The following is a 122,640-nucleotide window of genomic DNA, read 5'->3' on the forward strand; positions in this document are numbered from 1 at the left end:
CGTTTTCGGGGCGACCCTGTTCTGTCAGTGTTGTTTGGATATAGGTGCGATGGTGTGGGATGATTGACGTACAGGGATTGTGCGAGCTCCTTCTCGTGCCACCCTTTCTTTGAGGGTTTCTTGAGCAGCAGAGCCGGTATGTGCACCTATTGGTTCCGGTGGGTGGGCGACCACTCGATCCGCGGTAGTATTCGCTGCGATGAGCTCGCCCTCGCGACGATTCCATTCGGCTAGGATCTTTGCAGTTGGTGCAGTGCCCAGGATACCAGGATGGATGAGACCTGGAAATCGCACATGGGGAATATGACGAGAAGAGCAGAATATTCCTTCAAAATCCCAAATTGCTTTTGCTCTGCGTTATTTCACTTGTCAGTGTACATTGATGCAGCTTATTCGCGCAAACATACGGCTTAGGGTATATTTCATCAAGGAATCCTCCCCCGTTGTACCGGTCAAAAACGCCCCCAAACCCCCATGGTGCGTCTCGCAGCGCCTGTACGTCCTGGATCTCGACTAGCAGCACATCACCAGGCTCTGCGGTCTCGATATCAAATGGTCCGGAAAGGTAGTGGATTTGAGTTAGATCCACGTTCTTGAGATCATCGGCAGAGTCATCGTTCTTGATCTGGCCTCCGGTCCAGTCCATGCATTCGATTAAGACGACTTCGTTGTTCGCGATGGTGGCAACGGAGGGGACTATACGAGTGTCAATCACCCAGGTTCAATTCAAGGGAATGGTGATGTAGCAGCATACCGTCAGGGTGCCATCTATTCTATAGTTCAGTTAGCATGTGTCTCCCATAGTCTCGTCTATTGACGTACGTGAAGACCCGGTTGCTCCCACGCCGGTTTCTCATGGTCAATTCTGAGAGTGCGAATCCTTCTGGTACCCATTGTGAATCCAGCGTGCAGGGTGTTTCATCAAGTCGAATTGATCCGGGGGTAATGCTTTACGTCTATATAGCAACGTCTTATGACTCTTATCTCGGCTTTCCATTGCTATCATAATGGGCAAACCCCGCTGCGGAGAAACGATCCGATGTCTTATCAGACCATGATCCCAGGGGTGAAGGGCGTCTTGATGTTTGTGTTATGTACTTCGCATTGGAGATAATGCATTATCTTCAAATCCCGGATTCCGAGGGCTTCAGTTTTCATGTACAGCTGACGATAATCCCTTCCCCAAGAGCTAATGAAGAACCTAGCACTGCAATAAAATGTTTGATATGCTCAGTAGACTGACTTCACGAATAAAAAAAAAAAGAATGCACAGCAAAAATTTTTTTAAAAAAAGTAAAAAGGAATTTGACAAGGGTGGGATTCGAACCCACGCCCCTTGCGAGACACGGAAGCTTACCCGAAGGAGAGCTTAAGAGATCCAGTAACCTGAACCGTGCGCCTTAGACCACTCGGCCACCTTGCCATTGTTAGATTATATTCCAAGTTATGCATTATATAAGCAGTTACATAGCTTATTAGTCTGTCACGTGAATATCACTGCAAATCGACCGCCGTCATCATCTTCAATCAACCCCGCGCACTGTGAAGGAAAACACTTCAACATGGGTTCCGTGATTCTGCCTCACCTTCACTCGGCATGGCACGTCGACCAGTCCATTCTCAGCGAAGATGACCGTCTAGTCATCATCCGTTTTGGCAAGGACGGCCACCCGGACTGTTTGCGCCAGGACGATGTGCTCGCCAAAATCGCGGAGAAAGTGAAGAACTTTGCCGTGGTTTACCTGTGTGATATTGACGAGGTGCCGGATTTTAATTCTATGTACGAGCTTTACGATCCGATGACAATAATGGTATGTGCTGCTACCTTTGTTCCCTGGGTTTTGCGCGAAGGGTATGGTTGGTTGCTAACGGGTGCTTTTTGCAGTTCTTCTTTAGAAATAAGCATATGATGTGTATGTCTCAGTGCTTGGTTATCGTCAATTTGCAGCTAACGTCTTCAAGGTGATTTCGGAACTGGTAATAATAACAAGCTGAACTGGTTACTGTGAGTGCTGCCCTTCGCTGTCTGGTTTGGCTATGACTCATGCTAATATCTTTCAGAGAGGATAAACAGGAGTTGATCGATATCGTCGAAACGATCTACCGCGGTGCAAAGAAGGGTCGGGGTCTGGTCGTCAGCCCCAAGGATTACTCCACGAGATACCGTTACTAGATGGGGATCGGGTTGGGCCTTGCGTCCTGTAACGTTTACGATATTATGTCAAGCAAAAACTTTGCCTCACGAATGATCCGTGATACGGAGTTTCTTCGCCCGTCGACCCTTCCGGAAGATAACACGATACTGGTGGTCTTGGACGGAAGGCCATAACAGTGGAGTGAAGGTAACCCAATCCTTCAACATGGGCCATGCATTCCTATATATATGAGGAGACTAGACAGCATAGCACTTCAACAATGATATAACATCACAGTCGACTTTTGGCGCTTTCAACGATTTTTGTCCACCCATTTTCACCCACCTCTTGAAAATCCATAACCTTAAAAGGCCCCCCATACCGATTCTGAGTAGACCTCCAGTCCCGATGAACAGCTATCACCGGCCGCCACCGCACAACACGCTTTAATTCCTCCTGCAGACTCCCCTCCAAAGCATCTGCAATAAACCCCCCAATCGTAGGCATCTGCATCGCCCCATTCCCCGACCCCCCAACAGCCAACAACAGCGATGAATGCTCCGGATGCCGATCAATCAAAAACGCCCGATCCACCGTATCAGCATCCCAGCAAATCCTCGCAAAGGCCAACGGCCTCCCCACCAAATGCGGCATCGTATCACTTAGGAAATCTCTAGCCCGCGCCTCCGCCTCGAGCGGGATCTGGTGCTTCGCAAACGGGATACTACGTATCTCTCCAGAGTGCTGTGGATCAGGCACGAAATTGCAGTATCCGGGATGTTCGTCGCAGATCTTAAGCTCGTGCTTGTCCTCGTCGGGCTCCATGAAGAAACCTTTGGCGATGTTGAAGAGCACGGGAAGGTTGCGGTATTGTTGCGCTTCTTCGGGGGTCATGCGGATGTGGCATAATGTCCATGCTGTTGGGCGGAGTTGGTTTTTGAAGTCTATGAGACGGTCACTGCCTGCGCCGGCGGCGAGGATGGTATGCTGTGCATGGTGGATGATTCCGTCTTCGGTTCTGGCTCCGATAACGTCTCCGTTTTCGTAGACTAGCGAGATTATATTTCCCTGTGGTGAACCTGTCACGAAAGTGACACCCAATCTCTTCGCTTCGGTATAAGCAGAGACCATAGCCTTCCGGGCATGGATCCATCCTGCACCGGTCTTATTGAACCAGCCTTTCCACCCCGGGAAATCACCTGTTAATATACCCGGGGGCATGGTCTTGCAGAAGTCCTCTGCCGTCTTCAGCTTCACCAGATGCTCGGACTTTGTTGGATCGATTTCATCTTCTTGGATGTGTTTGATCAACTCTGGTGTATGACCAGACACAATCGCCCCCGTTTCATGGAAGTAGGGCTGAAAGACCGGGTCTGTCTTCCACCCGTTCAATGCCGCTCTGGTGCATGTTTCGAAGGCGACGCTTATGGGGTCGGAGTTGGGGTCTATCTTTGTTAGCTAGAACTTATGGACAGCCTGTCTGGGGGTGTAAACCTTTCAATTCCCGATGTTCCATGATCTTGTTAATATCATTCCCAGCCGCAATGGGCGACGGCACCGGATGGGGATCCAGCACGGTAACATTTTTATATCCCCGACGGGCGAGATGCAGAGCCGTCGAGCAGCCCCATGTTCCTGCGCCGATGATGAGAATAGATGAGGAGGGATTGAGTGGTGGTGTCATATTGTCGTCGTATAGCTTTAGAGCTAGAAAGTTGTAGTTGTCTTGGTACGATAGAGAAAAGGGAATTCAGTGATGAGGGGCCATCGAGCTTTATCAGATGACGCCAGACACAACAGCTATAAATACAGCAAAAACAAGGAATAATTCCGGTGCATATCTATTGTCTGATTGAGCTTGCTTTTATCCGATAGGGCCAGTCGCAGATTGCATCGGCTGGACCTTCCTGTGCATTTCTCCACATTTTGTAGACTCAGATTTACCGTTTTGGGAAATGTCAGGACAACTATTCTCCGCGGCGTCCAGGGTTGCGGTTGCAATTATCAGAGTCTATTCGAGTTTCCTGCTCGTATCTTGTCCAATCAATTATGGCATACGGTAGAGGATTCACTTGTTCGTTTGGTTTCCGCACTTATCACGCGCGCAGTGGTATACTATATCTCCACCGTTCTTCTCCAACACTAATTATCTTCTATCTCGTGTTGATATCTATGGCGATGTAAAGAGTCAGAGACGAGAAAGTGGCCTCCAGCCCCTCATGGTGTCTTTATCATCCAAGGGTGCTATCTTGTTCGGGGTATGCCGATGTTGGTGTACGAATATATATAGTCCGCTCTGGTTCTCAGGATGGGGTTTCTCTCCACATTTATACCCTCTAGGGATGTGAACGCTCACTATGGCTCCCTCGGACGATATTATGACAGATGTACCAGGCACCGTGTACCTGGTAGATAGTATGCCATACACCCCCTCCCCTTTCCCGGGATGTATAACCCTAAACAGACAAAGCCCCCAGAAACCTCAGCGATGCAGCCCGTTCTGGACACGATATCCTCCTAGTTCCTCAGCCTACGCCCTCGCAAGCTGATCCACTGGTGCGCAGCACACCACAACCCCAATACCATACATATCCAGTCCACTAACACGAAACCACAGAACTGGCCCAAACACAAAAAATACTGGTCCCTTTTCCTAATTTCCGCATACGCCTGCATAATGTCTTTTGGCGAGAACAACTGGGGCGCAGCCTGGACAACCATCTCCGAAGAAACCGGCGTCACACTGAATAACATGAACGGCGGCTCGGCACTGAACTACCTCCTCCTGGGCTTCGTGAACATCATCTGGATCCCGTCGGCCATGAAGTTCGGACGGAAGATTGTTTATATCTTGAGTTTGGTGTTCATTCTGGCTGGGGGAGTTTGGGGTGGGTTTTTTGAGGGCACGGCGCAGTATTATCTTATGATGGTTGTTACGGGGATTGGGACGGCGGCATATCAGGCGCTGATTCAGTTGACGGTTAGTTCTTCCTTTTTTTAATTCCTGGGACGTGGGTTGTGCTGATTGGTAGATATTTGATATGTTCTTCTCGCATGAGCGTGGTCGGATGTTGGCAGTCTATATCTTCTTTCAGCAGTTAGGGTCTATTCTGGGGTTGATTCTGGGGGGATATATTGCGGATGGGATTGGGTGGAGATGGAGTCAGCCGATTGTTGCGATTGCTGCTGTACGTCCCTATCACATTTTCTAGGGAATGTGCTAACTGTCTAGGCCATCTTGATCCTCCTATTCACCTTCGCCTTCGATGACACCATATTCCCACGCTATCGATTCAGGAACCAAACATCCACAGAACCACCCAAACTCGACGAAACAGCCCAGCCTTCACCAACCAATGATGAAAAAGACCACAAGTCAGACCCTAACCTGGCTATAACTATCAGCCATAGCGCCGGCGAAATCTCCATGCCACCCCGAACATACACCCAGAAACTCGCACCCGTGCACTACTACAAAGACGACAAGACAACCTGGTTCCAGTACTTCCGGCGCCCATTCTACCTCTTCCTATTCCCGAATATCGTCCTCGCGGGTATCCAGTTCGCATTCGGCTGCACGGCTGGCATTGTCTCCTTCAACACCATCTCGGAAATTATGACAGAACCACCCTATAACTGGAGCGCCGGCTCAGCAGGACTATTATTCCTCGCTGCCCTTGTTGGGAATTTCATCGGGTACCTCCCTTCCCCTCCCCATACACCCATTATATCTAACATAATGTACCGCGCCGCAGAATGGCCATAGGCACCCTCTCCGATACCCTAGTCCTAACTCTAACCCGCCGCAACAACGGCTACAAAGAGCCCGAAATGCGCCTCTACACATACATATTCTCTCTTCTCCTCGCGGCCGTCGGATACTTTACGTACGGCTGGGCTGCGACGGCGGGGAGCCATTGGATGGCTGTTGCTGTGGGGTTGTGCTGTATGATTGCCCAGCAGGTTTCGGCGACTAGTATTGCGACGGCGTATGCGATGGAGTGTTTTGATCAGGTATTCACCCATGCCCCAGGTTTCCATTTACGCTTCACTGCACAGTGGAATAAATGTGTTTCTAATGATGGGGGCAGATATCTGGTGAATTGGTGATTGTGCTTGCGGTCTGCTCGTCTGTTATCAACTTTGCGATATCGTTCTCTGTGCAGAATTTCATCGATGCGACGAGTTATGGGTGGACGTTTACGTTTTATGGGATTTGGGTGGTTTTATCGATGGTTATGGGGGCGCCGATGATTGTTTGGGGGAAGAGTTGGAGGAGGAGGTGTAAGGGGAGGTATGAGACGTTTTTGGCGGAGACGATGTAGTTTTTCTTTTGCTATGCTATGTTTTGTTATGTTTGATGTTTTGGTTGGGTATATGTCTGTGGTCATATTGGTATGAGACGAGACCCTACTGGACTGGATGTTGAAGAATGAGAATGAAATTACGCCTGCTATGCTACCAAATGCTAAAAACAAATGGTCGAGGCACCCTGCTGTAGAAATGGATTCTTTCCTCCCCAAGTAAATAATCTTTCTTCTGAAAAATAGATCATGGATATCATGAATCATACGCGTTAATACAACTCCATCTCACGAGAAGAACTTCTTAGCAGCAGCCTTCTCCTTAGCCTCCCGGTCCTTGATCGCCTTGTTGACCTTGGCCACCTCATTCACAATAGCAGCATCCGAAGGAGCCAGCTTGGAAGCTTCCTGGAGGTCATTGAGCGCATTCTCTTCCTCCTTAAGACCCGAAAAGGCGACAGCACGGCGGTAGTAAGCCTTGGCCTTGTCCGCGTCCTTGGAACCAGCGGGACCAGAGACCTCGAGAGCATATGTAGCCCAGGCCTTGCCGTTCTGGAACTGACCGATCTTGTTGGCGAGGAGGGCGGAGTTGGAGTGGAGGGTGAAACGGAGCGCCTTGAGCTGACCGTCGAGCTCCTTGGGGTCATTCTCGTCTGGCTCGGGGAACTCATTCAGATAGCGCAAACCCTTCTGGTATTTCTCGAGACCCAGCAGGTGGTCACCGCCCTTGAATGCGGTGTTACCAAAGTTCTTGAGCTCCGACGCGATCTTGTAGCACACTGGCGTGCTAAGTGCCTCGCCCTGGTGGTCGTCGGGGAAGTCCTCGTACGGGTCACCGGTGGTATCGGGGACCTGCTTGGCCGCGTCGTCGTACTCCTGGTCGGTGAGTTCGCCACAGTCGACAATCGTCACGTCCAAGGTGGGCTTGTCGCCCTGGGTGTTCATGGTCTCGATCTTGCGGACGACGCTCTTTCCGTTGAGCACCTCACCAAAGACCACGTGCTTGCCGTCGAGGTGGGGAGTAGGGACGGTGGTGATGAAGAACTGGCTGCCGTTCGTGCCGGGGCCCGAGTTGGCCATGGAGAGGAGGAAGGGACGGTCATGCTGGAGGTCGAAGTTCTCGTCGGGGAATTTCTCGCCGTAGATCGACTCGCCGCCGGTTCCGTTAAAGGCAGTAAAGTCACCACCCTGAATCATGAATTGCTTGATGACACGGTGGAAGATCGAGCCTGGATTGGATCAGAGGTGTCCAATCGAGAGGAATCTTTCACGCGACGTACCCTTGAAGCTCAATGGCTTGCCCTGCTGGCCCACGCCCTTCTCACCAGTGCAAAGAGCACGGAAGTTATCAGCAGTTTTAGGAACGACTGATTCATCAGTTGCGCATTCTATTAGAGGGGTGTAGGATTGGGACGTTTCGTACCATCGTTGAACTGCGCGAGAAGAAGTTAGCTGGTACCACAACCACAGCCAGAGCTAAGCAAACAAGAGAAACTCACCAATTCAAGAGCAATGCGGCCCATAGGCTGCTTGCCAATCGTGATATCGAAATAAACACGAGAACGAGCTGAAGCGCGCGCTGTTAGTTGAATTTTCATTTATTTGCTTCAATCCGGAGCACCCCGCAGTTTAGAGGGGAAAGAAGAGACGTACGCGACTCGACCATGGTTGCTAGAAGAGAGGTGCTGAATAAGGAAAATGAAGGGATTTAACGATTGAATCACAGAGAATGAGAAGTAGACGTCGATGGGAGTGGAAGAGTGAGTAGAGATAGAAAGAAGGAAGAAGAGAATTGGTGGGGAGAAAACCCATACAAAGGCCGGGCTGGCCTTCAGGAAGCTTCCATGCACTGCACTGTGAATGTTCTACCACAACTGGTGAGTTAAGTGAATTCCTTGTACATCATTACATTCATATCTATATTGGATGTCTATTTTACTATGCTATTATATTGTGGTGGTGTTATTCTAGCAGCGTCGCGGGGAGCTTGAATTCATAGCTCTGCTGGCCCTCGGTCTGTCCTCCCTTATCGCTGTCGCCCTCTGATTTCGATTTCTCAGATTGCTCAGACTTCTCAGGCTTGTCTGGCTTCTTCTCAGACTGCTTATTCCCCTCCGGTGTCTTTTCTTTCTTCGGGAGTTTCGTGTTAACCTCGATCGTGACCTGCATACCATCTCATGGTCAGCACCCCATACTCATTCAACAGGATCGGTAATGCAAAGAAAGTAAGCTATACCGCCTCTTCGTCACTGCGGTAATCTAAACCCACCGGTCCGTCGTTCTTCAACTCGACATCCATCATCGCCTGGAAGACACCGTTCTTGACCCGTTCCGGCTTGTAGGCTTCGCGTAACCGTTGGTAGAAGTAATCGTAGAGTCTGCGCGCGGTTTCGACATCGGCGGCTTCGTGGAAATCGGGTTGTTTGCCTTTGTTTAATTGCGCATAGAGGGTGAATTGCGAGACTGATTCGTCAGAGCTTGATGCCATCACCACTGAGGCGGGGACGAGGCGTACCGCAGAGTATTTCGCCTTCAATATCCTGGACATTCTTCTTCCACTATCCAGCACTGTCAGTCCCAATCGTCCTGGTTCTGCTGTAGCATGGTCTCGAGTCACCCACCTGCTTCCCGTTATCGTCCGGCCATAACCGGCATCTTATGATCCTCGAGATCAAACTGTCTGCTTCCTTCTCATCGTCGCCTTTCCCGACTCCAGCTAGAACTAGGAGACCACGCCCAATCGAAGATACCAGTTGATTATCGACCGTCACGGATGCGGACTTGACTCGTTGGATGACCGCTGGGACTGGGATTAGATCGGGTTGTTTGTCGCGAGAAAGCTGGCGCACCTTTCATGTTGCTCTCTTTTTCTTTTCCTATCGTAGCAGGACCGGGATGTTTGAGCTAATGTTAGGGGTATCACTATCAGACGAAGAAGTCGGTACTGTATGCCTTGGACTAAAACGGCGGCTGCGGACGGGATGCATGCGTACCTCAACCTGTAACAGACAAGCTATAACAACGCAGGGGTCAACAGCACAGTATAATAGAATATATATAGATCAGTAAACCACTGCAGAGTATAGAAATAAGATAGTGTCTATTCCGTAGTGGAATGGATTCTCCCATACTACTATCTCGTGCCTCAGTCTTGGCACACTGGTCTTGGCATTCTCTCCCCAAAAAGCATCACGACTGACGACAACGACTGCGACGACGATTCACTGTCGGCCATACAGGGCTACACTACAATTCTTCCTCCTCTCAGACACAATTCGTGTTGTTTCATCCATTCACGAAATATTCCCCCATCCTTCTTTCCGCCCTCCGCAAACCGGCTCCCACGCAATATTTTGTCCCCAGCTCCAAAAACCCCCTCTTGACCACCACATGAACCGTCCATCATGACCTCCCGGAAAACACAGCAAGAGATCGATAAGACCTTCAAAAAGGTCACAGAGGGTATCCAGGCCTTCGATGGGATATACGAGAAGATCAAGACGACAACAAATGCCGCCCAGCGCGATAAGCTCGAAGACAACCTCAAGCGGGAGATCAAGAAGCTGCAACGATTTCGCGATCAGATCAAGTCCTGGGCAGCAGGCAATGAAGTCAAAGACAAGAGTCCGCTGCTCGAGCAGCGTAGAGCAATCGAAACTGTGGGCTGATTTCCAAACCGTCCCTTTGCACTTGCCACAGACCATGCAGGAGCTAACGGAACTGCAGTGTATGGAACAGTTCAAGGCCGTCGAGAAGGAGATGAAGACCAAGGCATATTCGAAAGAAGGTCTATCAGCAGCGTCGAGGCTCGATCCCCGTGAGAAGCAAAAAGTCGAAACGTGCGATTTCTTGTCCAATATGGTCGACGAACTTCAGCAGAAGATTGAGGCGATGGAGGCTGAGGAGGAGACGCTTCATATACAAATGAAGAAGGGCAAGAAGGATATCAACAAGTCAAATCGGTTATCGGATATTGCACACCTCACGGAACGCCATAGGTGGCACGTCAATAAACTCGAGTTATTGCTACGGGCGCTCCAGAACGGGAATGTCGAAACGGGACAGGTGCTCGATCTGAAGGAGAGTATAAAGTACTACGTCGAAGATGGGCATAACATTGACTACTCCGGGGAGGACGAGACGCTCTACGATGACTTGAACCTGGAGGTCGATGCAGAGGGGCAGCTCGGATTCACGGGCGACAACGATCTGGTATCGTCGCAAGATACGCAGTCGCTGCAGGATGATGACCTGGAACCGAAGCCCAAGATCAAGGCAGAGACCCCCGGGCCACGACGGTCATCAACACAAATGAAGTCACCTCTGCCCGTTCTTGCGACCCTACATCCTTCCACGTCAACCAGCTCCACAAGCGGCATGAAGCCCGCTCCTCCACCAACACGACTTCCCGGGGAAACTCTCAAGTATGCATCCGCAGCGGCAGCAGCAGCTGCAAGTGACAAGAATGGCGTTGGAATCGCTCCTTTGCCCCCACCCCCAGGTGCCAGCCCTGCATTTCCCGCAGCAGTTCCCGTGTCGAAGCCTTCCTCGATCGCCTCGCCAAGCGTCGCGCCAGCACAGCCCACGCCCAAGCTCGCATCAGCTGCCGCACTCGCTGCGGAGGAACGATCACGAACGCCCGCCTTCAGTAGTCCCAAGGTGGCTGCTGCGCCCGCACCAGTTGCAGAGAAGAAAGAGCCTCCCAGCAAAGAGCCGGTTACTGCTGCGACAAATGGAGAGACTGACAAGCCGGAGCAGCGCGATGCCGAAGAGTCGATATACCATCTGCCCCCCGGGTTACAAGACCTGATCCAATCTTTCGAAGTGACCAAGAGCCGCGCGTCGACGAACCCAGCACCATCGGCTCAACGACTTCTGGCAGCATCGTTGACGACTTGCCCGGAACCCGCCGATGCAGAGAAGCCCCGTCACTACAAACCGCAAAATCCCTACAACACACCCCTCTACTACCCTCAAGAACCGCTTGCGATATTTGACGACCCGCGACTGTACGATACGGGGCGAATCGACACGGATACTCTCTTCTACCTGTTTTATTACCGGCAAGGCACATACCAGCAATTCCTGTCCGCTAAGGCACTCAAGAACCAAAGCTGGCGATTCCATAAACAGTACCAGACATGGTTCCAACGTCATGAGGAGCCCAAGGCGATCACCGAGGAATTCGAGCAGGGGACGTATCGGTTTTTTGACTATGAGAGTACATGGTATGTTTTCTTTACGTTTCTTCTTGGCGTACCGATCTGATGCTAACTTCTACAGGATGAATCGGCGCAAGGCGGATTTCAAATTTGTCTACAAATACCTTGAAGACGAGTTATAATGCGTGTACCATGTGGAGCAGGTTACACTTTGAATGCAAGAGAACTACTTGATTGATTGGTTGGGATTGGTTTCTTCTGTTCTGTTGTTTGATTCTGCCAGGAGTGAGTGTATGTACGAATGGGCAGCGGTGGAGTTCTTCGTCTATGGGGATTACCATGGTTCTTATTCATTTCATGAGAACACTGTACTCTTTATTATGCCATGTTATCCGGAGTACATAGTAGAGACGACTGCGTGTTGCATATTGTAACATTCACCTGACCGGAATTCGTCCACGGCTACATACATAGTACGCATGTCAGCAGCCCAAACCCGACGCAAACCAAGGTTCACCCCAGCTTCCCACCTACTAAGGTTTTTCCAGAAGCCTTCCACCCTCAGGAACAATCCCGGGGTAGTCTCATGGTTTGTTTGTGCCCGAGGCCACCTGTTGGCCTTGGCCAGCCATACAGAGTCCAGCGCAAGCAAGCGAAGCGCCTCACTGCTTTTGCCCTTTGCAAAAATGGGTATCGATATGCTTTTAAGATCTACAGTACAGCAACTTGTACGTGGTACTTGAGGGATTTTTGTCTTCTGCAGTTCTCATTGATTGACTGACATATACTTGTGCAAAGTGCAGAGAGTGGTTGCCAAGAGGCTGTGCGGCTCAGCGATACAGTTACATACGAGGTCCTCTTACGTTGTGCTAGCCCACTGACTACTGTGCTCCGAGTCCAGATACACTAGTATGTACAGAACTGACGTCAAAACGGGGACTCCGTACAACACGGCCGGGAAATCGTTTTCTCGTTGGCGCGGATCGCACAAGTGTACAAAAGCCTCTGTCGATCCGGATATTTAGTGCCGATGAAGGCCGGAGGGTGCGATATTTGCATGTGTGTGTGTGCCTACGGAGTATGCCTACAGAATACAATACACAGCGGGATACGCGCGACTGCCCAGCAAAAGGAAAGACCGGACACAAGACACGAAGAAACTGTCCAAGTCGAGTATGTGGTACAACAGGAGTTTGCATGATCCCCATGCTACGGACGCTTTGTGACCCGCGGCATCATCCATGCTCGGATTTCTCTTGTCCTGTCGCACATCCTCCGCGGAATTCCCCAATCAAGTTCATGTACATCTTGGGCTGGACTTCGTACTTTCTCAGTCACGGTCGGCGCCGAATACCCGAAACGAGACAGACTCGGACCCATCGAGAGGACCTGTACAGCGAATGAGGCTGAGTAGCCGCCATAAGGCTCTCTCCGGAATTCTCTTTGTGGGTTTTTCTGGGTCGTTTGTTCGACAAACAGGCCTCCGTGGACAACACTAATACTCCACCGCAATTTGTTCCTGTGGAGGAACTTGGGGGGTCGATGATGTTATTGTGTCTTTTGTCCCTTCGTGATCGTCCTTCAGAACCTTTCAGAAGTCTTTCAGAACGCTTTAGTGTCCACTCGGGATGGGGGTCGTGTCAGCCTATTCGGCGATTCCCAAGCACACAGCAACATATACTCCAATCACAACTCCTTCGGGAACTTGGCGATGCAAGCCGGCTCTCGAACCCTGGATAGAACACCGGACAAAATTCCATCGAGTTTCTAGCGTCAGCCTAGCCGGTAGGGATGTTTGCTTCACTTTGATCCTGCGTAAAATAAAATCTCTCACCCACTTTTCCTGGCAAAGACGCCCTATCATAACTTGCGGTTTAAGGTGGCTGTGTGCATTTTTTCCACACAACTTCCTATCTCGTCTGCGTGGTCTTCCGCCCTTGGCAAATTTCGTCTATTGCAGACAAAGGTTAGCGGAAAGTCTTGGTGATGACATACCCTGGGCTCTGGGGGGATCCGCTTGTTGTTTGACGTTCGATCATGATGCAGTGCGGAATTAGACTCCTTCTTGTGCATATATAAAGACGCACATCCCGATGCTCTCAGTCCTTGGCTCTACCTTCTTTGTTTTACGAACTTACTCGACAAAGTAACCCAACTGACCTGACCATGGACTTGTACTTATCCAACACTCAAGCTAACATGATGTTTTCCAATCCCGCAATGGTTGTCTTCCACCAGTCGCCAATAACAAAAAAAATAAAAACGCAAAGCTAATCGTATTTAGACACAGACTCCTGGTCTGTCTTGTCCACCCATGGAGCCTTCGTACTCTCACGGAAGCGACGCTTCAACACAGTCTTCCTTCACTTATCCAGACCTGTACTCTTCCTCTCCGATGCAAGAACCAGACCTTTTTCCCTGTCCGTCTCCTTTCGAGTCGTCCTATGATTATGATTTCTCTTCTTCCCCGGGTCAGTGCCAATATGGCTTTGCGGACGTATACCCGGCCGTCAACTCGTCCTATGTCAACTCCATCCCGATCCCTGGCGCTGGATACGTCGACCACTCGCTTGCAACATCTGCATCGTCGATATCGTCTTCTCCGCCGGTTCAATGGCCGCCCCAAGATGCACAACTCTTCCCTGACATCTGTCACGACATTCCTTTCGAAACAACATCTCCCAAGTAAGTCTCCCATCCACACCCCCCCCAAATTTTCGACACAACTAACACGCGACAGATCAAACAAACCCTTCCCCTGCGCAGACTGCGGTAAAGCATTCACTCGCTCTGCCGACCTAAGACGTCACCAAACCAGCGTCCACTACCCCGTATTCCAAGACTGCCCCGTTGCCGACTGCTCGAGAAAAGGCCACAACGGGTTTCCGCGCAAAGACCACTTGCTCGAACATCTACGCGCGTACCATCACGTCCCTGTACCCAAGCGCGGGGCATCCAAGAGAGTTACTAAAGCGCAGTATCTGTAGCTGATTTTTTGCTACGGATCGGGTTTCTCTTTTATTTCTTGCGAGTTGACAATACTCGTCGCTTATGATTTTAATGCCCCCTTGCACTTCACTTTTATCCATTCATTTCGGATTCATTCGTTGCTTTGATTTTTTTTTTTTTTTTTTTTTTTTTTGAGACGCTACGAGTTATGCTAATGCTCATGTTTATGTTTATGTTTATGTCTGATGTTTCTTTACGGTCATGTTGCTGATGACTGCACATTTTCTGTATACCCATACATATACCCGAGGCTGATGATGTCTTTGTTGACACACTACTGAAAGACTAGGCTCTCTTACATACTTCAAATTAGAATTGATACAGATAGATCAATTGTTTTCTTTCTGCCTTTTTATGGGTTTATTTGAATGACTGGTTAATTGATCTACATGTTTGCGCAGTTGTTTTAATACAGATTGCCAGTGTCAATGAATAATGTGTTATATTTATCTTTGGTCTTCGTATTCACTTGTAGGTCAATGAAGTATGTGATAGTCACTGTTACTGCTATCCTTAAATCTTTCCAGTCTTCCTCTTTTCTTCCTCACGAGTCTCCAGATACAGAGTCCAAGGACGATTCTAACAACAAGAACATTTTTGACAGCAACTTCAGTCCTACCTCCTTTGGTTACCGAATGGTACCTGGAGGCTCTGGTTGACTTTGATAGTTTCACTATCCTGCTTAAAGTGCCTTTCCTTGGTACACGCGGAATCAAAAACGTTGAAGTATCTTGAACCAAAAATGCCATGTCGCGGTGATCTGTGGCGAACAGCAAGACAGCCAGCACTGTTGGTCGTCTTTTGACGCAATGGAAAAGGTGCTGCTTAATGGTACATATGCTTGAAGCAGTCGTCAGGCCTTTAGTGAAGGATTTTTCAGCGACACCGAAATTCTACCGGAACGATCTGAAGTGGACGGATTGAAGGAAGCGAAGTTGCCCACATAATGGGTCCTTGAGATTGCTTGTCATTAGCAGATATAGAGTTGTTTTCTGGACAGGTATCTTGCCTGTTCTTGCTTGCGTCCCTTTTGATGCATTGCTAAATGTGAGAGCCTATTTGGTACGTCTTTTCTTCGGCTTGAGCTCGAGTCAACCCTTGTTGAGATATGGGAGACTAAAAAGAGATGCTGGGACTATGCCTTGGAAAAACAACTTGCTACAAGACAGTCGTTGTGTGATTGGAGTCAGTCGGTTTAAATTGACTAGGCCATGAGGCCTACGCCCAAAGGAAATTACTACGTCCACTTGACAATCTGGTAGTTGTGGCATTCCTCATACTGCAGACATTCAATAAGTCAGAAGCATTGTTTGATCTTATTGATAATCTAACAGGATCAAACATAACGCTCATTGATCATTCCACCTCATGCTCGGACTTCAGTGTATTGACACCAAATTTGTCTGCTAACAGGATTGTGCAGCATTTATGATCAAACAATCTGAATACACGCGTGAAGCTATATACATGCTAACAAAATCAACCGTTGTTCCTTGTTGTCGTCACTTCGGGGGTGCGACTGGTCAAAAGACGATGGATGGTCAGTAGCTCGCTTCCTTGGGAGTTGCTTGGCTGGAGAGACTTGCTCATCATTATGCAGGTCAATAACATACAATTCCCTAACGAAACTTGAGAGAGATCATTCGATACGAATGACCTTTTCTTTTCTTTTCTTATGTGCCACTTTCGACGGATTGAAGAGACTTGATCAATCAACAACCTGCCCTGGACTCTTTGGATACTCTGGAATAGTCCAGCAGTAATGAACGCAACGCACATTATTCCATCTTATTTCGTGTTCGAGTTTCGGCACCTTGATGTCAAGGTTACTTGTCAACGGGATCAGCTTATAACTCAACCGCCCAAAAATATGTGAGGCTACATACAAACTTACATAGCTAAACAGTGCTTCTTGATAACCCTGTGTAAGTATATTTCTCAGCACTCCACCTGAAGCTTGTTTGCAGATTTCCTGGCCCGGGAGTCAGAGTTGGCGGCTATTCGAGAGCAGCTTAGTCCCAGACGGTTTCCCTCCCCGGAAATCGATCAAGACCATGATCATATCAGCTAAAACTTGGTGTCTCAGGAGACCTATCGAGCAAAGACACTAGAAATCATTTCTTCTTGCCTACCTGTTAGAGAAGGTTACATTACAAGGACAAAAAAAAAAAAAAAAAAAAAAAGCCAGCTAGGCATTTGCAAGGGGCCTGGAGATACCCTTAATCACCCATGATAGAGCTGGCCGTTTTAAGCCTCGACTACAATAATGTGCTCGTTTTACAAGGCTTCCACACATTTCTGGTAGCTGGACCAGCCCCGCGGAATTTCAGTGCAATGGTACCCTATTAGATGGCAGGATAGGTTCGACCTCGCTGATGCATCAAAGACTGGCAATTTCAGTATTGCATATAGTGTCTCTATGAAACCCACCAATGCTTGAAAAAACGAATCATCAGCAGCACACGATGGAATCAAGTACCGTCGCCAATACGGTTTTTACGAGGCAGCACAGACATTCGCGGTGCATGCGATGCTCTGCTGGCCTTTGTCGGCTGGGCTGACACGTTGAGGTTGATCGCGAGAGCGTCAGAACGACCAGCTCGAAACAGTCAATGGAAGGAAAACGCCTTTTGGCAATAACATACACGATTTGCATCAGCTATGTCCTATTTCACATAAGGGCCGAAAACCCCGTGTAAAAAGGGATCTTCGAAGAAAGAGCAAGAAGGTCCTGTCTCCAGGTAAAATGAGCTTTATCACTTCAGGCTCGCTAAGTGAGAGGTGACAGTTGAAAAGAAAGAAGCAATATACCAGCTGAGCTTATAGACTCACCAAAGCAATTCCTCCAAATTTCAGCAGAATGGCGAGTCCTCAGCCCTGTTTCTCCAGATAGACTTTTTGGAGAGTCATCGGAGGAATGGCGTCTTTGACTTTCTTGAGTCTGAGATTTTGCTGCTTGGTTTGCGACTGAACTGAACTGACAATACCACGCTGCGAAATTCACGATGAATCGCCCGGGCAATGTTGCGGATGCGCCTGCATGGACAGCGCGTATGAATACACCGATATCCTCAGTTGCACCAGTTTCTCTAGCGTGGACGGGGTATCGCCGGGATGGGCGCTTTTATCCAAGAGGGACAAAGCAATTCACCAACAACGAGCGAGAAAAGTGGAAGCTTCTTGAGCCATGGAATGTTGCCTGAGCCATCTGGAAGCCTTGAATTACTGATGAAGGATATCGATCGGTTCAACAGCATACGACCTATGCATGTATTGTCTCAGGGCCTTTGATCCATCTCACCGATTAGCTGGGCCTGATGTACCTGCTCTTCCACTCCTCTCAATGACTGCATGCGAGCGCCAGAGGGACCTTAAATCCTCTACTCCTACTAAATGGGGGTTCAGAAAGTTTACGATGGAATGCCGACATTAGGTATCTCATCACATCCGCCTACAAGACCTACGATAATGATGATCCTTTCAATAACTCAGTGACCGGTTCTCCCATTGCATGATCTGCCTAGTCTGACGAGATGCTTTTACAACTCTCTGCCATTGACCTCGATCGAGATGATCCTACGAGGGCCCTGCTAAACTTGCTTTAATGACAGATTGACACAACTCAAGGTCAATAAGCATACCCGGTGGAATTACTCAAAATTGAGCAAGCTGTGGTGTTTCAGTGCCTTTGATTGTCAATTCAAAAAAGGTGACACGGTTTTAGCGAGAGTCCTCATGAGAAAAAAGAGCTTCGAATCTGAAGATTTCAACCTTACGCTAAGCCGCTTGAATACTAACCGTATGGTGCAACTTTCAACATGCTTCCCCTGCAAAACGACGAGTATATACAAGACCTACCCCCCTTCGCGGTGTGCCTCGTGGTAGTACTCTTCAAAATGTCTATGAGGCCGAGTAATAATCTTCCTGGCCTTTTGAAGATGAGATGAATGCTGTCAAAAGAAGATTTCTGCCAAAAAGTATTTCCGTTAGCTTTCTTGGAGAGATCAGCAGAGAGCCCTGAGAACCTTGCTAATAGGCTTTGAAAAGAGATCCACAGCTCATTCTTAACAAGAAGACGTTCACGAAAAGGCTCGGCCTTTATTCCTTGTTCCTACGGGGCTAGATACAGCCTCACATTTCTGTGAGAAGGATAAGCTGCACGCATCAGACGGGTCCTTGCAGGTTATTCTGAGCCATATCTCATCCTAGCAAACCAGCATTTTGCAAGTCACGGTTATATAGTCCACATTGGGGGGCCTTCAACTCAACCCAGAAACTTCCCTCGTTTCATTTTATAGCATCAACCCGGCTCATAGCCCACAATTTGCCCAATGTCTCAGCTATTATGTTCATTTCTATCTTATTTGACTCTGTAGCTTGTGTGACTCTCCAAAGTACATACTATCGGAGTATACTCGGCAATTTCTCTGATTGGTCAATTTGAAAGCACCTCGGCATAACATTCTCGACGCGCCAACACCTCGCTAACTATCCCAACCAACTACATAAACCATCTTCCCTCCATACAAACCAAAACCATTACAAGATACAACTACTTTATATACATCACCATGTCCACGACCACCATAACCACAATCACCTTCCCCTCCTCTCCCAGCACCTTCACCTCCAAACTCGCCTCCCCAAACACCACCAATCCCAATCCCACCCCCAACCCACCCCTCACAAAAACCCTCCACCGCATTTCCCTCCACCCAACCCTAACCCCCTACCGCCGCCGCCTCTACCGTACCCTCCTCTCCATCCCGCCCGGCCGCTGGACAACCTACTCCACTCTCTCAGGTTATCTGAACTCGTCCCCGCGCGCTGTCGGGAACGCGCTGCGCACGAATCCGTTTGCGCCGGGGGTTCCGTGTCACCGGGTTCTGGGGAGTGGGGGGAGTCTCGGGGGGTATAAGGGGTTTTGGGCTGGGCGTTCTGATGCAAATGGGAAGGGGAATGGGAAAGGGGAGGAGAAGAGGAGATTACTGGAGGAAGAGGGGGTTGTTTTTGATGGGGAGGGGAAGGCGATGGGGGTTTGTTTTGGGGGGTTTGTGGATGTTGGGGGAAAGAGTAAATAATCATATGAGATTGATTCTTCGTTACTTCGTCTACTTCTATCAATACGGTACAACGCCATCACGACCGATGCTCAACAGTCGCCACATTCTCCGAATCTTTAACACGGCCGGCCTCAGCATCAACCTCACTATTCTTCCGCGCAACGGTCTGCATGTATCCCGGGTTCTCCTCCTTAAGACGCGCAAATGTCTTCTCCGCATCCCACACCCACCATGAATCCGACGCGAAGAGCAGATCCATGTCTTCTAGTGTGCGCTGGTTGCTCTCTGGGTATAGAGCCCAGACCATGGGGATACTGATGACGTTGCAGGCGGCGAAGACGTAGAGGGTTTTTTCGCCGATGGAGTCGAACATTACGGGGCAGAGGAGGGTCTGTCGATATTAGTACTGGAGTGCTTTGTGGGAGGCAATTGGGGATGTGTAACTTACCAGCCATCCATTACCGATACTCCAACCCACAACACCCCAAGCATTACCACGAGCTCGAACGGCCAACGGGAACACCTCAGCTTGATAAATCCACGGTCCGACAAGCCAAGTCGCACCGAAGACGGCGGTGAAAATGAAAACAAACGAAGCAGCTGCGGCTCCGTAAGAGTCTGCTTTAGCAATCTCCCCTGCCGCGCGAGCATCAATACCAAGACGAGAGAAACCACCCGCGAGGAACATGGCGATTGCTTGGCCGGCGGCTCCCCACCATAATGTCCAGCGACGGCCGATTCGGTCGAGGGTGAAGACGCAGACGAGTGTTGCGAACTGAGAAGAGGTTAGATAAGCAGAGCGGATGAGTGAGGATGGTACTCTGTACATACCATGTAGAAAACATTGTTGAGACCGCTGATCCATTGGCTCTTCATTGTATCGAATCCGGCAATGCTGAAGATTGTTGGCGCATCTATTCATGTCAACTTATTTCCACTAAACGGGGCGGGGGAAAGAGAAACATACAAACTGTAACACCAGCAATCCCAACCCACTCCTGCATAATCTGCAACCAAGCCACCAACTGCACACGCCGTCCAAGATGCAACTTCCCTGGCTTATAGTCAAACAACATCCCCAGATACGAGTAATTATGTCCAACGGTATTCTCCATCTCCACAATACTCTGGATATCCTGGAACTCAGCCTCAGCGCGGATCGCATCCTCGCCAGAGCTTCCACGCAGACGGCCGAGGATATACCGTGCTTCTTGTTCGCGGTTTGCTTTTACGAGCCATCGGGGTGATTCGGGGAAGAACCAGACAGCGGCGAGGAGAACGATGAGGAAAATGAGTTGGAATGCGATGGGAAAGCGCCAGCGGAAGGCGGATTTGCCGCCGTCGATGAAGGATAGACCGCTGCACTTGTTAGTGAGATGCAATGGAGTGGGATGACAGGGGGCATACAATTCCAACCAGTATGCGAGGACGACACCGAAGATGTTGAGGGTGAACTCGATGGCAATGAACTGTCCACGGGAAGTATGGTCCGCGACTTCTGTAGCCCAGACGGGGACGATGGCATTCAGGATACCCGTACCGACACCGTTAATAAAACGCGCTGCAATTTGTCAGCTTCTCTCTCATATTCAAATCCAAAGGCTTCCATACAGCAAATCATCCACTCATGATTCATAGCCGAACACTGCAGCGCAGCACCCAGAACCGCCCACCCACAACCAACAGCAATAGTCTTAACCCTCCCAATCCGATCACCAACCCAGCCACCCAGCAGTGCACCACAAAGTGTACCCAGGTAATAAACCGATACGATCCCACCTTGTAAAAGGCTGTTAGTCACGACTGGTGTGAGCATGCCATCTTCCAATTTCGTATGTCCAAAGCCCATTAGGTCGATGTAGTTTGGGGAATTGTTGACACCGGCCATCATTCCTTGGTCGTAGCCGAAGAAGAGGATTGAGAGGGCTGCGACGCAGTTGATGCCGACGAGAAGACTGCGCTTCTCAAGTTTGTGGACGAGGTTCCATGATGGGATTAGGTCGGCCATTGTGATGTGCGTAGGAATTTGAATGTTTTTTTTTTTTTTTTTTTTTTTTTTCGCGATGGACTCAAGTAGAAAGATTTCACAATTATAAGAGCCCCTTGTTATCGTTGATACATTCCCCCAAAAAAAAAAAAAAAAACAGAAACAACAGCACGATACCTCAACTGTCCAAAATCAATGCCGGAAAAAATACAGAATAAAATCGCCGCGGGGTAACCCCAGTATTTAAACATCGGCCGGGATCAGCAAAGACACAATCACCCGGCATAAACATTGACCATGACCACGGCCGGCCATATGCCATGATGCAGAACGCCGGGGGAGTCATGAATATGCTTTACAACCGGGGAAAGCAGCCATCGAGCTGCAGAATCGGGATTTCTCCACGAGCAACGCTTCCCCACGCTAACCATCTGGGGTATTGAACCGGGCGTGGATGTGTCAAACCGGGAAAGAACTTCGGGTTTGGAGAATTTCAAAGTGGGTTTGGCCTTGGACCGTGACCACTCCGGTTTGCGGGTTTGCGGGTTTGCGGGGGAGTCAGTCCGGGGATGAAATGTCGGGGAACTAATGTTCGGAGAATTTCCGACGAGCCGAGCCGGGTAAAGTCAAGAATTAACCGGCGTGGTCGTCCATGGCTTGAAGAGTCGATAGAGTAGGCAGAATGTGAAAAGTAGAAAATAGGCAAAGTGAAGAGGTGAAACTGAGGTTGAAGTGAGATCCGGCTACTGAATACATATTCCAATTATTCATCGGCTCCGTAAAAAAAGAGACCGAGTGAGTTAATACGATGCCTCTATTAGCTCTTCAATGTATTGAGCAATTTCGTCACGTCGCTCAGCTTTTGCTTGCTCCGAAGCTTCACGTGCACCATGCTTGAGTAGCAGTTATGATATGGGACCGTCAATCTCATCCTCCACAATAAAACGAACATCCCAAATCGACGTAACCCTCACGTCCTTGCGTAGGTATCCCAAATCAGCCCTCTGATCAATCAAAAACTGGACTGCATCGCGATGGTACTCGTGCACTGCCCAAACAAAACGCAGAGGTCCATGTCAACCCCCAAGTCAAGAAGCAATTGGAGTAGTGGAACATCCCCGGTCCTTGCGGCCGCCGAAAGAACGCTATCTCCTTTATGGTTCACCATATTAAAGTCGGCACCACATTCAATAAGCAACTTCACCGTATCGGGTCGGCATTGCCTCGCTGCATGAATTAGGGGCCTCTTGCCAACTTCCCCATGTCCTTCACCGGCTGCATGTGTGAGCGGGGAGTTGTTCCGGTAAATATCCTTGAGGCCCGGTCTGGCCCCATGCGATAGCAAGAAGTATACCACGTCGATATGGCCACTATAGGCAGCCAGGGCAAGAGGAGTGTTTCCCGCGGGATTCTGGTAGTCTGGGTCAACTCCATACCCGACGGCCAGCAGCACAACGTCAAGACTACCCCGCCAGGCGGCACGAGATACGGGATGCGCCCATCTTTCAACCTGAAGTAGCTCATCTTCTTTTGTTGGGGTCAAGATATGGAGTTCATTCCGCTTGCTTCTCATGGTTCTCGCGAGATTATCAGCTTCCTTCGCCACCGGTGCGCCTAGTCGTAAAGCCCTTTCGGCCGTTTACAGCATGTCGTAAGTAGCTGCCCAGTCCAAGGCGGAAGCTTTAGGATATCGGATGTTGTAGAGGTAGAGGTCGGGATTGAACAACTTATAAAAACGCTTGCATGTCCGGACCAGCGCGTTGAAGTAGCAATGCACTAAATTTGGCCAAACAACGGCTGACTTTAGTCTCTCACAGGACGGTTAACGAGGCTGTATATTAGCTGCTCGGGGTGACTACATAAAATCCCAAATCGCAGACGATGAATTACTATTCTTAGATCAAGGATTTTATTCTCCTGTCTCGACGGTCCTTGAGGCATCGCTTGTTAAACAAAGAGACTGACAGCCGGTGGGCTATTCCACTATCCTCATATTTGAATAACACTGAACCTCTTTTTCTGGTTCTAAAGAGCCGGAATCTTGCATTAACTTTGTGTCTATGCAACTTCATATAACGAAAATAATAATACTTCTACCCCGACTACCGAAGCATCAATCGTCTAGCTGGGCTTTCGCAAGGTCAGAAGCTTCACGCACGTCAGTCTTGAGAAGAAGCTGTACCATATCATCATCCTCTACTATAGTCGAAGCACAATCCAGACAGGACATCAGCCGGCGCCTGCACATGCGCAAATATCCAAGAGGAGCCCCTTGGTCAATTAAGAACTGAACCATGTTGTGATTTACAAAGAAAACTGCAGACCACAAAGCTCCGCCGCCACAACGGTTCATATCAATTCCAATGCCAAGAAAGAACTGAAGCAGTGGGATGTCCCCGGATTCTGCAGCAGCAGAAAACGCGCTATCACCGTCTGGGCTCATAACATTTGGTTTGGCACCATTCTCAAGAAGGACATTGGTTGTCTCTAGACGACGTCGCCTTGCTGCACAAGCTAGGGGGTTGTCACGAGTTGGTTGATTGATCTCCGCGCCTTGGTCGCTCCGAAAACTTGTGCTGGTGTTCTCTTCCGACACGGCTGACCATGCCGCTGCACTCACCAAGGAGCTCGGAATCCATCTGACCCAGTAAGATCATGGCATCTCGGAAATTTCGAACCGTGGCGTTCACTTCAATTTCAACATCGTCGTCTGCCAGTGGCCCCTGTAAAGTGGCGTTGTCTTCAAAGCAAACATCCTGAAGGGTCCCTGATTGACCAACAGCTAGGTTGGAGCCTCTCACGATCGACCGCCGGCATCCTCCGTACCAGATACTGTCGCATGCATTCTGTATCCAGACTGAAAGAAGGGCTGTGCAGGTCGAAAAAGTATGACAGTCGGTTTGAAAACATTGCTTCCCCATTACCAGTAACAGTATAGAATGGTAGGTTTTCAGGATCGCGGAGGAGCATCTTTTCATAGTCCCTACTGTACATTGCTGTGTAAACGGACGTGTCGCTGCCCTTTAGTCTCTCGAGTGTAAGCCCGCCTGGAACAGTGGTCAAAGTTTAGCAGTTGACCTTGCGCAAGAGAACCCCTGGGACAGGACTAACCATTCTCAAAGGCTTCGTATGCTACTTCCAAAAGAAGTCGCAATTGGGGTCCATAGCCCAAGGTGATAAAGGAAATACTAACTGTGCTTTGGTTACTGGTTTCTGGGTAATAGAACGCCTCCTGATTAAAGCGATCCTTGGGAACTTTGGACCAGGTCTCGCGAGCTTTGCTTAGAAGGTCCCAGAATCGTTCTACATCGGTTGCCTCGCCAGGAAACCGGCATGCCATGCTAACGACAGCAATTGGTTCCATAATTTTGGTGTTGTCTAAGCTTGACATTGTTGTATTGCTGGGGTTTTTCTTTTCACTCTCTAGGAGCTGAGATGCTCACGAATTAGCAGTCATGGAGGGGGTGTACCTACATGATGGTTGATTGCATATCCCAAGTTCCACACAGCGGATCTTTACTCGTACCGTAGCGAGATCCTTCTTGGGAACTGCGACGTTAACCCGGATTCTCAGCAAAACCTCCCCCAAGCGTATATACGTGCTCTGTCGGCGGGGCTACGAGTAAGGAACTCCGATTTGTTCTGGCAAAACCAAATCTCTAACAGAGTTGTGACTAGGGGGGCACGGGAGAGATGGACCTCGTTATTACCGGACTCCATTGCGGAAGCATTACTCTGCAGCCCAAAAATAACCATCGTAGATGGCGATATCATTGCTGAGAAAATGAGTCTTTCGGATGAGATGTGGAACACCCTCGAGCAAACCGTGAACATAACCATCCATAGCGCGTCATCTATCAACCTGCTCAGTGGATTGCCAAAGATGTCTCGCTCTGTGATACAGCCAACTCTAGAGCTGGCAGAATGCTCGTTAAAGTTTCGAAACCTGGAACGCTTTGTCTATATATCAACAGCGTACTGCAACACACACTTATGGAGATTGACCGAAGCTGCCGACGTTCCCGTGCAGGAGGACATTTACCCTCTGGGACAGGAAAAGGATTCTGGGCAGCAAGCACTCGAAGCATGACATGAGGTGCAAACAAAGGGACAAGCCACGAATACCGCTTTTACGATTTCCCCCTTTGCATATGCATACGCTAAAAACTTGACCGAACGGCTTATCACACACAAATTCAACAAGCATGACATTTCAAACAAACTGCTAATTATCAGACCATCCGTCATTGCTCCAGCCATTGAATTCCCTTATCAGGGCTTCTCTTCTCCCGCCTCGACGCCATCGACCGTCCTTGCAGCCTCTATTGTTCTGTACCCCGGTCGCCACATGGTAATTGTAGGAAGATGCCAGGACCCGTGGAAAGAAACGACCATGGACGAGGTCCCCATCGATGTGGTTGTTGATCGTCTGCTTATACATACGGCGTTTGCAACCAGCGGCTGCATCCATGCTGTTCGAGGAGAGAATGAGCGTTTTCCCTTCGAAGCCTGGTGGAAACCGCTTATGGGTGAACGCCGGATTCCCTGGAGAGTCAAGCCGGCTTGGAAGGAAGTGGACTGGCATTCTTCGAAGTTGCATCCTTCTGCGAGGATCTATAAAGTCCTAGGGGCTTCTTTTGCGTTTTCACAGGAGAGGACTCTTGAGTTGGGCGAGCGTCTTCGTGAGAAAGGAAGGGGTGATTTGCGATTGTTTGAGCCGGCGGGGGAAGTTTATTCGCTTACATCGAGGAGAGATGATATTCGCCAGATGGCGATGGCCATAGTGAAGAGGAATAAGTGGCCTAAGTGTTTGGTCAAATTGCTTTGCCGTAAAGGCAATGAGGAGCGGTACAAGTCTATATGAGACCAGCATATGGTTAAAACGTGCAATGTATACAACGCTAAACTGTTGCTGGTAATTAATGGTATTATGCCTTCTCTCATAGACTATATTTGGTTTAATCGCGCTCTGTAATCATCCCAGCAACATTTCACCACTCCATCTTCCTACTTTTAACGAAAAGATTGAACTAGAATTACATCTTCTCGCACAAAAAGCCCCGAGCCCGGATCAATCAAGACGCTTCGGGCTCACTTCCAGAGTTACAGGACTGTCGCCAATTTGCTGATCGATATCCCTGCCACGAGCCCGTGATGGTTTAAACCACCTAGTCCTGTCCCTTTCATGCAGCACTTGCAAGTGCTCCTTGCACTTAATCTTCAACCTCTGACGAGAGACCCGTCTCCAAGTAGCATGCCAAAGCGGAAAAATCTTACAAATATTCTTCAAAGCCGGACTAGCCCCATTCACGAGCAAGAAACGCACAAGCTCAAGATGGCCGCCCTGAGCGGCCAGACAAAGGGGTGTATGACCGGCTGGGTTCGGATAGTCAGGATCCACGCCATATTCCAGAAGTGCTCGGACGATGTCAAGGTGGCCATTCCTCGCTGCGGATGATATGGGTTGTTCGTAGAATTCTGGGCAGAAGTAGGGTTTCCCTGCTAATTCGGACAATGTACAGCCCAGCACGCACCGTCTTCGGCTAATGAGTCCTGTGACATGGCCGGATTTGTTATATGGTGCCCCTGCCTCTAGGGAATTTCGGACTGTGTTTCCTAAGCCTTGGTTTACAGCCCAGGACAGGGCTGAGGATTGATGGTGTCGAGTGTTGCAGCGGTATAGGAATGGATTTAGTAAGTGGAAGAGACGGAGGCAGGTTTGGGCAAGGGCGTTTATGTCTCGTTGGCATGGCGGTAGATCCTCGGCTATTATGAGTAGTATCTCATTGGGACACTTCAGCAAGGACATGGTGCTAATTCAGGCCCGATATACCAGTCAGCTTCCTAAAAGAGAAATCTGAAGTCAAAAGTTGAGCAAAATCAACATACTGGCTTTTTCTTTCGTATTCAAAAATTCTTTAACCTCTCGGAGTATAAAATGCCACATGAATGGTACTTTCCACCGGAACAAAGAATTGAAGCCTCCTCTCTTTGTCCTCTTCTTACTCCGATCTCAACCATCAGCAAACTTGCCGGAGATGTACAAAATGCATGTTCCATAAGATTCCGAAAAGGAAGGGAGAAAAATCATAAACAGAATTCAAGACGGTTGCAACAACCGCCATGACAACGTCATCGACTTCATCGACCCTCCGACGAAGCTGTATTTTCTGCCGGGCTCGTAAAATCCGATGCTCCGGAGGCCATATTTGCACGGCCTGTCGAAATCGCAATATAAATTGCGTCTATGGTCTGGAATCTCGCAAGGGTCGGCCTAGGAATATCAGAAAGGGGGTTGCTGAAGCCGGTCTTTCTTTGGAGGGAGGTATCCGGAAACATGACGATACACCTACCCCGCGCCGGGGCCAGACACTTGGGGGTGAATTAGAGCAGATGTTCGACGAGTATTTCATTCGCAAGTTGGGTTCGCGTTCGAACTTGTTTCAGAATTCTATCGCTTCCTTTCAGCGACACGCGCAACAGCAGCAGCAGTCACTCTCTTCCGATCAACAAAAGGAGAATCCCCGCTCCACGCTCAGCTATGACGGGCTTCTATCCTTCCTCGCCCATGAGATGGTCGAGATTTTGCTTCTGCGAGTCGGGCACTTAGGACGCGAGAACCCGGGTTCTGGCCAGGTAAATTTCTATATCACCTCCCTGGCTACAGACACTACCCCTGCCATGTTCGACCGGCCACAGCGAGCTAAGAATCCCATCAGTGCCCTGGGACAGCATCGGGTGATGCAACTAGTTGACATATGGTTTCTCATGCATCCTCTCTCGTCGCTGGTGTCCAAGACCCTGCTGCTCAGCGCACTCAGAGACAGGACGGTGGGCGAGGCTCTTCTGGCCATCATGCTGGCAGATGCATGTGAGGTCTTTAGCGATTCCAATATTGGACTAATGTCGTCTTCGAATGATGATCAGGATCCTAGCACACTGGTCCAATATGCGGCCGACGAGTTGAAAGCCCGTCCGCTTCCACTCCCAGAGTCAGCCACCCTGTCGACAGCACAGGTCATGATCTTCTTAGGATGGCGAGAGCTATCTCGGAGATATGCGTGGCGCGCAACTTGTTACATAAGATATATATGTCGCATCGTAGCACGCCAACATCAACAGTGGCAGAAACAGAACAGACAGGATGGCGCGAAGCTGAACGGGGTGAACATCGCTGATGTCGAAAAAGAGAAATTGCAGAACCTCTACTGGTTATGCCTGTCCAGCATCACCTGGTCGTTCATGCAAATTGACCAGCCCTTCTCGCTTCTTGGCCCCGGTGGTCTTCCTGGTTTTCCTAGTATGGATGAAACTACATCAGCCGTCCTCCGTCTCGACCAGGCCTCTGGTAACATCTCCACGCTGCATTTTCAGATCCAGACGATGCGCTGGCTGTGGCCGCTCAGTCATGTTACAAGCACTGTTGCTCATATCTACACGCTCTACCTGAATACCCACCGTAAGCTCCAGTCCGCACACCTATATATGCTTCCATGGGAGATCCGGGACATTCTTGATCAGGCCATTAAGCTGGTGGAGCGGGAGATTACCACACCCAACTCACAGTGCTTCCTGTTTACTGCTTATCACACCATTATCATTCACATGGTATTCTCCCCGGGGCAGACTACATCTTCCATTGTTGACGCGTTCTGCGAGTCCACCTCAGTCCTCCTAGAAATTGCCCAGCGCTTTCCATCCACGCTGCCATCCGGTCTAGTGCCCACCCAGAGAACATACAGTACGAACACACTAGCCCTGACACTTGACGCCTGTAGCCGTGCGTTGGTCCACATATGCAAAGAATACGAACGGCAATCTATGGACACCACGAATCAAATACGAGATAAACTCGCCGGTCTTGCAGAGCAACTGCGCGAAGTGTGCAAGGCGGATTTTATGGCACAGTGTATATCAATTGTACGACCTGTCAAAAAACGGCTCAAGCGCGTACAATTGGCTTACAAGTCCCTTGGTGACGCTTCTGCGCCGATCCTGGATGAAGATCTGAACTTTTCCCTCAACTTTGTCTCGTGGTCCGACCTGATAAATCCGGTCCTAGGAGACGATCCAGCACAATTGGAGTTTGCTGATCCGGGCTTTTTTGTTGATGATCCGGTCTGGGGCTCCTTGCTAGGGTTTCCGGGCTTTACCCAGATGGCTACTGGTATATCAACACCAGCAGATGGTTGCTGTCTGGCGGGGGAAAACGACATCAATAGTAATTTACCTTCTGGTCAAGACCTTGTCACAAACAGCTTCAATGATAATCATAATGTTGCAGAGACTGGTAATATAGATTAGAACGGAGAAAAAGTACTCGGTACACCAATGACTATGTTATTAAATCGAACCCAGAATCAAAAAGCTAACGACAAAATATCAAGTAGTAATACTAACAACCCTCCCCAACCACCCACTCCGACTCTCCTTACCCCCCTTAACCAACCTCTCAAAAACCCACCTCCCCACATCCTCCCTCGCAATCACATAGCCCACAGCCGGCTTATCCTCAACCCCAGCCTTAATCTTTTCCAGCCCATCCCCCTCGCCCTCAGTCAACAAACTAGGTCGGACAATAATATACTCGCCGACACCACGCTTCTCAACAGCCTTATTCATCTCCTCCCGAATCAGCGCCTCCATAACCTTCTTATCCTCGTGTGGCATCTTGAGCATCCAATAGTACATGGGCATCATAGCGTAAGGCAGATCCCGGCATATATCACTGATGCCCGTGGTGCTAAGCACAATCAAGGTTGGTTTCTGAGCACTGTCTGGTAATTCCGCTTCCCGTGTGGCTTCTAGAATGGTGCGGACTGCATCCTGGCAGACAGTTGGGTTGTCTAGTGTGGGTTTCAGCGGGCTGTCGAAGAGCAGCTTACCCCCAATGCCAGAGACGATAATGTCTATCATGGGGCTACCACTGCCGCCTGGTTGGATGGTTCTCTTGACGGCATCCAAGTCTGTGATTGTGCCCTCGGTCACGGAAAGATGGTCTTTGATGATAGATTCGGATATGCCGCGCTGCTGTAGGCATTCGATAAGCTTAGATTGGGAGCGAGCCACTATTAAGGATATTAGCACCTGGTCTTTCTATGCCATACAAGCATCAAAGCAACCTACAGGCAGTACAGTGATAGCCGGCTTGCAATGCGGGAGCCAGACACGAGATCGTGCTTCCGCCGGTGGCGCCGAAGAATGCGATAGATGACATGACAAGATGTGAATGGATGAATTGAATGGGGAAACGCAAACAGAATGTAAAGAGAAAGATATCTAGTTAGTAGCAGCTTGGGGGAGCTTCAGGGTTCTTATCTGAGAAAAAGTCTCCGTCTGCAGACGGAGACTTTACGTCTCGTTTCATGATGACCCTTTGATGCGCTGTAGGCTGATCAATAACTTGCCATGCCATTGGCACAAGATGGACAGTAACATCAAGCTATGGTATAAGTGATATGCCATGTTATGTCGGTGTTTTTGTCTACATCTTTTTTTAGCGGTCACGTAGGAGAGGCACGTACACATCACATTGTTCAATATAAATCGAACAATCGATTCAACATTCCATTTACTTGTCTTTCAGTTCACTTTGGGCTAATGCTTTAGTTTTAAACGGTTTGAAGGACGGATGGGTGAAAGGTAGGGGGGTGCTGGGTATTGAGAAGGACTCCGAGGTGAAAAACGTGGGAGAGTCTGATTTAGGAGAGATGTCAAGATTATTTGCATGTGTGCAGAGAGCGACCACGATTTGACAATGCATATTCTCATTATAGACATAACATGATAATGATGCGAAACAATCTAGGCCTAAAGCACCAACATAAAGCAGAGCGTAGCGGGCATTATACAGGTATTTACAACGGATAACTGAGATTGCACCATGGAGGAAACCAGACGAGATTAATGATGGTCAGAAAACACGCCCTGCTGCGCGCAAGATTTCCTACACTCCTCCAGGATACGAACCTGTTTCGCAACGTCACCAAGTCTCCCAATGACTTCCTTGTTACCATCAAGGAAAGTGAAAATAGCATATGGGATACCCGTATCCCGACAGAACTCAAGGACTAGCTTCTGCGTGCGACGGAGGTTATGCCGCGGGATACGCGGGTAGAGATGGTGGATAGCTTGAAACTGCAGACCGCCGTGGAAGAAATCCAGCCATGTCGGGCAGTCCACGTCCATGGTGGTGCGGAGCATTTTCTGGGGGAAGGACTCGTGCACGCCCAAATCAGCTGTGGACATGGCGAAGTGGGAGAGAGTGATTTGCACATGCAATGGTGAAGTGACCATGTGGGAGATTAGGATGAAGAGGACACGGCTATTCCAGTCCGGGATGGTGCGGTAAAGGACACCGTAACCGAACCAGGTCCAGAAGAAGACTTGGCCGGCGATCTCGAACCAGCGGTGCCACCAGGCTGGGCCTTTCTTGGGTGCTTGGTCGCCGAGGAGATATTGCCAGCTCAGAACGTAGAGGTTGAATCGGCCAAAGAGGAGGATGGGGTAGTAGAGGTAGTTCTGGAAGCGCAGCAGGAAGTTGGCTGCGGCGTCGAAGGTCATTACACGCTCGTAGTAAGTGCTCGTGAGACTCGTGAGGAAACGGTGCGAAATGGCGAACAATGGCATGTGTTCAATGTCGGGGTCGTGTTCAGGGGCGTTGGTGACGATGTGGTGGACATTGTGATTCCTCTTCCACCATCCCAAGCTCAATCCTCCCAGGTAATCTGCAATGATCATGCCAATCACACTGTCGACATGGAAGTGGTGAGTGATACCCATATGGCCTGCATCATGGGCACTGAAAACAAGCTGGTGCCAGAAGCAGCCCAGAAAGAAACCCGACGTCCCGTACCAGCCCAAGTGAAGGAAATAATATGACAAGCCCGCAAACAGTGTATACCGACAACATTCGATAAAGTACGAAAAGTAATTGCAGTTGTACAGCCCTTCCGCGCGAATCCGCTGATCCAGTTCGCGGTACTTCTGCCGGATACTCTCCTGGCTGGTTGTATCAAGCGACGGGTATTTGTTTATATCGAAAACAATCTCCTCCTGTGTTCTCGCATCGAGGAAAAACGGCTTCGGTTCGAATTCGTCGTCGCTACCGGGAGTGGACACGGAGGTGTTTGTGGAAGTCGACTTCCTTCGGCGAAGGGTACCTTTTCCGTCGACGGCGTCGAATACGGGAGACGGCGGCTGCGAGGTTTCCTGTCCAGAGCTGCTGTCTTCTTCAAAACACGTTTCATCGTTATACGGACGGAACTTGCCTCCCTGGATGGGAGGTAGGAAATTCAACCAGACACCTTGTACGCGGCCGATCTGGAAGGACAGCATGCGTTGTCGTGCTTCTTTCGAGTGCAGTCTGCAATTTGGAACCAATGTTAGAAACAATCACTCGTAAACTCCCAATCCTTGAAATACGCACGCATTGATCTCATCCGTCGCATCTCTCCCAACCATATGCTTAATCGACTTGTCACCTCCCGGATGGAACTTGATCCAAGCATCCACCTTGAGGACGCGATTCTCGAAGATTATAACATGCTTTTCATCTGCAATCAGGCCCTCGATATACCGTCTCGACAGTATCTGCTCCTTTTGGGATTGTATGGCGGTCTTCGCAACGTCCGCGGACTTGGCCATGGTGAATGCGGTGTAAACAATTGGGTGTCTGGGTCAGGAACCGGTGGCGTTGAATTCATGAGGACATGGTAGTCGAGTAAAGAATGGGGTATAGCCAGAGAGCAGGAATGTTGAGCCTGACTGGCATAGGAGAGAAGGAATGAAGGTCCGTCCGTGTCTTCCGTCTGCCGTCTGCGGTGGGGATGTACTGAAACAACGTGATCTTCATCACCTGATGCGGCCCGCTTTATGCGGTACAGCCTCTCTACGCAGTATATTAGAAATCGTCCGTTGGATATTACTAGTGCACACTACTGCTATTAGGGTATACGGCCTATATACTACTCGTGAACCCTTGATAATACAAATGGTATCTCATTATCATGACCAGCATGAAAGCACAGCGCTCTATATATCGGTACCCAATGTTTGTTGAAAAGCCAAAACCAACTCCAGGAAGCAACATGTTGAATCAAACTCATGTGACTGGTTTTGGCCAGCCAGGTATATCTGCAAACCATCGCGATCGGTAAATTTCATCTCCAATGTTGATATCGTTCTTGTGCCCGTTGACCACGAGGTTGGTGTGATCCCCGCGATATTTCCGCCACAGAGACTGCACATAAATGTAGGCTCCGTCCGGGGCCACGCTGAAGCTCTTCAGGTCCGACCGGGGTATTTCCTCCCACTCTCCCGCGCCGTTGTAACCATGCCGATTGCGCGAGGTTGCTTCAAATCCCGGCAAGTATTTCGCGGCGACGGCCTCGCCTTCCTCGGTAAATTCGCGGCGGTCGACGTCGAAGGCGTGTATATCGTGATCCTCAGACATGAGAAAGACTCGTCTATTCGGAACCGGGACGAGGTCGTGTGGCCCAGCCCACCAGGTATATTTCGCACCCCATTCGACCTTCTGGCCGTGTGCCACCGAAAGCTTGTATTGAACCGATTCGTCCTTCTCAAGCTCCCCCGTGGTCGCGTTGTAGGGATATGCCTGCAACGTCCCGTAGGCTGGAACGCCATCCGAACCATCCGCCGCGAAATCCGTCCCTGCCGCCCACAACATCTGTTCCGTCTCGTCCCAAATCATATTGTGAATGGCGCGAAGGCCAGTGACGTTCTGCAAGACCGGTGGATCGTCGATCAACGGGTTATCGGGGTTGGAATCATAGACAAGAATACCGTCCCATGCTTGTGAACCGGTAGTGCCTACGGCCATTCTATCCCCGGGTAACGGCTCTAGGGTATGGGCATTCCACAGAAACTCATTCTGTCTACAGACGGCCCAGGTGATGAGTTTATCGGTCGCGGGGTTATCGGGGGTGTAGTTGATGGTCAAGACGAGGTCGCTGTAGATGGCAGCGATACTGGTGCCGTTTCGCATCCACTTGAGTTCTGTCGCATCGTTGGCGGAACTCAGAAGACAGCGTTCGATACTGGGAGGGAGGGCTTGGTTGACATCGCTTCGTTCCCACGTCCATTTTATCCGGCCTCTTCGGTCGTGAATCTTCAGCAAAGGAGGGACACCGTACACGCCGGTGATAATATCCTCCCACGGGCCGTTGGCAGGAATTGATTCTTGATACTCGGGTCGTAGCCTCTGCTGAGGCTTGATGGGATTCAGAGACAAGTTCGCATATGGGTTGATAAGGAAGAAAATCCAGGCCAAAAGGCTACCGAACATGGTGAAATGAATGTTTCTCTGCTCATCCCCTTCCTTTTCGGAGACGAGAGAGGATAAGATTTTTCGGAACTGCGCGGGGAAAATAGAAGGAAGGAAATATCATACGTATGATGAAGGAACGACCAAGGCACCCGCCAAGTGCCACCATTAATTATTATTGCATATACGGTACAGAGTACGCGGAGTAGTTAGAATCCGATCCATAAAAATGCAGTAAGAAAAACGCCCAGAGCCAAGGCCCTATGCCCTGTTATGTACGGTTATACGGTTCCCCTGAACACTGTCCACTCACCCAGTGGCTCTGTAGACCTGGTTCAGACGGGATTGGCCCAATAATAGCCCATTGGCCGGTGAAGGCCAGCACGCGAGCACCTGCCACTGCCAGAGTTAAATCACGACATGCAAAGTTCCAGGAATTTTGGGGAGTTTTGCAGGAATATCAGGAATATCAGGAATATCAGCCCACTGTCTGGGCGCATTGCGTGTACTTCGGGGGCTGGTACTCGATACGGATTTTCCGAGTACGTTACTTACCAGTACGTATTGGTATGGAACTCGGAGTAACGTATGGTACCGGGGTTTCTCCGTGGTCACATGACCTTTAGCCAGACTGATACACCAATAATATAATATATCTATCGAGCGAATCATAGTGAGTATTTACCTTGGCTCACGTGAGAGATGATGATTACTCAGCATCTCCCCCGCCATACATACAGTCCAGCAAAGCAGTGCTACTTGCAAGCTATTTCAGTAAAGAGCTCATAATGGCTACTTCTAAAGACGTACGTCTCTTGCTATTTATTGGCTACCAGTACTAATGCAGATCGTACCAGGATCTCCCTTCGCTGATCCAAACATGGCTAGAATGGGACCAGGTACTACCATATCCACCAGCACCGAATCAGGAACCAAGTTAACACTGAACAGGATCCCAGCACTCGCGCCGAAATCACAAACCTCCGTGACTCCAATGCATCAGCAGAGCTCACTCAGCGCCTCAGCCAGCGTACGTCCTCTCCCAAACTAAGACTTACATCTCTAACACGAATCACAGGCATCCAATTCGGCACCGCCGGCCTCCGCGGCCGGATGGCAGCAGGATTCTCCTGCATGAACAGCCTTACCGTCATCCAAGCATCCCAGGGTCTAGCCAAGTATATCCGAGACAAGCATCCCGAGATCGCGGGCGACGGGGTGGTTATTGGCCATGATGCGCGGTATAATTCGGATAAGTTTGCCAGGTTGGCGGCGAATGCTTTTGTTGCGCTGAAGATCCCGGTTTGGTTTTATGGGGAGGAATCTGTTACGCCATTGGTGCCTTTTGGTGTGACGTATCTGCGGGCTGCCGCGGGGGTTATGGTTACGGCTAGTCATGTAAGTCATTGATTGCCCTGGGGTGTCTGGATTGGTGGGTGCTGACTTTGGTAGAATCCGGCTCAGGATAATGGTAATTCAACCTTGCTAGGTCTTAGATCTGACGGTTGCTAACAGATTATAGGCTACAAAGTGTAATGTCTATCGCTGATTATACCACACGGATTGACTAACCCTATCTAGCTATTTCAAGAACGGCGCACAGATCAACACCCCAATGGATACGGAAATCGCCCAATGCATCGAAAAAAATCAAGCCCCTTGGCCCAACGCATGGAAAGACCACCAACCAGACAAGTACCTGCGCGTCGACGCCTATCAGAAAGTGCTGGCCCAGTACCAAGGCACCGTCAGCCAATATACCGTAAGCCATCGACGTCCTCACTCAAAAAAAAAAAAAAAAAAAAAAAAAAAAAAAAAAGACTAACATTGTAGAAATCAACCATCCCCGAATGGACCCAACCAAAACCCTTCGTATACACCCCTCTGCACGGAGTAGGAGGGCTAGTGTTCCCTGACCTATGTCGTTCTATGGGCATAAATGAATTCACCCCTGTAGCTGAGCAAGTAAAGCCTGATCCAGATTTCCCTACCGTTTCATTCCCAAACCCTGAAGAAACTGGGGCTTTGGATCTTGCCATGCAGACGGCAGACAGAGAAGGCAAGAGTCTGGTTATCGCGCATGATCCGGATGCGGATCGTTTTGCTGCCGCTGAGAAAGTCAAGTAAGTGCCTAGTCCCCTTTCCGTGTGGCTCAGAACTAATATAGCAGTAACTCCTGGTTTGTATTCACAGGAAACCACCTCGGAGTCCTCCTCGCTTCGTATCTCTTCGAATCCCAAGACCCCAAAAAAAACACCGCCGTCGTAAACTCCACCGTATCCACCGGCATGCTCGAGAAAATGGCTGTGTCCAAAGGCATCCGTTTCCAAGAATCCCTAACAGGTTTTAAATGGATGGGCAACATAACTCGAACCCTCGAAGCATCAGACTACGACGTCCCCTTTGCCTTCGAGGAAGCACTGGGCTACATGTTCCCGAAAGTATGCCACGACAAAGACGGGATCACCGCGGCTATGATTTTCCTATCTGCAGAAGCGAAGTGGAGATCTCAGGGTCTTACGCTGTATACGAAGCTTCAGAAATTATTTGGGGAATTTGGATACCATGAGACGCTTAATAATTATTTTAGATCCCCGAGTCCTGATGTCACGGCAAAACTGTTCAGGGTTATCAGAGATGGTCCATACAGGACTGAGAAGAAACTGGGCTCATTCAAGATCCTGCGATGGAGGGATATGACCGAAGGATACGACTCCGGAACAAAAAACAACAAACCAACCCTCCCAGTCGACAAGGGTAGTCAAATGCTGACTTTGTGGCTGGACCGTGGTGTTCATTTCACACTTCGGGGGTCAGGGACGGAGCCAAAGGTTAAAAGTAGGTTTCTAGCTTACCCTCGAATAAACAAAACACTGACAATATCTAGTCTACATCGAAGGCTGCGGCGGATCCCGCGAAGAGGGCATAAATGCAGTCTGCGACGCCTTTCTAACTGTGTTGAAAGAATGGGTTGAGCCATTTGCTCCGTCGATGACATATAGCAAGCAGCTTCCGACGTCGTCGGGACATGTTTTTAGGGTTTATTAGCTTACTGTTGGTTATTATTGCGTACTGCATAATATAGGGCGTTAAGTGTGACAACTATCCCTGTACTAACGGCGCCATGTTTTGGCAAATATACCACGACATACGGAGTACATATTTTAAACCCGGGACATTGTGTTGTGTATCCGTGACAACCCTGGATAACCCGGGATGGTAGAGTAGGCAAATAAAGTACTTGTACTTGTACAATGTAACACAGCGGCTGTTGTGCACCATGGACCCTGGAATGCATCCTTGTGGCGCGCTTCGGGGATCTTTTCGTGTTAATAGACGGTTTTATTAAGGGATGGATATAAATATGTGTATTCAAGCGCTATTCTGATCCTCATTCTCATCTACCTACCAATTCAATCATCTGCATTCAGACACAATGGCACATTCACTCCATTACCCTCGTGTCCATCGGGGATGTGTCGCGTACGTATATCCAACCCTCTTTACTTTCTTTCCCTTCTCAAAGTCTTGCTAACTCACGTCTAGACATCCTTCCCCTCCCGTCGAAGCCTCGCCCGAAATCAACCGCCACCACAATCATCACCACGTCCACAATGCGTACCATAAACCAAACCCCAAGCCAAAGCCGAAGGCCACACCAGTCGATGCTCACCACCACTACCATCAACACCAGCATCAACACATAATGACACCACCTCCCTCCCCACCACCCGCACCCGCACCAGCAGCAGAACCAGTCCGACACCATGTGCACTACACCTATCCTATTCCTCGCAACGTGAGGCTTCCGACTCCCGTTCCTACCGATTTCGAAGAGGAAGCTGAAGAAGAAGATATCTACAAGGAAGCGAGTTATCTTCGGCATTACCATCACCACGATCACCGGCACCATCATCAGCATGCTTCACGGGCTACTATGCCCAAGACCCATCAGTGTCGCCATGGCCACCATATTCACGGGCAGTTCGCGGGTCACTGCAAGCACCAGACACACCCGAAGACCCATATGCATACGCATACGCCCACTCATGTCCATAACCATGGACCTGCTCATACTCACGCCCACGCTCATGGGCAGAAAGGGCGGTATGCGTATGGGCCTCCGTTGCCGGTGTTTGTGATGGGGTTTCCTGCGGGGGGTTATTGATTGCAACTGAGAAACTTGTGTATATGTTTTTATGTACTATTTATTTGTGTTTTTAGGTGTTTTATCTAGGCATTTATTGGTTTGGTGTGTGGAAAGGCTATGGCCATCGTCTCATATACACAGTGCAGCCAAGAAAGCACCGGTATTTCTGTCATAGCATAATAGTAAACCCACTTCACAAAGCCAGAATCGGTGGCCAAGCGGTAAGGCGTGTGATTGCAAATCACAAGATCCCGTGTTCGACCCACGGTCGGTTCTCTTTTTTGCGCTTTTTTGCCCTGGTTAGGATCGAGGTCCTGTGTTTTTTGTATTTGCTCCGTAGGGGTATCATGGAGAACGACCAGAAGCAACCTCTACCTTTCATTTCTTCGGAAATGTCTGGCTGACAGATCCGGTATTTTTTTCTGAACGAAGATGATTTGCATGCCGCTGATACATGCTCTGGATAACGAGTGGCAGCGTCGTATGTTGATTTCTCTGTTCTGGCTAGTTATATACTAACGGCGGAGGGGTAGGGCTACAACCTGACTGGGATATCACTCACCGATTAAGAGCTACCCATATACGACCCAAGCAATCCAACTATGCATCTACTCCATGAAAATGGTTTCTCGTCTGGAGAAAGATGTTTGGTTTTTGACCATATTTTTCGCCGAACTCGAAGAGCTTGAGAGCATTCCGGCTTCTTCGTTGTGACGAAAAAAAGCTTTAATCTAGATTCATTCAGACTTCACCATATCGAAAAACTTGCGATAGAAGTGGAGTCGAGGTACACTGACTACTACTCGCGTTTGTACAAAAGGAAGCCTGTGATCTTGCAGATCCCTAGGAAGTGTTCATCTTGTCAAGGTCGAATCCTCAACGACGCATTCCCTTATTTCGCAAAGACCAAACAGGATATGTATATCGTGAGAACCCTCCAGCTCAAAAGATGCGGTCTTCCAGGATGCACAGGCAGTATCAATATTTGTCCATTTGACGAGTGGCAAGATCATGTCAACCCTAATCGAGGACCCTCGCTTTGTTATCCCAACCCTAAGATGCAAGCCCTACAACAGAAGCAATCGATACTTCCTGCCGACTGAGAACTTCAAAACCATCCATTCAAATGCTTTCACAAAAGACTAGGTGAAGATTTTGGGCCCCATAGACTATCCCTCATTGCGAGGTAGGCTTCTGGGCAAATTGAGCTTTGCTAGGTACACGGGAGGCTGCGGCCCGCCAGCAGCATGCAGATTCTATTTTGAGAACTTTGGAAGAATGGAGAGAAAGGTTAGAAGTCGCGTAGATCCCAGCGAGCCCTCGGAAAGACCACGGTTTGACGATTCAAAGCCAGGAGGTTCGCATAACTAGCGGGTAACACTTACCTACATAGTGTACTCCGTACAGTAGCACCATTTCCTACTTGGGTATCTTAAAAAGATAACGTAATTCACAAGCGAGTGGGCCACACAAGCGAGTGGGCCACCTAACGCGAAATGCGTCAGTTGTATACACCATTCCTTCTTCAAACACCCACCATGCCACCAATTCATTCTTGAAGCTCTCAGAATTCAATAGAGCAGGAGGGTAGGATCTTATTAGCTATCCAGGCTATCAAGAATCAAGAAATTAGCTCTATTCGCGAAGCAGCACACCACTTTCAAGTACCTTGCTCTACCTTACAACGCTGCCTTACTGGTGATGTCTTTCACGTTGAATCACATGCCAATAACCATAAATTGTCTCAAATGGAAGAAGAATTGCTTGTACAATGGATACTCTCAATGGATTCTCATGGAGCAGCGCCTCAGCCTACTGCTGTACAAGAAATGGCTAATCTATTACTCACAGCGCGTGGATCTACCCCAGTTCAAACAGTCAGTGAGAATTGGGTTACAAACTTTGTGAAAAGGCATTCTGAGCTTTCAACCTGATTCTCAAGGCGCTATAATTACGAGCGTGCAAAGTGTGAAGACCCAAAAATCATCCAAGAGTGGTTTAATTGTGTACAACATACAATACTTCAATATGGCATTGACCCTGATGATATCTACAACTTTGATGAGACTGGTTTTGCAATGGGATTAACTGCAACTGCAAAAGTGATTACAAGGTCTGAATACTATGGTCAATGATCCCTTTTACAACCTGGAAATCATGAATGGGTCACTGCAATTGAGGCAATAAGTGTTATGGGGTTCTCGTACGAACCCAAAAGATGACAGGTTCGGCCAAGGCCAGCACGGAACGCAACCTGCAAGGGTTCTGAATCAATTATTGACGACCTTCATACGAACCCTCTGCATACAAGGACTAGCGGTGACTCCTTCGTACGACTCCTGACTTCCAAGGAAAGAGTGTCATCCCCGGATGTCCATAAAAGACTGCCTTCGCTTCTGCTCCGTTTGTTTCTTCTTCAACGATTCCTTCTTGTACGATAAAGGGTAGCTTTTAGTTAAGACAACTCAAGTTCAACCCCTAACAATAAGCATGTCAGGGTGGGCCTTGCCTCCATGCATCATTTTCAAAGGCAAGGTCTTTATTGAAGGTTGGTTTGACAACATCCCAGGTGATTGGCTCTTTGAAGTTAGCCCAAATGGATGGACTTCAGATGAAATCGGGCTTCAGTGGCTCCAAAAGCTCTTTATTCCATCAACAATCACTCATACAAAAGGGAAATATCAGCTTTTGATCCTTGACGGCCATGGTAGTCATTTGACACCAAAATTTGATGAAATTTGCAGTCAAAATGATATTATCCCAATCTGTATGCCAGCACATTCATCACATCTTTTACAGCCACTTGATATTGGCTGTTTTGCGGTATTAAAGTGATCATATGGTCAGCTTGTTGAAACCAAAATGCATCTTGGGATCAACCATATCAACAAATTAGACTTCCTTGAGGCCTACCCACATACACGAATTGAGGCTTACAAACCTGATACTATCAAAAATGGCTTTGCAGCAGCTGGTTTAGTGCCTTTTGACCCTGATCAGGTGCTTTCAAAGCTCAATATTCATCTTCATACACCAACCCCCCCTGTGAGTCAGGATAGTGATTGGGAACCAAAAACGCCTTCAAACTATGTGCAATTACAGAAGCAAGCATCCTCAATTAAAGCCTTATTAAGGCAGTGCTCAAAGAGCCCACCCAGTCCGCTTAATTCTGCAATAAATCAAGTTCCTAAAGCATGCCAAATCACTATGCAATCAGCTGCTATTCTTGAGAAAGAAGTAAGTGATTTACATGCTTTGAACGTGAAGCAGAAGCAAAAGCGTACACAGTCTAAAAGGCAGATACCCCATGAAGGCGGCCTTTCAGTTCAGGAGGCTGTTGAGCTAATTGAGGCCCTGATCGAGGCCCCAATAGCTCCAGCACCCCCCCGGCCAAGACGGCCTTCACCACCTTTACAGCCGCGTACGAGGGCTTTACCGAAGTGCGGTACCTGTGGAAATGAAGGACATAAGAGAAATGCATGTCCAGATAAACCCAGATAGCTTGTTTTGTTAATTAATTGGCGTTTTGGTAGAAATAAATGCATTTAAATACTAGATATGGGGGGTGGGTGGCCCACTCGCTTGTGAATTACGTTATATAAAATATATTATAAAAATTTTTTTTTAAAAAAAAATAGAGAGAACCGACCGTGGATCGAACACGGGATCTTGTGATTTGCAATCACACGCCTTACCGCTTGGCCACCGATTCCAGCTATGCAAAATAGCGTTTCTTTTATGCTCTAACAACAATACGCCGGTGTTTTCTTGTAAGACCGATATATGCCGAGGGAATAGGTTCCTGCACACGGTCTAATAATATTGATGCTTCGAGAACGCCCCCTGCATATGAAGCTGAACTTACCTAACTACTGACGCTGGCAGGATTATTCGCTCACAGCAGAAGGCCCTCACTTCCAGGAAACAGATTCAATCCGACACCCCCGTCTGCCGTCACTCGTTCATCTCTGTGCAACCAAAGCCGATCAACCGAAGCCGATACAGAGGGGGGCTCATCGTCGTTCTGGAGGCTACGAAGGCGCGAGCAGAGAGGAAGAGAAGTCTCAACAGGCCGCCGTCTCCCTGGCGGGTGGCCTGGTATATGTGCGGTAGGGCTCCGAATTGCCGGGCTTGCATCATGAACTGCACTCTTGCCTTTTTTTTCATTCCTATCTATGATGGAGCCGCCGGGTATACAAGTAGTGTCGCACGGAGTGTTAATTACCCAGGGCTATACCTACGCGGGAAGACCACGATTTTCTTAAGACAACACCACGCACAACAATCGTGGTCTTTTCGCCGTCACCCCGACTTACACCACATCGGATGGTTGTACCTTGTATCTTGTGCATAGGTATAGGTGTAGACGTAACAGGCCGTCAAGTATGATGATGCTAATGCTGGTGTTGGATGATACTCCCCACTTCCTTCTTCGACTTCTTCGTGCTCGTCTTCGTGCTCATCTTCCTGGACTGAGGCGACCAAACCATGTTGGCCGCGATTTGCAAGTGAGTGAGCGGACGGGTGACGGATATAGTTGACCCGGCTACATATTGATTCTGCCGGCAAATCAGGCGACAGATCCGTGTATGAGAATTCAATTCAATTCAGAGTACAGTCCGGATCTATCTAGAAATCATGACGCCGGTCAAGCAGCATGCAGCGCCATGACAGTTACCAAATACAAATCAATTGTTTTTCCCCGTTCATGACTTTGAAGACCTTCCACCAAGACTCCCCATAGCTTGCAATCTTTGGGTATCCACATTAGGAATGGCCTTGATACCCGTAGTGGATGGGCTAGGTAAGAACCCAGTGGCCACCAAGAAGGCAAGGTACCGGCCAATAGTCTCTGTGCCAACTGCAAGATCGCTCAATTCCTCTGGCGAGGCGCCAAATGCACGTAAAGAGGTAGCGGCATTGACATCATCAAGTTCTGGGGCAAGAGAGTGCGTTGGCAGATCGCCGACAACAAAGTGGAACAATGGAAGAAGTGCAAGCTCCTGCGATTCAGTGTTGCGGTCATCGGCCACATAATTTTGCAATAAAGAACACCACTCGCGGTAGGGTACCTGTGGCACATTATAGCCGTACGTTTCTAGTGACCCAAGCCACTCGTTAGTGGTCAGACGCGGATGGCTAGTGACCTGCACAACTCCCAGAGGCTCGACGGGTGGGTGGAGCACCGAGGCAACCACAATGCGGCTGACGTGTGTGACTGGGACCTGGTTGACCGTGTTGCCTGGGATATCCGGGCGTGCTTGGACCTGGATGCAGCCCTTCCAAAGACGTAAGAGGAAGTCATCAGTGACCGAAAAGCCAGACACTGGGTCTCCAGTAATATAACCGGGGCGAATGACAACTCCCACAAGACCACGTCGGCCAGCCTCGCGAACAATGAACTCGCTAGCCCATTTCGACTGGCCATATCCAGTGCCTAGGCCCTTAGCACTGCCCTCCAGATCGTCTGTCTCGAGGACGCCAGGTCCACCGGACGCAACGCTTTGTTGCGAGAGATTGATGTAATAGTCGGTATCCAAAGTCGAGGTGGAGCTAATAAATGCGAGCCGCTTAGGCTTCCCGCTGGTACAAAGAGTCACGCACTCCATTGTACTCAGAACATTGGCCGGGCGCAGGCTGGAGTACGGCAGCATCCAATTCACCTGTGCTCCATTGTGAATGACCAAATCAACTTCTTGAGTAATGCGATCCCAGTCCTCCGAGGACATGCCAAGCTGAGGTTGAGCAATGTCGCCAGAGACGACCTCTACCCGGCCACTCCACTCCTCGCGCCAGAGTCCATAGGCCTCAGCGATACTTCTCAGACGCTGGAGTCCTGCTGCAGCATCTTTGCATCTCACGTGGGCAATAACACGCATTTCCTTGTTTGCTTCAAGAAGTGTGTGTAGAATATAAGAGCCAAGGAAACCCGTTGCGCCGGTAAGGAAAGCCGTTCCAGCAGTCTCAGAACTGATCGACTTGGGGATAGTAGCTGGTAGCTTTCCAACAAGATCACGAGCATCTGTTGAATATGCTTCATCCACAATTGTCGAACTAGCGTAGAAGTTTTGGTCAAGTCGGAGGCCAGTAGGGTCTTGGGCATGTTCAATTTCCGCGGCGAATGTTTCTAGGGTCTGCGACTGGAAAATGGCACTCATTGGGATATCGATGTCTTTCCACTCTCTTCGAACTTTGAAAAGCATTTGCTGGGCAAGGATGGAATGTCCACCCTCTTCGAAAAAGTTGGAATTAGGTGTGAGCATCCTCGCGGTAATGTTTGGCAGGACTCCTGCCCAGATCCCGGCAACTTTCTGTTGTGTCTCAGTGAGGGATGGTTGAAGTGAAGAGCTTCTTGAGGCCCTTCTGTTTAAGATGGCGAGATCACTAGTGCTCGGGAAGGGAAGGGCAGGTTTGTCGATCTTGCCGTTGGGATTCAAAGGCATGCGAGCGAGAGGAATGAACATCGTCGGTACCGCGTAATGAGGAACCTTGGTTTTCAGAAACTTCTTGCAATCCTCCGACAACGAGCGGAACTTCTTAAGCATAGCAACCAGTGATTCGCTCTCCGTGGACGCTTCCGGCTCAAGAGGCAGATTCCCATCTTCAGCGAGCTGCTGAAACCATCGCTTTGCCTCTGGAACAATGTAGCTCACCAGGGTTGGTTCCTCGTCTTTATCTCTCCTAACCAACGTGATATTTTCACGGATGAAAGGGTGATGAGATAAATTAGTATCAATCTCACCCAACTCAATTCTAAAGCCGCGAATCTTAACCTGACTGTCAACTCGGCCAGTGCATTCTACAGCACCATCGACACGGAACCGACCGAGATCGCCGGTTCGATAAATCCGATCCCGTGGTCCCTTGTAGAGCTTCATCCAAGACTTCGGGGCCTGTGAAGCAGTGTGTTCGTATTCGCGAGTCCACACTGCAGGATCAACAAACCAATTTGTCAGAAATTTGGATTCATTGAGTTGCCGAGTAAGAGAATCGTCTCCGAGATATCCCTCCGCAAGCCCCCCTGCTCGGAGAAACAGTTCACCTTGTTCCCCAATGTCGCAGATACGAGACCGGTCATTACGATCAACGACCAATAGCTGAACGTCGAGCATGCCCTGACCAACAGGAATAATATCTGGTAGATCATCAAGATACAGGGGCTGTTGAACCTTACTGGGGATCTCGAAAAAGGACACGGCTCTGGACGTCTCCGTGGTCCCGTACATGTTAATGATGGAAGCATTGGGCGCTAATTCTTGAAGTCTTCGGCAGTCTTTCTTTGTTAAGAGATCTCCAACAAAGAACACATGATGCAGTGTAGGGAATTGGGCGGTAGCACCGCCAACTAGAATCTGGCCCATTGCAGGTGTGAGATGGGTAACAGTAACACGGTGCTCCTTCATCCATTCAGCAAGAAGTTCATGTGCGATACTGTCTCGGTGTGGCACAACAATCTGTGCGCCGAGAAAGAGGGGCGTAAAGATATCTCGTTGAATTGGGTCATGGGCGATGCCAGACAACATTGTGAACTTGTCATCCTTCGAAAGACCGAATCTCTGCTGCATCCAAGGAATATAATAGGTCAAGGAGAAATGTCGTCCCTGGACACCTTTGGGCTTTCCTTCGGAGCCACTAGTAAAACTGAGAGTGGGCACTGAGTCAGGGCCAATGGAGACAGCTGGCATCTGCTGCTTGAGCGGCTCATAGGGCTGGAGGCAGTCTTGGTCCTGACCAGTGCTAGTACCACCGGTGAGTTGTCCATCGCCTTGGAGCTTAAGCGCCGGGACATGGGCCTTGATGCTCAATGAGGAAGCGATAAACTGAGAGACAGATTCGGAAACCGGACCGGCTTCCTCGGCGGCTCGCTGAATATGAACGAGAAATCTGGGGTTGGCCACCTCTAACAAGGTCTTCTGACGATCGTGGGGATATTGTGGATCCAACACACTGACTGTTGCACCAGCCTTAAGAGCTCCCATGTAGGCAACTACTAGATCAACACTATCAATTGTCACCTGTCAGCACATTATATCTTATATCTCTTCCACGCAGGTGCTATTCTGTGGAGTGTACGAACCCTCGGTATGCATAAATCATAACAACATCTCCGCGCTCGCATCCATGGGATAAAAAGAAATGGGCTAGTTGGTTGGAGCTCTCATTGATTTGCTTATAGGTGAATTGGCGCTCGGGGGTTCGCAGGCCTTTCGTTTCAATAACGCAGAGCCTCTCCGGATGTTCATTGGCGTTGCGCGAGAAAATTTCGTGGATTGCTAGCGGAGGAGGGGTACCATGTCAGTTCGACTAGTGATCCCACGACGTCAGAGCACTTACTTACCTCCATTGAAATCGCTCCAGTTCAAGTCAGTTGCTGGGTCAGGCAGCAGGCTAGCCGAATTCCCCGCCATCTTTCTTGTGTGTAGGTGTGTAGGTGTGTAGGTATGGTGGGTGATTCCTCTAAATGAACGGAGTTTGCACGGGAATTGCTAACTACCTAGATCCACAGATTATGTAATATAATCACGTGTTTTGACATTGGTGTTAGTACCCACCGGGCCACGTGTTTGACCGCCCTCGCTTTCTGCCCAGTAAGTTAGACATAGCTAGCCTGAGCCGATAGGCACCCAATCCAACCAACTAACTATCCACACACACCAAAAATTGGTCCAGGGCTAAAGGAGCCAGGACTAGTATATACTTCTTCATAACGCTCACTGTGCTATCTATAGACTCTTTCTCTCGTATACCAATTGCTATCACAATCTGTATCAGTACAAATAAGTGTGGTTACATTACTCGTTCGACACTAACCTTGGAAGTTAATGACGTCTTATTTCATGCTATTATTTCATGCTATAAATGTATTGTCTAAACCTATTCCTCTTACTCATTTGTGCTCACTTGAGCCCGTCTCAATTGCATCCCCAATACCCTCCTTCTAATGTCTCCAGCTGAACCTTCCTTCTTACCCTAACCTTTTACCTCTTTTACCTTCTCCTTATTCTCCACTCTCCCTCACTCCCTCTGAAACCTCCTATTAGCTTGACTACGACGCAGCAGGCTTGCTATCCAGGCGCAGATGTCTGCTATAAATTCCATTTTCTAATAGAACTCTAGATCCCGTGCCCAGGTACAGGGCAACATAAGTGTTCATGTGTCTTCAAAACTCACAATCTTGCGAGACGGCATATATAATACACGTCATGGGACTTGGCCATGCCCAGTTGCAAAAGAATCCAACTGCTCAAAGATTTGTAAATTAATGCAGGCTGCCTCCTTACATAAAAAGCAACATCTAATGAGATGGCCATGCCCCTTGGCAGAGGAATTTGGCTGCCCAAGTGTATTTAGGTCCCCATCCAGTGCTTCAGTATATGGAAAGAGACATTGTGGGATAACATGGTCCTGCCCTCTTGCAAAATAGCACAACTGTAGCCGGATGTTTACCAGTCCAACAGGTGCTAATGTTCATAAGGATGCGCATATTCCTTTTCTCTGTCCCTTCAGTGGCTGCAGATCACGGTTTTGGAAGAAAGAAGAAATTATCAAACATGCACAAGACTTGTCCTGTTCACATGGGTCTTATTTCTTGTGCCCATTGCCATTCTGCACCTATGGAGCTACACAACGACCAATTGACACCAGTTCACGTGCCAGAAAACACATCAATTATCACCAGCAGAATGGTGAGCTCAGTTGTGGGGCATTTCCTCAGTTCACAAAAAGGAACCCACTAAGTCATTTTGAATTGTTCTGGCAACTCCTACATCATAACCTTTTCCCCGAAAGTGCTAGAGGTCCACATACGGGGCTAAAAAAATCAAAATTGAACCAGCCAGTATTGATTCACCGGACAACAAAGGGGACAATATGAACATGGAAAGCTTTGCAACTTCCTCTATCACACCAGAAGACGCCTTTCAGTTAGGCAGTGGCTCGGTACTATCCAAAAAAAAAAAAAAACAACGCTCTCTGATATTGGAAACAAATATCAATACATGGAGTAAGATTGCTCTTCCTTTCTATATAGAGACCCAAGAGAATATTACTCACAATACCAGTTTCACACCCGAGCCATAGATTTTGGGCCAATTACGCACCCAATGGCCTTCAATGCTTAAGTCCTAGCCCGAGGAATGAAGTTGCTGGCCACCTTAATAGGGTATCTAGCACAGTAGCGCTTACATCACAGGTGGGTATAAAACACACCACGAAAGCACAACTTTTAAGAACCTCAAAAATTTTTTGAGATTCTCATTATCCGGGCGAACCACCAACCTTGGAATAGAATATATCATTTGATTGTGAATGCATTCGTCAAAGCACCGGACCCACAGCTGACCGGGAATCTTGCGGGAGCAACGAGAGAACGCCTAAGAGCGATCGCCATACAATTCCAAAGGTCGGTGCTTCCCGAGGCCTATCCAAGAAAAACAAAAAGCATGATCACTCAATCCTACATTGTAAACAGCTTTACAAAGCACCTCGAACCCCCAGACTATAAGCATTGGCTTGAAAATACCACTATTCGACTCATTGAAGGCTTTGCGCGCTGGTACCTTAGCGAGCATGAGATCAATCACCAATCCGGACTTCAAACATTTATTCGATTTTTTAGGATGTATTGGCGCGAGGAGATGGGGCGGGAGCTTCCCCAAGAAATCGGGCGAGGCCTGACTAATGTGAGTTTTTCCAGATTAAACAATCGAGAATTGCCCGACTGAACTTTTAAGTTGGTGAATGTCAAGTTGACTCAGGAGTTCAACCTGGATCTCACCGGAAAAACCCAACCATCTGTCAATATTGATGATCTGTTGTTCACAACATATCACTTACTGACCGCATGCGACATTGCCTTTCCTACAATTCGAACTCTTTTCCAGTTGAATACCGTAAGAAAGATGATGACATCTACCTCGGCTCGACCAGGTACTCTGGTCGAATCTTCCGGTTACGCAAAAGGCAACGATGCTCTGAAGTGGAAGGACATCGAGCTGTTTATGGTGAAACACCCCGAAGATCTGAAGTGTCAGGTCCTCCTTATGAGAGTCACACATCGACTTAATAAGGGAAAAAGGAACCGAGGAGTGTCGTGAGTACAGCACTTATACTGTGCCTTAATACCTTCTGATGATGGACAGACCTGTGTTTACATACACAGAGAGAAACGACAATCTGGGCCTTTGTGTCATTCAAGACATACTTATGTATGCATTCCTTGATGATGCTTTTGATAGCCCTTATATTCAATCGCCTCGCGATATCTGGAGAGTCACAGATGTACCAGACCATCGCTTCAGTACGCCTATCCATTTTAAAAAGGATGTTCAAGAAATTCCTGTGTTCAGACGCGCTATGAAAGATGAAAGTGGAATTTGGGTCACTGATCCAGTGGGCGCCTACAGATATACTCAGGCACAGGAATACGAGAAAGCTGCAAGCGCCTGTGCAGGTTTCAAGGAAAAAGGCTCACTTTACAAATACCGCAAAGGAGCGGCTGCAAATCTTAGTAAGGAATGCCAACTTGAGGTTGCTAGGGGAGATATTAATTATTAATCTCTCACAGGGCATTTTGACGAATATTCTCGGAATATCATCATGGGCCATAAAAAAGGGGGTACATTTGCCCACTATGTTTCCGTGAGAGACGACACCCAGTCTGTATTCATGCAGACTCCCGCCAGAAACGCTTTAATTAGTCTTGCAAGCAACGCAAGCCTAACCCGAGATGCTTCGGCACCACAGGAGCTTACCGCGGCGCGCAAAGAGGCCATTGAGACCAATCCCGAGCTCCAAATGCTTATTCGGGGATGCGCATCGACTCGTGAAGCTTTAATTTCAAAGTTCAACTCAATCAAAAAAGCCGCAGAAGCTCAAGACATCGATTACAAGCATCTCAAAAAATTGCAGTCCGAGATAAGGGCAAAGCGAAAACGGCTTTTTCGTTCCGCAATGAACGCACAGCATAAGGAGTTTTTCGACCAAGTTGGAAATCACATCATTGAAAAAAAATCTCCAAGGCACTCCGATCAAGTACTCAGCCGATGTTTCGCATATTCAGCCCGAGCGAAGGGAGCTTGCCGATCTTGAGTTCAAGAACAGAGATGCCGACACCATTGACGATAAAGAGTTCCTCGAAGATCGAATTCGGTCCCTTGAGCTACGCCTGGAGCTTCACAAGCTTCATGTACCTCAACCTATGAAACGACTTATCAAGTTTGGCAAGGCCGGCGCGAAAGCCAAAAAGAATGTCAATCAGGATTATCCCATGGAAAGCAAAACAGGCCTTGAGTGTCCTGTGTGTTTAGGACGCGAGGATCTGCACCCCCAAGCGAAGCAGTATCGGTTCTCCAGGAAAGACACGCTCCGGCGGCATTTTGACAACACCCACAAGCTCCAGACTTTCTTTAAGAGCCCCGGTCGTCCATGCGACTGGCCTGGGTACTCTTTTGCCTGTGTATCACTTCCTGGATATATGAACCATTTGGCGAAATCTCACAAGGTATTACTTTGATAGATTTGAATCGCATAAACTCGCCAGGCAGTCTGTTTCTCTCTCCCAGCCGGCATTTTTTGGACTCTTAACTCACTCATTGCCTGAACAATCAGAAATGTTGAAACATCTATATTATAAAGAGTGAAGCTTGGTGCATATGTAATCGAATTCAACACCCATTATTCCGACAGGTGACTGGGGAAAAGCCCTTCTCGGAGTGAACGAAGAGAACAAATACAGATGGACAAAAAGATATATAAGTATAGAACAAGCATCAGCTAGCAAGCGGAATGCATTATCAGATGTACGCTGGCCCGCGAACTATGAAGGAAAATGCCCAGACAGGATCTTGGAGAGGGGTTGACATGGCCAGAAGAGTTATGTACTTGGTCAAAATTTAGGGCAAACGGGCCATTTTAAATGGAATACAGAGGCGCAGTTTGGTGGTGAATTACGTGGCTTGGGTTTGCTGCCCCGGCACCCCTTATGGAAACCAATCCATCGCCTAACATGCCATGAGCCTTCTGGTTGTTTCGCTTGGTTACGCCGCGACTTGGTCATTTGGTGATTGCGGGGATTGTAAAGATTATCCTTGTCAGAAATGGAGTTAGTCTCTGAACGTATGTTGCGCGCCAAGTGGCAGCAATTGATAGGCCATTAGACAGCTGACGCTTCAAAGTTGACTATTCATGCTATCATGATAATACCCAACTCTATAAATTGCCCACTCACCCAAACTCATCTCATAGTGACATCATTCTGGAAACCAGGTTTTCTTTTCATGATGTGCAACTTCAAAAGGTAAGATTCTTTCCACTGTGCGTTGTCCGGCCAGTAACTGATAGTTCTAGTATTATTCGATCGTCCTAGTTCCACTTCCTCGTGGGCCATGAACAGAGTCATCTGACCGTCCACACTGGGATTGTACGCAATTTGTCTCCTCCTTTATATGTCCTTATCAACAATGGCATGATGAAAGATTCCATCGAACGAAGTGCCATATTAGACGATGTAGAGGAAGGCACATTTATCGGATTCTGCGAATTCGCCTACCGAGGAGCATATACAACACCTGACCGCAGAGGGGAAGATAATGATGGCGAATCTGGCAGCTTCGATGGCGCAAAAAAGGAACATCAGGGTCGAGTACACAGTGAACTGGCCTCGGACAATCCCGATGCTGAGTCCAGCCAACGTTATGCAGAACAATATGCGTCTGGTGCTGAGCCAGAATTAGCATCGGCTCAATAATGGGGCCTCCACCGTGTACCCGAACTCGAGCCAGAGGAAATGCCAGCTCAAGAGTGGGACTTAAGGCCCGTCACCCGAGCCCGAACCAAGTCGTGTCCGTATGAACAGTTGGCACACAACGAAGAAAGAATGGATCAGCTTTAATAAAAAAGTTGCTTATGGTATTCCACTGTCCAAGGTAAAGACCCATGAGACTTATGTTCAATATCCATATGGTGGACTGTGGAAGCAATTCAGACAGCTGCACTTTGTTGGTGATGAGGCTTCCATTTCTTTAACCCCTGACCTGGTTTTCCATGGCAAGCTTTACGTTTTCACAAACTGATATCTTGTCAACTCATTGCAGACACAATGCTTGAAATCGCTACACTGCGATCTTTGCAAATTTTCGCTGAACAAGCAGAACGTTCCTCATATCCTTGATTTGCTTGAGTACACCTACCAAGAGTCTGGGAGAGGAGATCCCGATATTGGGTGCTCCCTTAGAGATTTGGTTATCCATTATGCTGCTTTCGAAGCACGAACGCTGGCCGAGAATCGTCGTTTTGGGAATATTCTGGATAGATTCTCTGAAATGGGTTCTGACCTGGTTAGGAAGATTGTCAATTTAGGATGCACGCTCTATTAGATGGAATAGAATGATTCACAAGTGTCTGGACCTAGACATAATTCACTTTGCACCGCACCGGACTATCGAGCACGTCAAACGCCTGCAAGCAAAAAGGGCACCGGAATCTAGGGAAATCTAGGGAGACAGACCCAACCTTTACCAACGCCGATCCAGACGGGATTTGATGGCAAGACAGATCACTACCATGTTAGAAAATAGAAGAGTAGTGACGGAATTTCAGGAATAATCAAAATCCAGGACTTTCCATTCTTTGTGCAAAAGAACCTCTAAAAGTACAGTATGGATGGATAAATGGATGGATGGATGGATGATTTCATTTACCCCGACCTCTCACAATTAAGCGATATGCAGGCTACCACAACTATATATATCCTTGTATGTACATGTAACGTATACCACTTCCTGAAAACGAACTTAGAGCCAATAAGCCCCCGAATACCGGCTCCAGAGAGGTCTCACTGGCCTTCACCCGCAGGGCCCGTACGGACGATGACGAACAGACCAAGAAGCACGTGGCCTTTTAAGGCCAGCTCAAATAACCACTGGCGGACTCAAGGTAATATGATCATAAGCATCACAACAAGCGCAAGGGCGGCCTGGAAATGAGCGTTAGCCAAGTCAACACTGAAGTTATATGAACAAAGCAATTCTAACCATGAAGCCATGCCGTTGAGCACGATCATTCAAATCAAGGGTCGTTTTGTAAAGGGCAAAAATGACATGGAGTGTCACTTGCAGGATGGTCATCCACCCTAGAGCACGATGAAAATGATGGTATACAGACAAAGAGAACCCAAAGATCTCAGCTGCTAGGCTAAGATTATGTACAAAAAGCAAAGGTATTAGATGGAGAACAGCAAGTGTCCCAGCTCTTGAATGAGCTGTAGAGATATCATGAACCCCAGTTATGTTGCATGTTAAGGTCCCACTATGCAGTATGTGCAAACCGGCACACAGCCAACTAATGGGCCCCCAGGAACATCGGCGATGGAAAAGGTAAAAAAGCATTAGATGCCTGGAGAACAGGACAAACAGACGGGAATTGAATAAAAACTTGAAGACATGTAAGACATATCTTTGTAAAACAAGTAGAAACAGAATGCCAGCGGCAACGTAGGTATATATAACAAGAACAGCCATTGGGCAAGGAAAGCTAGGACATTGACCAAGGAAAGAATGAATTTAGGAAAATGAGAACGGAAAAGGCGCATCATTCCGTCTTGCATTGTCCTTTGCTCCTAATTATACCATAGGAGGAAGCAACACTTTCAAGGATAGATGTAAATCCATGGGCTCTATTACTCAAGACTCATGTTTGTAATGCGGATTCAAAAATAGCAATACCGCTGAGCAAAAACCATGGCTCTCTGAAAGACATTAGAGAGATAAATAGTCAGAAGTTGTCTTTCTTTTTGGATAATTACAGACAATCCCCTTTTTATTCTATTCTATTTCACTCTTTGTATCCCAAAAACTTGAGCATGCCCGCCAGCCGCCAGAGTCCAACCCCTTGGTGAGAGAAACGCTGAGCACGTGGTCGGTTTTATGATATAAAGAAAAAAGCAAAAGCTGAACAAGAACGGTTCCACCGAGGAAGGAGAGCTGTCTGTAAAAAGACTCATGACCTTTACCTGGATGGGCTTGATACTGGTCGCGAACGTCGAGTGTATGTCTTATTTTTTTTGAAAAAAGTAAAGGTCAGAACAGGCAGGGATGATATTTTACATACAACTCTCATCCTGACATTGCTTGGATCCCCCATGCTGAAGAAGTGGTAAGCGTCTGCTTGAAAGTTGGCAAGCATATTTAAAGCTAACACGATCAAAATAACAGGCAGAACATTATCCTCTAACTGAGAGCATAACGCCCGAAGATTTTAAGAATGCTTCAGATCCACGACGCGAGAAGGAGACCATGCATGTGGCTGCCAAGAAGCCTTGCCGCCGCTTATTTACCATCTCCCAACCACCACTGCTAATCTTGGCTCCCAACACTGGAAGCACTACTGGTTCTTCGCCATAAGCGAGATAAGAAACAACGAGTTGATCGAAGGAGAGAACAAGACTGAAACCAGAGAATTTGTACATAGAATGACCAATTAAAAGGATTGTCTTACTATAAACTGTCCGAGTAGTATCTAATTAAAGAACCATCATTGTTACTAAGATTTTATAGAAGTTTGACCCATTTACTCTGTAATAGACTAAGGTTATTTTATTCTTTTAAAAGTAAAATACACAGAAAATATTCCACACTATTACTGCTCTTTTTATTAAGAGATAAAAGGCTAGTTTCAAGGAGTCGGTTTCTAGATTCTGTATGTTTTGGTATTTGCGTCGTATAATTTTGGCCACTGTGATGATTCAGTCCGCCGTAGTAAGTTATTGCTTGTATGTCTCGGTCACTCCAACGTCCATCCGAAAGTAAAAACGTATTCTGTGAAACACTGGAGGACGAGGTCTGGGTGAAAGATTACCAAAAGCTACATGATATGACAATGCAGGAAAAGTCCTATGAGAGTCATATCCAGCTGGTGTTGGCTTCTCTTGGTTCTGTAAGGGACCGCAGCAAACCTGTTCACAGAATCCAACTCACCCATCTCTCAATTCCCGATGATACCCCCTGGCGGAGCCCAGATTGGCGCTTTTTGACAATTCTTCTCACTGAGCTGTGAAGCATGCACCGAGCCTACGGCTTCTCGGAAGTGGCTCAGTTTTGGCCTTATTATTTCACGCTAGTTTGAACATACGTGGGCTAGAGTTGTGTTCGATCTATGCGAAGCGAGTCTTTGTGGAAAACTTTCTACAAAGCAACGCTAAGTCACTGCACACTCTTGGTGCTCATAACGTCAAAGTCATTGAGCAAAATCAGGAAGAGAGCATCAATTTAACAACGGCGCACATTCACGATACAATTGATATACCAATCAGAAGGGTCAAAATGCTAGACAATCTCTCATGTCCATGCTCATTTTGAGATGGATGGAAGCTGTTCTTGGATCATGAAGGTTCTGTTTCTGCCCTGAGAGCCAACAAAAGGCATGGAGCGCCTCATAGCTAAGATTCCAGCTGCTGCTTTAGTCATTTATTTTGCTCATTCTGTGACTTATGGCTGTGGGCTTATGTGTTCCATCCAATTGGGTTGGGCTCGTATCCGATTAATCTGTGGAACATTGACATGTGTCCATATTCGTCGGTATGCCCGGCATGAAAGTAACCCGGAAAATCTATCCCCCATTGGCCTGTAGAGTGTACGACTCATTCGCTGCGGCCGGCGCCAATTTCTACCAAAATGAGTTTTCCCTTCCACATCGCTGAACATGTTATCGACGGGCAGTACATTCGAGAATATCCCCGAGCCACAGCCACTCCCGACGCCCCCTTGAAGCTTTGTATCAAGCAATATACCCCGGTGAACAACCCGACCCTCAAAAAGGAGATGTCACGATTGTGGCTACTCATGGCACTGGAATTCCCAAGGTATTTTCTTTCCTGCCCTGACCTCGTGAAGGACGCAAAATGGGTTAATCGTGCGGTGCAGGAATTATATGAGCCTCTTTGGGAAGAGCTGCTAGCCCACTCCAAACAGGATGGAGTTTGTTCAATTTGGATAGCGGATGCCGCCAACCAGGGCGCCAGTGGTATCATTAACGAGAAAAATCTCGGAAATGACCGTAGATGAATCAAGGGACCGACTAACTAAAGTTATCTCACGTTGCTGACACATTCCAGCTTCCTGGTATGACCATAGCCGCGATGTGATCCATATGATCAATCATTTTCGCGATCAGATGCCACGACCTATTATGGGCGTGGGTCATAGCCTGGATGCCACACAGCTGTAGGCAATTTTCTCCTCAGGCCTCGTACGCACCACTGCTAACCTCCTATAGGGTCTTTGCCTCTGATACATCCCCGGCTCTTCGCTTCTTTAGTACTAATTGAGCCGCATATTACCGACAACCCCTTGGCCGGGGACGGTCCGTTGTTCGTGGCTATGTCGACTAAAAAGCGCGACGTGTGGCCTTCTCGTGAAGCCGCCGCCATACAGTATCGCAATCTTCTCAAAGCGTGGAACCCGCGCGTGTTCCAGCTCTGGAAAGAGTTCGGATATCGCGCACTGCCCACGGCGGTTTATCCAGAAGGACCGACAGATGGCTCTTGCCCGGTGACCTTGACCACGACCAAACACGAAGAAAACAATGTACACTCGACCAAATTTCAAGCGGCACACCCAATTAGGAGTCCCCCAGAACCAGGCTTACACGGACCCCAAGTCCAGCGAGGCCCGCCCACCGCATGACCCGCTGTTGGTTCCTGACATGCTGGGTCCATTACGTCCGGGTCAGCGATCCTATCATCCAGAATCGATCTTGGCATATAAATTGGTACCGCATATTCGGCCTTCAGTGCTTTACGTGAGTGCCTCGCACAGTCCACTCGGCAAGGGAGGCGAGCACGCAGATACCGCGAAGCGGACAGGAACTGGGTTTGGCGGCAGTGGTGGTATGGAAGCTGGCCGTGTGCCGTATGTGATGATCCAGAAGGCAGGCCATACTCTGCCGCAGGAAAAGGTGGCGTATACTGCGCAAACCATGGGTCCATGGATCAAGCAAGAGCTTCAGCGTTGGCAGCAGGATGAGGCTCGGATTGCTGAGGGATGGAAAGAGCGCCCTACGAGTGAGAAATCTAGCTTTCCGTCGGAATGGAAAGAAGTTATCAAGAGTCTGCATCTTCCGAAGAGACAGGCTAAGATCTAGGGAAGAGATACAGTTGGACCCGCAAACAGACTCCCCTTTGTACTGTACACCCACGATTTGCTTCTGAGCACGCCCTGAGCAGCCTGAGCTGATCACTGAGTAGGGACTGAGCAGAGGGGTGAGTAGCCTACATAAGGTAGCCTCAATAAAACGCACCATGCTAGAGATTCACCAGCATCCATTTCTCTTCATAGTGCTTTTGACTGTCATCTCCTCTTACCCCACTCAACAAAGAGATGGCATCATCAATGGAATGGGGAATTATGGTCATGACTCTTTACTTCTCTCTACAGTCTGATGCCTCTGCACCACTAAGACTTGGCTAGCATCAATTTCCATGAAACTGCTTAAACCTGTATTGTTTAGGACGGGAGAGTCAGGCAGTGAATCAGACCAAGCTGCAGTCAAGTCATCAATAATAAACTATGAGTGTACAGGTCTTGTAAAATGTTACTACCAGTTTCACTTCAGTACCTAAACCCTACAATAAGGAGACTGTCTTCATCAAGCCAACAGCTCTATAAGATTGTTACACATGAGGGACATGATTCGCGAACTGCAAGAAGTAATAGATAAATTGGCAATTACTGCGACAGCCTGTCTGGTTCATTTACCGAGAGATCTGTGGTGGGGATGATATTCTATTGTAGCCTAGACTGAGAGTGTGGTTGATTTCCCAAAACTGGCTATTATGGGTATTGCCCAGGAGTTGGAGCGAGCCAAGCTGCAGTGCAAAATATCATCAAGCAATTTCCTCCTTCCTCCTTTTGATCATTGCTTTGGAAGTTGGATCTGTATCCACCTCCTGGCCAAAAGCATTGTCTTCTTTGCGGCCCTCAGAAGTGAACTTCCAATCATACTTCATTAGCAGGAAGACCAACACAACCTTAATCTCATTCCCAGCAAAGAATCGTCCAGGACAAGCGTGCTTGCCATGACCGAAGATGAGATGCTCGGGTGAGGTCGAGACGAATTGCCAACGGTGTTCATGCCCAGGTTGCTGACGCATCTTGAGGAACCGGCTGCCTTCGTATTTGTCTGGTTCGGTGAATAGACCTTCGTCGTGCATTTTGTCGATACTAACCATAGTAAAAGCCCCTCGGGGGATTTGTGTACCATCTGACAGCGTGAATGACTTTTCAGCAATTCGATGCATTGCGGCTTGGTGAAGGAATATGGCCTGTTAGCGATTTCGTTTGGGTTTGACAGTTCAGCAAAGACGAACTCACCAATATCACCAAAGTGGTGTCTTTGTGACTCCTTCATTGCACTGTCCATAAGTTTCAAATCATGTAGCGCCCTCTTTGACCAGCCCTTGTCTCCCAAGACTGCGATGATCTCACTACGCAGAGGTTCAAAATATTCGGGGTTGGCGCAGAGGTCGCTGATGAGACCGCTCACCATTTCCGTCGTCGTATGAATGGCTGCAAGCGAGAGACCAAGCTGGGCCGTGGCCACGTCGTACGGTCGTCCCTGGGCCGCCTCATCCATCCAACCGATGGTATCTGCCATCTTGGAAGGACGTTGTCCAGCCTCGTGGGCCTGACGATTGGTTTCCCGGCGTTTCTCGATAACAGGGTTGATGATTCTCCGCGCCTGGTTGAGGGTCGCCCTGAGCTTGCGACATTCTGGTAGAAACCAATGAACAATAGGACGCAGGGACGGGTGCCACAGTCGCAGGGCGCGCACGGCGATGAATGAATCCACGGTGTACTCCTTGCTGATGCTCAGCCATTCTTCGTTGGTACACAGCTCTGGGCCGATGAAGACCCGTGATGAAATACGGGCAATAAGTTGCAGAAGCTTCGGTTTGTATGTGATTTCCGTCCAAGCTGTGATGGTTTGGTTAGCCCGTAGGATAATAAAGAGAGACTGACAGACTGCATTCTGCCCGGGGTCTAAGAAGTCACTCACTTTCCGGCTCACCAAAGAGGTCACCAACAGCCTTGGATGTCTCGTCTGCTAGCTCCTCTGTAATAAGGTCTGTAGCACGGGAAAGAAACATTAGCACTGATCTGGCATTGATGGTTGGAGGGAAAACTTAACTGAGTGACTGCGTGAGCCTGCCTTTCACGGTGTCCACAACAACCTGGGACGAGTCGCCTGCGGCAAAGGGCTTGAATCCAGGATATGACCCGAAAAATTCCTAATCGCACTATCAGCCCCGTCCGAAAACAAAGAGTTATATTGCAATGTACAGCAGATATGGCTTTGCCAAAATGCAAACCAGGGTGGTTGCGTATCTCATCTGCAAATCGATTGGGTAGCACAATCTTAGGTCCAACTTCTGTGAAGACCTGGAAGCAACCCGCAAACTACGGATATGTCAGTCACAGCACAGTCCGCACGGCTCAAAGACACAGATTTACATACCTTTTTCAGGCCCTGGTCAAGGATTTCCTTCCCATGGGCAAACCAATTCTCCCGAGCCTTGGAAAGTCCCCGAGAATAACCATCCTTTGGGTCGATGCCGGCTGCAGGAAACCCGGGATAAAGTCCTGGTCCACAGGCAGCTTCATATAGAAGCTTTATGAGAATTCCGATTATGAAAATCCGAAAAAGAGGAGACTCCAGGACGCTGATAGTCAATTCAGAGATCATTTTGGCCAATACTGAGTTTGCTGGTAGTGGTAGCTGAGACTTGCGATTAGGATTGTCACTAACACAGACGTGATGAGCTAGACGAAGAAGTGTGAGAATGAATTTCCACGAACGGACAAAGACTGCCAATATAAACAATCCATCTCCAGAAGGCATGCCGATTGTCTTCAATATTTCTCCACCTCCTCGAAGTCCCGGACATGGGGGGATGCTCACTCCGCTCCGCAACATCCGCTTTTCGCGTCCCGAAGCCTCCGTCACGCCGCTATCAAGCACGGAGTGGGAACTCAGCACAGTCCGCTGGCAATGGTGATGGATCCACTGTCGGTGTATTTACATAGGATATATGCCAAATATAGATTAATGTAGGCTGTCATATTATCAATTTCCCACAGTAATTGTTTCTGATGCGATGGTGATGGCTCGGCGCGGAAATGGTGGCTTCCGTATACGGTAGACTATTCCCGTCTCTTTCTAATACCTAATCCGCCTAGGCACAGAAAAATTATACACTAAATTCAACCTGCTTTACGGCAGTTGGTGGTACGACAGGAAAAGCCGAGTACTAGTACCACGACCAAGACTCTGGAGATGTGCTACATACAGCGTGCCATATAGACCATGCCTTCTCTTGATAAAATACGCCGTGAGTGGCTACCAAAATACTAGACACGATGTCTTTGAAAGTAGAAGTATACCCGGAATGATGGATTTAACCTTTACATTTAGAAACCAAGAACTTGGTCAGAATGGCAAATCGTTATGATCCAACAAATCCACCATCTGTTGATTGAAAGAAAACCAATTCCCCAATGACAGACCTTGCTGCGCCCAACCATCTCCCCCCAAATTCCGATTCTGCTCAGTAACAACGCTGGATTTTTCATGGTGACCAGTCGCATATGCCACGTGGGGCTGTAGACCAAGGGCACTCAGATGCGCGTCAACCTCAGTTCGGAGTTGTACTTGTTCTTCTTGTAATGAGGACGGTGATGATTTCAGCTCGTTATAGCGCACCGCAACACCGTAGAACATCTGGAAGAGGCGATAATGCGTGGCAATGGCGGTAGAATGCTGGCAGGTACATTCGATAGATTTGACGAAGGTGTGCATTCGACTCAAGTCCCCCTTGTCCGCTGTTTCGACGGTGTGGCAGAATAGCACAATGAAGGGGATGAAAGGCGCAAACAAAATTGTCCTAGGAGGAAGCGAAAGCGTGAGTGAGTACTGTAGATCAAGGGGCTTATTACCGACAAGGACCTTTCAAACATACCAGTTGACATATACAGATAGTAGCAACGAGCCTTTCATCCCGATATCCTGTATACATATATGGTGGGATTCCAGGGCACATCTGGCAGAGGTAATACACTCCTCGCTGAAGGCAGTTCCATAATTACGCTGGGGTGGCATAGCTCTGTAGATTAGGGTTAACATAGAAAGGCGCAGAACTTCGTCAGACGTGAAAATAAATCGTATTTGTTCTCGATCACGAACATCAGTAGTTGATTGCATCCAGAGTTGCTAAACAGCGAAATATGCATTAGCCACACTATATGTTTCATGTTGAAAAATGTGAGTAAGAAGCTGGGGAGAACAGACATTTGTGTTATTTGCCTCCGCACAATACCCATGAAGCTCCTGCGACAGTTCGAGTGCTCGACATACCCGCGTATCCAGAGGGCTATGAAGGGCAGCTGCTGAGTAAAGCTGCTCGTAGATACTGCCGGCCAAACCAGCAAGCTTCACTAGCTGATAGACATAGGTAATGGCGTGCGAATCTGACATTTGCCGACCCTCTGGCCATAGAGCCGTGATATCGCAGTCCGGTATTGTAGACGAACGGCCGAGTCGGAGGCATAGGCTCTTTTCGACGATATAGACTCCCCAGAAGAGTAATTGCTTCTGATCTGGCTCATATGGCAATTCACTTGGAACATTGGAGCGTGTGTGGAATCCAAGGGTGTGAGAGCATTGGGACGCCGCGGTCACTAATGTCCATGCGAGGGATGGATTGGAAATGTCAATAGCATACATGGCCTAAACTTTTCATGTTAGCGCAAATAAGCCTTCATTGTCGACGAGCATACCCCTAGAACAAGAGCCAAGGTTATGTCGTAGCTGGCCTTGATATAGAGAGACAGTCTTGAAAGAGCCGTCTCAAGGTTTTTTCGACACATGAAAACCAGGCTATTACGTTCATCATGCGCTTCAATATCATTCTGTCCATTATCTGTGTCGGAAGCCAGAGCTGCCAATTCTATTAGTCTGAGTCTTGTGTCCCAGATTGATATACCCACAATTTAGAACTGCGTTGACAATGATGAACTCCGCATCGGAATATTCCGAAGAAAAGTAGACCTTTAGACATATATCTGACATACTTCGCGGGCTGAGAAGCTTATGGATACAAAGGAACGCGATATTCCTTTCATCTAATATAAGCAATTAGTTCACGTTGGTGGTGGGCCGCTGGACAAAATGTAAAGGCGCAAGAAATACCTTGTGCTTTTTGTATTACTTTAACAGCAGCCTTCAGAGGAGGCATCTCATATCCCGGCTGTGCTAATGGGAACCAAGGCTTAGATGATAGGCGCCGGTTCTTCAATGCGTCTCCGATACAGCGCAGCGTGTTCAATAACTCACTGATCTCGTAGCCTCCCATCCTTTGACACGAGCCGACGATGTTTTGCACGAAATCAATAGCAAATGTAGAATGCGCTGTCAGAGAAGATTTTCCTTCAACTACCGCCATCTCATCATCCGCGACGCTGTTTGGGGGCGCCTTGGTTTGGTCATTGGATGATTGGCTATTTTGGTCGGGTCCGTCTCCAGCCGTCGGACTCGCCACCGCGCTATGCGGTGGCCTGTTGCAAGATGGTGGAGGGGAGGAGCTACCTTGGTGACAGACAGAAGGCGGCATAATAGTGCCCGTCGACCTAGCCAGATTGTCCGCGTCAAGCGTTTCTATGAGGCGACTAAGTCGTTTGTCGATAAGATCGATTTTCTTCTCGCTGACCAGGAATGCGTCATGAGTAAGTGGACTTGTCTGAGGACTTTGTTTAGCCTACTATTGGGATGATATTAAGACCCGTGTCCGCTTCTGTCTGGAAGCACGTTCTGATTCCTTGCATTCTGTTCCCGCACTTCGGCAACCGGAACAAGGCGAGGTTCTATCACAACGTATCTAAGAAGGTGAGCTGGGCCTTCGGATGGTACAAAATACGTTGCCTCACTTTTCGCCTTCTGCATCGATCACACTGAGAAATAATCGGGTCAGTTAACGTTCTGGCAACCGGACGGAATGGGGAACTTGAAGCTCCTACCGCTCGCGCCGAATGTGGTGGTGGGGGGGAAGCATCAACAGTGGAATGGTCCTCAGGCATGTTTGCACGGGGAGGTGTGAAATTCAGAGCAAGAAGTGAAGATTTGCCTGGTCAGAAAGTGAAAGTTAGGACAAAATCGTTAGAAGATGTCTCGGGGACCGCGGACTCCGTCGCTCAGTTCCTGAGCTCGCGTCCCGAGAGCTCCGCATCTCCGACCAAGCACCAAGTCTTCAAAAGGAAATGAATAAAAGGAGAACAGAACGATGTATTTTAGAGTGGCGTGCCTCATGCTCTATTTATTACAGACTCGCCGTTGCATGAACCAAGCCAGCACTGGTTCTACGTTCAACTTCCCAGGATTTAGGGACCGACTTCCACTATGAGTATTGAAACAGAGAAAGAGAAACCATCCATCGATGAGAATCAGGAGAAAGAGGCCGGTGCGTTTCGTGGCTATGTGGTAAGCACATTCACCACCCTCTCATTGCAGGTGGAGAGTCTAATGCTCGGCAGAGAATCTTTCAGTATGGCACATCCAGTGAGTATGTGCTGCAACTTGTTGCTACTGCCTGTGCACTTGGTTCTGGCGTTGGCATGGCGCTGGTCAACCTTGTCTTTGGTGAGTTCATCACGCTCATCATTGACTATATTGCGGGCAACTCGGACGCTCCCACCTTTCGCAGTGACGCCGGCCGACTTGGGTATGTGTGCAATGAACTGGCTTTATAGCGGCGGACAGCGGGCTAATCCGAGAGCAGTCTTTACTTCTTCATTATTGGCATTGGGCGATTTGTCCTCACCTATGGATACAGTACATTGTTCACGATTGCCGCGTACCGGATCACGAGAAATATACGCCACCTATATCTGAAAGCAGGCCTCAGTCAAGAAATCGCCTTCTTTGACGGTGGAACCAGCGGATCGATTGCCATGCAAGTTACATCAAACGGGCGACTCATCCAGGCCGGGATATCAGAAAAGCTGGGGCTCGTGGTCCAGGGGATGTCCGCCTTCATATCTGCCTTTGTGCTGGCATTCGTCACGCAATGGAAGCTGACTCTCATCTGCTGTTGCATTGCTCCGGCCACGCTTCTCGTGATGGGGGCTAGCTCCACGATTGAGGCTTCTATTGAAACTAAAATCCTCAATATTCACGCGCAAGCCGGAAGTTTTGCAGAGAGTATTTTGTCGAGTGCCCAGACGATCCACGCCTTTGGGCTTCGATCGCGACTGGTGGGCGATTTCGATACTAAGTTTTTGCAAGCTTCACGAAATCTCGGAAACAAGAAGAGTCCGCTATTTGGTTGCTTGTTCTCTGCAGAGTATTGCATTATCTATGCGGGATTCGGTTTGTGCTTTTGGCAGGGAATTGGGATGATAGCCAGCGGAGAGGTTGAAGACCCGGGTGATGTTTTCATGTAAGTTTGGTCTTGACCCTTATCGATATAATTCTAATCATAATACTCGCAGTGTGCTCATGTCGGTGATTGTGGCTGCGTCAAGTTTGACCGCCATAGCGCCGTACCTGATTGACTTCACCCGCGCTGCTTCAGCAGCTTCAGGGCTATTCCGGCTCATGGATCGCACTTCAATCATCAATCCCTTCGGCAATTTAGGACAAAAGCCGACGGAGGTGACAGGCAATGTTGAGTTTGACCACGTCTCATTCAGCTACCCCACGCGCCCTGGTGTCACAGTGCTGAATGGTTTCTCGCTGCATATTCCTGCTGGCAAAACGACGGCCCTCGTTGGACCAAGCGGGTCTGGAAAGAGTACCATCATCGGACTGATCGAGCGGTGGTATAACCCATTGTCAGGAACAGTGAACCTTGATGGCCAACCCATCGACTTGCTTAACCTCAAATGGCTGCGGCAGCAGGTTAGGCTTGTTCAGCAAGAGCCTGTGCTATTTGCGGGTACTGTCTTCGAAAACATTGCAAACGGCCTTATTGGTGCGCCGTGGGAGAACGAATCGCAACCCAATAAACTAGCTCGAGTGCAAGAAGCCGCCAAAGTTGCCTTTGCCCATGATTTTATTACCGCCCTCCCAAATGGTTATGACACTGTAATTGGAGAGCGAGGTGGGTTGTTATCAGGTGGCCAGAAACAGCGAGTTGCAATTGCTCGAAGCATTGTCTCACAACCACGAATTCTTCTTCTCGACGAGGCAACCAGCGCACTTGACCCTCACGCGGAAGGAATTGTTCAGCAGGCTCTCGACAACGTCTCGCAAGGACGCACAACAATCACTATTGCACACAAGCTGGCCACCATACAGGGTGCTGATAATATTGTAGTTATGGAAAAGGGCCGTATTCTTGAGCAAGGCACGCACAGCTCACTCCTGGAATCCAATGGTGCCTATGCGCGACTGGTGCAAGCTCAGGATCTTTCCGTGCCCTCGCCAGATTCTGGAGGTATTTCAGACAGCGTGGAGGATACGGATGAGAAAAAGCCGGGTGGATTTACTGGTGAGTTAACTCGGTACTCAACGTCGACAAGAGGACTTTTGGAGGAGCAGGTTAGTCGGGATGATTTCGACAATTGGGAAAGAATAGGACTTCTCCACACAGTTTGGCGACTGATAAAATCGACCCCCGAGCTTACGTGGACTTATTTGGTTCTGGTATTAGGATGCTTGGGAGCAGGTAAGACTGGCGTGTGTTGGGGCAAGACTTCTGGAGACTGACGCTAATCGAATGGTAGCTGCTTCATATCCTGGTCAAGCTATTTTGATGTCCAGGTTCATTGAGGTATTCCAGTTTACTGGAGCAAAAATGCAGGAAAAAGGAAACTTTTTTGCCCTTATGTTTCTCGTGCTGGGACTCGGTTCTCTCGTTGTTTATTTCGTCGTCGGATGGTCATCCAACATTGTGGCACAGGTAGGACGATGCACGCAATTCCTGGCTAGATTTCGCCTTGACTGATTCCATGCAAGACACTAAATCACAAATACCGAAAACAAATTGTCAACGACATCCTCAAGCAAGACCTGCAATTCTTTGATCGTGCTGAAAACAGCACAGGCGCCCTGACAAGCCGAGCAGACTCCTATCCACAAGCTGTATTTGAGCTTATGGGTTTCAATGTTGCTCTGATACTCATTGCAGTCATGAGTGTATTGGCTTGCTGCATTCTTGCCTTGGTTCATGCATGGAAACTCGGCCTTGTTATCGTCTTAGCGGGACTTCCACCCATGCTGGCATCCGGCTATGCTCGTCTTAGAATGGAGGCCGCAATGGATCACAAAATTTCGAAAAGATTTTCTGCGAGCGCGTCAATTGCTTCGGAAGCAGTGAATGCCATTAGAACGGTATCTTCCTTGGCTATAGAGAAGTCAGTCTTGGAGCGATACACTCAAGAGTTAGATAATGCAATTTCGGCTTCCGCCAAACCAATGCTTCTCATCATGCTCCCTTTTGCATTTACTCAGAGTGCTGAGTACTGCTTCCTGGCACTTGGCTTCTGGTTCGTCTAACTTCCCCATATTCTCTCCTTATTCCGCGCAAAGCACTGTCTTTGAACTTGACGCTAACCCTGGGATATTCTTCGGGTAGGTATGGATGCCGGCTGGTCTCATTTGGAGACTTGAGTATGGTGAATTTCTTCATTTCATTCTTGAGTGTATTCTTTTCTGGTCAGCAAGCTTCAGTGCTCTTTGGCTTCTCGAGCAGTAAGGCGATTGGTCCAGCACATCCATAATGCAAGCTGCTAACAGCTGTTTAGGCATGACGAAGGCAACAAATACGGCCAACTACATATTTTGGCTTGAGCAGCTTCAACCCACCATCCGGGAAACTGATGAGAATTGCCACATCGGCCCCAGCGACTTCAAATCCCTCGACCTGGAGAAGCTTCAATTCTCTTATCCAATGAGGCCCCATGCCCACGTACTCCGTGGCGTTGACCTTAAGGTAAGCCAGCCCAATTCATGTTCCGTTTTCTCTCTTGCCTCACCATTTCTCTTCTTACCAATTTCCCGCTAGAGTGTCAATTCACTTGACTAACATCTTCTGCGCAGATCAAGAAAGGGCAATTTGTGGCATTCGTTGGCGCATCCGGTTGTGGAAAAAGTACCATGATAGGCATGCTCGAGCGTTTCTACGACCCAGTAGTCGGACACCTCAAGATTGACTCCACGGCACTGGACTCTATCAACCCGCGGCTGTACCGGGATCAGGTGGCCCTTGTACAGCAGGAGCCCACTCTCTATCCCGGCACTATTCGCGAAAACGTCTCCATGGGGGTGCCGACAGAAGACGTATCAACGGTTTCTGACAGAGACATTGAAGCTGCCTGCCGAGCAGCCAACGCGTGGGATTTTATCTCTTCGCTGCCCGATGGCCCCCAGACCCTCTGTGGAAGCAATGGCACGCAGCTCTCTGGTGGGCAACGGCAGCGTATTGCGATCTCCAGGGCGCTTCTCCGTAACCCACGCCTGCTGCTACTGGATGAAGCCACAAGTGCATTAGACACACAGTCGGAGAGAATTGTGCAAGATGCGCTGAATGAGGCAACTTCACAGGGGGATAGAATCACGATTGCAGTCGCCCACCGGTTGTCGACTGTTCGGCATGCGGATATTATCTGTGTATTTGATGGTGGAAGGATTGTGGAAGCTGGCACCCATGAGCAGCTACTGGTCAAGGGCAAGCTCTATCCAAAGATGTGTGAAGCTCAGAATTTAGGCACATGATCGAAGCTGGAGATAAATTACACTGGACCAACAGAGAGAAACCATAAAAGTTATCTTCAATCTAAAATATCCGAACAGTTTGTTTAAAAGATTGTTGATAGTAGTATATCTTGAGCCACTTGCATAGAATGAATGCTGAGCAGACATGTCTTTTGTACCTGTACTTAATAACCAAGTAATAGCAGTGCCTACCATAAGTATTAGAGGAGCTCCTTCCGGTAGTCGGAGTGTTCTGCTTGTCGTGCTTCCTTTTTCTTCCCTCCCACGCAACGCGAACGGGAAGCAACGAGTATAAACAGCCAGAACGGGGACCACAATACCCCGTCAACACACCCAAATCAACTATTGTTGGCTAGAAAGGAGCGTTCTGAGAGGATAATGCCTTGAATGGGAGTGTATTCTTGTCTGGAGAACTATCTAATGAACGGATATCTCTGAGGCTATATAGAAGGGGAAGGAAAGGCCAAGAAATGATCTATCAAGAAGTCGAAGTGATAGATCACCAGGGACCTCGTATAGATGTCCCCGATAAGGATCCCGAGATAGCTGGATCCTTTCCAACAACTATTCTTCACCTAGCTAGCTACTAGCAATCCATCATCACTCCCAAATCGCTTTGCTTTGGGCTAAGCCCGTTGATGTGGCCATGGTGTTTGGTTGGGCCGTCGGGTCCTGGAAATGATCAATACCAACAGTTTCCGGGGGAGACGGTTGGTTTCTTAAATTAATTGATTGTATCATACAGTAGCGTTGTCAGAAGCGAAAAATATACATAAAGCAGTTCTGAGCATCTATCCACATGGCACTCAAGCCAGTACTCAGAGGCTCTCAGGAACAGGTTGGGCCTGCTGTTGGTTGTGTTGCTGACATCGCGACTTGGCTCTATCTGATTGCTGGTGCTAGATACTTCCCACGTTTGTCGTCATTTTGTGTGTAAAGCAAGATACAGAGGTGTGAAAAAGGTACAGCTTGATGATACCTCTAGAATGAAGGAATCCAGTTGAGACAAGCTGTGCCATCTTTGACTCACTGGATTTCTCGCGATTAGGACGTGAAGAAAAATGATGCCAAGATTTCCACTCTCAGCGTCTTCGTGGATTTCGCGAACAAGTGACGGCCTTATTTTGTAATTTAGTTGAATAATGCACTTGAAGTGATGAAACATTTTGACCAGGGAAGTGCTGAGCAATCTCCGACCAAGACATTCCCTCTCGCTCCTTCAGCCGCACCAAAAGTGCATTGTTCTCGGACGAGTACAATCGTGGCTTTCCCAAAATGTTGGGTGGAGGTCCAACCGACTTCGATCGATCATGCTTCCCACAGCGATGGTGAGGATCTTGTGGGAATGGTACTAGTACCGGCTCCGGCATAAAGGTGAAGAAATAAGCTGGTTTCAATCCATCAGACTGAACTGTGAAAATGGCGCGTCCAAGGATGTTTTGGTTTTGAGGGGAGCAATCAGACAACATGGAAGTATGACTGCCTTCAGAAACAGGCCCAGCGGTACAGCTGGGTTTCTTTTTCCGATGTTGTCGTTTTTCACCAAACCGCTCAGCAGATTCAATAGAGTGTCCAGCCGCACAATGGTTGCTATTACTAATTCCCTGTCCATCTCATGAGCTTTCTTACCACAACAGCTCAATTCATTCGGAATGGGAATGAGAATTGCGAGTTGGGAATGACACTCTAGTTTGGGGCGGGTTTTTCCAGTTGGGGGAGACACTACTTTTGAACAGAGATCTCAAGCAGCTGCCAATACTGCTGCAGAGTCATAGATTCACTCACGAAGCTGATGTCATAATTCTGGTTGGGCCAAATCAAGGATGATCTTGCCGGCTATTATTAGAATTTAGGATTTACTATGCGGAGCTTTCGAGAACATTCCACACTTTCGCAATACGTCTCGGCTAGAAGACTTTATGTAATCTTTATGCTAAACATTTGGAGAATACTCCAGTCATTATTACATCCCCATAAAAAGAAAAAATTCTATCCTTAGGACTTCGAATGATCCCTTGACGGATAGAACCAAAGCAAGAATAGATCGGAAGAAACGAAAAACAGCGAAATTGACGCCGTGCATCAACTCAATCAGAGGTCTTCAATTTACATTTTGAAATAGAAATCTGCAAAGTCCTGGTTAATGGAGCGCGACAAAGCTCTGGCCGTGCTCCGATCACATAGAGTTGTCCATGGCGACAGTGAGTGGCGTAATATGTTGTGGGATGGCTTGAGTCACCGTTTGGTTGTTGTTGACTTGGAGGACGTGAGATGGTTGAAACGCCCTCGGGCTCTTGGACCTACTTCTGGCAACACCCGGCAGGTCATCGCCTCCGTGGGGAAAAACAGGCAAAGGCTCCTGTCCAGTTCAACTGCTGTCTACACATGACGGCCCTCAAACACATGGATAACTGTTTTAGTTGACTCGGTTGATGTCTGCACCGTCAGCCCATGAAGCGGACGGGAAATTCTGCGGAAGGTTCAAGGGTCCGTTGTGCCTGGGGTACGATTGACTAGTAGAATTGAGTACAAAATAGAGGATTCATTCCTCCTCGTGGTCCCTAAATGGCCAGCCGTTGTTTAACAAGGCAATATCCTCCTCATCACCTTCCATCTCCACTGTAAGATTATCTTTAAGCTGTCTGGCCCTTTTGACAGCATCGTCATATCTCTCATTGGTAACCCAACCATCGTCATTCACCCCTATCTGGTCTCGCCACTGGTTCACGACCGCGTTCAAAGCAAACCATATTTCCTCATGTTCGTGAAATGTCTCCAATTCGTCTGGCATGAATTTGACTGTACAATGAATACCTTCTGTGTCCGGAAGGAGAGACCAATATTCAGTCATTCGGACGAGAGCCCCCATCAGTGTGATCAAATTTCCGCTCCACTGACGACCTGCCCTGTCTACTAGATGTTTGCGAGGGTGTAGAAGAGGGCCACGTAAAGCACTAAGATGGGGCTTGTTGAGTACGCCATTGAAGATACGATAATAGTGAAATAGCGTCTGCCGACGATAAAGCTCGTCGGCTTCTGCTTTTTCGCCAACACTCAACGAGTCATATTCAGACGGGAGTTTCGGTTCATCCAGGTCGAACGGCTCAATAATTTCTGGGTTTTCGAAAGCGCGAGGATAACCAGCCACGAGAAGGCGCGGCTCCATTGTCGTATGCTGCCAGTCTATGATGCAAGAAATTGCGCCGGTCTCGGGGGATATGAAAATGTTATTGGGATTTAGATCTATTAGAGAAATGAGCAAGATACGAAAGTAGGTAAGGCAATGCAGAATTTCAACATACCCGGATGACGGAGTGTCGGTTGGTTCAATGGGTCCGAATCATCTTTTGGGAGGAGGTAGGGAACGAGAGCTAGGTACTTCTCTAAGAGTGCAATGTATTGCTTGGGATCGTGTTTCCCAGGGAAGGGTCCATTATGCGGAAAGTCCAGCTCGAGTGGTTTCCCGTACCTGCGAGTCGACTCGATTTCCTTCTCGGCGATTGAACGGAGGTAATCTTTTGGATTCCTTCCCTGAGTGGACATTAGCTTAAGCAGCTTCAATCAAACGTCCAGAAGATAGACATACATGGGCCCCTATATATGTCAAGCCCAGCCCTCTTCCCGTATGAAAACATATAATCTGCAATAGGTCCGATTCAGAAGCTCTCTGAGATGTCATCCTGCTTATGATCTTCAGAATATAGAGGTGTCTGAAGATTTGGCGGTAGGTCGTGCTTAAAGTAAATGCTGCCAATGGATTTAAACGGGAGATCAAAAAACTTCTTTTCGATTTCCACGAAACTGGATGCTAGCGTGTCTCTCTCTCGCTTTGTCATAGAGAGCCACTTGGTCTCGATCGGTACACCATTGGCTTTTTCCATAAGTATGTATTCAACCCCGGCTGGATTGTCGACAGATGCAGAGTAACTGTAAAGTTTTGGCACTGGGATACCTTTCGACCGCAACAGCTCTAACGTAGCTGCTTCGCTCGCTGTCGCATGACGCCTAGGAAGAGCGATTTTATAAGGTATTTTGGCAATAGCTTGGAAGCCATCCTCCATGGTGAGAAGAAAAACACGATTGAATCCACCCTCGGCGAACTTTGTGATGTTGGTCACCTTGCCATGGCCAGGTTCAATGCCCTGCGCGGCAAGCTCCTTGAAAGCTTCGACGTTAAATCCAACATGGCGTTCCTGGCGCCGAAGGTTCTCATTATATAAGAATCGACCCGATGTGTATGAAAAGAGGTGTTCGTTCGTCGGAGATCCTTGATGGAAAGCTTCTTCTTAGCTTATCAACAGAACAAGAACGTGTAGAGCAGGCAGAACTCACGCGCATCCATTGTCCGGGAAAACGACCGAACGAATCTTTTTGGAAGCAAGGAGAAACAAGCTATTCGACTTGTTGGGGGCATTGAGAGCGTTAATTTACATCAACAATCCGTCGATCAAATGGGAGGGCGCGTCTTTATGTAGCACCTCAAGGGTAAAAATTAAACCTAAAGGCGTAATTCACCAGGCCACTCCGATATGGTGTAATGGTTAACATCGCCGTCTCTCACACGGCAGCTCGGGGTTCGATTCCCCGTGTCGGAACGCATTTTCTTTTTTGCTTTTATGTTTTTTGCCAACTATGACGACATTCAATTTACTACGGAGTACAATAGATCGAAGAGAATATATAGAAAAAGTCTTTTCATATCAATAAATATCAATGAACAAACAAGATATAATCGCGATCAAATGCTACATGTAGTTTTGCTAGCGGAGCTAGACTAGACGGACAGGAAAATAGGAGAATACACATGACAGGCGGAGAGAGACGTCAAAAAAGGGGGAAGTTGAGTTGTTTAGAAGTGGATAGCTTTCGAGTGCGTAGCCATGGCAGCCTCCTTGAAGGCCTCGGCCAGGGTAGGGTGGGCGTGGCACGTCCGGGCAACGTCCTCGGAAGAAGCGCCGTACTCGACGGCGAGGGTGGCCTCGGCGATCATCTCGCCGGCGTTGGGGCCGATGATGTGAACACCAAGGATGCGGTCGGTCTCGGCGTCGGCAATGAACTTGACAATACCCTCGGTGTCGAGGTTGGTCTTGGCACGGGAGTTGGCGCTGAAGGGGAAGGTACCGATGCGGTAGTTGACACCGGCCGCCTTGACTTCGGCCTCGTTCTGGCCAACCCACGAGACTTCGGGGTGGGTGTACATGACGCTGGGGATGGCGCCGTAGTTGACGTGGCCGTAGCCCTTCTGGATGTACTCGATGGCGGCAACGCCCTCCTCCTCAGCCTTGTGGGCAAGCATGGGACCGAACGTGCAGTCACCAACGACACGGATGTGGGGGTGCTTGGTGCGGTACTCCTGGTCGATCACGAGACGGCCCTTGTCGTCCTTCTCAATTCCGGCGTTCTCCAGACCGAGACCCTCGGTGTAGGGGCGACGGCCAATGGCAACTAGGACGACATCGGCGTCAAGGGTCTCCTCCTTACCACCCTTGGAGGCCTCGACGCTGAGGGAAACGGTGGCACCGCTGTCGTCACCACTGGTGACCTTAGTGCCAGTCTTGAACTTGATACCCTGCTTACCCAGGATCTTCTGGGCCTGCTTGGCGATCTCAGCGTCCATACCGGGGCCACCGATCTGGCCCAGGAATTCGACGACGGTAACTTCGGAACCGAGACGAGACCAGACGGAAGCCTACAGCAATTAGCAACGGACGGCTCAACCTCTCTCACTAGGGCAAAGGCATACCATCTCCAGACCAATGATACCACCACCAATGACAACCATCTTCTTAGGAACCTCCTTGAGCTCCAGAGCACCAGTGCTGGTGATGATTCTCTTCTCGTCGATGTTCAGGCCGGGGAAGGGAGTCGACTCAGAGCCAGTAGCAATGAGGATGTTCTTTCCGCGGAGGGTCTGCTCACCACCCTCGTTAAGGTTGACCTTGACGGTGTGGGGGTCAACCAGGGCACCGGTACCCTTGACGTAGTCGACGCCGTTCTTCTTGAGGAGGAACTCGATACCCTTGGTGAGGCCATCGACGGAGGTGTCCTTGGCGGCCATCATCTGCTCAAGGTTGAGCTTGACATCACCAACCTCAATACCGCGCTTTTTTGTGTCGTGAAGGACTTGGTGGTAGAGGTGGGAGTTGTTGAGGAGAGACTTCGAGGGGATACAGCCGACGTTCAAGCAGGTACCACCGAGACGGCCGCGCTTCTCGATACATGCGGTCTATTGAATGCGCAGTTAGCACATATCTCCGGTACAGCCGGAAGTGCGCATGATGGAACGATTGAATGCAGATCATACCTTCATACCGGCCTGACCGGCCTTGATGGCAGCAACATAACCAGCGACACCACCACCAATGATCACAACATCGTGGTCACCTATTCCCAGGAAACCATAATGATTAGCTCAGATGTTCTTCCCCGTAGCTTCCCATGTTCCTTTCCACCGGATCCCAGGCTCTCAACCCCACCACCTCCAACGAACACAACATACCAGCTTCAGCAGCATAACCCCGTCTCGAGGTTCTCAAAAAGGTCATAGAAGGAACAACAAAGGTCGACTGAGCGGACTGGGGGGCAGCAGCGCGGAGGCCCGCCCGCGGTGATGTCCGGGGCAACATGGAGCGGAACATGGCGGTAACGAGGAGCGGAGAGCAAGCGATGTCACAGGATGGGTTAACAATCCTCTAAAGACAGTGAGGATTCAAGTCAATGGACGCAGGGTGGACAGAAGTGACGTTTCCCGCAGTGAAGATTGTTGGGACGAGGAGCTTTCGAGGTTTGGCCAAGGGAAAAGCTGCCGGCCCGGTACGGTATCGATACGGTTAGCGGCGCGTATGTAATCACCCGCCAGATCGGGTTAATTCGGCTGTCACTGTTGCTGTTTGCCGATAGATATACAACTGTAGAATTAGATATCCATTGAATTGCTATGCTAGAAGAACATATAATTTATGTAGACGGAGTACTCTGGAGCTTCTCGTTGAGAGCGCGGGAAAGTGCTGTTTCCCGTACTATGAGGCATTAACGGAGCATCCACTGGGAGTTTCCCGATTAGTACGGGTAGAGTCAACAACTATACAACTATACAATGGAGTGAAGGGTATTTTTAGTAAAGATAGGTTATTATCTAAATTGTATTTAGTCTATTGTACAGGTTAGAGGCAAAGAAGTAAAGGTTGAAGTGCGTGCAATGTAGTAGAAACGCATACAACAGGGATATATATCTCCGCCATCCATGCCTATGCTCACGTATCTATACAAATAGCAATAATCTATTCTCTAAACAAAGGTATACGCTTCATTAATGCACCATTATCATGTCTAGCAATCACCCAGGCAAGCCACCACCCCTCGCAATCTTTTTAGCCCTCTGCTGCCTCCGGTTATGGTTCGCCCTACTACTCTTATTCTCTTCTTTCCGTTGCCGAGAAGCAGCCGTATTCTGTTCCCCAGACGGACCACTTCCTCTACTACCGCCCCTACCGCGACCACGGCCTCCCCTTGGGCCTCCACGACCGCGTCCCCGGCCTCTACCTCCAAAACTGCCATGCGCGTCACTCTCTTCCGATTCTTCATCAGCACGGGGCTTTCTGTACGATGTGGGCGGTAACTCGGGCTGCGCCATAGCTCCACCCGGTGTTCCAGCAGAAAGCGCAAGTCTATCCTCGAGTTTCGAAAGACGTTTCGGATCGCGCTGCAACATAACTGCCCATCCTTCAATCGCCTCGTCAGTCATTCCCGTCTCGCCCTTCAATGACGTCCGTGGCTGGGAGCGGCGGGTGGCTGAGTCGCGTGCAAACAGTCCAGGATTCGATCTGTAAGATTTGAACAGGGAGAGGTCCAGATCCTCAGCCGTGGCGCGACGGTTTTGCGCTTCTGCCTCGGCGTCTGTGCTGGCGGGGACGGTGTCAACGGTACCACCAACGTCAGCGGCGTCGTACGTGTCATCGCGTTCATCATCGTCAGAGTCGAAGGTCGCCAGGGCGGAGATGATAGCTGCCTTATTAGCGGCATGCTTGGAGCGGTCTGCGAGGACATCGTCGGCTGTGAGGTCGTCTTCGCGGCCGAAACGGAGTTTGTTGCGGGCATTGGGGTCGTTAGAGTGGGCGAGTTCTGCGAGGTCCACGTCCTTGTCGAAGATATTCTTGCGTGCGAATGATTCATCCGCTTCAGCGATCTCGGGAGGTGGTGAGTTTGGTGCCATGGGATCAGGGTTGATGATGGATTGTGGGATGGAGAGATCTTCGGTTTGGTCGAGGGATTGGAGTTCAGGAGGGAGAGAAGAGTCGAGAAGGTGTGCAACCACTGTTTCAGGGCCATCGCCGTAGTAGTCCAGTAGTCGAATGACATATCCTGACCCCAGGTCTGGGAAGAGATCCTGGATCTGCGTGACGAGGGACATCCTGTGTGCATGCAGCTCTTCACCACCAGATATAGGCACGCCTCGGCCCTTGCCCTTCTCGACCGTCTTTTTCTTCTTTTGATAGCGATGATGGAACACCCTCGACTCTGTTTGATATGTTCGCAGACTGGACACCAGATCCTCTCCGCGTTTCTGCGGGTGGTCCGTGAGATATTTCTCCAGACGAGCAAGCAGATCAGAACTGCAAACCAAGTCAGAGAGCAGTGTAGGCTCTTTTCTCGTTTTTGACGTGCCAACCCCCGCAGTCGCCTTAAGACCAAAGAGCTGATCTAGAAGAGACGACAGGTTCGGTTTCGACTTCAGTAACGACGTCAACCCAACGTAGACATTAGCCACAAAAACCCTCCGCAGAGTCTCTCTGGGTTGTGCTTGATATGCATCTGAGAGGGTATCCAAATAATCGGAACCCGCCATGAGCACTTGACCACATGTGGGCAAGGTTGAAGCCAGAATAGTCAACGTGCGGATATCCGCGTCGACAGCGGGGGTTTCAGAGGTCTTTTTGTTCATGAGTTGTTTGATGATTGATGATTTCGCCTTCTCAACACTGGCTGTGATGGTTCCATGGTGTTTATCCCATGCATCTAATAGTAAACGTTTCAGGGCAGCACTGGACGGATAACAACAGCACAGATTGCCAAGGAAGTTCCAAGCCAGTAAGTCTGCCGGTGGTGAGGATAGATCGAGTAGTATGCGTCTTGTGAGTAGGAAGGATAGCTTTCGAAGTGTTCGTCCTTTTAGTCCCAGCTTCAGACCTGCCTCTCCCGAGGTGGCCAGTTGGTTGTAAAAGGAGGATAGGAACAAAACAGCAGATTCATCCTTGGAAGCAACATCTTGGAATATCTTCACCGGGGCATCTATCCGGACCCCCAGGAGCATCGTCCATGCATCTATACATGCTTCCCACTCGGCCTGTTGTAGCGTAGTCCGGACCGCGGGTGGTGGGACCGGTGCGAGGGGAGGTAGATCAGCCATTAGAGCGTTAAATAAAGAAAAGAACTAGAAAGAAAAAAAGCACACAGCAAGGGTATCAAGAACAATATTACTGCAACAACTGACTGACAATCTGCTCTTGTATCTGTACTTGTACCTGTATGGCTATGGCGACGTCGGCGGGAGTCGGTTTCCCGAAGCGGTTAGCTCCAGATAGGCGAGCGCCAAGGCTTCCGCCCGCACAAGAAAAGCGCCAAATCGTTATCAATTTTAGGCCAAGCGAAAATCGTGCATTTTCAACCTCAACGGCCATCATCACCTTACCGAGCCACGCAGTTCAGGTCTTGATTGGCAGTAGCCTGTGAGTTCTTCTTGTCGTCCGTCATTCCTACAATCACTAATTCTTCCAGCATCTCTTAATACAACGGTCAAGATGTCTTTCCAGAAGCCCGAGAAGGATTTCGGCGAGGGCCCTGTACGTCTATCTCATTGGAATCCCGTCAATTGACAGCGCTAACAAGTCTTCGAATTATAGAAGGTCCACAAGATCCGTATCACCCTTACCTCTCGCAAGGTCGCCGCCCTCGAGAAGGTCTGCTCGGAGCTCATCGACCGTGCCCGCTCCAAGTCCCTCCAGGTCAAGGGCCCCGTCCGTCTGCCCACCAAGTCCCTTCACATCTCCACCCGTAAGACCCCCAACGGTGAGGGTTCGAAGACTTGGGACAAGTTTGAGATGCGCATCCACAAGCGTCTCATAGAGTACGTGCCCTTATTCCCCGAATGAGTTAGATACGAAGGAATTGGTTGCTGACTGGAACAGCCTGCTTGCCCCCACCGAGATCGTTAAGCAGATCATCATCAACATCGAGGCTGGTGTTGAGGTTGAGGTTACCATTGCTGCTTAAATTCGTTCGTTTCGTTGCGAACGGATTAGGGGAGGGGTTGTTAGTGCTGTCTCGTAACTGGGATGGTGCGTGTGGTTGGCTTGCGGGACATTGGGGTTTGATTACTTCGGATGTCCTGTGGAGTCGGCTTATATACCCTATAGAACCTGAATACAAAAAAGATACGGATTTAAAAGATTATTGTGCCATTGCCATATGCTAAATTCCGTAGGGTGTAAGCAGTAAGCAAGTAATGACTGTTGTCCATGGTATATTACAGTAGTCGCATGAAAAATGCTGCAAAACATAATCCTCAGAAATCAAAGCTCACCCACTCCGTCTTGGGCGGCACACTCGGAATAACGCCATCCCTAAAATACCCATTCTGCAAAAAGAACTCATACTGCTCCATAACCTCTGGTGTATACTCCTCCGGTTTCCCTTGCGCATCTCTAAGACTGGCCTGTTCCGGCGGCCCATCGGGGAAGAAGATACGAACCCAAGTCTGCCGATCCTGTGGATGCAAATAACACGGCGTACCGTCGATGTAATCCACTGGTTGACCCTTCCACGTAGTGAGTTTGTTCGTGAGAGAGTTTCGAATAGTCTGGCCGTTTAGAGGGGGGATGGGATTGAGTTCTTTCGCGTCGTCGACCCTGATTACCGGCGGTGGTCCTGTGCCCACTGGTTGTGATGGAATTGAAGCCTGGGCTGGGGCCTGGGCTGGGGCTTGGGCTGGTTGACCAAATCCTGTAGGTGCGTCAGCAGGCTGGCCAAATCCGCCAGCGGCGGGCTGACCGAATGGTGAGGTCGTGGGTTGTTGTTGCGATTGCTGAGCAGCGGCTCCGAAGGGGTTTTGTGTTGGTTGACTGAATGAGGCTGCTGGTTGGCCAAATGGCGATGCTGTTTGTGAGGGCTGACCGAAGCCAGTCGTGGACGGTTGACCAAATCCTGTTGGAGCGGGTTGCGGTTGTGGTTGTTGACCTATTTGCGCGAATGGAGACGGAGTCTGCCCGGATGGTTGACCAAAACCGCCACCTGGTTGTTGATTCTGGCCCGATATCTGGGCAAAAGGCGATGCAGTGGTAGGCTTTCCAAAGGGACCTGCTCCTGGGGCCGATGGCTGACCGAACGAGGGTTGCCCGAATGCCGGTTGGCCAAATGAGGACGGTTGACCAGCGGAAGGCTGACCAAGGCTGGGTTGTCCAAACGCCGGCTTACCGAAAGCAGACCCTCCTCCTACACCGGATGGCTGTCCAAATGCTGAACCTGTTCCCAGGGCGCTTGGTTGCCCAAAACCAGAGGGCTGCGCAGGTGCAGAGGGTTGCCCGAATGCTGAAGGCTGACCAAATCCTGACGGTTTTCCAAATGCTGACTGACCAACCCCGGAAGGCTGGTCAAAGGATGGGGTTCCAAATGCTGACGGCTGAGAGAAAGAAGGACCAGGACCAGGATCAGGACCAGTCTTGCCCTCTGTAATATCGATACGATTCGGGTGTTCGTTAGCCCCGTCCAGGATGTATTTGATAGCTCCGCTGATATCACGCAGGGCGGCTTCCATCTGGTTCACTGATTCTGCATAGAGCATCTGAGCTTCCTGTACCGCTTGCTCTGCGTTTCCTGTTGCTGCTGCTTCGTAATGTCGTAGTCGTAGTTCTTCAAAACTGTGTTCGCGCTGGGGACCTCCAAAGAGTTGTCTTGGAGCATTCCGTCCAGGACCAAAGCATGAGAAAACCCATTCTGGCCGTCCTTTACCAGCGGTCAAGTCGGTTTTGATATCATCCGCATTGACGCTGTAGCTGTATTCCGTAAGTATCCTAGCAGACAAAAGTAGAGTAACCATTGACTTACTTTTGTGCTTGTTGAGCCTGGGGTCCTGTACGGCCTAGCGCCGGTTAGATGAGTAGCATATGCCATATCCAAAAGAATGAACGTACCTCCGAAACCTCCGCCAGAGAGAGCCCCAAAGCGGTTCCCCGACGTGCCCATTGTAGCTTGGCCCGGATGTTCATTTTTGCAGCGGTCTGATAAGCGTTAGTGATAGAGAACATGAAATATACTCAGGTGAAGACTTACCTCCAAATCTACACCGGCCTTGTAGGAAGAAATTGCAGACGACCATTTTGATGTCTCTATGGCCGGAGTCTCCTCAAGGAGAGGAATCTGCGGTGATAAGGCCTCGTAACGAATGGTTCACGGCGGACCTTCAATCGGCCTAGAAATTCTCACTGAGGGCCTGAATAGAGACCCCAAGTATTAATCTAACGTTTGAAATAAGAAAAAGGTGAGGATATGCTCTTTTCAGCGAAGAATGGACGTGTAGGCAGAGAGGTTGTCGAGATGAAGAGCGATGCCTGCGGTGATGTACGTTTTTTTCGGTAATATTACAACCCGAACAGTAGGCATCTATAGACAATTTAGTTTACGAGATACATGAATAATAAAAGATAAGACAGTAGAATAAGAAAAGCAAGAATTCATTCATGCTAAGGCTAGAAAATAAACACCATAACTCCGGTTGTGTTTGCAATGCGACTACAATCCCATGCTAAATCTCCATAAACAAGCATATCGAATACACACCACACTCAAAATTACTACCACCGGGGTATTATGTGTTGCGTACGGGCATGCTCTGCTTGAGAACATCCCAGTTCAAGCCGTCCACCTTCTTTCCACCTAAAGACTCAAGGTCCGCAGAGAGCCCGCTCAGCTTCCCCGTCGCAAGTCGTCGCATCATGACAGTATCCTTGGCACCGTGCAGCGCCTTTGTGCTTCCTTGAATAAGAGCCTCCTCAAACCATTGTTCCTCCTTCTCATCCAGCGGGAGACCAATCAGCTCCATGGCCCGTTTGCTTCGTATTTGACCGGCGGCGGTCTTGTGGACGAATACAATCAACTGTTCGAGATAGCTACGGCGCAGCGACTCGTCGTTCTTTCTGGTGAAATAGAATGCCTCCGTAATACTGGCGCGGCAAAGGGTTGCGAAGAAAGCTTTCTGGACCTTCTCTGTCGCAAGCGGCGGGCTGACGGTAAAGTAGTATGCCATGACGAGGCTGTCATCGTGCTTCGGGAGATTCGAGAGGGTAAGGACGTAGAGGATCTCGTCTGGGAAGGTCGGAATGATGGAGGGCTCGGTCAGAAATTCGACGGCGCGCTAAACAGTTAGCTGTCAGTCCATATCATCACCACGCTTCCATCGGAGCAACATACCCTGAATTCCAAGCGATCCAGATTCCACAATCCTTCAATGAACAGCCTGTACTTCTCCGGCAGATGGCATCGACGCGCAAAATGTGGGGCGGCATCTCCAGCAGCACGACAGTCCTTCAGGATATAGTAGATCAACGCTTGCTTGTGATGGATGTCCAGCGGCGATGAGGTAATGTGTCCAACGAGCGTCCGGAGGTCTGAATTAGATCTGGGAGGATAGAGTTTCGTAACTAAACGCGCACAATCAGCATCCATCCACTGGCTAGTATTGATAACTTCGCAGTCTGCCACTTACCTGCTTTGACCCCGAGCAATGCTAGCAGTCGGTCTGCGAAGAGCCTGTTCTCCAGCGCACGGCGGTTGGAGGTGATCTGCTCAATGACCTTGCCATCGTACACAAAATTCCTGTTAAAGGAGAATATAGTATCGAAATCGTCCCACGGAGCCATGGTGTCTGCTTATGCGGTTGCTGTTGTTGTTTTCCTGTCTTCCTTCATCGTCTTTTCTGCCGGCCATAAATTACTGTAATTTACAGATCGTATCAGTGACATAAGCCGGGCGGTGTTCTTTGTTATGGCAGAAAAAGACGCCTTTCCCGATGCGGCGAAAAGGTAAACAACCGCCCACTTTCCACCGCCGCCGAAAATCAACAAACCCCGACGACCACAACACCTTCTCGCCTCGATGCGGCTGTTGCTCGCATAGTATACTCGAAAATGTCGACAATCGCAAAGGGCAGGCCGTCGCGCCGTTCTGCTCCCCGAAGAAGCTACGTTGTCGAATCGACGCCTGATTCAGAAGACTCCGGCAATGTCACCCCGACCCCCTCCAACCACGGCGGGGAAGACGACGATGAAGAGGAGGAAGAAGAGGAGTACACACCGGTCCCCAAAAGAACTTCGATGAGCAGACAGTCCATGCCCAGACAATCCATGACCAGACAGTCTCGACGACAATCCACGGCTTCGGCCGCCTCCTCGGCCTCCACAACTTCGAGGGCCTCTTCAAGGGCCTCTACGGCCTCGAGACCAGTGTCGAGAGCATCGAGGGCATCCAGAGCCCCCACCGCCGAACCAGCTACCCCGAGTACTGCGCGCCCCGCACGAAAATCGCGGCGATCGATGTCAGGCGAGCCTGTACAAACGTCCCAGGCCAGCGATTCGAACGAAGATGGCGATTCCGTCGCTAGTATGGGAGGAGAACCCCAGTCACCTTCACAAGTAGCGGCAGCATCTTTAAAGAGAAAGAGTATGGACCCCCCCCGCCAGAGTAGTGGCCCCATAACCCACCTGGAAAAGTTCTCACTCCCGAATCCAGAGACATCAGCATCGCCGCAATCGCAATCGCAAGTGCAAGCGCCGTCACGACGAAGCAGTGTTGCACCGCTCGCCGATATCACCGACTCCACCGTGAACCAGACGCCGAAGCCCGCAGAGGAGCAAAAGTCGCAGATCTCCATTATCAATCCGAACACGACGGTCCTCGAGAAGCCCATGGACATTATGATAAAGTCCCGCAACGTTGCGCCGCCAGAGCCCCAGGAACCCGAAGGGCCGAAGACCCGCTTGATGATGACGACTTTGGTTCTAACAAACTTCAAGAGTTATGCAGGACAGCAGATTGTCGGACCATTCCACGCATCGTTCTCTTCCGTCGTCGGACCAAACGGATCCGGAAAATCGAACGTCATCGACGCCCTCCTTTTCGTGTTTGGTTTCCGGGCCAGCAAGATGAGACAGGGCAAGATTTCGGCCCTTATCCATAACTCCGTAGACTACCCCGACCTGCCGTACTGTGAAGTCGAAGTCCATTTCCAGGAGGTTGTGGACCTGCCGACCGGACAACATGAAATAGTCCCAGATTCCCAACTGATCATTTCACGCAAAGCGTTTAAGAACAACACCAGCAAATACTACATGAACGGCAAAGAAAGCAGCTTTAACACAGTCGGGGCATTCCTGCGCGACCGCGGAGTCGACCTCGACCACAAACGATTCCTCATCTTGCAAGGTGAGGTCGAATCCATTTCGCAGATGAAATCCAAAGCGGCCAACGAGCACGAGGATGGACTTTTGGAATACCTCGAAGACATTATCGGCACGTCAAAATACAAGACCCCCATTGACGAAGCCGCCAACGAACTCGAATCGTTGAACGATGTCTGTGTCGAGAAGAACAACCGTGTCCAACATGTGGAGAAGGAGAAGGCAGGCCTCGAGGACAAGAAGAACAATGCGCTTTCTTATATCCGCGACGAGAACGATATGGCAGAGAAACAGTCGGCCTTGTACCAGATTTACATCAACGAATGCCTTGACAACATCCGTGTCACAGAAGAAGCGATCTTGCAAATGCAGGAACTCCTGAATCTCGAGCTCGAGAAACACGAAGGCAACCAGTCTGGCATTAAGGATATCGAAAAAGCCTACAAACGTGGGTTGAAGGAATACGAGAGCATGGAGAAAGAAGTCCAGAGCTTGACGAAAGAAATGGCCAAGTATGATAAGGAATCGGTCAAATTCGATGAGAAGAAGAAGTTCCTTGTCGGAAAGCAGAAAAAGCTCGAAAAGTCCATGCACTCTACGCGCCTGGCGGCATCCGAATGCCAGAGTTTGGTCGAGAAGCACACTGACGATATTGAGAAGAAGACGGCGGAAACCAACGAGCTCGAGAAGGAGATGAAGGCCGAAGAAGAGGAGCTGTCGACAATTCGTGACGGACTGAAGGGCAAGACACAAGGCCTGTCCGATAAGATTACTGCCAAGCAACGATCCTTAGAGCCATGGGACGAGAAAATCAACCAGAAACAGTCCGCGGTTGCTGTTGCGCAAAGTGAACTCGACATCCTCCGTGAGAGAAGCAACGCTGGTACCGTCCTGTTGGAAGAAGCGCAGTCGAAGGTCTCGTCGATTGAGGAAACGCTTGCCGCCAAACAAGACGACCTGGAAGAGCACAAGTCCCAGAGAGCTACGCTGGAGGAGGAAGTGGCCAAGCTCAAGAGTGACCTCAAGAAGTACTCTCAGCGGGAGCCGGAGGTTCGCACCCACGTTTCTAGTGCACGTCAAAAGGCGGACGAGGCGAGGGCCAGTCTGCAAAGCACCCAGAACCGTGGCAGCGTGTTGACCGGTCTTATGCGTCTCAAGGAGTCTGGACGTATTGATGGATTCCATGGAAGATTAGGAAACCTTGGTACGATCGACGAGAAATACGATGTCGCCATTTCGACCGCGTGCCCAGCGCTGGAGAACATGGTTGTGGAGTCCGTTGAAGTTGGTCAGCAATGTATCGACTATCTCAGGAAGAACAACCTTGGTCGTGCCAACTTCATCCTTCTCGACCGTTTGCCCCGCAGGGACATGTCGAGTATCTACACCCCCGAAAGTGTCCCACGTCTTTTCGACCTCGTCAAGCCCAAGGACCCGAAGTTTGCACCAGCTTTCTACAGTGTCATGCAAAACACACTGGTTGCCAAGGACCTTGAGCACGCAAACCGCATCGCTTATGGTGCTCGTCGCTGGCGTGTCGTGACACTGGACGGTCAACTCATCGACGTTTCCGGTACCATGAGTGGTGGTGGAACACGCGTTGCCCGCGGTGGAATGTCTTCGAAGCAGGTCGCCGATACGAGCAGGGAACAAGTCACCAAACTGGAAGAAAACCTCGAGGAGACGGAAAGGAAATTCCTCGTCTTCCAGGAGAAGCAACGGAATATCGAGGCTATGATGCGCGAGAAGACCGAAGAGATCCCTCGAGTCGATACCAAGATCCAGAAGATCACGCTCGAAATCGAAAGTGCCAGTCGTGCTCTTACTGATGCCCAGCGCAGAGTCAAGGAATTGGGCGTAGAACACAAGCCTTCCAAGGGCGACGCTGGCCAGGCGGCCGCTCTCGAGAAGCAAATTGCTTCCCTTGAGGGGGAAATTGAAGGACTCCGTGAACAGAGAGGCGGGATTGAGGAGGAAATCCAAACCCTGCAAGACAAGATCATGGAAGTTGGTGGTGTCCGATTGCGAAGCCAGAAGGCCAAGGTCGACGGTCTGAAGGAGCAGATCGGCCTTCTTGCTGATGAGATCTCCAACGCTGAAGTCGAGAAGTCCAAGAATGAGAAGCAGATTGCCAAGCACCAGAAATCTCGTGCTGATGCTGAGAAGGAACTTGAGCAGGTCTCTGAGGGTCTGGAGAAGTTAGAGGCGGATGTGGAGAATCAGTCCAACGATGCATCTGGCTGGAGGCAAAGGGTTGAGGATGCTCAAGAGGTAAGATTATATTACTACATGCTCTGTTGACTATGGCTAACTAATACGGTGTAGGCTCTCGAGACGAAGAAGGGTGAACTCAAGTCTATGAAGGATGAGCTGGATGATAAGGTTGCGGAGTTGAACGAGAGCCGGGCTTCTGAGATTGAAATGCGCAACAAACTCGAAGAGAACCAAAAGGCCCTTTCCGAAAACGAGAAGCGAGGGCGCTACTGGCAGGAGAAGCTGTCGAACTTGACTCTTCAGAATGTCAGTGACCTTGGCGATGACGAACATGAACCCGCAGAGCTCCAAACCTTCACCAAAGATGAGCTGGACGAAATGAACAAGGAGTCTCTGAAGGCTGTTATCGCAGCACTCGAGGAGAAGACCCAGAGCGCGCCTGTCGACCTGTCAGTCATTGAAGAGTACCGCCGCCGTACAGCCGAACACTCGTCCCGTTCCGCCGATCTGGCCACAGCACTGGCATCCCGTGACAGCGCCAAGGCACGCTTGGACGGTCTCCGGTCCGCTCGCTTGAACGGATTCATGGAGGGCTTCAGCACTATCTCGCTCCGTTTGAAGGAAATGTACCAAATGATCACCATGGGTGGTAACGCGGAACTGGAACTGGTCGACTCGCTCGATCCGTTCTCGGAGGGTATCATGTTCTCCGTGATGCCGCCGAAGAAGAGCTGGAAGAACATCAGTAACTTGTCTGGTGGTGAGAAGACGCTGTCCAGTTTGGCGTTGGTGTTTGCACTCCATCATTACAGGCCCACGCCGTTGTATGTCATGGACGAGATTGATGCTGCCCTCGACTTTAGAAACGTGAGTTTGCCTCCTACCAATTATATGGGTGTTTACTGACTGGTTAGGTCTCGATTGTGGCGTCGTATATCAAGGAGAGGACGAAGAATGCACAGTTTATCGTCATTTCGCTCAGAAACAATATGGTAAGTTTTTGTCCTCCACTTTTATTAGACCGTTATCTGACCATCAACAGTTCGAACTTGCCTCTCGCCTGGTGGGAGTGTACAAGGTCAACCATATGACCAAGAGTGTAACTATCGAAAACAAGGATTATATCACGGGACGATAATGATTTTGGTGAATGGTTTATGAACATATGCAAATTGCCTACGGTTGGGGTTGGTGTTCTTTTATTGCTTTGGATTGAATATACTATGCAAAGGGTTCGGGTTTTGTTCTTGTTCATTTTCATGGTTTATTTTTATGTTGGTCTCTTGAGCATTGGTTTATATATGATTCAATCGAGTAAATATGCACTCGTTTATGACAACAACTCATTCATAACAACAACGGAATTTAAACAAACACAGCATCAAAATCGGATATCAATCTTGTGTCAAACGGACTAACAGAACGCTTTCAAAAATAAACTAATCCTCCTCCTATATACCTTTCCGGATCATGGCTTATGGTGACGGTGATGCAAAATCTTCCCCAGAAGTCCGTGATGATGTTGCTGCTGAGGCTAATGCTTTGAACCGCAGTTAGCAAATCGTCCAACGTATCTTTCCTTAGGTGACTTCGAACTTACCGGTCCATGATGGCCGTGATGACCGTGGTGCCCATGAGGACCACCATGATGTCCGAAACCAGCCGGACCAGGACCGCCAGGACCACCAAAACCACCGGGACCATGATTTCTAGGGCCATGATGATGCCCTTGAGGTCCAGGTCCAGGCCCGAAACCAGGACCGTGGTTGGGACCTGGACCACCAAACCCGGACCCGAGTCCTTCGATGTGGTTGTATGGAGGCGGGTTATCGTGGCGACCGGCACCCGGTGGACCGAATTTCTCGAAGCCGGGGTTGTGGCCCATGGGACCGGGACCGCCAAACCCTCCTGGGGCGTGGTGTCCGTGGTGATGGCCATGATGTCCGGGGCCGCCAGGACCGCCAAAGCCAGCGGGGCCTCCGAAACCGCCAGGACCTCCGTGGTGACCACCGCCGGGGGGACCGTGATGATGATGATGCTGATGATGGCCGTGCATGTTGGTTGGATGTTTTATTCGGTGTTCGGTATGTTCGTTTGATGTATGTGGTGTAGATGTACTTGGTGATTGTAGATGAAAAGGCTGATGAGTGATAAGAGGATAATACTGGGCTACCACCTCTTTATATACTCTTCCACTCGGTGATGCCTCGGTTTAGCCTGTCACTAACGAAGTATGAGGATGAGGCGTCGCCATTGAGTATACGCAAGCCCGGCCCCACCAGGGTGTGGCGTAGTGGCGGACATGATTTGGCCGGTACGTTCCCAAAATTTCCTGAATATGACATGACAGGTGCCACTGCTAAGAGAGGCATGGATTACGTGGGTAGAATCTTGTACGCCATTCAATTGAATTGAACATCGTAGAAGTCTGGTTGCTGTTGAGTTTGGGTGTTGAAGTTGTAGGGCCGAAAGATCTCCACGTGGAGTTCCTCAGCCCTACGCAACGCGTGCTTAATTTAGCACAGCCTTCCTAGGCAACTGCTTAAAACTACGGGGTACCATACGCGTTCGTTGTTTGAGTGGGAGATAGTCGTTTCTTATTTTGGGTTGGCAGAAGATACTACTACTGCACTAACTAAGGCGCTATTTCTCTTCATATTGCTGTTATTCCGAAGATACCCGGAGCAGATTGCACTGCCCGCAGTGTTCTAAATTGACCATGGTAACTTTCCTTGCTTTCTCGCCAAAGAGGGCATCGTGTTTTCTAGCGTATTGTTGCGCGAGAACTGAGTGATTTCGTGAACTTGCCAGGAAAGTGTCATTGCGAGCAAAGTGAGGGTGGGTATCATCTTCTGCAGCAATTTTGTCAAGCAATTGTTTGACTGCTTTGAATAATTTGCCCTGTGACCTCCCTCTAGACTTCTAGAAAGCAGTGTTGCAAGTCGCCATTTTATCCAGCATTTGAATCCAACATAGAATCCTTTGACGTCGTTTGGTCCTCGAGTGGCAAAGTGACATAAGAGTCGGGGCCAACGTTTGCTATCCCGGCTTTATGATCCAGAAAGCTTTTATTTGCAGTTACTCGGAAGGAAATTAGAGACCCCTCTTCGATATGCGTCTTTTTATCGTATAATCAGAGTTGACGGGGCTTGGAGGAAGCTTCAAAGCCACTATTGTCACAGGCATATGCAGAATTAACATCCACAGCGGTGATTCCATAGAAAGGAGTGGCGTCCACATCGAAAGACTTTGGGGCTTGAATAGCTCGGTTGTTCCCGCTGTTGTTGCATCTTGCCTCTTGCTCTGGGACGATCCTTTGCTACAGCTTAAGGCCCCGAGATAACTTCTCCAGTTAGGTCTTTTGGCCTAGTTGTGTTGATAAGAAAGGGCGAGAATCCATGGCGGAGGTCATCTTTGGACAATTATATGCTCTGTCACAGGTTTGAAAGACGTATCCTTTAGTAACTTGGGCTAGTTTCCTTTTTTCCAGCAATTGTCGGGTCTTGGTATGTTTCTCGAATTGAGCATAGTAGCTTTTTCGGCTGTTCTGTCAAATAGGACACAATGCTTGCTTGGGTCCAGTATGCAGATGTTCAGCCCACAATGACCAAAACAGCACAGAGATATACATAGTAGAAGGCTGGCACGATGCTGTCAACGTTTGCCACAGAGCTCTTCATTGACACAATAAAGAGTCAAGATATTGCCGGGACATTAGGTTGCCGATTAGATGTAGCAGAAGGTCGTTAAGAGAAATATAGCTAGCCACTCGACTCAACCTTTCACACAGGTCTTTGGACCAGCACTTTGCTATAGTCCTTTATATTATGAACACTATCTCCATAGGATGTCCTCCGAGCGCTTTGATGAATGCGCTTTTTTCTGAAGAGAACGATTTCTGAAATCAAATTGAACCAGGTTACGAATTTTCGAATAGGCATGGGCTCCCTGCTCCACAACACCAGCACTTGCAAAATGCGTGGGCCCGGACGCAGCAGGAGAATTTTTCATGACTGTAATGAAGACAGCGCACGCACACCTCACGGTACTGGTGGTTGGGCGGCTCCGAGGCGACAGATGCTCCGTATCATTTAGGAGAATGCTAGCTGGGGTCACCCATAGCGCGACCGGCTTTCTTCCATATCTCATCGGCTATTATTTTCAGTCTGGAAAGACTGCGATAAACGCACAGCAACACGGGGTTTGAGCCAGGTAATCTCTGTATGAGAAATAACGAATTCGTCTGACGTCTTTGGCTTGAGGAACTATAGATGTGATGTTGCTTAGGGAAGTGGGACGATGTATTTAAATATGTCTCTGGTGCTAGGTCGCGTCCAGAACGCAAAATTCTTGGCTGTTTTCCAGGTTCATCGTATGGAGTGTTAACCCCCCCCCCGCGAATCCTGCTGTCACGTAGACATGTTCATTCGATGGGAGCACACATTCGTTCTAAAAATTCTTGGGCTGTTGACGCTCTTCTTTGATAAAAGATCCGAGCCTGGCTTCCATCGATCGTTTGAGACCCGAGTGTTCAGGCAATCATGCTAACGAATTGGCATCTTGACAGCCAATGTCTCTAGAGCACTATTATAAGGGAAACGAGCATGTGAGATGTTAAATTCTGCGTCAAAATCAAGATAGCTGGTCATCGCCGGTGGCATTGAGAGATGGGATCAATGATGAGTGAAAGGACTCTTCTCAACTATGTACAATTATACCAATTCACTCAACCACCGCATTTGACCGGCTCCCTTACCTACCATAGTATACACTCCGGAGACCTTCCCCACTTCTGTCAGTCTTCCAGGTTTTCTTATCACTATCAAGCCTCAGCAAGTTGATCATTGCCAAAGGATTCAACCGGATGTAAATCACCTGATTACCCCGCCTGTCACCAGCACAACTCATAGTACAGTATCCCCATATAAATGCCCCGAAACGGGTCTCAATTGCTGCAGATGCGATATAGCTATGTCGTGCATGACAGCTAAAAACACATATAGAGTTATGCCAGGCACTATACGTATAGTATAGTAGTATTCCACTCGAGTATTCTGTTGTATACTTCGTAGTTGACCGGCTCTGCCGCGATCGTCGCAAGACGTGCTCTTGACGTCAGTGCGGGAGGACATCCTTGAATGCGATAAAAGGCGCTCTTCTCTTTCTCTTATTCTCGTAGAGAAACAAATCCTGCACAGGTTTGGCACAGGTACTCATAGTACACCGTACTCCCGGTTCAAAAATCCATCAAAATGGTAAGTCAGATCCCCGGATCGCTCCCGATGTTCATCCCGTGGAACCGAACCGCTCATCTAGATCGCACATCTCAATCAGGCCCCCGTTCTTGCCCGTCAATCCTCTGACAGCGGTGATACCTGCCCGAGTACTATATCTGGCGGTGGTATAGCCGGTATCGTTATCGGATCGATCGCCGGTACCCTTCTGCTGATCTGGTTGTGGAAAGTGTGCAATTTAAAGGGTGCGTGGAGCGGTGGAGAGTCTGATGTTGGATATGTTCCTGGAGCTGGGGCCGAGACCGGGGGTCGACGGCGTAGACGGCGCACGAGTAGCCCGTCTGTGGTGGAATACGTGGAGAAGGGGAGCCGTTCGCGGCCGAGGTATCGGGATGAGCCGAGACGGCCGTCGAGGGTGTATATGACTTGACGAACTGTTATGCCTGCTATGGTTATGACTCGATGTATTTGTTATGGCTGACTCGGATGTTTATGATGACATGTCTCGGAGGTCAATATGGAATTCTTCATGTTCGGATAAAACGACTCAATGAACTCAATGTCTTAAACAAGTGTGCATTGACAACATTAAAATAGCACATCGCGGTGCACTAAGCGAGAAACAAGCATTGTGCATTGACGGTGTCACTAGAGGTACTCGGTAGATACAGAAATAGAGCAGGCTATGAAGGCCGCAATAGAGCCGTATCGAGTCCGTAAAGATAAGCCCCTTTTTTTTTGTTTGCCACTCTCCTATTAAAGAATCAGGGTCTGTAGCGGGCCCTCAGACGGCACTAGTTTCAGCGGGTTTGCTTGGTTTGCTTGGTTTGCTTGGCTAGTCTCAATTTTTACAGGTACTACATAGTGCATACATAGTAGAGAGTGTAAGAGTGTTATTGACTATGACTACAAATATACGAGTAAATATTTAACGAAATACATAGTTATGTAAATCATATTCAGGATCAGATCAGTAAATCAGTCACCTGACCCTGCAGATTAGGTCATCCACCGACAGCCAACCACAGACCAGGACAAACCCCGGGCCTCCTGCCGATCTATACCTGAAACAGCTAAACTCTGATTAACACGATGGGCTAGCCTTATCGGGATTAGCGGTGGGGTCTGGACTAAGCATAGATTACTCGAATAGGAAAGCCCCTTACAGCACTAAGAATAATTCGGCGGTTGAATTCGCCGCCGGTCACGGGGTTTGATCTCTGTTCTTCTCCTCTTTTTTTTTCTCTTTTTCTGTTCTTTTCTCTCTCTTCTATTCTTGTTCTGCTTCTCTTGAATATATCGCGCTCTCTTGCTGTGGTGGGCTGTTGTCCCTCGTTCATTCTTTGCTCGTGCGTTTCAGCGCACTTCCACTCCTTTTTGGCCTTTGTCTGTTGGCCAGCCATTCTTTTTTAGCAATTATTGAGCAATATATCTGCTCGCCCTCGCCTACAGCAAGAGATTCCTTCGTTTCTTTCATTTGATCCGAATAGCTACTACCGTCGCCATGCTCGCCCGCTTCTTCATCGGCCTGTTGCTGGCCTGTATCACCTCCGTCCATGCCCAGACCTTCACCAACTGTAACCCTACCAAGAAGGACTGTCCGGCTGACCCTGCTCTGGGTACGAACCACACGTGGGTTTTCAACGGAACCCAAGACGAGAGCATCTGGGCCACGACCAATGGCGAAATCGACTGGACCAAGGACGGAGCCGAATTCTCCATCAAGAAGAAGCTGGACTCCCCCACGTTGCAGTCCAAGTTCTTCATCTTCTTCGGTATTGTCGAGACTCACGTCAAGATGGCCAAGGGTGGTGGTATTGTCAGCAGTGTTGTCCTGCAGTCCGACGACTTGGACGAGATTGACTGGGAATGGGTCGGTTACAACACCTCCCAGGTGCAGTCCAACTACTACGGCAAAGGAAACGACTCGAGCTACGACCGCGGCGGTTACCACGACGTCTCCAACGCTGACACCGAGTTCCACAACTACACCACCTATTGGACCAAGGAGAAGGTGGAGTGGTGGCTGGATCAGGAATTGGTCCGCACTCTGAAATACGAAGACGCTTTGGATGGAAAGAACTTTCCCCAGACCCCGAGTAACATTCGTTTTGGTATCTGGCCCGCCGGTGACTCTGGTAACCCTCTGGGTACTATTGAGTGGGCAGGTGGTGAGGTCGACTACGACAAGGGTCCTTACACCATGGTCGTTGACAAGGTCCGCGCGCACGACTTTTCGTCCGGCAAGGAATACGAATACACAGACGATACTGGTGATTGGGAGAGCATCAAGGTTGTCGAGTATGTCTTCCTTTACTACTGTCTATTATATGCATGATGCTAATTGTCATTAGGGGCAACTCTACCACTGTCACCGAATTGAACAAGCCGCCACCGAAGTCCCTATCCGAGAAGTGGGATGAACTGCCTACCGGTGCCAAGGCTGGTGTTGGTATCGGTGCTGGTGCTGTTGGTGCTATTGGCATCGCCGGATTTATCTTCTACTGCATCAGACAGCGCCGGAAGGGCCGCCTCGAAAACGCTCTCGACGACTCCAACTGGAACCAAGACCGGACCGAGATGAGCAACTTCCAGACGGACTGGAAGCAAAGTGAACTCCGCAACAAGGGCTACCAACCGGTTTCCTAACCGTCGGCTCACGAGTATTCCAACGAAACAAGCTCTGGTCTAGTCCGCCACCAACAAGGGAGACCACGCTATACTCAGTCTCCCACGGACTTGGGTGGGTAATCTCCCGCCCTATCGCAGGTCGACCTGGTCCGGGGATTACCCCGTGGGTGTTTGGCGTCTTGGCGTTTGGGAGTGAACTCCTTCTTACGACTTTTTGACCGTACATTTCTTTTTTCTTTTTTTTTCCTTTTTTTTTTTTTTTTTTTTATATATATATATATATTGTCTTTATTATACATCTTCTACTTTCGTTTGGATACGTGTATACGTATTTTTGGCCAATATTGGATCTCAAGGTTCTTTCGCTGCCTTGTATATACCACAACATGTTTGTTTTTGACTTCTGCACATATGGATGTGGTTGATTCGTCCTACTGAATATATACGCTTCGCACGGGCAGTCTATTATACAAACGTGCGTGATCATGTGCTTCGCAGTAATCACCAAACTGATGGCACAGCTTGAGATGACAGTCTACCGAGTCTCTCTTTGCTGATCTGAAAGCACTCAGGTAGACCTGTGTCGTCCCACTCCCCCCCAAGCACCAATTTAGCAACACCAGGTGCACATGTAAAAATGCGCGCCATACCTGCAAAGTCAGCTTCATTCTACAATCTCAAAAACAGACACTCACCATGTCCATTAAACCCCGCACAAACAAACTGCCCCGGAAACCCCTCAACCTCCCCAACAAACGGCACCGAATCCGCCGTCATCGCAACAATCCCCGTCCAAGCATGGTCCAGGCCTTCACCGTGCAATGCATCCTCTGCATTATAGCTCGGAAAAATCTCCCCAAAACTACGCAATGCATCCAACACAATCTCCTCATTATACCTGCTATCATCCGTACTCAACTGCCCATCAATCGTCTCCCTGCTAAGCGTAGGATTCGACCTCGACACGCCCAGGATAAGCGTCCCGTCTGCTTGTCGCTGGATCAGGGAGTAGAAATGATGCAGACTGTAGCGCAGCGAGAATGTGTTTTGGAGGATATTCCTCCCTGTGAATGCACCTGTCGGGATCAACGAATGTGCCTGGGCGCGGTTCGGCGTGATATAATCATCCAGCAGGGGTAGTAAAAACGCAGCATGCGCATTGGTACAATGTATCACTTTCTCAGTAATCACTGTTCCCCGGGGCGTATGTACATCCCACAACCCAGACCCAGCATTCGACGACTGCGCTATAGCTATAGCCGGACAAAACGTAAACAACCTCGCACCTCTCTCCACCGCGCTATTCAAAAGAAACTGTGCTAATTTTGCCGGATGGCTCGACCCAGCCGGCCATTCGTACGCAGCTACTGCGCCGGGGACTTTCGTTTTCGCCTGCGCTTCTGGGCCAGTGTAGTATTTGATATGGGATACATCACCGCCTGCGTTTTTATATGCGTTGAAACTCGCAACTTCGTACTCTGCGAAGTCGGGGGTCATGCAGACGTCGAATGTCGTTGTGTGGTGGAAGTCGCATGCCACAGCGTGTTTTGTGATGAACTCGTCTACCTTTTGTAAGACCAGGCGCTCGTTGGCGATGATTTTCAGCGCTTGCTCGGCACCGTGGACTTTGGAATATGCCGTAAAGCCGCGGAATGCATCTACCACAACTTATTATCAACCATCTATCCAATCACTAGTAAAAGAAAAAAGGGAACACACCCGGTCTCACATGCCCCGCATTCCTCGAACTAGCACCACCAGCCGCCTCTCTTGCCTCGAGAATAACAACTTTTCCCTCATCAATGCCAGCCTCGAGTAATTCAAACACTGTTAGAGCCCCCGCAATGCCTGATCCGATGACCACGTATTTAGCCGAGGTTGGAACAGGGGTGGTGCGGTTTGCGTGGAGATGGGGGAATGGGCGTGTTGTGCGTTGCCAGTAGCTTAGGCTGGGGGTTTGGTTGGGGAGGGTGTTTCCTTGGGGCATCTTTTTATTGTTGTTGGTGTTGTGTACAGTGTTGGCGATGGAAGGGGTGGAGATATACATATTTCGCGGGGTCGCTGATCTTATCAATCAATCAATCAATCAACATTCCTTATCATGAGGTTACGGTTACTCCAAACAGGGATGGGATACTAGCGCATTCTTGATAACCATGATAGAGAGGAGGCGGTTATTGGCGGGGGGGGAATGCCTATCGTGATACTGCCTGTTTGGGAGGAGATATGAATACTGCTCGCTATACCGTCTCCTCGACAGTAAGAAGCAAACAGTTATGGCGTCTTTCAAACGCTTAATCCACAGACATACCTCACAAGGAGATTCGAACAATGCCCGCTCATCGGAGGAAAGGGCTCTTGTCCGGCGACTGGATATGTTTCTGTTGACGTTTGGGTGTATTTCCCAGGGTGAGTGAGCCATATATCCCCCTTTCGGAAATGACTTGAAAGTTGAAAACTGACCTGACGAGTAGTAATTAAATACCTTGACCAACAAAACATCAACAACGCCTACGTCTCCGGCATGAAAGAAGACCTCCATCTCCACGGCAATGAACTCAACTAGTACCCTCGCACCATCCACCCTAGCATAAAAAGTCAAGACTGATCAACGAATACAGCTTCACAACAACATTCAACGTCGCCTACTGCATCATGCTCATCCCCTCCCAAATCATCCTAACCTACGTCCGCCCCAGCTTCTGGCTCCCAGGCCTAGAAATCCTCTGGGGTTTTCTAACGGGTCTAATGGCAATGACAACCAGCGCGAGACAAGTCTACGTGTTGCGGGTGTTTCTGGGTCTTTGTGAGAGTAGTGCGTGGCCGGGGATGATTACTTTGTTCAGTGCGTTTTCTTTCTCCTTTAAAGGAATCAATCTGGACTGAAGGGACCGGGGCTGATAAAGTAGTGCACTGGTACACACCCACCGAACTCGCTAAACGGATGGGTTTCTATCACTCCTGTCAAGCAGTGGGACAGATGCTCTCTGGCGCGCTTCAAGCGGCTATTACGAAGACACTGGATAATCATGCGGGTCTGTCTGGCTGGCGGTGGTTGTTTGTTATCAATGCGATCATCACTGTTGTATGGGGTTTCGCGGGATTTATCATGATCCCTGATCTCCCTAATAAACCGAACCCGCGAGCAATCTGGTTCGACAAGACCATCGACGCGGAACTCTCCATGCATAGACTATCCCGGAACGGCCGCGCAGAACCGAAGCGCATGTCTTGGGATGCTGTTAAGCGGACGTTTTCGGGGTGGGTTGTATACTTCATCACGGTGCTGTACTGTGCATCTGTCCTAGGAACATACGGATACAACTACTTCTCGCTGTTCCTCGAATGGGTGCGCAAACCAGACGGCTCCCGCCGCTGGAGCACAGCACAAGTCAACGCGATTCCCATCGCCGGCTCCGCCATAAACGTCGTCTTCGTGTGGTTCTGGGCCCTACTATCTGACCTCCTCCGCACCCGCTGGACACTTATCATCACACAGTGTGTCATCGCCCTCATCCCCTGCATAATCATGTCCCTCTGGACCACCCACCCATCCACCCTCCCTCTATCAGCAGCCTACACCTCCTACTTCCTCTCGTACGTGCCACTAGGCACAGCACCGCTAATCTTCGCCTGGCTATCCGATCTCATCCCCCAGGACCCGGAGAGCCGGGCGTTGATTGTGGGCGTGAGTGTGGCGGGGTATTATGCGATTTCGGCGTGGTCGCAGGTTCTTGTGTGGCCGGCTGCGCAGGCGCCGGTTTATAGGGTTGGTTGGGAAAGTGCGGCGGGGTTGGTAGGGGTTGTGGGTGTTATGACGGGGGTGTTGAGGTGGGTTGATGGGAGGTATTTGGAGGGAAGGAGGGTGGCGTTTAGGGTGGTTAATGGGGTTGGGGTTGATGGTGGGGAGGGGGATGGTGTGTCTGGGGGAGGAGTTGGTGCTGTGGAGGATGGGAAGGGGAAGGGGAAGACGCAGACGACGGTGAGGGGATTGGAGTAGGGCTAATGGCTGGTTGTGATAGTATGTTGGTAAATGATATAGTACCACCATAGACCTTGATGAGTCTCTAGATTTGTCGCAATGTAATGGAACACTGTACTAGTGATAGAAGGATGAATAGAGTTGTTTGAAGATATAGACCTTCTTCTAGCAGCCGGCGTCACCACCTACACTCCTTGATCGTTTCTCGAATCTCACTTATCAAAACACACTAGTCCACACTGGTCATGTTCCGGACTATCACCTGCCGCTGGGAATTACATTGTATTATACTAGAAGTACCAGGAATGTAGACTGTCGTATAAATCTGTATTGTGAACACACTTGACATCTCAACGCCTCAGCGTGGTTTTACGCCAACTTCCTCAATCCTTGACCGATTAATTCCCACCGTTTGGATACACCTCTTCCAGAATAACATCTATATACCCCAAACACCGAGTAAAGAATTGGCACATAACCTTCATTTACATAAGTACAATTCCTTTCAAAGTGCTTTCAGCGAAAACCTACCACCCCTTGTCACTCATAGTCCCACCACTCCAGACTGCCTCTCTCGCGCCTGAAGAGTAGGGTATATTCCAAAAATACTCCGATGATTATTGTAATAAGTTCGGTGGTTGACTTCGCAAACATGTTCATCAAGTTCATCATTTGACTTGTGTGCCTCGCAAAAGTGCCTAGCACAAAGAACGCACTCTTCTGTCTTCTTGGACTTTGGGTCACGGAGTCGATGATAATGCTTTGCGGGTCTTTTCAATGCCATGTCTGCACAGATAAAGCAGATATTCTCGATATTCATGATGGGCAATACTTGTGGGCGAAGGCGAAGACGCGATGGTGGATGGTTGTTGGTAAGGGGATACCGAAATGATTTCTATGACATTGGGGGGGGGGGGTAATGGAATTTAAAGCATGAGTGGCATGTCAAAAGTACTAGTGAGCCATGTCTGAGGGGTATGCATATGTATCTTGTGCGAAAGGGTTGCATCTGAGGGATTTGGACCATCGAGTAATTTGATGACCAGCTGCAGCCAGGATGCGTTCCATGAAGCAGTGAGGCATCGAAAAGGGTCATAGGGCCTCTATTGAAGCTCGCAAGGCACAACAATCTACATCATTGGACATGAGTGGGTGACGCGGTGGTTCAAAATGGCGCTGTTGATAAGCCTGAGGCTATTGGGGTTTCAGTCTCCGTTTAGCTATTTTCTTTTTTAAACAATAAGCAACAAGTGAATCTGTGATGTATGAGGGATATCTAAACCTGAGCTTTGAAGTTAGCGGGTTTTTCGAGGGCGGCCTTTCCATGTCATCCCTGAAAGCTTTCGGATAGCATCGTTCAGTTCAACTAATGAAAGCCATCATGGATAGGAGACAATTGTAAATCTGGGGAGTGTAATAGTATACCAATTTGTCATATGATAAGCTTGTTCAATTGGTATTTTTATATGTGCATCTGCCACACATATGTTCATCAGCAAGTCTAACCTCGCCAGTCGTCATCTATAAACAGCCAAATCAAACGCTCAGATGCTACAACCGATACCCCCTTCCCTCCCCATTCAACCTCTCCCACATAGCAACTCTCTTCTCATGCCCAGCCCAGAAATCATCCACCCACTTCTGCTCAAAAACCGGCAATCTCCGTCCCGGCTGCCCCTCCCCAGGTTCCCCAGCTAACCGTCTCATTTCTTCGAAATACTCCTTGAAATCCGGATGTATTAACGTGAAACCGGGCCCGTCGCCTTTTACAGAGATGCGGTCTGTTTCCCAGCGCTGTTGGGCTTCGAGGGGTGGGAGGGAGGCTTTACCGGCGAGGACACGGGCTGCTGCGACGGCTTGCCATTCGAAGATTTTGAAGGTTAGGCCGGTGCCGACCTGTGTTGTTACTTGTTAGCTTTTGCAGGTGAGATGGAAGATGGGGGAGGGCCGTACAGCGCCAATGAAGATGAGGCTTGGATCCCGTTGATGAAAGACATGCTGGTATAAATCCGGGACGCGGTTATTCCTCGTTGGAATGTCAGGAAGGAACGGGAGTGTCCAGCTAAACCCAGTCCCGAAGATAATGTGATCTACACCTGCTGCGGAAGTGCCATCTTCGAAGTGCACGGTCCGATCGTCGACGGAGATATGCGAAATGGGCGGCCGTTCTGAAAGCTGGGGATGTTTGAATGCTTGTCCTCCGAAGTAGACGTTGTATTTCCCGCGGGTGACGGTGTAGATGGGTGCTTGGGCGTGGTCGATCAGACTAACTGCTGTGTCTGCTGCGGAGACGGATGCTCCCACTGTGACCACTTTCTGTTCAAGTCTGGATTAGTGTCATTCTTCCTTTCAGGCTGGGAAGAGAGCATACCTTCCCGCGATACCCCTCCGGACCCCGATATTGCTTGGTATGTTCAACACCCCCCGGATATCGTTCCACAAACTCCTTCAACCCGGGAATAGCAGGAATATACGGCACGGAATAATGCCCCGTCGCAATAACAAGACCATCAAACGACTCCGTCCACCAATAGTCCACATTCCCCTTCTCACCCCGCCGTAACGTGAGCTCCCACTTCCCCGAATCCGGACTCTTCACCGCCTGCTCAACCGTGGTATTGTACTCGACCAGATCCTGGTACCCATTGCGATTGAACAGATCGTCGATATATTTCTTGACAACAGTGTGGTGTCGAAACGGCGTATCCGGACCGTGCAGGGCAATCGACCGCTCAGACCGGACGGGGGGGATGGTCTCCTGCGAAAACGACATAACCGAAGCGTCGACATTGGTCTCGAGCGTGGGGTAGATGTGCGAATCGGCGAAACGGTTCTGGGAAACGGCGGGGGCATGGCATGGCAGTTGAGGGGGGATGGGAATGGGCGCATCGGCTGTTCTGGCGGAGAGTTTGTCGATGTCTAGTGGGAGTCGGGGTTCATTTGGGCGATGGATCCTGCATACATAGGTTGTCTCTGTTAATCATAAGTCGGTTGTCACCTGAAGAGAGCCCCGTTTCTCCGCACATACCAGCATCCACCAGACTGGTCCTGGCGCTCGAATACCCGGACCGAATCAAAGGTCTTTTCCTGCACCAAAGCATCGACGGTGATGGCCCCTGCAGGCCCCGCGCCGATAACCGCGACGCTTTTAGCTGGCATTTCAGCAATTCGTTAAGCGATACAGCCAAAATTGCAAAATTGTTCCTGCGCAATTATCAGTAGGATGTCCGAATCTTAAAATACTTAGCCAAGGAGTCACGCCATCGGAGCTTCATACACGCAATGCCCGCAGAGCCCAATAAAAGAATCGCTCACCCGTCAATCCCGCGGATGGTCGCTGGTAGCGAGGGAACTGCTGTCGTCGTTTCTCTTTTGGGACCTTGTCCCAGTCGTTGTGCAGAATCGTAGCGTAAAAGATCCGCGGTGCTGCTGATTAGCCGGCGATCGTGCGCGGGCGTTGTGATTGGTCAGTAAATTAGCCCCAAGCATGTAAGAGTGTATAGTTAATTGTAGCCATTATTCTGCGAGCAACTCCGAGATACCTGTTACGGAATCTGAATACCTAAACCAGCTTCATCTCCGTTATAAAGATCTAGAAACCGAAGCAAAACCACCTGCACTACTTAACGCCACTGTTACAAATGCAACAGCCAGTTATCTGAGGGGGATCATGTTAGAGCACAGAGCTGCATAGCAGATTTATGCATGTCTTCTACTTACAAGCATATCCTTATTGAGGTTCGATTCGGAGTCCATCTGGCTTTCAAATCCCGCTCACGTGTGCGCCGTGCAGCTCACTGACTGCTTGGCCTGATAAGTCTTCATCCTCGGTGAAAACGATGGTGTCAACATATCCAAGCTCTTGTAGGCCCAGCAGTAATATCAATTTTGGTCCACCATGCTCGAGTCTATAAATAAGGAAAACAAAGTTAACAGCGTCCAGGTGCCCGACGGATCGAGTTCTGACATTTCCCGAGTGATACGCTCCGACTACGCCGACGACGACTATCTCCAAATTGCGCACAAAGCTTACATGGAATGGCGCAAATAGCCTAAATACAAGGGCATTTTCTATCCTGCGCCGTACATCCTCACGGGTGCTGGCAACCCCTATGGCGAGTCCTGGATCGCAAAGACGACAAAAGCCCCGACCAATCGGGAATTGCCATGGACCAAACTTGAAGACGCTGCAGCTGCAAAACGGAAATACCCGGTGCTAAGCGGGAAGCTCGCGACTCCAAAGTTCTCAGGCTACTGCAATGAAGATGCCGGTTGGGCAGATGCCAGCAAGACTGTCAGCCAGCTCCGAGATGACTGTCTTGAGCTGGGACATTTCCTTCGTCTGCGGCCGCGCCGGCACCGTCTCGGGGTTTGAGACTGACCCAGACTGCACGATCAGAGGGGTCAAGACCCTCAGTGGATCCATGATCCAAGGTGATCATTTCATCGTCACGGCTGGTGCTTGGATGACAGGTCTTGTCCCCATGTATAATTCCACACTCGTGACAGCTCAAGTCGTAGGATACATTCTGCTTACTGAATGCGAGATGCATAAATACAAGGACCTGCCCATCCACTCCAATTTCTCAACGGGATAATTCAACTTCCCGCCGCATGAAGATACCAAAATGTTGAAGATGGCCGTTCACGGATGGGGATATACACGTACTCCCAGTCGAGAGGAGAGTGCCGGCGACAGGTCATATATTCCTTCGCCTCCTCGGATTCCTCCACGCGAGCGTGCAAACTTCGCCCCTCCCGATGGAGAACAACGGCTGCGACAAGGTCTGGTCGAGATGTTTCCTGAACTTGGAGACCGGCCATTCGAACGGTTGGCCCTGTGCTGGTACACCGATACGCCATCGGGTGACTTCATCATGGACTACCATCCGGACTACCGGAGTCTGTTTGTTGGTGGAGCGGGTAGCGGACAGTATGGAGACCCCCGATCATGCAAAAGAGCGATACTGACGAGAGTGATGCAGCGCATTCAAGTTTCTACCCGTCCTCGGCGAGTACATGTCCCAGGCCATCAAGAAGACGCTGCCGTGCCATCTTGCGAAGAAGTGGCGGTTCCGGAAGGACTGTAGATAAGACAGATACTTTTTGTGGGAGATGGGAGCCGCGGAGGGCCTGCGCGACGGGAGCTGCAACCCCTGAAAAGAGCAAGCTTTGAGAATCTCAGTTGTACATTACTTTTACTGAGCACCGCCAGGTAGTACCTGCCGGCTAGTATTATGCAAGGATGTGCAAGCGTCAAAATGCATTCCTCGGGGTCTGATTTACTACCGATAAGAAATACTTTGGAATCAACGTCTACTACATCAACTTTCTTTCCGTCTGGCAGAGACTCTCCTGTTACCTACACGAGATACGAATGAGAAAAGTTGAGACTCTCTGGCTTCCAGACTCACGCCCAAATACACGCCAAACTGCATGAGTGTAAGTCCCAATTGTCAGACAAGCACCTGCTTCGGAATGCCCTATTCTCGAAACGGTCGCATACCGACCTCTCCAGTCAACGGGAGTACTGGAACCCATGGATATCGATGCAGCTTATTCCCCACGCATCAAGTACTATTCTAAATCATCCATTTATCCATCTTGTTGCCCTGCGGGACAATCGTGGCTCGTCCCAGTCACGGTTGTTCCTCCAACAGACTGTGGACCAGACATTGTTCCATTCCGGCTGGGTATTTTGGCTCATACAAACGTGCGAGGTTCTTGGTTTTGAAGTGTACAGCCCCTTAGTCAAGCATTTGGTGGCAGCCACGGCGACAATATCATGGCTTTTCCAGTTCTCAAGAGGCGACGAAGCTGCCAGATAAGCGAAAGAGGATCTGGAACGATGCGAAAGATTCTTCTTGATCAGCATGTCAGATACATGGCCTCACATTTCTCAAAAGGCACATATTCCAGCACTCGGTTCGCAGCCCAGAGCTGATAAACCCTCCTAAATAGCTCGAGCTTCTCCGAAATCTACAGGCCCTCGCAACAGACAGATTTCAGCAAAATGCTGGCAAAGGTACAACGATTGCCTTTCCGCCATCAATGTTCTGGAACCTCCTTGATCTTACACTTTGTTATATGGCAACAACTACACTTTCCCGCGATGGCGGAGCCGGACCAGAAACTGTATCTGACGCCAGGATGCATCACCACACACTTTGTTCATCCGCTTGTAGAGGACGAGGCTGAGCATCCGGTTGCTTCAGACCATGTTCATGGTGGTGCAGAGGCACCTATAGCAAATCCAGAGGACCTTGAACAACTGTATATGGCTGATTTATGCTCTCAGTTGCTGCCTGATGATTTTGATTGGTTGTTGACTTAGTCGCTGTCTTTCGCCCTATATGGTTCTTTTGAGAATCCCTCGAGGAGAAGCTCGACTCTGACCAGTTGCCTTTGTGGAATACAGGAAAGCCCGGGATTTCTGAATTGGCATGCTTCAAAACAGCTATGAGCTTGTTTTGAACTGGTAGTGCTCAAGCATATATTGTTCTGAGAATTATTTCCTGCTCCGGTTATACGATATATACTATTCTCGAGAGAAAATCGGTACATACGACCATAGGGTGTGGAGAACAGGGCTTCCCGTCCGCTCAGCCGTACTTAAGCCACACGCCGGCCGGTTAGTAGTTGGGTGGGTGACCACCAGCGAATCCCGGCTGTTGTATGTTTTTTTTTTTTGCCTCGCTCGCGTAGCGAGTGAGGCTGTATTTCTAGAGCACTAGTTGGGTGTAGGTAATTAAGGTGATACCTTAATTACCAGCTAATCCTGGCTGTTGTATGTTGGTGCTCACATCTTCTCTTTGATTTTTTTGGGTTTAGCTCCCTTGCCGCCCTGTCTCCAGGAACTCAGCCCTGGGCTTGCTGTGCATTCAACTTCTTGGTAGTGTTAAACTAGTCGTCCACCCGGCGGGGGTAAACTATGGTAGAAGCGTGATAGAGTGTATATGGAGGTAGTATATGTATGTAACAACTTCGGTAGTAATAGCCAGTCCCATTGGTGATTAGACTGAACGCTGGTCTCTCTAACGTTCGCCCAGCGGTCCCTTCCCTGTCTACCGGCAGCGATCGTTTCTCCTCGACGATGATCGTGATGTCATCCGGCTTCGCGGAAATGTACGGCAAAAAATTGAACAGGTCGATCTGATGCGTCTGGAGAACGGCATCCTTCCTGTGATCGAGCTCAGTAGATGTTTCCCAGGATGGATTTGGGGGTAGATGGGTGAGGAGAGGGGGACACAGCGTCAATGTTGAGGTTTACCAATTCTGATACAATTCCCGCAAAGTGTTTAGGGCCTTCTAATCGGAAGCGTAGGAGCGGTTTAGGTCGAGAGCAACATGGCGTTGGCCTGTGGTCTTTGGATTCAGATTTTTTGCATTCGAACTCGCGGCTTGGTCCGGCAGAGCCAAATGACCCAATGTCTCAGGATGGCTTGAATCTATGGCAACGTTACTTGATGTTTTGTCAAGTTGGGATGTACTATGGTTCTCGTGGAAGTGGAGTGGTCGACTGGAAGACAGTATCAGTTTCTCTAGGGTTTGCCATGATGGCAGTTATCTTAGCTTTTAAGCCTTCCCAGCATATCCTCTCGCCTGAAAGATGAGGGTCATCGCGATGGTGCTAGTAGACATGGTGGCATAAGCGCTACCAACAGTACCTTTGAAATCCCCATTCAAGTTCAACCATCGATCCAGAAACAGTAATAACATCGAGCACACGCCATATACCCAGCATTAAAATGAGGCCTGACCATACAAATGGGGTTTATCCGGCGGTTAGTCCATCAGAGTCACAGGTGGGCCCTCCTCGGCTCCCTTCCCTTGATCAGGCCGGTGTTCAAACGCACCACGCAGAAAAGAGACAACAGAGTGGTTAATCTAGTCTCAGGAGGGTCAAGTAACACAACCATTGATGGATGAATGATTAGATGACCACAACCTTCAGTGCAGAACTGAGGTTCTCAGTTGAATTTAACTACATGTTGTCGGACGATGGAATGTTCCCTAGAAAACTTTCCAAGCGCACAAGGGAGGAGCAAAGAAAAGCCGTTCAACGCATGAGAAGCCAAGAGACGCAATTTTCTTTTCACTCTTCTCTAGAACCGTAAAGTAAAAGGACCTATTTTCTTTTTCATTTTATTTCTCTTTCTCTCTGTTTTACCGTTTCTCTCTTCTCTCTTTTTATTCTTTGACCGAATCTGCGAGGGTCAACTGTATCTATCCAATCCCTTACGTCTTCAACCAAATGAGAATTACTGAGAAATAGTGAAAGAGCTTGACCTATCCAACATGGATAGAGTATTATTATTATTTAATCAAGTTTATTGTCCATACCGAGCCCTAGAGCTATGACAGACCATGATTCATGGACTCGAGGCCAGCAGCTATTCTACAGTCTCCTGTCCCTATGAGTTCCTGAGGCAATCGGGCCTCCCCTTCTATAATCTTTCTGATCCTTTTCCTCGCCCCAGACCGCCTGTATGCGCAGGGCTTTCGAGCAGAGTGTTCTCCTTGTGTTTCGGAGCAGGGTGGGTGTGGCCTAATCTAAATCTCAACTAGCTGGTTCACCTTTGCTATCTGGCTTTCCCCACTGGTTGAAATATGCTTCCCTGACAGCCTCGGCGCGAGCCCCGCTCCTGGGCACAATCGTTGCCGGGAAGGCTTTTGGCTTGGAATTGAAACCTGGTAGCACGCATATGATTTAGTCCCGTTAAGAAAATGCTAAAACCACGGGAAGTAGATGGCGGACAAAACAGAGACTTTTTGTACTTACCAGTTGTAAATGCCAAAGGATCAGGCTCTTGTACATGCCCGTCCGCAGTCATGTATTTCTTGAAATTGAAAGCCCACAGTAGCCGAGCTGTTAGGATGAACAGGCTGAATTCGCCTATATGCTGGCCTGGACAAGCTCGGCGCCCGAAACCAAAGGCCCAGTGTCCGCGACTAGCGCCGTACTCCACTCCGTCTGTTGTTTGAGCAGTTGGAAATGACGGATCGGTGAAGCGTCTAGGATTGAATCTGTCCAGTTCAGGATACATTTCAGGATCCATGTGAATTGCCCTACATAGAAGTGATATTCATGTCAGCTTCCTGTCTGGAGTGGCCTCACTTAGTTGCAAGAAAAGCTCACCAGTGGTTTCCAAGTATGGCAGTGTTAGCCGGGATGAAGTAGTCGCCGTAGCGGTTGTCCTTTACGGACATGTGCAATATGCCTTGCGTTACAATCGGGCGCCATCTGAGGGCCTCTTTCGCCACAGCCTTGATGTACGGAAGATTCCGTTGATCTTCAAACTGCGGCAGACGGTCTCCACAAACAGCATCCAATTCATTCTGTGCCTCAACTTGAATTTCGGGGAATAGAAGGAGGGCCATTGTTAGAATTTCCAGAGCGCCGGATGTTGTGCCGCTGCCAGCCTCGAACATAGTTCCGCAGGCATATGCACCTTCGTCATCAGTCAGGTCTTTTTTCTCCCCCTTGTTGAGTAACTCTTTGGCAAAGCAGTCACCAATGGGTGAGCCATGGCTCAGCTTCTTCTGAATGTCTTGCAAGAGCTTCGTGAAAACGGCATACTCGAATTCGTGGGCAGCCTTGCCCAGGCGCTTGAATGGTGCCATGAATGAAGGCAAGAATTTCAATACAGGGAGAGAATCCACAAGAAATGCTCCCGGCTTTGCAGTACTATGTTTGCCCAACAAGTCAGCAGTCAGAATGGGCACTTATACTGTGATCCTCAGACTTTAATTGGCGAGTAGACTTACTGTTCAAGGGTGTCATTGACTTGAACAATGTTTTTAACGTATTCTTCCTTGCCCGTCACAACCGGCATATCGTATGTGAGACCCATGATAAGTCCGCTCGCGTAGCGATAGTAATGACGTGCGAAGTCTTGAGGCTCTTGCAACAGATCGTATAACAGTTTACGTGATTCGCGATCTTGACGTGGTTGGTAGCTCAATGCTTTTCCAGGCATTGTCATTTGGTGGATGAATTTCCGGACTCTTCTCCAACGGTCTTTGAATGGAGTTAGGGTCAGCAAAAGTGAGCCTCAAGGATGACGGGTGAGAAACCTGCCTCCGTAGAGCATCAGCAGGGGCCGAAGATTGCTGGATAGAACCTCGCACGCCATGTATGTCTGCGGCCGTGAAGAATAACTGCGGCTGTTAGAAAATATATTCTCAGTCACCAGCCAATTTTTCACTTACTTTTGACCGCGTCGCTCCAAGAGTTCCTTGGCCGTCTCGTTGTCCGACAACACAATCAGGCTTTCCCTGCCAAGCTTCACTTCCATTATTGGCCCATATACGTCCGACCATTCCTTGAATTTGCGCCAGGGATAGTCCTTGGGGAGCTGGTGTAGGTTACCGAGGAGAGGTAAACCAGGCGGGCCTGGAATAGGCTTGCAGCCTGGCGGCAATTTCTGGTGTTTTCGAACTGCTCCTGCGTTAAAGAGCAGGACAGCCAAAAATCCAGCAGCAACAAGAACCAGCAAAAACATTTTTGTTGGTACTGATGCAGAAAAGGGAATCCATCTTCTGTTCCTGATGTGAAGCCCAGCGCAATATATGGTTTGCCGCAAGACTATTTCCGATTGGACTGCGGAGATCCCGGCGTTCACCATCGAAGCTCGCCGACACCAGTTGGGGAATTCCCAATCTAGTTTGGCTTCAGCGCCTGTCTTGACGTCGGCCCATGGGGACCCCGCATGCAGTTGACCTCGGTTAGCAATGAGGACAAGTGCGATTTGAGGAATTACACCCTCACAACTCCAATTTCAAGTTCTCTGACCCGGAAATCCAACGCTTTTCCATGAGAATCCTGCAAAGCCCACGACCGAAACATGACAGGTCTTAACGACAGCAACAGTAATGAGCCAGTCTCAAAACGCCGAAAAATCCAGCTGCCAGCGCTCCCCAGTCGCCCGGGAAGTGGGTTGTCAAAGTCGGTTCGGAAGAAAACCGTGGAGGCTTGTCAAAAATGCCGAGAGAAACGTATCAAGGTCCGTTATCCATCTAACCAAGCAAATATCATCCACGCTCTGGATGAGAATTAACAGCTTGTAGTGTAACGGAAAGTGGCCCTGTGAAAGTTGCTGCAGGAAAGGCTACGAGTGTAGTCTGAAATCCACAACACAGGATGACCATATTCAACTGACCAAGTGAGCTCGTGTCTTGTGTTATGTTTCCATTCATGACTAATCATTTGCCAGTGTCATGGATCAAATACTCACGCGGCTAGGTCGGGTCGAAGAGATCATGCAAAGGAAACCTGAAGGTTTTGGAATAAATGAGGGTAGGAGACACAGCTACAACATGAAAATTCAACGCCACTGATTTCACTATAGGACATGATGATGCACTTATCAAAGACGGGCCTAAAATCTCCTCTGTCACAGAGGTGAATCCACAAACGGGCTGTTTTGAGTACTATGGTATCTGCTCGTGCTGATTCCCGTCCGATCGAACGATGTACTAACGAGGCCCGTAGGTGAAACCTCCAACTTTTTTATAGCCAAGTCCCTAGCGAGGAGACTGCAACATTGTGCGGACCACATTTATCCATCGTCTCGCGATCAGGACGATGCGCAAGCGCGAGTGGGAAACTGGAGCGCCGAAACCGATAAACTTGGCTTGCACACCATGCTGGACTCGTACGACCTCGTCATGCCTCACAACACAGCCATCCGGCGATATCAGACGCTCCAGAAGGATGTTGCAGATCGGCATTTGGAAAACTTCTTCGCCACCATCCATATCTACTTCCCGATATTTGATATTCCAAGATTTCGAGCCAAGTACTCTCGCCTAAGAGACCTCTTCGGCTCAAATCTATTATTCACTTCGCCGCGAGAGAACCAGGTCCAGCAACAATCGTTGTGCCTGCTATACGCAGTTCTTGCTCTAGGTGCATTATATGCCGACGATGATGACAGCTCATCCTGGGCTTCTTGGTATTTCTCTGAGGCGCAAGAGTTGCTCGGACGCTTGTTTGATGCGGTCAGTTTAGAATTGGTGCAAGCAGGAATGTTCATGGTAAGGTCTTTTTACAGTCATTAGACCTGAATTAACTTTGAGCTAGGGAGCTTATGCACAGCATGCTCTCAAACCAAGTTGTCCGTAAAATGCGCAGGTACTGTGATTGGACATGTAACTGACATTTTACAGTGGCCTATACCCTGGCGGGGACCGCGACTAGAATGGCATTTTCCATCGGCCTAAATGTTGACTCCAACCTCACATCACACGACTGGGACGCTGAGGAAGGGCGGCGCACGTGGTGGATGATATATATCCAGGAGGTCGAATTGAGCGTGGACTCCGGCCGGCCAATGTCCATCAGCAAAAGTGACATTATAGTCGACCTTCCGAAGGAGTACGGCGCAGTTGGCACGACTGTAATTCTCCCCACCTTCCTCTTCCGTGGCAAACAAACTAACGGCCTGGTGTTAGTCAGGCTCAGATCAGCCACACCGACCGACGGCTGAGTTCATAAAAGCTCTTGCGGGAGTCGCTCAGATAACCTGTGCTATTTTGAAGTTTGTGAGTAATCAATGGCTGTGATCGATGATGCAATGAAGTATTGACCACTCCCATTATATCGTAGGTTGCGAGATGTGGCAGCGCTATTGGCAGAAAGAGGTCGTCCGCTGCCCAGATTCCGTCATTCGATGATCGGTTGAACCAGTGGCGGCAATCGCTCCCAGCCCTGCTCATCTTCGAAGATGAAGATCTTCGTCGAGAGTCAGATACTGCCAACAGCTGGATCTCACGCCAGCGGAGCAGTCTTCTTGTCCGTGAGTGACAATGTCTACAGCAGGGGCGTGCCGGTGTTTCGAAAGATATCTAATGATACATCAGACTACAATCTCGCTCTTATCGTCCTACATCGGGTTTCTTTCACAAAAGCTGACCTCTTGGCGGCTAGTCACCTGGTCAAGAACTCTCAGTACACTTGTATACAAGCTGCGCGTGCTATCATTCTGCATGTGCATGGCTTGTTTGAGGCCGCGCCTTGCCTGATGCGCTGGAGATATTACTGCTATTATTGCCTACAGGCCACCTTGGTACTTTTAATGAAAGTCATCGACGAGCCTGCGGCCGAGGAAACCAAGGGAATAGTCGCAGCCTGCCAGCTGAGCATTAGCGTCTTTAGGCAAATTAATCTCAAAGCTGCTAAGCGGTGTGCCGAGATAGTGACCCAAATAATTGAACGTTGGAGAAGGCAACAAGATGTTGGGGAGGCCAATTCAGAAGATTTGTGGTCAACTTTCGATGCACCTGCAGGAGCAACGCATCTGGAGCCTATGCCAGAGAGTCATGATTTGGACCTCCCCATCAATGACGATCTATGGGCCTATTTCGCGGACTCAGAAATGCATTCACGCTCATTCGAAAGTTGGTTGGATATCTTGAATGCGGAGGACCTGGATAAAGATCGAACTACTTAAATTTAAAATATATGAGTATATCCTAACTAAAAAAGGTAAGTAGAGTATCTCGCGGTCAAAGCACTTAGTGAGATGTTGAATGCTTGCGGGGTGGCCGTCATAGTCAGCCGTAACCACCATGAATTCGAAGTTGCCCTCGAGGTCTTGCCGAGGGTTTACAGGCGCCTTGTGCGTTCAGAACCAGCCAGAGCATCCGCCTGGGTGGGGGGCGGCAGCGGGTAAGGGCTAACTACGAGATAGATTTATCGTTCTGGAGGAAAAATTTCCAAGCCATCTCGGCCTTGTCGCACACAGCGTCAGTTTGCGATTTGTATTCTTGTGTAGTGGATGAGACTCACCTCCTCAACGGCATCGTATGAATAAACCCAACCCTGGGCCTGCGGATCCAGCCTGAGAAAGTTAACACAGCTCGATTATAAGGGATAGTAGTGTTGTTTTACCAATAAAAGGGATAACCTGGCAGAGGTTCTTCAAGTTGTTCTTCCAGTATTTTTGTCGCGCTGCTGCTGTTCTAGGCCGTCTCGAAGATGGTTGGTATGTCTCTGTAGATTCTAATTAGCGGCCCTGCTGCGTTGGCGCCAGTATGCAATTACCTGTCTGAGGCCCCCTTTCACCATTGCCAAGGAGCGTGGCTTCCGCAGATGCTGGTATATTTGGAGGAGGGCTGGGAAATCCGATTTGTCATGTGCTTTGGCAATGAGGGTGCCGAGAACTGCTGCATCCTCCAGGGCTGAATTGGCTCCTTGCGCGATATAAGGCAACATTGGATGACTGTGGCTCGGTCAGAGTCTATCTCAGACACAGGGACAAGACAGTACAAGACCAACCAAGCGTCGCCCAAAAATACAATCGTTCCTTTCTCATCGCACCACGAATCCATTTCCGTGTCTGCAATTTCCAGTCAGCCTAATAGTCCAGGTTGTTCGGATCCCAAAACGAAGCAAGGCTCACTGTTCATCAAGCGCCACTTTTGAACTTCAGGAACAAGTGCTAAGAGGCGCTGTAGACTGCCAGGGAAGACCATCAGTGGCTGAGTTATTAATTGCTGTTCCGGCAAGGGACTCACAGTGGATCCCAGTCACGAAAAAGTTCCCTCATCTGACCAATATCGCCAGGGGCTCTGGCTACATTCTCAGGAAGATCGTCGGGAATGAGAAGCATGATATTGATCATCGTGTTGTTGCGCAGTGGGTAGTAAATGGCATGACAGTCAGGCCCGACCCAAAGGTGCACTCGAGGTTTCGAGACGAACTCTCTCAGATTTTCGTCCTCGATCATGTCGGTATTCAATACAATGCGATAAGCTAAATCACCTGTGGGCAGCGGCGAACTCATTGTTCCTGAGGAATTGGGGGTGAGCTCTCGACCATAGGTCTATGATTCATTAGCAACCTGACCACATATTCCACCCGGTGTCGCATTTTCCGTAGGACTAAACTCACCATCAGCAGCGATAATCAAATCACCCGGAACTTCGTTGCCATTGGCGAGTGATACTTTTGAGCCCTCAAAATCATAACTGGTAACTGTTGCGCCAAACCTGAACCTGACACCAAGCTCTTGGGCACGTTCAAATATGGCCAGCTGCAGGTCCGCACGGTGCATGTCCCAGAATGGCGCTCCATACTTGCAAATCATCTCTTTCCCAAAGCCATTGCGTCTACCAAGTAATTTGTCTCCCTTGTAGGGTAGAATGGTGAAAACCTCCGGATTTGTTGCGACCTTTTCAAGCCTGTCTCCCAGGCCCCAGCAGAGCAGCAGTCTGGTCGTGTTCGGGGTGAGTTGAAGGCCTGCTCCTATCTGATTAAGTGATTCGTCGTGTTAGTCTCTTGTGATGGGATCTGGTTGATTGACCATGCAGTCTACTTACTTCTGCCAACTCTGGAGCGGACTCGAGTACAAGGACATTGTGCGAAGGCGCGGCGGTTTTGAGGGTTAGGGCAGTGCCAAGCCCACCAAGTCCGGCCCCAACTATAACGATATCCATCTCCACGATCTATGCGTACAGGAGTAACAGTAGTAAGTAGTGGATGAACCTCTGTATCCTGAAATGTACAGCTCGCGATACTGAATATGTAGTCAGCTTTACTGTTTATTGGAATTGAAACTTCCGCGGAGTTTCCGGACGTCGTCCATGTGGATGTGTGTTTCTCCGTCTAATCGCTGTACGCTATAATTTTTAAGAATACTTGAAGTAGGATCCAAGCAATTGAGCCTGTTGGAAAGAAGCACAGTGATTGGAGCACTGCAATTGGGTCCACAATGTCATCTCCAGCGGACAGTCTACGACGGTCGGAATCTCCGCGAGCCAATCGTTAACGATGTCTTCGAGACTGAACAGGGGGTTTTCCCAATAGAAGCTCATGGTATCCCGGCACAAAACAACGGATTATATGAATATGGAGGACGCACAAAATCGAGCGAACATAGCTACACTGCATTCTAAGTCCGCCAGCAGCCGTCATGGTGTCAGCTACTGCGCTCATTGTCGAACATACAGCTTGTCCTTTCACTGCTGACACTGTTGAACTTGAGCCCTTGCGCGCAGTTGAAGTTCTCGTAGAGCTCAAAGCCACCGGTGTCTGCCACACTGATGTTGCTGTGCAGCATGGAAAGCTCCCAGGCGTGTTCCCGGTTGTGCTTGGGCACGAAGGTACAGAATAGAAGTTGCACCCAACAATGGATGATGCTGTTGAGCTGACAACACTTATAGGCGCAGGTGTCGTACGTGCAGTAGGACCCGACGTTCGAGATGTTGAAGTGGGAGACCATGTTCTTCTCTCGTACTCCTATTGCAGAGAGTGTCGCAGTTGCAGGAGAGAGCGCCCGTATCAATGTACTCAAATGTTCGAGCGGAACTTTGTCTCGAGAGATCCTGGCCGATCACAATCAGTGATGTGGAACGGTACTCCCATCCATGCATCTTTCTTCGGGCAATCCTCTTTCTCCAATCCTGCCATTGTCCACGAGGAATGCTGTGTGCGAATCGACAAGAAATACCCTCTTGAAATTCTGGCGCCACTCGGATGCGGTGTCCAGACCGGCGCCGGCTCTATTTTCAATGTGGTGAAGCCAATTGAGAACGACATACGATCACTGGTCGTTTTTGGCATTGGAGGAGTAGGAAGTGCTGCGATTATGGCAGCTCATGCCCTGCACATTGACAACCCCGAGCTTCTCACCATGATCATTGCGGTCGACATGCAACAGGATAGACTGGCACAGGCAAAGGGACTAGGCGCAACCAACGTCATACACTCTTCCAATATCGACGACGTTGTAGCAGGAATACACCATATCACAGCTGGAGGAAGCATTGACGCTGCAGTCGATTGTACAGGGGCTGTGTCTGTCATCAATGCCATGGTCGGTGCCCTGGGCGCAGGTGGTACTGCAGTGTCGGTAGGAGCAACAGCAGCAGCTGCCGAGATGTCCATTCAGGTTTTCCCATTCATCAATGGTTGCAAGAAGTATCAAGCTTCGAATCAAGGCAATAGTTTGTCGAGGAAGGTGAGCATCCCCCCTTCCAGTCCAATGCACATGGTTTTCGCTAAGCACAGTTGATTTGTTAGTTTCTGCCCCTCTTGGCCGATCTTTATATGAAAAATCAACTTCCCATCGACCGATTGCAAAAGCAACACAGACCGTCGGAAATTAACAAGGCCGTCGAGGACATGCTCGAGGGCATCACTATGAAACCTGTCATCATATGGAGCTAATTCATACTCCCGGAACCCTCGAAAAGGCCGAAATAGTTACTCTCGCTGGTTATTGTCACGGCGCTGCTCGCCGTTGACCGTTTGACATACTACTTGCCGTTGACTGTTTGCAACTTTATTCTTGAGTAGAAAGATGTATGGGATAGTTCTTCATGGAACTCCTAATGGTAAAGACCAATCATCTATCCTTCCAGTCTTGCAGATACTGATTCCTAATGTCTCTTATAGCAAATTTTGCTGAGAACGCAAGCGCTACTGGACGGAGCCTGGGACGTGTACTTGACCAGCTAAAGGACATGTGCAGGATTTTCCTCTTTGCTCATGTATTATATGTATTATACAGGCTTTCTCCTGTTTATCTATTAACATTGCTTTTTAAGTCCCTTTGATAACGCCTCCAAGTCACCAACATGAAGCAAATCGATACAACCAGACCCAATCCCGCCAAACCAATTCCCATATACAATGAACCGCGATAACCCCTGAGGACATCACGGCCGCCATCATTAACGTGTAAATCGACGGTACCGGCGAAGCCTAGACCAAGGGAGATGGAGTAGTTGACGGTGGTGCTGACGAGGGAACCGGCGAGACCTTGGTGTTGACGGGACATGGCATTGCTGAGGATGAGAGTGCCAGATGGGAAGGACATGTCCCTATCACCTTGTTAGTCAAATCAATGGATGGTTTGGTTCAAAGAAACTTACATCCCCCAAGACAAAATCAAACTGACAACAAACGTCTGCGCCCAGTAAGTCTGATCAACAGGGACTGTGGCGAATATGGACAATCCAGCTGTGAAGAAGGCCATAGCACAGAACATAATGACACTTGGGGAAACACGACCAAGCAAGAAGCTAGTCACTAAAGCCGCAACAGCACCGGACGGAGCCGCGGCCACGTATTTAGTTATGGTGAGCAGAGGCGTATCACCCTTGATAACCTCTAAGAACTGAAAGAAATAGTAAATTATAATACCGAAGCTAGACCATCCAGCAGCAATGCAACCAAGTACCCATGCCAGATCACCAGTGAAGATGGAGCGGGGAAGCAACGGACAGATAGCAGTGCATTCAATCAGACCAAAGACAGCGAGCAGGACAAAGCTGATAATGAGCAGGATGTAAGTGTATGGATTCATCCAGTCAACTAGAGCTGCTTGATTCCATGCAAAGTTGAGCAGGATCAGAGCAGAAATACCTGTGGTCGCTCCAAGAAGGTCGAGTTGGACCCAGAATGAGTGGTTATCCATGAATTTGGACTGAGGAGTGCGAGGGATCACCAGAACACCCAAAAATGCCACTATAAAGCACACAATACCCATGATCCAGTACGCCCAGGGCCACCATACATTCTGGGCGAGAAGGGAAGCAAAGACACCACCGACAACAAACCCACTGGGCGCGGTGGCCCCGAACAGACAGAAGATCATCTCCTTCCGCGTCCCGGGGGGATATGTCCGGCCCAGGATAGCAAGGGCATTGGGCAAAGCCATGGCAGGACCTATTCCTTGAAAGGCACGACAGCAGTCAAAAAATATCTGACCTGACCAGATGCTGAAGCCAGCCAGAAGCGACCACAAACCGAACCAGGCGAATCCAGCAATGAACATGAGCCGATGACCATATACATCACCTAGCCGGCCAGAAAAAAGGATGAATGTGCCCACAGTCAAGCTGTAAGCAGCAGTAAACCAACTGAGCTCGCCTGCGATGGAAGTACCGAAACTGGAGCCGATGAGGTATACTGGGGGGATGGACAAGGCAAGACCGGCTTGAGTCATGAATTGGGCCATGCAGACGACGGTCACAAAGGGAATTTCTTTCCAGATCGTGTTCGGGGGTGCGATGGAGGATTGGGAGGTGTCTTGCTGGGTGAGGGCTTCGGGGTCATCTTCGTCTGAGACAGTCATGATGGTGGATGAATATGGTGATTGATGCTGTGATGTAAATATAACAATGGCGAAAATATATTATAGAATATAGTATTTTTATATCTATATCTATTTCGATGGTTGCCACAGGACCTTATAAGCTCTACAGTGGGAGAGGCAAATACTGCCCTTACCCTCGTATTACGGTATTATTCAGACATTCCGTCGGAGAAAGCAGATACTGTCGGAGTTGTTTTAATTCCCGACGGATATACGGATATCAGTACAGAGCATGCTATTGGGCTTCATTAAGCCTTGTATTCATCCATGGCTGAGTAGTCTGGGCAGCCTTTCCATCTTGATGAGATGGTTTGCCTTAGACACACCAAACTCATGTGCAGTTTTTTGAGAAATTGTGCTTTTCTTCATATTGGAGTGCATTAAGAGCCTTCTGCACCTTGGCCTTATATTTATAATAGTTATTAGACATGGTGGTGGTTGAAAGAAAGATGTGTTTAATTGAGAATATGGAATTTTATCTAACTGCTTGCTGGGCTGGTGGGGTCGCGCGTAGCTGAGGGGTCAGTTATCCTAAATCATGGCTAATGAATTTACGAATTTACGAATTATAAACCCTAAGCTCATTGAAAACAGGCTCAACCTGGCATGAACTGTACCAGCACCTCTCATCATTCCAATCAGACATCTGTGGAAGTGTTATATCAATGGGAATATTAGCTACTGATGTAAACATAAGTCATAACACATCATGAACTCTTTATCTCCCCATCTCTGCGTACACCTGCCACCCTCATAATCTAGTCTCATACTCTGCTTTCCTCGTTCCAATTCAAATCTTCATCGACCACATCCAGGCCCGCCAGAGATCCTACTGATGTAGTTGAGGAAGCATTATTCCAGTGACTGTCACGGGCTCGGACCAGTAGATATTAACGAATTGATATTCCTATCTAAACTAGTGTAGCCATCGACGAGAATATCGAATCTGGGGAGAAGAAGAAAGAGGAAATCTATCTAGAAGACGAAGGGGTCTTATAGGCGTTTGTGTGATCTCACTAATGTTCCGTTTGTCTTCATTGCACGGTTGGCGTTGTTTGGCATGTTGATGTCGTTTGTCTATATCGGCGTCAGTGCAGCGTTGGGCCGTCACAGTGACCCTGGCTGGGTGCCTGGAATCAGTCTGGTCTTTTAGCATATGTTGGCATGCACCTGCTTTCCTGACTGCAATGAATTGTGATTTGGATAGCCGCTGGATAACTCCCTGTTGTATGGTGGGTCGGGTGGGACATTTGGGGTGGTCTGCTGGGAAGGGGCCACAACAATTGGTACAGCATGGTTCCAAAGTTTCCTCATCATTGGGAGAGGAATGGATCTCTTAAATGTGGTCTCTTTTGCTGCAAATGTGGCATCTGAGTGTGCGGGTGCAGGTCCGGGGGTTGTGGTAGTCCCAGCACTGTGTACATTGTTCAATGTCACGGCCACTCATCTCGGGCGCATTCCAGAGAGATAACCGCTGCGTCAGGAGCAAAAGACTAGGATACTAAGCCTGTCGGCTTAGTACTGCGCTCACTTATATAGTTAGGTGGTTCATGCCGTTACATTCAATGCGAGCTTGGGGGAGTTTTCACTTAATCTGGACATTTCTGCCAAAGGGGTGGGTCCATTGAGGCACTGTGCAGGCCTGGTCTTCAGGAGTGGCCATGATGAGAGTGTTGGAGTGTGGGTTCTTGCTTGACTGATAGAATTTCAGAGAAGAGAGGCCTGTCTGCAACTTGAATTCATCTAAAGCTGTATGGTCACTAACAGGCACCTGGGCCCCATCATATCCAGTGTATTCTAGCGGTGCATTTGGAAGGACAAAAATAGCCCATTCTTGTTCAGCTTTGACCTTGGCTCCCTGAATGAGGCTCTCCAGGGTCTCCCTGTACTCCATGAGGAGGTGGAGACCCAGGCCGTCCTTGGGCCATATTGCCAAGCCAGAGGGCACCTGTTGGACCTCTTTCACAGCTGCGAAACGGGTCCTTTCCAAATGTTTCCTCAGTAAATCCATAGTGGCGTATGGGCTAGCCCGGCGGGCTGGGTGATCTGTAGGTAGACGGAGAAAAATGCAGGGGGCATCTCAGGTTGTTGTCACGGGCTCGGAATAGAAGATAATAACGAACTGAATTCCTATCTTGACTATTGTAGCCATCAACGAGAATATCGAATCTGGGAAGGAAAAAGGAGAGGAAATCTATCTGGCGAGTGCAGTCTCTATATAAGCCTTTGTGCGATGCGGCTTGAGCCCTTGTTTGTCCATATTGCTTGTATGGCATCTTTTGGCATGTTGGCAATGTTTGTCTGGTCGTTGAGCCGTCACAGTTGTGGTGGCTTGTAAGTGGACTTGGATGGGTTTGGGTGTGCCTTGGGGGCATTGGGCGAGGTTCTTGTCGCTTCAGCATAGCTGTTGTGCTTAGAGGGTGGGGGTTGGTGGCTCTCTTCCTCTTTAGCAGGGTGTCCAGTTGCTAGGTTCCTGCTAAAATTGAGGACCAGGGCCCTGATGTCCTTCCCCAAGGAGGCAGCTCCTTGCAGACCTCTCTCTTCCCAAATCCCCACTTTCCGGCTAACTGTAGAGGCCAGCCCTAGGACTTCATCTCCTGTAGACTTTATCCGTGCTGTTCGCGATGCCACTGCTGCAATGTGGCTTTGGAGTTCGAGGCCCAGTTGGTTTTGGGGGGATTCATGGGCAGGAAATGTTTTGGCGGTGCGGAATGGCAATATGTCTCAGACTGTATACAGGTGGCCAGCGCCGTGACAGTTGTTGGCACACACTTCACCTTGGTTTTGGTGGCCATGTAATCAATCTTATTCTTGGAGAGTTGCATGAGATACATTAAAAGAGCGTGCTGCTTCACAAATTGAAGGGATTTCTTGTTTCTTAATAGCCTGAATAGCTAGTAAGATCCTACCCTCTTGCTCTATTACTTTTTGAGAACGTTGAGAGCAAATTGGTGGCATAGTGGGTGGTTGAAGAAGGAAGGCCTAATTAATTGACGTGTTTTGCATCGGATGGCCGGGCCGCTTGTGAAATACGTTAGGCGTTCTCAACAGTTTTTTTTTTTTTTAAAAAAAAAAGAATGTGAATTAACAAGCTGCTTTATCTTTCATGTGCCAATGTGGAAATTAGAAGCCATGTTTCTCAAATTCACGCTCTGTCCATTGCCACAATTCCTCTGCCTTATCCCCATCATTCATGATGTCCGCCCTGTCCGCCTCCTTCATGAACGGAATATAGTATGCGCCATTTTTGACTTCATCGGAATTGGCGGTACTCGCCCAAAGTTGGTTCAGCGCGCCTGCGGGAACATCAATTGATGTCACTCTAGTGATCTGGCTGAAGATGAATGATAAAATAGGGTTTGCTGTCATGTTGCTACCGATGTTTGTCTGCACAAGTCCCGGGTGTAGGGCTACAGACTTGATGTGGGGATACCTCTTAGCGTGGGATTTCGCGAAGTATAAATTGGCGAGTTTTGACTGGCCATAACGGGTTATGGTGTTGATTTCGGTAAGTGGTGTGTTCATTTGGCTGAGAGGAAGGCCGCCCTTTGGAGTCGCTCGATATATCTCAGAACTCACGTTAACGATCCGAACGTCATTTCCGGAGTTTTCTTTACCGGCGGTTTTATCGAGTATCGGTAAAAGTAGTCGAGTAAGAAGTGCTGAGCCTATGTAATTGGTGCCGAATTGAATCTCATAACCTTCCGTGGTCAAACCTGGTGGACAGGCAAAGACACCAGCATTGTTGATGAGGACATCGAGACGGTCATTTTCAGTCAGGAAAGCGTCTGCTGCCGATTTAATGGAGGAGAAAGATGCGAGGTCCATTTCGAGAAAAGTTATAGGTGCGTTGGGAACCTCCTTTTCGATATCCTGGATCGCTTCTTGAGCTCTCTTGATGCTGCGAGCACCCATATAGATCCTCGTTGGGTTGTGCTTTGCCAATTGTTTTATGCTTTCTTTCCCTAGGCCATTGTTGCCTCCAGTCACCAGGATGATCTTCCCAGATAGGTTGGGAATGTCTTTTACAGGATCGAAGGTGTGACTCTTGCCAAAGAGAAAGGACATTGTCAGAGAGAGTGCTGTTTTATCGAATTCTCCAGTTAACTATAGACATTCGATGCAGTTAAGTAGTTTTTAATATGGTTTTTTCTTTAGTTTATTGATTAGTGAACATCCCGAAAAACACACTGGGCCCGAGGTGGCGATCCCGAGCGTCTCCCCGTCGGACCTTGAATTACCCCGTCGGACCTTGAATTGCCCCACCCCCAGTACTTATAGTCGCGGGTATAACCCTCGGGAATCTTCAATGCAATAGTACTCACTTGTTCTTCTATTACAGTCCCGCAATAAAAATGAAAGCTGTGGTCGCCAACCGATATATGGTGAGGCAACTCATCAATTTCGCATCTGGCTCTTCGTTCGGTCAATGTGCACGAATCACGGATATCCCCTTTCCCCAAGTCGATGATGATGAGATACTCGTCCAAGTGCATGCGGTTGCACTCAATCCAATCGACTTCAAGAGTGTCGACTTCATTTCTCCAAACAACAGTGTCATTGGCTGCGACTATGCTGGTGAGGTGACCCAGGTTGGAAGTAAAATGGTGGACCAGTGGAAAATTGGCGACAGGGTAGCAGGCTTTGTCCATGGTGGCCAGTACCTTAACATCGGCTCGTTTGCTGAATACCTGAAGATCAATGGAGAGCTAGCCTGGAGGATACCCGATACAGTGACTGATTCCGAAGCTACAACGTACGGAGTTCCAGCAGTCACTGCAATGCTTGCACTTGCACATCTTGATGTCCCCTGGGAAGATATTTTGACAATCAACTTCTCTATCGCCTGTCTATTTACCCTAATGGTGGAACATCAAAATTGCCTGGAAATTTCAATTGAGAGAAACACGTCTTTTTCACGCGTCAATCGACCGATAGGGGCCTTCTGGCACCTATAAACCACCATGGAGGCTCTGAGACCCCGTGGTGGTGGTATATCACACGCGTCACCCCCCGGAGTGGGCAACGTGGCCTCCCAATTCGCGGAAACACAAGATATGCCAGTCACCCCAACGCCAACCCGCTGGCGATCTGGGAACGCGATGCAACCTGGAATTAATGAAGGCAGCATGGAGAGTATGAGCGTGGATGAAAATGAAGGCCAGGAGCGCG

General features: G+C 49.1%; 51 protein-coding genes and 4 non-coding genes across 55 annotated transcripts in view; 25 read left to right on the forward strand and 30 right to left on the reverse strand.

Annotated features, from left to right (window-relative positions):
• ASPGLDRAFT_153374 (acetamidase/formamidase family protein) overlaps positions 1 to 1,134 on the reverse strand; it is a 1,786-nt gene extending 652 nt beyond the window's left edge. Inside the window, exons 1-5 of the mRNA XM_022542327.1 lie at positions 823 to 1,134; positions 755 to 773; positions 408 to 696; positions 73 to 352; positions 1 to 16 (exon numbers count right to left, since the gene is read on the reverse strand). The exon at positions 1 to 16 is cut by the window's left edge and continues 652 nt beyond it. Of these exons, the coding sequence (XP_022399238.1) occupies positions 1 to 16; positions 73 to 352; positions 408 to 696; positions 755 to 773; positions 823 to 894 (676 nt within the window). The 5' untranslated portion in view covers positions 895 to 1,134. The remainder of the gene's footprint in view (positions 17 to 72; positions 353 to 407; positions 697 to 754; positions 774 to 822) is intronic.
• Positions 1,135 to 1,306: 172 nt separating this feature from the next.
• Positions 1,307 to 1,423, reverse strand: ASPGLDRAFT_t116. Its single transcript has one exon. It is a non-coding gene; the product is annotated as a tRNA-Leu (tRNA).
• A 110-nt stretch (positions 1,424 to 1,533) lies between these two features.
• On the forward strand, positions 1,534 to 2,349 carry ASPGLDRAFT_552764 (DIM1 family thioredoxin-like protein). The gene is made up of 4 exons (XM_022548127.1): positions 1,534 to 1,811; positions 1,886 to 1,913; positions 1,963 to 2,005; positions 2,062 to 2,349. Exons 1-4 carry the CDS (start codon positions 1,563 to 1,565, stop codon positions 2,171 to 2,173), a joined length of 432 nt encoding a protein of 143 aa, XP_022399239.1. The 5' UTR covers positions 1,534 to 1,562; the 3' UTR covers positions 2,174 to 2,349.
• A 77-nt stretch (positions 2,350 to 2,426) lies between these two features.
• On the reverse strand, positions 2,427 to 3,819 carry ASPGLDRAFT_27374 (NAD(P)/FAD-dependent oxidoreductase; the record flags this gene model as incomplete). Its single annotated transcript, XM_022543654.1, has 2 exons — positions 2,427 to 3,580; positions 3,630 to 3,819. 2 exons carry the CDS (start codon positions 3,817 to 3,819, stop codon positions 2,427 to 2,429), a joined length of 1,344 nt encoding a protein of 447 aa, XP_022399240.1.
• Positions 3,820 to 4,492: 673 nt separating this feature from the next.
• On the forward strand, positions 4,493 to 6,594 carry ASPGLDRAFT_175237 (putative MFS transporter; the record flags this gene model as incomplete). The annotated part of the gene is made up of 7 exons (XM_022542839.1): positions 4,493 to 4,550; positions 4,606 to 4,691; positions 4,753 to 5,115; positions 5,168 to 5,323; positions 5,368 to 5,831; positions 5,891 to 6,149; positions 6,227 to 6,594. The coding sequence occupies 7 exons, from the start codon at positions 4,493 to 4,495 to the stop codon at positions 6,458 to 6,460; spliced, it is 1,620 nt and encodes a 539-aa protein (XP_022399241.1). The 3' UTR covers positions 6,461 to 6,594.
• On the reverse strand, positions 6,559 to 8,198 carry ASPGLDRAFT_49346 (uncharacterized protein). The gene is made up of 5 exons (XM_022547081.1): positions 8,093 to 8,198; positions 7,939 to 8,006; positions 7,863 to 7,872; positions 7,720 to 7,806; positions 6,559 to 7,668 (listed from the first exon to the last, which is right to left on the reverse strand). Exons 1-5 carry the CDS (start codon positions 8,103 to 8,105, stop codon positions 6,728 to 6,730), a joined length of 1,119 nt encoding a protein of 372 aa, XP_022399242.1. The 5' UTR covers positions 8,106 to 8,198; the 3' UTR covers positions 6,559 to 6,727.
• A 133-nt stretch (positions 8,199 to 8,331) lies between these two features.
• ASPGLDRAFT_153385 (D-aminoacyl-tRNA deacylase) lies at positions 8,332 to 9,525 on the reverse strand. Its single transcript, XM_022542328.1, has 7 exons — positions 9,433 to 9,525; positions 9,289 to 9,361; positions 9,061 to 9,239; positions 8,955 to 8,997; positions 8,676 to 8,902; positions 8,541 to 8,602; positions 8,332 to 8,471 (listed from the first exon to the last, which is right to left on the reverse strand). The coding sequence occupies exons 2-7, from the start codon at positions 9,293 to 9,295 to the stop codon at positions 8,402 to 8,404; spliced, it is 588 nt and encodes a 195-aa protein (XP_022399243.1). The 5' UTR covers positions 9,296 to 9,361; positions 9,433 to 9,525; the 3' UTR covers positions 8,332 to 8,401.
• Positions 9,526 to 9,597: 72 nt separating this feature from the next.
• ASPGLDRAFT_49347 (CNOT2/3/5 family protein) lies at positions 9,598 to 12,059 on the forward strand. The gene is made up of 3 exons (XM_022547082.1): positions 9,598 to 10,098; positions 10,166 to 11,667; positions 11,723 to 12,059. The coding sequence occupies exons 1-3, from the start codon at positions 9,844 to 9,846 to the stop codon at positions 11,781 to 11,783; spliced, it is 1,818 nt and encodes a 605-aa protein (XP_022399244.1). The 5' UTR covers positions 9,598 to 9,843; the 3' UTR covers positions 11,784 to 12,059.
• Positions 12,060 to 13,787: 1,728 nt separating this feature from the next.
• ASPGLDRAFT_553086 (C2H2-type zinc finger protein) lies at positions 13,788 to 14,635 on the forward strand. Its single transcript, XM_022548128.1, has 2 exons — positions 13,788 to 14,286; positions 14,342 to 14,635. Exons 1-2 carry the CDS (start codon positions 13,916 to 13,918, stop codon positions 14,586 to 14,588), a joined length of 618 nt encoding a protein of 205 aa, XP_022399245.1. The 5' UTR covers positions 13,788 to 13,915; the 3' UTR covers positions 14,589 to 14,635.
• A 4,669-nt stretch (positions 14,636 to 19,304) lies between these two features.
• ASPGLDRAFT_86730 (MGMT family protein) lies at positions 19,305 to 19,664 on the forward strand (the record flags this gene model as incomplete). Its single annotated transcript, XM_022550400.1, has 1 exon — positions 19,305 to 19,664. A coding segment is annotated over one exon (360 nt), but the record flags the coding sequence as incomplete, so codon positions are not given.
• An 85-nt stretch (positions 19,665 to 19,749) lies between these two features.
• Positions 19,750 to 21,732, reverse strand: ASPGLDRAFT_175253 (putative MFS monosaccharide transporter; the record flags this gene model as incomplete). Its single annotated transcript, XM_022542840.1, has 6 exons — positions 21,285 to 21,732; positions 21,081 to 21,234; positions 20,641 to 21,032; positions 20,505 to 20,587; positions 20,122 to 20,448; positions 19,750 to 20,064 (listed from the first exon to the last, which is right to left on the reverse strand). The coding sequence occupies exons 1-6, from the start codon at positions 21,679 to 21,681 to the stop codon at positions 19,750 to 19,752; spliced, it is 1,668 nt and encodes a 555-aa protein (XP_022399247.1). The 5' UTR covers positions 21,682 to 21,732.
• A 940-nt stretch (positions 21,733 to 22,672) lies between these two features.
• On the reverse strand, positions 22,673 to 23,233 carry ASPGLDRAFT_37284 (ankyrin repeat domain-containing protein; the record flags this gene model as incomplete). Its single annotated transcript, XM_022544801.1, has 1 exon — positions 22,673 to 23,233. The coding sequence occupies one exon, from the start codon at positions 23,231 to 23,233 to the stop codon at positions 22,673 to 22,675; it is 561 nt and encodes a 186-aa protein (XP_022399248.1).
• Positions 23,234 to 24,079: 846 nt separating this feature from the next.
• Positions 24,080 to 25,024, reverse strand: ASPGLDRAFT_1496010 (putative polyketide synthase; the record flags this gene model as incomplete). Its single annotated transcript, XM_022542051.1, has 2 exons — positions 24,080 to 24,707; positions 24,772 to 25,024. The coding sequence occupies 2 exons, from the start codon at positions 25,022 to 25,024 to the stop codon at positions 24,403 to 24,405; spliced, it is 558 nt and encodes a 185-aa protein (XP_022399249.1). The 3' UTR covers positions 24,080 to 24,402.
• Positions 25,025 to 25,115: 91 nt separating this feature from the next.
• On the forward strand, positions 25,116 to 26,524 carry ASPGLDRAFT_67980 (uncharacterized protein; the record flags this gene model as incomplete). Its single annotated transcript, XM_022549211.1, has 4 exons — positions 25,116 to 25,140; positions 25,192 to 25,282; positions 25,339 to 25,684; positions 25,769 to 26,524. The coding sequence occupies 4 exons, from the start codon at positions 25,116 to 25,118 to the stop codon at positions 26,522 to 26,524; spliced, it is 1,218 nt and encodes a 405-aa protein (XP_022399250.1).
• Positions 26,525 to 26,572: 48 nt separating this feature from the next.
• ASPGLDRAFT_83704 (ankyrin repeat domain-containing protein) lies at positions 26,573 to 27,767 on the reverse strand. The gene is made up of 2 exons (XM_022550231.1): positions 27,550 to 27,767; positions 26,573 to 27,473 (listed from the first exon to the last, which is right to left on the reverse strand). Exon 2 carries the CDS (start codon positions 27,467 to 27,469, stop codon positions 26,732 to 26,734), a length of 738 nt encoding a protein of 245 aa, XP_022399251.1. The 5' UTR covers positions 27,470 to 27,473; positions 27,550 to 27,767; the 3' UTR covers positions 26,573 to 26,731.
• A 19-nt stretch (positions 27,768 to 27,786) lies between these two features.
• Positions 27,787 to 29,817, forward strand: ASPGLDRAFT_106677 (Zn(II)2Cys6 transcription factor domain-containing protein; the record flags this gene model as incomplete). Its single annotated transcript, XM_022539513.1, has 1 exon — positions 27,787 to 29,817. A coding segment is annotated over one exon (2,031 nt), but the record flags the coding sequence as incomplete, so codon positions are not given.
• A 225-nt stretch (positions 29,818 to 30,042) lies between these two features.
• On the reverse strand, positions 30,043 to 30,877 carry ASPGLDRAFT_75693 (NAD(P)-dependent oxidoreductase; the record flags this gene model as incomplete). Its single annotated transcript, XM_022549813.1, has 2 exons — positions 30,043 to 30,728; positions 30,787 to 30,877. 2 exons carry the CDS (start codon positions 30,875 to 30,877, stop codon positions 30,043 to 30,045), a joined length of 777 nt encoding a protein of 258 aa, XP_022399253.1.
• Positions 30,878 to 31,374: 497 nt separating this feature from the next.
• On the reverse strand, positions 31,375 to 33,458 carry ASPGLDRAFT_175262 (fatty acid desaturase). The gene is made up of 2 exons (XM_022542841.1): positions 33,089 to 33,458; positions 31,375 to 33,025 (listed from the first exon to the last, which is right to left on the reverse strand). Exons 1-2 carry the CDS (start codon positions 33,304 to 33,306, stop codon positions 31,564 to 31,566), a joined length of 1,680 nt encoding a protein of 559 aa, XP_022399254.1. The 5' UTR covers positions 33,307 to 33,458; the 3' UTR covers positions 31,375 to 31,563.
• A 182-nt stretch (positions 33,459 to 33,640) lies between these two features.
• ASPGLDRAFT_49355 (uncharacterized protein) lies at positions 33,641 to 35,253 on the reverse strand. Its single transcript, XM_022547083.1, has one exon. The coding sequence runs from the start codon at positions 34,964 to 34,966 to the stop codon at positions 33,764 to 33,766; it is 1,203 nt and encodes a 400-aa protein (XP_022399255.1). The 5' UTR covers positions 34,967 to 35,253; the 3' UTR covers positions 33,641 to 33,763.
• Positions 35,254 to 35,733: 480 nt separating this feature from the next.
• On the forward strand, positions 35,734 to 37,993 carry ASPGLDRAFT_37292 (phosphoribomutase PRM15; the record flags this gene model as incomplete). The annotated part of the gene is made up of 10 exons (XM_022544802.1): positions 35,734 to 35,751; positions 35,803 to 35,844; positions 35,897 to 35,975; positions 36,024 to 36,343; positions 36,398 to 36,416; positions 36,468 to 36,477; positions 36,527 to 36,707; positions 36,779 to 37,068; positions 37,116 to 37,783; positions 37,833 to 37,993. The coding sequence occupies 10 exons, from the start codon at positions 35,734 to 35,736 to the stop codon at positions 37,991 to 37,993; spliced, it is 1,788 nt and encodes a 595-aa protein (XP_022399256.1).
• Positions 37,994 to 38,500: 507 nt separating this feature from the next.
• On the forward strand, positions 38,501 to 39,113 carry ASPGLDRAFT_49357 (uncharacterized protein; the record flags this gene model as incomplete). Its single annotated transcript, XM_022547084.1, has 1 exon — positions 38,501 to 39,113. A coding segment is annotated over one exon (588 nt), but the record flags the coding sequence as incomplete, so codon positions are not given.
• A 186-nt stretch (positions 39,114 to 39,299) lies between these two features.
• Positions 39,300 to 39,371, forward strand: ASPGLDRAFT_t113. The gene has a single exon. It is a non-coding gene; the product is annotated as a tRNA-Cys (tRNA).
• Positions 39,372 to 42,735: 3,364 nt separating this feature from the next.
• Positions 42,736 to 42,807, reverse strand: ASPGLDRAFT_t115. The gene has a single exon. It is a non-coding gene; the product is annotated as a tRNA-Cys (tRNA).
• A 994-nt stretch (positions 42,808 to 43,801) lies between these two features.
• ASPGLDRAFT_37294 (uncharacterized protein) lies at positions 43,802 to 47,503 on the reverse strand (the record flags this gene model as incomplete). The annotated part of the gene is made up of 3 exons (XM_022544803.1): positions 43,802 to 47,096; positions 47,173 to 47,368; positions 47,434 to 47,503. 3 exons carry the CDS (start codon positions 47,501 to 47,503, stop codon positions 43,802 to 43,804), a joined length of 3,561 nt encoding a protein of 1,186 aa, XP_022399258.1.
• Positions 47,504 to 49,537: 2,034 nt separating this feature from the next.
• ASPGLDRAFT_1496032 (uncharacterized protein) lies at positions 49,538 to 51,837 on the forward strand (the record flags this gene model as incomplete). Its single annotated transcript, XM_022542052.1, has 5 exons — positions 49,538 to 49,777; positions 49,829 to 50,187; positions 50,237 to 50,604; positions 50,662 to 51,004; positions 51,168 to 51,837. 5 exons carry the CDS (start codon positions 49,538 to 49,540, stop codon positions 51,607 to 51,609), a joined length of 1,752 nt encoding a protein of 583 aa, XP_022399259.1. The 3' UTR covers positions 51,610 to 51,837.
• A 451-nt stretch (positions 51,838 to 52,288) lies between these two features.
• On the forward strand, positions 52,289 to 53,482 carry ASPGLDRAFT_75699 (uncharacterized protein; the record flags this gene model as incomplete). The annotated part of the gene is made up of 4 exons (XM_022549814.1): positions 52,289 to 52,339; positions 52,462 to 52,810; positions 52,995 to 53,152; positions 53,189 to 53,482. The coding sequence occupies 4 exons, from the start codon at positions 52,289 to 52,291 to the stop codon at positions 53,468 to 53,470; spliced, it is 840 nt and encodes a 279-aa protein (XP_022399260.1). The 3' UTR covers positions 53,471 to 53,482.
• A 3,282-nt stretch (positions 53,483 to 56,764) lies between these two features.
• On the forward strand, positions 56,765 to 58,232 carry ASPGLDRAFT_67989 (uncharacterized protein; the record flags this gene model as incomplete). The annotated part of the gene is made up of 5 exons (XM_022549212.1): positions 56,765 to 56,884; positions 57,014 to 57,146; positions 57,205 to 57,288; positions 57,366 to 57,676; positions 57,726 to 58,232. 5 exons carry the CDS (start codon positions 56,765 to 56,767, stop codon positions 58,230 to 58,232), a joined length of 1,155 nt encoding a protein of 384 aa, XP_022399261.1.
• A 742-nt stretch (positions 58,233 to 58,974) lies between these two features.
• On the reverse strand, positions 58,975 to 60,833 carry ASPGLDRAFT_67990 (cytochrome P450; the record flags this gene model as incomplete). Its single annotated transcript, XM_022549213.1, has 6 exons — positions 58,975 to 59,393; positions 59,462 to 60,064; positions 60,147 to 60,215; positions 60,279 to 60,378; positions 60,431 to 60,547; positions 60,606 to 60,833. 6 exons carry the CDS (start codon positions 60,831 to 60,833, stop codon positions 58,975 to 58,977), a joined length of 1,536 nt encoding a protein of 511 aa, XP_022399262.1.
• A 543-nt stretch (positions 60,834 to 61,376) lies between these two features.
• Positions 61,377 to 64,228, reverse strand: ASPGLDRAFT_49365 (uncharacterized protein). Its single transcript, XM_022547085.1, has 9 exons — positions 64,160 to 64,228; positions 64,070 to 64,093; positions 63,905 to 64,020; positions 63,336 to 63,847; positions 63,134 to 63,268; positions 62,924 to 63,084; positions 62,436 to 62,873; positions 62,107 to 62,357; positions 61,377 to 62,031 (listed from the first exon to the last, which is right to left on the reverse strand). The coding sequence occupies exons 1-9, from the start codon at positions 64,217 to 64,219 to the stop codon at positions 61,578 to 61,580; spliced, it is 2,151 nt and encodes a 716-aa protein (XP_022399263.1). The 5' UTR covers positions 64,220 to 64,228; the 3' UTR covers positions 61,377 to 61,577.
• Positions 64,229 to 64,538: 310 nt separating this feature from the next.
• ASPGLDRAFT_27396 (ABC transporter ATP-binding protein) lies at positions 64,539 to 68,855 on the forward strand (the record flags this gene model as incomplete). The annotated part of the gene is made up of 9 exons (XM_022543655.1): positions 64,539 to 64,619; positions 64,673 to 64,860; positions 64,918 to 65,577; positions 65,630 to 66,807; positions 66,866 to 67,041; positions 67,098 to 67,627; positions 67,717 to 67,832; positions 67,886 to 68,073; positions 68,181 to 68,855. 9 exons carry the CDS (start codon positions 64,539 to 64,541, stop codon positions 68,853 to 68,855), a joined length of 3,792 nt encoding a protein of 1,263 aa, XP_022399264.1.
• A 601-nt stretch (positions 68,856 to 69,456) lies between these two features.
• On the reverse strand, positions 69,457 to 70,558 carry ASPGLDRAFT_49369 (uncharacterized protein). The gene has a single exon (XM_022547086.1). It carries the CDS (start codon positions 70,322 to 70,324, stop codon positions 69,938 to 69,940), a length of 387 nt encoding a protein of 128 aa, XP_022399265.1. The 5' UTR covers positions 70,325 to 70,558; the 3' UTR covers positions 69,457 to 69,937.
• An 839-nt stretch (positions 70,559 to 71,397) lies between these two features.
• On the reverse strand, positions 71,398 to 72,916 carry ASPGLDRAFT_67996 (uncharacterized protein; the record flags this gene model as incomplete). Its single annotated transcript, XM_022549214.1, has 3 exons — positions 71,398 to 72,038; positions 72,158 to 72,381; positions 72,621 to 72,916. The coding sequence occupies 3 exons, from the start codon at positions 72,914 to 72,916 to the stop codon at positions 71,398 to 71,400; spliced, it is 1,161 nt and encodes a 386-aa protein (XP_022399266.1).
• A 462-nt stretch (positions 72,917 to 73,378) lies between these two features.
• Positions 73,379 to 73,450, forward strand: ASPGLDRAFT_t114. Its single transcript has one exon. It is a non-coding gene; the product is annotated as a tRNA-Glu (tRNA).
• A 184-nt stretch (positions 73,451 to 73,634) lies between these two features.
• On the reverse strand, positions 73,635 to 75,764 carry ASPGLDRAFT_49372 (dihydrolipoyl dehydrogenase). Its single transcript, XM_022547087.1, has 4 exons — positions 75,355 to 75,764; positions 75,160 to 75,239; positions 74,599 to 75,081; positions 73,635 to 74,544 (listed from the first exon to the last, which is right to left on the reverse strand). Exons 1-4 carry the CDS (start codon positions 75,491 to 75,493, stop codon positions 73,705 to 73,707), a joined length of 1,542 nt encoding a protein of 513 aa, XP_022399267.1. The 5' UTR covers positions 75,494 to 75,764; the 3' UTR covers positions 73,635 to 73,704.
• Positions 75,765 to 76,006: 242 nt separating this feature from the next.
• ASPGLDRAFT_49373 (ASCC2 family CUE domain-containing protein) lies at positions 76,007 to 78,358 on the reverse strand. The gene has a single exon (XM_022547088.1). It carries the CDS (start codon positions 78,259 to 78,261, stop codon positions 76,192 to 76,194), a length of 2,070 nt encoding a protein of 689 aa, XP_022399268.1. The 5' UTR covers positions 78,262 to 78,358; the 3' UTR covers positions 76,007 to 76,191.
• A 191-nt stretch (positions 78,359 to 78,549) lies between these two features.
• S10a (40S ribosomal protein uS10) lies at positions 78,550 to 79,301 on the forward strand. Its single transcript, XM_022547089.1, has 4 exons — positions 78,550 to 78,580; positions 78,630 to 78,694; positions 78,755 to 78,978; positions 79,040 to 79,301. Exons 2-4 carry the CDS (start codon positions 78,653 to 78,655, stop codon positions 79,122 to 79,124), a joined length of 351 nt encoding a protein of 116 aa, XP_022399269.1. The 5' UTR covers positions 78,550 to 78,580; positions 78,630 to 78,652; the 3' UTR covers positions 79,125 to 79,301.
• Positions 79,287 to 81,415, reverse strand: ASPGLDRAFT_49376 (FG-nucleoporin nup42). Its single transcript, XM_022547090.1, has 4 exons — positions 81,180 to 81,415; positions 81,041 to 81,127; positions 80,955 to 80,988; positions 79,287 to 80,902 (listed from the first exon to the last, which is right to left on the reverse strand). The coding sequence occupies exons 1-4, from the start codon at positions 81,223 to 81,225 to the stop codon at positions 79,417 to 79,419; spliced, it is 1,653 nt and encodes a 550-aa protein (XP_022399270.1). The 5' UTR covers positions 81,226 to 81,415; the 3' UTR covers positions 79,287 to 79,416.
• A 299-nt stretch (positions 81,416 to 81,714) lies between these two features.
• ASPGLDRAFT_27403 (ELYS family protein) lies at positions 81,715 to 82,765 on the reverse strand (the record flags this gene model as incomplete). The annotated part of the gene is made up of 3 exons (XM_022543656.1): positions 81,715 to 82,260; positions 82,317 to 82,546; positions 82,612 to 82,765. 3 exons carry the CDS (start codon positions 82,763 to 82,765, stop codon positions 81,715 to 81,717), a joined length of 930 nt encoding a protein of 309 aa, XP_022399271.1.
• Positions 82,766 to 82,941: 176 nt separating this feature from the next.
• Positions 82,942 to 86,738, forward strand: smc4 (condensin subunit SMC4). The gene is made up of 4 exons (XM_022548141.1): positions 82,942 to 83,564; positions 83,634 to 86,369; positions 86,423 to 86,572; positions 86,627 to 86,738. The coding sequence occupies exons 1-3, from the start codon at positions 83,033 to 83,035 to the stop codon at positions 86,455 to 86,457; spliced, it is 3,303 nt and encodes a 1,100-aa protein (XP_022399272.1). The 5' UTR covers positions 82,942 to 83,032; the 3' UTR covers positions 86,458 to 86,572; positions 86,627 to 86,738.
• Positions 86,739 to 87,104: 366 nt separating this feature from the next.
• ASPGLDRAFT_555425 (uncharacterized protein) lies at positions 87,105 to 87,913 on the forward strand. The gene is made up of 4 exons (XM_022548143.1): positions 87,105 to 87,123; positions 87,183 to 87,382; positions 87,430 to 87,507; positions 87,558 to 87,913. Exons 2-4 carry the CDS (start codon positions 87,218 to 87,220, stop codon positions 87,651 to 87,653), a joined length of 339 nt encoding a protein of 112 aa, XP_022399273.1. The 5' UTR covers positions 87,105 to 87,123; positions 87,183 to 87,217; the 3' UTR covers positions 87,654 to 87,913.
• Positions 87,914 to 87,941: 28 nt separating this feature from the next.
• On the reverse strand, positions 87,942 to 88,701 carry ASPGLDRAFT_49379 (uncharacterized protein). The gene is made up of 2 exons (XM_022547091.1): positions 88,116 to 88,701; positions 87,942 to 88,055 (listed from the first exon to the last, which is right to left on the reverse strand). The coding sequence occupies exons 1-2, from the start codon at positions 88,569 to 88,571 to the stop codon at positions 88,050 to 88,052; spliced, it is 462 nt and encodes a 153-aa protein (XP_022399274.1). The 5' UTR covers positions 88,572 to 88,701; the 3' UTR covers positions 87,942 to 88,049.
• A 2,861-nt stretch (positions 88,702 to 91,562) lies between these two features.
• Positions 91,563 to 92,242, forward strand: ASPGLDRAFT_555547 (uncharacterized protein). The gene is made up of 2 exons (XM_022548144.1): positions 91,563 to 91,770; positions 91,850 to 92,242. The coding sequence occupies exons 1-2, from the start codon at positions 91,768 to 91,770 to the stop codon at positions 92,177 to 92,179; spliced, it is 333 nt and encodes a 110-aa protein (XP_022399275.1). The 5' UTR covers positions 91,563 to 91,767; the 3' UTR covers positions 92,180 to 92,242.
• A 791-nt stretch (positions 92,243 to 93,033) lies between these two features.
• Positions 93,034 to 94,647, forward strand: ASPGLDRAFT_49382 (glycoside hydrolase family 16 protein). Its single transcript, XM_022547092.1, has 2 exons — positions 93,034 to 94,050; positions 94,104 to 94,647. The coding sequence occupies exons 1-2, from the start codon at positions 93,254 to 93,256 to the stop codon at positions 94,396 to 94,398; spliced, it is 1,092 nt and encodes a 363-aa protein (XP_022399276.1). The 5' UTR covers positions 93,034 to 93,253; the 3' UTR covers positions 94,399 to 94,647.
• A 45-nt stretch (positions 94,648 to 94,692) lies between these two features.
• Positions 94,693 to 96,428, reverse strand: ASPGLDRAFT_49383 (NAD(P)/FAD-dependent oxidoreductase; the record flags this gene model as incomplete). Its single annotated transcript, XM_022547093.1, has 3 exons — positions 94,693 to 95,030; positions 95,076 to 96,038; positions 96,100 to 96,428. Coding segments are annotated over 3 exons (1,441 nt in total), but the record flags the coding sequence as incomplete, so codon positions are not given.
• Positions 96,429 to 96,656: 228 nt separating this feature from the next.
• On the forward strand, positions 96,657 to 98,380 carry ASPGLDRAFT_129924 (uncharacterized protein; the record flags this gene model as incomplete). The annotated part of the gene is made up of 4 exons (XM_022540929.1): positions 96,657 to 96,789; positions 96,852 to 96,945; positions 97,002 to 97,225; positions 97,290 to 98,380. The coding sequence occupies 4 exons, from the start codon at positions 96,657 to 96,659 to the stop codon at positions 98,378 to 98,380; spliced, it is 1,542 nt and encodes a 513-aa protein (XP_022399278.1).
• A 179-nt stretch (positions 98,381 to 98,559) lies between these two features.
• ASPGLDRAFT_49385 (uncharacterized protein) lies at positions 98,560 to 99,245 on the reverse strand. Its single transcript, XM_022547094.1, has 2 exons — positions 98,894 to 99,245; positions 98,560 to 98,841 (listed from the first exon to the last, which is right to left on the reverse strand). The coding sequence occupies exon 1, from the start codon at positions 99,180 to 99,182 to the stop codon at positions 98,907 to 98,909; it is 276 nt and encodes a 91-aa protein (XP_022399279.1). The 5' UTR covers positions 99,183 to 99,245; the 3' UTR covers positions 98,560 to 98,841; positions 98,894 to 98,906.
• Positions 99,246 to 99,913: 668 nt separating this feature from the next.
• On the reverse strand, positions 99,914 to 101,521 carry ASPGLDRAFT_130081 (uncharacterized protein; the record flags this gene model as incomplete). Its single annotated transcript, XM_022540938.1, has 4 exons — positions 99,914 to 100,258; positions 100,316 to 100,678; positions 100,734 to 101,316; positions 101,391 to 101,521. 4 exons carry the CDS (start codon positions 101,519 to 101,521, stop codon positions 99,914 to 99,916), a joined length of 1,422 nt encoding a protein of 473 aa, XP_022399280.1.
• A 739-nt stretch (positions 101,522 to 102,260) lies between these two features.
• On the forward strand, positions 102,261 to 103,581 carry ASPGLDRAFT_68007 (uncharacterized protein; the record flags this gene model as incomplete). The annotated part of the gene is made up of 6 exons (XM_022549215.1): positions 102,261 to 102,305; positions 102,414 to 102,702; positions 102,749 to 102,879; positions 103,045 to 103,295; positions 103,348 to 103,448; positions 103,478 to 103,581. The coding sequence occupies 6 exons, from the start codon at positions 102,261 to 102,263 to the stop codon at positions 103,579 to 103,581; spliced, it is 921 nt and encodes a 306-aa protein (XP_022399281.1).
• A 79-nt stretch (positions 103,582 to 103,660) lies between these two features.
• ASPGLDRAFT_1496100 (uncharacterized protein) lies at positions 103,661 to 104,690 on the forward strand (the record flags this gene model as incomplete). The annotated part of the gene is made up of 2 exons (XM_022542053.1): positions 103,661 to 104,287; positions 104,330 to 104,690. Coding segments are annotated over exons 1-2 (501 nt in total), but the record flags the coding sequence as incomplete, so codon positions are not given.
• A 2,007-nt stretch (positions 104,691 to 106,697) lies between these two features.
• Positions 106,698 to 108,867, reverse strand: ASPGLDRAFT_75716 (cytochrome P450; the record flags this gene model as incomplete). The annotated part of the gene is made up of 6 exons (XM_022549816.1): positions 106,698 to 107,053; positions 107,145 to 107,431; positions 107,502 to 108,050; positions 108,131 to 108,383; positions 108,444 to 108,523; positions 108,575 to 108,867. 6 exons carry the CDS (start codon positions 108,865 to 108,867, stop codon positions 106,923 to 106,925), a joined length of 1,593 nt encoding a protein of 530 aa, XP_022399283.1. The 3' UTR covers positions 106,698 to 106,922.
• Positions 108,868 to 109,063: 196 nt separating this feature from the next.
• Positions 109,064 to 111,816, forward strand: ASPGLDRAFT_59563 (uncharacterized protein; the record flags this gene model as incomplete). Its single annotated transcript, XM_022548383.1, has 10 exons — positions 109,064 to 109,368; positions 109,433 to 109,527; positions 109,579 to 109,661; positions 109,714 to 109,800; positions 109,857 to 110,401; positions 110,448 to 110,481; positions 110,534 to 110,763; positions 110,819 to 110,908; positions 110,973 to 111,162; positions 111,227 to 111,816. The coding sequence occupies exons 1-10, from the start codon at positions 109,210 to 109,212 to the stop codon at positions 111,814 to 111,816; spliced, it is 2,103 nt and encodes a 700-aa protein (XP_022399284.1). The 5' UTR covers positions 109,064 to 109,209.
• Positions 111,817 to 111,818: 2 nt separating this feature from the next.
• On the reverse strand, positions 111,819 to 113,803 carry ASPGLDRAFT_1496110 (uncharacterized protein; the record flags this gene model as incomplete). Its single annotated transcript, XM_022542054.1, has 9 exons — positions 111,819 to 111,842; positions 112,155 to 112,206; positions 112,257 to 112,327; positions 112,410 to 112,587; positions 112,644 to 112,704; positions 112,768 to 112,823; positions 112,883 to 113,156; positions 113,259 to 113,616; positions 113,687 to 113,803. The coding sequence occupies 9 exons, from the start codon at positions 113,801 to 113,803 to the stop codon at positions 111,819 to 111,821; spliced, it is 1,191 nt and encodes a 396-aa protein (XP_022399285.1).
• A 476-nt stretch (positions 113,804 to 114,279) lies between these two features.
• On the forward strand, positions 114,280 to 115,551 carry ASPGLDRAFT_175314 (NAD(P)-dependent alcohol dehydrogenase; the record flags this gene model as incomplete). The annotated part of the gene is made up of 3 exons (XM_022542842.1): positions 114,280 to 114,469; positions 114,530 to 115,326; positions 115,389 to 115,551. 3 exons carry the CDS (start codon positions 114,280 to 114,282, stop codon positions 115,533 to 115,535), a joined length of 1,134 nt encoding a protein of 377 aa, XP_022399286.1. The 3' UTR covers positions 115,536 to 115,551.
• Positions 115,552 to 115,890: 339 nt separating this feature from the next.
• Positions 115,891 to 117,486, reverse strand: ASPGLDRAFT_175316 (MFS transporter; the record flags this gene model as incomplete). Its single annotated transcript, XM_022542843.1, has 2 exons — positions 116,243 to 117,486; positions 115,891 to 116,191 (listed from the first exon to the last, which is right to left on the reverse strand). Exons 1-2 carry the CDS (start codon positions 117,445 to 117,447, stop codon positions 115,891 to 115,893), a joined length of 1,506 nt encoding a protein of 501 aa, XP_022399287.1. The 5' UTR covers positions 117,448 to 117,486.
• A 3,065-nt stretch (positions 117,487 to 120,551) lies between these two features.
• Positions 120,552 to 121,605, reverse strand: ASPGLDRAFT_49392 (uncharacterized protein). Its single transcript, XM_022547095.1, has one exon. It carries the CDS (start codon positions 121,534 to 121,536, stop codon positions 120,592 to 120,594), a length of 945 nt encoding a protein of 314 aa, XP_022399288.1. The 5' UTR covers positions 121,537 to 121,605; the 3' UTR covers positions 120,552 to 120,591.
• Between the last annotated feature and the right edge of the window lie 1,035 nt (positions 121,606 to 122,640).

The sequence above is a fragment of the Aspergillus glaucus genome, assembly GCF_001890805.1.
Source record: "Aspergillus glaucus CBS 516.65 unplaced genomic scaffold ASPGLscaffold_15, whole genome shotgun sequence".
Classification (NCBI taxonomy): Eukaryota; Fungi; Ascomycota; class Eurotiomycetes; order Eurotiales; family Aspergillaceae; genus Aspergillus; species Aspergillus glaucus.

Coding starts and splice junctions, on each gene's coding strand:
- ASPGLDRAFT_49365 (XM_022547085.1), bottom strand. CDS start 64,219: ATGCCTGAGGACCATTCCACTGTTGATGCTTCCCCCCCACCACCACAT. Junction 63,848..63,904: donor GTCTTAATATCATCCCAATA/GTAGGCTAAACA, acceptor ATTCCTGGTCAG/CGAGAAGAAAATCGATCTTA. Junction 63,085..63,133: donor TGTCAACGCAGTTCTAAATT/GTGGGTATATCA, acceptor TAGAATTGGCAG/CTCTGGCTTCCGACACAGAT.
- ASPGLDRAFT_49382 (XM_022547092.1), top strand. CDS start 93,254: ATGCTCGCCCGCTTCTTCATCGGCCTGTTGCTGGCCTGTATCACCTCC. Junction 94,051..94,103: donor GAGAGCATCAAGGTTGTCGA/GTATGTCTTCCT, acceptor AATTGTCATTAG/GGGCAACTCTACCACTGTCA.
- ASPGLDRAFT_555425 (XM_022548143.1), top strand. CDS start 87,218: ATGTTCTCCGTGATGCCGCCGAAGAAGAGCTGGAAGAACATCAGTAAC. Junction 87,383..87,429: donor CTGCCCTCGACTTTAGAAAC/GTGAGTTTGCCT, acceptor CTGACTGGTTAG/GTCTCGATTGTGGCGTCGTA. Junction 87,508..87,557: donor TTTCGCTCAGAAACAATATG/GTAAGTTTTTGT, acceptor GACCATCAACAG/TTCGAACTTGCCTCTCGCCT.
- ASPGLDRAFT_49346 (XM_022547081.1), bottom strand. Junction 7,669..7,719: donor CAAGCCATTGAGCTTCAAGG/GTACGTCGCGTG, acceptor GATCCAATCCAG/GCTCGATCTTCCACCGTGTC.
- ASPGLDRAFT_153385 (XM_022542328.1), bottom strand. Junction 8,998..9,060: donor CGGACGATAACGGGAAGCAG/GTGGGTGACTCG, acceptor AGTGCTGGATAG/TGGAAGAAGAATGTCCAGGA. Junction 8,903..8,954: donor TGAAGGCGAAATACTCTGCG/GTACGCCTCGTC, acceptor CTGACGAATCAG/TCTCGCAATTCACCCTCTAT.
- ASPGLDRAFT_49379 (XM_022547091.1), bottom strand. CDS start 88,571: ATGCACGGCCATCATCAGCATCATCATCATCACGGTCCCCCCGGCGGT.
- ASPGLDRAFT_49376 (XM_022547090.1), bottom strand. CDS start 81,225: ATGGTCGTCTGCAATTTCTTCCTACAAGGCCGGTGTAGATTTGGAG. Junction 80,989..81,040: donor CTCTGGCGGAGGTTTCGGAG/GTACGTTCATTC, acceptor AACCGGCGCTAG/GCCGTACAGGACCCCAGGCT. Junction 80,903..80,954: donor CAGGCTCAACAAGCACAAAA/GTAAGTCAATGG, acceptor TACGGAATACAG/CTACAGCGTCAATGCGGATG.
- ASPGLDRAFT_552764 (XM_022548127.1), top strand. CDS start 1,563: ATGGGTTCCGTGATTCTGCCTCACCTTCACTCGGCATGGCACGTCGAC. Junction 1,812..1,885: donor ACGATCCGATGACAATAATG/GTATGTGCTGCT, acceptor TGCTTTTTGCAG/TTCTTCTTTAGAAATAAGCA. Junction 1,914..1,962: donor TAGAAATAAGCATATGATGT/GTATGTCTCAGT, acceptor AACGTCTTCAAG/GTGATTTCGGAACTGGTAAT.
- smc4 (XM_022548141.1), top strand. CDS start 83,033: ATGTCGACAATCGCAAAGGGCAGGCCGTCGCGCCGTTCTGCTCCCCGA. Junction 83,565..83,633: donor AGCATCTTTAAAGAGAAAGA/GTATGGACCCCC, acceptor TCCCGAATCCAG/AGACATCAGCATCGCCGCAA. Junction 86,370..86,422: donor CGGTCTGAAGGAGCAGATCG/GCCTTCTTGCTG, acceptor TCCAAGAATGAG/AAGCAGATTGCCAAGCACCA.
- ASPGLDRAFT_83704 (XM_022550231.1), bottom strand. CDS start 27,469: ATGTCCTTGCTGAAGTGTCCCAATGAGATACTACTCATAATAGCCGAG.
- ASPGLDRAFT_175262 (XM_022542841.1), bottom strand. CDS start 33,306: ATGGCCAAGTCCGCGGACGTTGCGAAGACCGCCATACAATCCCAAAAG. Junction 33,026..33,088: donor GCGACGGATGAGATCAATGC/GTGCGTATTTCA, acceptor TCCAAATTGCAG/ACTGCACTCGAAAGAAGCAC.
- ASPGLDRAFT_49372 (XM_022547087.1), bottom strand. CDS start 75,493: ATGTTCCGCTCCATGTTGCCCCGGACATCACCGCGGGCGGGCCTCCGC. Junction 75,240..75,354: donor GGGTTATGCTGCTGAAGCTG/GTATGTTGTGTT, acceptor TCCTGGGAATAG/GTGACCACGATGTTGTGATC. Junction 74,545..74,598: donor GTATCATTGGTCTGGAGATG/GTATGCCTTTGC, acceptor TAATTGCTGTAG/GCTTCCGTCTGGTCTCGTCT.
- ASPGLDRAFT_553086 (XM_022548128.1), top strand. CDS start 13,916: ATGGAGCCTTCGTACTCTCACGGAAGCGACGCTTCAACACAGTCTTCC. Junction 14,287..14,341: donor TTCGAAACAACATCTCCCAA/GTAAGTCTCCCA, acceptor AACACGCGACAG/ATCAAACAAACCCTTCCCCT.
- ASPGLDRAFT_49369 (XM_022547086.1), bottom strand. CDS start 70,324: ATGTTGTCTGATTGCTCCCCTCAAAACCAAAACATCCTTGGACGCGCC.
- S10a (XM_022547089.1), top strand. CDS start 78,653: ATGTCTTTCCAGAAGCCCGAGAAGGATTTCGGCGAGGGCCCT. Junction 78,695..78,754: donor AGGATTTCGGCGAGGGCCCT/GTACGTCTATCT, acceptor TTCGAATTATAG/AAGGTCCACAAGATCCGTAT. Junction 78,979..79,039: donor ATCCACAAGCGTCTCATAGA/GTACGTGCCCTT, acceptor TGACTGGAACAG/CCTGCTTGCCCCCACCGAGA.
- ASPGLDRAFT_49392 (XM_022547095.1), bottom strand. CDS start 121,536: ATGTCCTTTCTCTTTGGCAAGAGTCACACCTTCGATCCTGTAAAAGAC.
- ASPGLDRAFT_49347 (XM_022547082.1), top strand. CDS start 9,844: ATGACCTCCCGGAAAACACAGCAAGAGATCGATAAGACCTTCAAAAAG. Junction 10,099..10,165: donor AGCGTAGAGCAATCGAAACT/GTGGGCTGATTT, acceptor ACGGAACTGCAG/TGTATGGAACAGTTCAAGGC. Junction 11,668..11,722: donor TTTGACTATGAGAGTACATG/GTATGTTTTCTT, acceptor TAACTTCTACAG/GATGAATCGGCGCAAGGCGG.
- ASPGLDRAFT_49373 (XM_022547088.1), bottom strand. CDS start 78,261: ATGGCTGATCTACCTCCCCTCGCACCGGTCCCACCACCCGCGGTCCGG.
- ASPGLDRAFT_49355 (XM_022547083.1), bottom strand. CDS start 34,966: ATGTTCGGTAGCCTTTTGGCCTGGATTTTCTTCCTTATCAACCCATAT.
- ASPGLDRAFT_49385 (XM_022547094.1), bottom strand. CDS start 99,182: ATGAATATCGAGAATATCTGCTTTATCTGTGCAGACATGGCATTGAAA.